Source organism: Ictidomys tridecemlineatus, unplaced genomic scaffold, assembly GCF_052094955.1.
Source record: "Ictidomys tridecemlineatus isolate mIctTri1 unplaced genomic scaffold, mIctTri1.hap1 Scaffold_73, whole genome shotgun sequence".
NCBI classification, from domain to species: domain Eukaryota; kingdom Metazoa; phylum Chordata; class Mammalia; order Rodentia; family Sciuridae; genus Ictidomys; species Ictidomys tridecemlineatus.
In genome coordinates, this window is record NW_027525269.1 from 151,593 (window position 1) to 275,586 (window position 123,994).

General features: G+C 41.6%; 2 protein-coding genes and 1 long non-coding RNA gene across 3 annotated transcripts; 1 reads left to right on the forward strand and 2 right to left on the reverse strand.

Moving 5' to 3' along the window:
• The first annotated feature begins 33,528 nt into the window (after window positions 1-33,528).
• LOC144374521 (cerebellin-4-like) lies at window positions 33,529-38,734 on the forward strand. Its single transcript, XM_078037304.1, has 3 exons — window positions 33,529-33,848; window positions 36,826-36,942; window positions 38,505-38,734. Exons 1-3 carry the CDS (start codon window positions 33,558-33,560, stop codon window positions 38,700-38,702), a joined length of 606 nt encoding a protein of 201 aa, XP_077893430.1. The 5' UTR covers window positions 33,529-33,557; the 3' UTR covers window positions 38,703-38,734.
• A 23,423-nt stretch (window positions 38,735-62,157) lies between these two features.
• LOC144374518 (uncharacterized) lies at window positions 62,158-68,206 on the reverse strand. The gene is made up of 2 exons (XR_013433896.1): window positions 68,043-68,206; window positions 62,158-65,799 (listed from the first exon to the last, which is right to left on the reverse strand). It is a non-coding gene; the product is annotated as an uncharacterized LOC144374518 (long non-coding RNA).
• Window positions 68,207-71,315: 3,109 nt separating this feature from the next.
• Window positions 71,316-111,494, reverse strand: LOC144374520 (mitogen-activated protein kinase kinase kinase 15-like). The gene is made up of 4 exons (XM_078037303.1): window positions 110,842-111,494; window positions 89,714-89,846; window positions 87,059-87,082; window positions 71,316-71,495 (listed from the first exon to the last, which is right to left on the reverse strand). Exons 1-2 carry the CDS (start codon window positions 111,212-111,214, stop codon window positions 89,758-89,760), a joined length of 462 nt encoding a protein of 153 aa, XP_077893429.1. The 5' UTR covers window positions 111,215-111,494; the 3' UTR covers window positions 71,316-71,495; window positions 87,059-87,082; window positions 89,714-89,757.
• Between the last annotated feature and the right edge of the window lie 12,500 nt (window positions 111,495-123,994).

Consider the following 123,994-nt stretch of genomic DNA (forward strand, 5'->3'; position numbering starts at 1 on the left):
ACTAAAAAGGAGAAACAGTGAAAGTTCATGCCTGCAGGGCTTCTAGAAAGTAATGAGAAAAGTCAGAAGAAGGTGGGATATTGAGCAGGGAGCCCTAAAATTTGCATCAAAATTCCTACACAGACTCCTGAACACTGCATGTTCAGGACAACAACAACCCCAGAAAATCCACTGAAGAGCAGCTGTTGGAAAGTTAAAGAACTCCACAGAGATGTTAGCGACTACCTGGTGTTAAGAGTTTGAAGTTAAGTAGAGGGAATTGAGCTTATATAAAATATATATAAAATAGCAGAGGGTCACGCATCAGGAGTGAGGACCATATAATACAAGACAGCACAACCGAAATACAGCAATCTTTAAAAAAAGGTGAAAGTAAAATTTCTCTCCAGTGAAGTGCATCTGATGGTATTTCAACCTCCTTTCAGAAAAAAATGAAACAGAATCTAGAGGGGAAAAAAACACACCCTTCAGAGTCTCATATTAGTCTCAATATCTGTTAAGAGGCCAAGAAATTATTAGATCTTTAAAGAATCAGGAAAATGGAATCCAAAATCAAGGAGGGGAAAGGCCTATAGACAACTTCATAAATGGTTGGAGGTACTATGATGAGCATAGCATAAGCACTTTAGCTACTATGAATATGTAAAAGGAATGATAGAAAAAATTGACAGAATGGATAGGCATAAGCAGGATTTCATCAGAGGAACAAAAACTAAACAAGAACTGAATAAGAAATCTAGAACTGAACAGGAATACATCCAGACTTCTGATTTCATCTCTGACAGATTAAGAACTTAGCAGTCATCAATTCTATCCGTAACACAAGAGAGAATTTCACAAGCTATCATCAGTGGTTATTCTTTTACCTGTTGGAGATCAGAAAGTGACACTTGAAAGCCTGGTGCCTAGGGATACATTGGAAATGGAAGGGAATTTGAAGGTCTTAGGAGTTGCTTCTGAATCTAGGTCCCTCTAACCCTCTTTTGTTACCCCCAAGGCTCTTATTCTTTAGAACATTTTGTCTATCCAAAAAATCATTTGCTCTGCTTCCCTACTTCTCTCCCTCACTTCCTTCTGTCCTATGAAGAGGATAGTCAAGCCTCAACCATCTGACCCTGCTTTACAACACATATTCTGCATGGCCTTCATGCACATGTGCATGATAATCCATTTACATGCCCTTTTTGCTGTTAATCTCTCTATTGTCTGGTTTAATTCAGAAGAACTTTCTCAAAGCCTGCTTTTTTTTTTCATCAGCAAAATGTGGAAAAGAAAGCCATTAGGACTCTCACAGGAATCGAGGCAGTGTGAGGTACAGGATTGATAAAGGGCCTGTGGGGTAGCAGGTGCTTGCAAGTATTGCAGCTGAAAAATAACACAAAATTTAAGAGTCTACAGATTTGGCAATTTATGAGGCCAGGTAGCCAAACCAAGTCCACTGCCAGTCCCCTTGTGTTAGCTTCATCTTCACACTGTGAAAGATGTGTGGTCACACGGGCAGGTCCCCCAGTGCCTTCGTCCTCAGGGAGCCTCCGTCTGGTAGAGGTGATGCATGCAGAAGGAAGATGGGGTGTGAGGGGTGTGAGTTCTATGGAGTGATGGCAAATTCCCCAGGGCTTCTCTCTGTTTCAGAGGATCCCTTTAATTTCTGGACAGCCTTTTTTTTTTTTTTTTTTTTTTTTTTTTTTTTTTTTTTTTGCAGAAGCTGCTGTTGTTACAAGAAAATGGTCCAAATAGAATTTGTATTGATGGTTCAGCGATGTGAAAAATACCCTTTTGAATTTTCTATGGAAAGGTTGGGGGGAGCATCTACAGTCCCCTTCACCCCAGATTCACCACCAAATTAGGTAGAGAAGTCAGAGGCTTTATAATACAACTTGGTGAATAAACAAAAGAACATTTTGAGTGACACTGGGAGGCAACCAGTGAAAAGACATTCTGCAGAGCAGTATTTAGCACTCACAAACTACTCCAGTTATTGAAAGATTTAAAAAAAAATAGCACCATTATGGAGGCTAGGAAGTACATTCAGCTCTCTAAAATACCCTTGCACAGGAACATGCAAAGAGCTGGGAATGGGCTGGAAAACAAGTGTTCTCAGGTTTCAGAACACAGACCATGTGGTCTCAAATGTCCCCAACTGTATTGCCATCATGGCAACAAGCTGGGATTATCCAGGAATCTGACTGATAACAAACATCACAGAATTTATAACATGAAAACAAGCACTGTCAGTGAGCATGATCTTTTGGCAAAACAACTCTGGTCTTGCCCTCCCGTGGTGTAGTGGCAACATTTAGAGAATAGATGAGCTCTTGGCTTGGGCTGAGTTAGACCAAGGGATCTAAGTGCACTTTTGGAGACGACGAGTCTAAGGTTTCCTAGATTATAAAGGTTAAATTTAAAATATCAAGCACCACTAATTTGGAAGTCAAATATTGTCAATGGTGAATTTTTTTGTCTCTGGAAGTAAATTTAATATTTGGAAAACTCTAAAAGTCATTTAGGGTGTTGTCTAATGACCTGAATGCCTGGCTACCGTTTCAACTTCCACACACCCCAGTGGAACTTGCCTTCCCTAATACTGTTTGTCATCTATTTGAGGGGAGTCCTGAGCCATCTGGTGGTGACAGTACAAAGCTGGGAAAGTAGATGCAGGTTTTAGGGGACCTGAGGCATATGCAGTCTAAGAGCCTTCATTTAAATTTATTTATTTATTTATATATGACAGCAGAATGCATTACAATTCTTAGTACACATATGGAACACAATTTTTCATATCTCTGGTTGTATACATAGTATATTCACACCAATTCATGTCTTCATACCTGTACTTTGGGTAATAATAATCATCACATTCCACCTCTCTTCCCCTCCCACTCCCCTGCCCTATCTAGAGTTCATCCATTCTTCCTATGCTCCTGCTCCCTATCCCACTATGAATCAGCCTCCTTATATCAAGGAAAACATTTGGCATTTGTTTTTTGGGGATTGGCTAACTTAGCATCATCTTCTCTAACTCCATCCATTTACCTTTAAATGCCATGATTTTATTCTCTTTTATTGCCGAGTAACATTCTCTTGTGTATATATGCCACATCTTTTTAATCCATTCATCTATTGAAGGGCATCTAGGTTGGTTCCACAGTTTAGCAATTGTGAATTGCGCTGCTATAAATATTGATGTGACTGTGTCCCTGTAGTATGCTGTTTTTAAGTCCTTTGGGTATAGTCCAAGGAGAGGGATACCTGGGTCAAATGGTGGTTCCATTTCCAATTTTCCAAGGGATCTCCATACTGCTTTCCATATTGACTGCACCAATTTGCAGTCCCACCAGCAGTGTATGAGTGTACCTTTTCCCCATATCCTTGTCAACACTTATTGTTTGTATGCATAATAGCTGCCATTCTAACTGGAGTCAGATGAAATCTTAGAGTGGTTTTGATTTGCATTTCTCTAATTGCTAGTGATGATGAATATTTTTTCATGTATTTGTTGATTGATTGTATCCTCTTCTGAGAAGTATCTAAGAGCCTTCATTTAAAATGTTCACAGGGACGTGCAACTTTGTTAATAGTAATGGAGGAGTAACTGTGAGAACTTTTGCTGAGACCCTCCCCATTGAAGCCTGGAGTGGAATTTCTCTACACGGAGATCTCAAAGCTCGGGCTCTGTGGTTTTGTGACCTGTCCATCCTGTCTGGGAGTTACCCTGGGCTCCCCGCTTTCCATTCCTCATCTTCAACACCCAATTTTGTCTTTTCTATTTAAAAATATCTCTCAGATGCATACACCTGTCTTAGCTTCTGCTTATCAAAGCCACAGTCCTTTCTCTCCTGTTTATCTGTGACAGGCCCCTTTCTGATTTCCCACGTCCACCCTCCACCCTCACCCTTCATGCATTTTTCTACAGCAGCCTGATTGGCCGTTTGAACTGTGAACCCAGGTGTGACTCTCCCCATCTTGCAATCCCTCAGCTATTTCCCAGTGGTTTCAAGAGGTGACCACTCATGGTGACCCCATCAGGATCACCTCTGTAGGGTCATCATCTTCTGTTACTGGACCATGTTCATTTTCTTTGTAGCATTTGTAACCAGGTCTAATTCTGTGTGCCTGTGTTTGACTATTTGTGTGCTGTTCGTCTCCCAACTAAGTTGCAACTACTCGACTGTCAGGAGCTGTACCTTCTATTTGAGTATATTCTCAGTTCAATGTGGCTCTTCATACATAATAAATACTCACTGAATACTAGTTGAGTAAAGAAGGGATTTAACAAGCGGAATGTGCACATGGTGGTCCAAACCAGACATGCCTATAAAATGCCTATAAAATAACCAGAGATTTTAAATGCCTATAAAATAACCAGAGATTTTCCTGGGAGGTGATTAAACTGAAGGCGATCCCCAGAGTGAGCCTTAAGAATGAGTTGACAGAAGTGTCACCAGCCAGACTTGGTGTACAGTCCTCACATGTTTCTTCACCAGAGAAGGAGTAACCCTGCACATGTGCTGGTTGGTGTCCTGTTGGCAGCGACACCCTCCGTTGCTTGAAATGTTTTGAAAGGAATATGAAGTAGGACCCCCAAGACAGGGTGTGTGGGATGCAGGGAAGGTTTGTGAGGGGCGGTAGATCTGTTGCCATAGGGTGACTTGTGGGATTGTCAGTGAGGACTACAGGGCCCTGTAGCAGGTCTTCTTTCTGATCCCCCCACCAGTCCTAGGAAGGGGAGCATTTTTATTTTCTGTTTCAGAGATGAGGACACCTAGACATGGAGGACTTGGAGACATTGTTTAATGTCACAGAGCTACGAAGAGGGAGTCAGATTTCGACCTGCAATTCCCTAAAAATACTTTACATCCCATGAAGATGTTTACATCATTCAGCTAAAAATACGCACAAATAATGAATGTGGGTGATCTTGGCTCCATTCAGTTTTTTTTGAAACTTGCAGAAAAGTCCTTCTCCTGAGGCAAGGAAGGTGCCTCTGGCTCATGAGCCTAATTCCTGAAGCCTGCAATTTCCCGGTTATCTTCTTGGCAACTTATTACTTACACAAAAATCTCATGCTTGCCAAAGTGCTGCCGCTCTCTCATTTTCAAAGCTGTTAACAAGAAAAGTCGGTGCTATTTTAGGAATTTTCTTATAATATTGACAAAAATTGCTGCCTTCCTTTTCAACATATAATTTTCATATTATAAACATCCTTTGATTTTTGTCTCTTTCAGACTTTCTTTTGGTCTTGGAACAAGGCTCTGTCGATGCTGATGGTGATATCACGAGGGCGTTATTCCATGGTTTCCAAAAATGAGGGAACAAAGGCTGACCTCAGTCAGACCCACTCAGGTGCCCACGTTGGCCCATCGCCCTCTTCAGGGAAGGTTGGTCTTCTTAATTCAGTGGCCCCCCCAATGACCACACCTCTATTCATGTTGTTGGTCCAGGGAATCCTTGGTTTCAGAAGCAGTTGAGTTTCTTTTAAAATTCTCTTACATGAGTGTTAACACTGCGATCTGGACAGTTTGATGTTTCTTGTGGCTATCTGAATTAAAAAAACCACACAGTGACAAAAAAACAAGAACAAAAAATAAACAAATGATCTCTTTTTATTCTGAAACTCCGATTGCCTCAGTTTCCTTATCAAAAGAGAGAAAAAAATGCCTCTATTTGTTCAACTGCAGCTGACGTCATAATTAAGGAGCCCAGAGGTCTGAACCCTAGGAAAGGACAGTGGGCCAGCCAATGTCCTGGAGGGGTTCTCTGGAGTCCTGGTGCCATGTTTGTTTCATTGAGGGCCACAGGCTGAAGATGAGGCTATGCCCACAGTGGTTTGTGTCACATACTGTGACCTCCATGGTCAAGTTGGCCACCCAGTAAACCTTTGACTGACACCTTCTTAGTCAATTTAAGAACTTCATTAGTCTTCATTTTGCTTCAAATTATATCAACAATAAGCAAAGACATTCTTTTTGCAAAAGATTCACACAACACTGAAGTTCAGATGTTACTGGTGCAAGGGTAGAGTGTGCAGGGGATCCCAGGGCCAGGTTCTTGGTGTCTGAGTGAAGCACTGAGGGGTACATTGGCAGGGAAGGCAGAGGTTTACTGAAAGTGAAAGAAATCACTCTGGAGGAGTATAGTAGGCCAAACTGTGAAGTAGCCCAGGGCCAAGTCCTACCCAGTGGAGCTTACTTTTATTGGGTTGACTAGTTGTCTCCCTCCTCCCCTGGGTGGATCTGGGTTTGATTGGCACCTTGATTGATAACTGAATTTGGCTCTGTGTAAGTTTCTCCCCTCCTCAAAAAAATGCATGGAGGGGGAGCAAGCCCCAAGGCTAATGACATGTTAACTAGCAGAGAGTTAATTTCAGGACAGGCCCTTGGGCCATCGGACATGCCCAAATGTCTAGGATTCCTCTTGTGGCCCTCGGGCTTCCTTCCTTAGCTGCAGGATGCCAGTTTCCACTAAAGGAAGAGGCTTCAGGCAATGTATGTTGGGTGGGGCTGAAGGCCCCTGCCCTTCCCTGTGCCCTGTCTCCTTCCTAACACTGAGAGAAGTACTCTCTTACCCTGTGTGGTAGATGAATGACACCTTCCTCGTTCCTCAAGATGTCCACGTCCTGAGCCCAGACCTGTGTGTGTGTTACGTCACATAGTGCTAGGCACATGTCATTCAGTACCCATTCTAGTGAGAAGCTTATCCTGGCTTTCAGTGGGCCCATGTCAACCTGAGATTCTCTATAAAGAGTAGGCAGGAGGAAAGAGGTCAGAGAAGAAAAGGTGAAGGAAGCAGAGTTTGGAGGCTGTGAGAAAGGGGTCATAGCCACAAAATGTGGGTGGCCTTGGGAAGCTGTGATAGGAAGCCAGCAGGGCCTGGTGCCTTGGAGGGGACAGCTCTGTGGACCCAGTGTGGACTCCGGCCTCCAGAGCTCTAAGATGGTGGACTAGTCTTGTGTTAATTGCTGAGCTGGTGGTGATTCATTACAATAATGACTAGTGACAGCCATCTACTCTTGCTGGTGCACTGCTGTACAATCCTCCTTCCTGTAAATTTGGAATGTATATATTCACTTACAGTCATGTAGCTTGTTTTTACAGGATATAAGTGGGAAATACGGAGTAAGTGTTATTCAACTTGCTTTCCCCTCTTACCCACGTGTCTTACAGAAATTTCCATATGAACGCTTACAGCTCCACCTCCTCATTTTTAGAAATTTCACGCTGTAGGATGCAGGTTCTGTAATACGGTGGACCACAGCTCTGCAAATGGACTTTTAAATTGTTATCATTTTCATTTTATTTTTTGGTTATTACAAATAACACTAATGTGAAAATCTTTAAAAATGCCTCTTTGTGCATATGAGTGTGTAGTTTTGTCTGAAGCTTTTAAGATTTTTTCTTCACTGTTGTTTTTAGTTGTTTCGCTATGATGTGGCTGAGCGGATTGTCTTTGTGTTGATCCTGCTTGGGTTTCTTAGAGCCTCGTGATCTTGGGTTGGTGTCTTTCCACAATCTGGGGGGAGTCATCATTTCCTCCAGCATCGCTGTTGCCTCATCCGTTTTCTTCTCCTTTGTGTCTGTCACTATCTGGTTTTTGAAGGCTCCAGCCTTTCTCGTCCTTTCTGAACTTGTATTTCCATTTGCTTTTCTTTCTGTGCTTCATTTTGGATATTTTCTGCTGACTTTGTAAGGGTCCGGCGGAGAGTCGGAGAAAGAGACCACACAAGAGACTGACTTCATGCAATTGGCAAGGAGGATTTATTGGGGATCCATTCCAGCGTGCTGAGGCTCCGTGCTCACTCAAGAAGGGAAAGCAGCCCAGAGCCCAGAGCAGAGGTCAAGCAGAGCTTAAGTACACTTTTTGGAGAGGGCAGTGGGCTTTGCATACATCAGAACAAATCATCATGAGGCGCAGGAAAATTGAACAACAACTCTGAGACGGGATTAGTACATTCATTGGCAGGAACAATCAGGGCAGGGGTGATTGGTCATTTCCAAGCGGGGTACAAATTTAAACTGATTGGTTTTGGAGTCTAGATGCTTACATGCCATGCTACCTGGAGCCCTTAGCTATTAAACAACCAGGGAATCAATGGAGATATTTACTGGGCAGTTCCAGCATTGTCCTAACAGCTACAGAGATTACAGGTTCCGGGGGTAGCAGAAGAATTTTAACAATACCTAGTCTTTACTTTTTAGCCCAGGCCTTGCCATTTAGAAGCTTTACAATGCCTAGTCTTTTACACTTTAACTCAAGCTTTTGCAGCTTGGAATCAGCTTAGAAATTTTACCTTTACAACTTGTCTTTGGATTTATTACTACAGTCCTCTTTCTTAAAAAAAAAATCCTACGTGAGCACTAGTTGTAAGTTTGAAATCAGGGTGATAATTGTAGTAGTGGACACACTCTGTCCAGTGTGAAGACTTCCATGTGCCCTACAAAGGAATTTTCATTAAACACATAATTTGGATACAAACAAACATCTTGATCAGGTTTATAAAAATACTATCTTTTTAAAAATTTCCAGGTATAGTATAAAGGACATCCAATGAGTTAATTTTAGATACTGTATATTTTTAAAATTTCAAATATTTGAAATTTTTGATAGCTTCTGAATCACTGTTCAACTTCTCCATCTTTTTGCCCACGTCACCCTTCCTTTTCTCTATCATATTAATTATAGTTTTTTAAAGTTATTGTTTGTTAATTCCAATGTCTGGGTCATCTGTGGGCTTGTCTCTGTTCCTCGTTTTTCTCTTGACAATTCACCACATTTTCCTACCTTATCTGGTGTCTTCCAGTTTCTATAGTCTGCTAGTCAGTATGTGAAAGAACTAGGGAGGCTTCAGGTGATCTAGTTCACCAGGTAAGATTTGTTTTTTACACATCTTGGTGGAATAACCATCTCAATCCAATCCAAACCATATGCATAGGGTTGGGCTGGATTTCAGTTTTAGTGAGAATCAGTCTGCTTCTGTTTTATCCTGAGGTGTTTCCTCGTAGTTTTTGTAGGTTTTTAACTTTTAAATGTTTAAAGAATTGGCAGAGCTTTCTCCCAACCTGAAATTTCAATTTATTAGGCCCTATTGCTTCCAAGAAATATAATATGATTTTATAATTTATTTAGCATTCTCCAGTCATTGTAGTAGAATCATTGACCTATCAGGACCTCTATGTGCTACTTGAAAGTTGGAGTTTCCTATGACTTACTATTTTTCAAACATCAATAGAGAAAAAGTAAATTTTGAACTTCTACTCTCAGTGTCTAAGAGAATGTCTTTTGCTTGATAACTTTACTGACTCTGGGTGGCATATATCTTTAAAATGTTTAATAGTCTGACCATTTTTTAAAACTTTCATTTTTTATTTGATTGGCATTTTGTTGACTGTTACTAAAGTAAAATATCTTTTTCTATGTTTACTGAGGGTCTGCAATGCCTATTCCATGAATTATCTTTTCATATCATTTTCCCATTTTATTTGGATTATTTATCTTTTTCCTAATTTGTAAATGATATTGGGGATATTAAAATTTGTTACATTTCATTCCAATATATCATTTGGCTTTTAGCCCCATTTATGGCATGTTTTACCATTAAATTTAAATATTGTTACATAGTCACATTGGTCCTTTTTACATTTTTGGCTCAAGGGTGCAGTATTTGATAAGGAATATCTTTTATATACTGGAATGTTAAAGTCATTATTTTTCAAACATTTGCTTTATGTCTGGTTCTTTGCTTCCTATGTGTTCTCATTCCTTTCAGCATGAGGCAGGTACACTTAATCTCATTTAAAAACAAGGAAAGTGGAATGTCAGATTGGTTAAGTGAGCCTGTGCCTGGAAGTAGAAAGCGGGTTGAATTCTAAGCCTGTCTGATTGGGCTGCACCCGTCTTAGCTGTCACGTGACCTTCCTCCTCCATGCCCTGTAGATTGGATTCTGCATCTGGTGACCTCCCTCTTTCATACTCTATAGAATGGATTCTCTGGGAGCCTGTGAAGCTTTCCCCATGACACCCAGGCTAGATATCACAGATCCCACATAATTCTCAGTTGATTTTGAAATAATGAGATTATTTCTGCATTTTAGATAAAAGTCCTTTATCAGATATGTTTTGCAATCATTTTCTCCCAGACCATTTCTTATGCTTTCGTTCTCTTAAAGGGATCTTTCTTTTTCAGAGCAGAATGTTTTAATTTTAATAATGTCCAACATTAATCATTCTTTTATGGATCATGCTTTCGCTGTTTGTTTCACCTAGAATTTCTCCTATGTTTTCTTCCAGATCTTTTATAAATTTTGTATTTTATGTTAGATCTAGGATCCATCTTAAATTGACCTTTGTGACAGGTGTGAGGTCTGCAGCAGGGTTTTAGTTTTAAAATTGTTTTGTGTATGTACACCCAGTTTTGCTGTTTGTGAAGAAGACTAACCCTGGTCTGATGAACTGCCTTCACCCCTTTGCAAAAGACCATCCGACTATATTTATGTGTCTATCTCTGGGTACTCTAGTCTGTTACATGGGCATATTTGTCTACTCTTTCCCCAGTATCACACTGTCTTGATGACTGTAGCTTTAAAGTAAGTCTTGAAACCAAGGGAGAATGATTCTTCTAACTTGGGTCTTCATCTTTAGTATTGTGTTGGTTGGACTTTTGATCTTTCCTTATAAACTTTAGAATTAGTTTGTCATTAAATTTGTAATATAATATAATATTACAAGTAATATCAATAAGAAATAATCTGGTGTTGAGGTCTCCCAGGCATGGTGGTGTGTACTATGTGTGTTGCTTCATTTACTACAACAGTGTTGAGATATATTATCTGTTATGTTAAATATATATTGTCTGTTTTATGAATTGTGACGATGGGGACTAGATGCTGTTGTTGGAGTTACTCAAATCAATATGCAGCTACAAGATGGTGGAATGGAGAAATGTTGGTCTTTATAGTTATGGTAGACTACAAAAATGATTTTAACAGTCTCTTCTCCATGGTGACAACCCTTGAATTGTAACGTTGAAACCTGTCCCATCGTGGGGAGGAGTCCACTATTCCACTATAAATTAGCTTTCTGGGATTTTGATTGGAATTACATTGAATATACAGTTCAATTGTAGCGAATTGACATTCTAATGATAGTCCATTTTTCAATGCTATCGTCTGAATATTTGTGTTTCTCGTCTTTGGAAAACCCTATGCTGAAAACATGACCCCCCAATATAATGTTATTAGGAGGTGGGTATTTTGGGTGGAGCCCTCATTAATGAGATTAGTGCACTTATAAGAATAGTCCCAGGAGAGCTTTCTTCCTTCTCTATGCTCCCTGACACGTGAGGACACAGCCAGGAAGTGAGCCCTCCGCAGGGACCGCTGTGCTGGCACCTTGATCTTAGACTTCCCAGATTTCAGACTGTGATAAATAATTATTGTTTGAGCCACCATCTCACTGTTACAGCAGCCCAAACTTTGATGCAATCCACGAACGTGGGATATCTCTCCATTTATTTATATTTATTTTATTTACATGTATTCCAAAGTATTTCATTTATTTTTGGCTGCTCTTATAAGTGCTATTATCTTTTTACTCAGAGTCCAATTGTTCATTGATGGTGTCTAAAAAAGCAATTTGACTTTTGAATATGAACTAACTGTATCCTGTAACTTTTCTATTATACTTGCTATTAGTTTCAGGAAGTAATTTTCCTATCAAGTCTTTAAGATTTTTACATAGACAATCATGTTATTCCTTAATAAAGGCATTTTTTATTTCTTCCCTTCCAGTCTACATACTTTTTATTTCCTTTTCTCATTGCACTAACTAGGACTTGTAGTATGATGTTGAGAGAATGTATGTAGACTAATCTCACCCTGTTCTCATTTTTCAGGGATGAGAACATCCACTTTTTCCCAATCAGCTCTGGTGTACATGTTCTCTACCAAGTTGAGAAATTCTCTTTTTACCTTAAATTGCTGAGAATGGTGATCATGAATGGATGTTGGAGTTTTCAAATGCTTTTGTGCATCAATTTATGATTATGTGAGTTTTCTCCTTTAGTGTGTTGAAGTGATGAATTACATTAGTTGACTGATATTCAAATGTTCATCTAGTCTTCCATATCTGGAATGAATTTTATTCTTTTTATACATTGTTGAATTTGCTAATATTAGGTAAAATTTTTGCATCTATGTTCACAAGAGTTATTGGCCTATAGTTTTCCATTTTTATAATTATTTCATTTCAGCACTAGGACAATTCTGTACTCATAAACAAAGAAAGTATTCCTTCTTATTCTATTTTCTTGAGTAGATTTTAGAGTTTTGGTATCATTCTTTCTTAATTATTTGATAGAACTTACTAGTGAAACCATGTGAACCTGGGCTTTCCTTTTTAGAAGCTTATTAACTTTTGAATTAATTCATAGTTATAGACCTGTTTAATTACCTATTTCTTCTTGTGTAAATTTTAGTAGTTTTTATCTTTCAAGGAATTGGTTAATTTCATCTAAGTTATCATTTTGTGAGCAACTAAATTATATTTTTGAGTTGATGTTTAAATGTAGTTTTTTCTCCTGTATTTTCTGTATTTTTTTGCATTTTTTTGTTTTTTAAACTTAATTGTTTCTTCACTTATTTAACTAGCCATCATAGAAAAGAAAAGAATTTTAAAAAGTGACATAATAGTGGAGGAGAAAAAAAATTGCTTTTAGTTAGAACATTTTTAAAGGCAAGTGCCATAGAAAAAGTGTCTTGCTAATCACCTCATTGTTTTACAGCTGTAAATTTAGCTTAGATTAGCCACTGCTCTGAACTCATCCAGAATACCAATGAATAAAATGCATATAAACTGGAAAGCAAAGGCAGTGCATTCATTTCCCAATCCATCCAGTCTTTGGTTTTTGACATCTCTGTGGCCACCCTATGAACTTGTCTTTCCCTTCCTGGGAACTATTTGTGAAGTTTTCACTTGGGCACAAATTAACTTGTGAAATTATGTACTTGTTAAGGAATGACTCAGGCCAGAGAGAACGAGGCTTGGTGGAGGGTAAGGCAAAGACACAACCCTTGCTTCTGAGAACACTGTCATCCCTCTCGTTACACCTGACACCCACAGAGGGCTCTGTGGAAGAGGCTTTAAAAAACCCACAAAGAAGTTTATGAGTAATATAAATAATAAATAATCTGGTGTCGAGGTCTTCCAGGCACGGTGGTGTGTACTATGTGTGTTTCTTCATTTACTACAGCAGTGTTGAGATATATAACCTGTTTATGAATTGTGAAGATGGGGACTGGATGCTGTTGCTGAGTTATTCACCTCTATATGTAGCCACGAGATGGTGGAATGGAGGAATGTTGGTCTTTATAGTTATGGTAGACTGCAAAAATGATTCCAACAGTCTCTTCTCCATGGGGACAACCCTTGAATTTTGACTTTGAAACCTGTTCCATCATGGGGAGGAGTCCACTATTCCACTCTGGCTCCAGGCATGCTTTCGGTGTGCTTTGGTTATCGAAGGCTGTGTGACCATAGGCCAGTTCAAGCTCAGACTGCAAGACATATTACACACTTCCAAATCAGTGTTTTGGAACCCTGCTTCTGTCATGAAAACAAGCCAAGGCTATCTTATCAGAGTATGAATGTCCACATGGAGGCACGTGCCGACATTCTAGTTATCTTAAACCACATTAAGTGAGACATCAGCCAAGCAGGATCATCCTCTAAAGTTCAACTGATCTCAGAAGTATGAGCAGGCACAGTAGACCAGACTATTGATTCAGATGAATAAACAGTAAAAGCTTATTATTGGATTTGGGATGACTTGTTACACAGCAATAGCTAACTGATACAGCAGACTTCTTGAAATAGTGTTATTACTTAAGGGGAAATAAAAGTGAAACAGAGGTGACTCTGATTGTTTTTCTCAAGATAATTTAATAAATCATCATGAGTAGATTACCCTAGAGTGACCATGTCTTTGACTTTGCTTTTTAAAAATATTCAAAAATTTTGCATTATATCGTCTTTAAAAATTAAAGTGTTTCTATTCTATTAGGCCCTCCTTTGAATGATATAAAGCCTTTAGGTTGCTTGACATACTTTTGAAGATTATCTTAATATTTAATCAAACCCTTAGGTTTTATATACTCTTTTTATTTTCTCATGTTACATTTAAACTGAAGTAAAGCTAAAAGGGCCTTTTAAATGAACAACGAATGTACTGTGCTAACCTTTGAACTATCTTCCTACCATTTCTTTGAAATTACATACAACCATTAGATAGAAAATCCTATAGACACACAGAAATGTGTAGATGTGAGAGGCATAAATCCAGTTGGGTTAGTTCACAGAAAAGAAAGTTATTTTAAAGTAGTAGAGGCACTTAGAGAAACCAGTTTTCAGGGAGAACTTCTGTCTGTCTAAGTCTCTTTTTTCTTTCTCTCACTTGAGATACATGGCTCCACCTTCCGCTGTGTGTCTCTTAATTCTCTCTCTGCAGACTTCTTGTCTGTACAGTGGATGCCGCGCTGTGTCACCCCTCTCCATCTTTAAGGATGGAGGCATTCTTTCTCCAGCTCCTGGGAGTGTTGGAGGTCAAAGGATCCCAGTCGAGTAGTTCTCTGGAAATTTCCTTTGACTAAAGAGAGCCTCCTTGCCCAGGCAGTGGCCTGCACCCAAGGACTGGTCAAGAGTAAAGGCTGGACCACATTTTATCAAGGTGGGAAACTAAGTGGACATCACAACTTCAGAGCATCCAGCATTGAGCAGGATCAATAGCAAGAAAAGCTCTGCAGAGGTCCAGACAGCAGGGCAGCTTGTCCTGATGCCAGGGCCACATGACCTGTCAGTTCATGTGGCATTGAAACTATCAGGTGGGGAAAGATGCAGATTTGAGTTTGTGGCACAGTCTAGTAGGAAAATAATAGTGTGGAGTCCTCTACTGCTGGAGCGCAGCCAAGCCATTTGCAGGAGAGAATTACATATTAAAATCAGCTCCTGGAAGTCTACTGGCTCTGGTGGACATGGATCCCTAACCACTGGACATCAGGTGACCAGATGGCTAGGACTACCCAAATGATCTAAGATCTATCATACCTAATAGTAGTGCATACAGTAAGATGTCCGTGGCCAGGAAGGAACAAGGCCAGGGGCACAAGTAAGCTCTGTTGGTGGGTGGTCCAGCCTCCGTGCCATTTTCCAGGGTTCATGCCTTGCTTACCTATTGGTTCACAGGATGCCACATGAAGGCTCTCTTGCAACCTGCTGATGAAGGATGGAGGGGAACAGAATTGTTTCATGGGAGCACTGATTGGGCCTGCGGGAGCAAGCTGCTGCCCCCTCCGGGATGCCCCAGAAAGTAGAAGAGCAGGCTTGCAATGGCAGAACTGTGCACGGCCACCCAGTTGTCCACTTTGTGTAGAGATGTTCCCTTCTGGTAGAGTAAGGACAGTGGGGCTTTGAGGATTGGCTTGGGTGGTTGATTGGGAATCTTAAAGGAGAGAGGTTGAAAGGATGGGATCAAATGGTTTGGGGAAGTAGCTCAGAGGTGACTTCATGGGAGTAGAGGTGAATTGTGAAGATCTTTGTGCTGTATACCAAGGGCCCAAGAGAGCAGCCATGGGAGAAGAAGTACTGAACAGCCAAGGAGAAGGAAGAGGTCCGCTAGTTGAGGTCATCCAGGTCTTCCAGCACCTGGTGCTGGCCTGAAAACTGCATGGGACATGGCTGAGATGGTGGGGTGGGAAGATACGCGAGGCTCTTCAGTCCCCAAAGCTGCCCTCGCTGTGCCCCCTCTGGATGTCTAATCTGACAGTTGCAGGGAGTGGACGGACCCTGAGCAGGCAGTGATCCCCAGGAGTCTAGCCAGCCACTGGATGTAAGTGGATGACCCAGTCTCTTTTCATAGGGAAAGCACAGCGTTTTGTCTTGACCTGTGTCACGGAGCCTTGGCCAGCACCATCATCAGCAGCGCTACAGTGCTGTGTCCCTCAGCAGAGCTGCTGGCCTAGCACCATGTTAGATCACTTCACAGTGGGGAAGGCGTGGCCAGGGTTCCCAGTCCTATCATGTTGTGCAGCCCCCCACCCACAGCCAACCTGTCAGAGCCATGCAGTGGCCTCCATGGCTGACACTCTGAGCCCTTTATTTGTGATGAGTACCTCATTTCATCCTCATGCCACGCCTCAGGGTAGGTACTATTGTTATCCTCATTTTACAGAAGGAGAAACGAAGTGCAAAGAGGTTGAGAACATAAGCAGTTTTCCTCCATTTTCAGTGCATCTGGCCACGGTGCTGAGTTGTCGTGTTGAAACTTGTCAGTATCAACATTTGCCCAAGACAAAGGGGAGGCAAGGTCTCCACGTGGCTTGGGCACTGTGGGAAGGACAGATCTTAAATACAAAGGTGACTGCATTTCTCTAAACTCATAATATTAACAATAAACAATAACCTAGCACTGCATACAGGACTCTTCCAAAGTTTAAGTTGGATTGAAACTATCAGAGCTCAGTGCAAACCTTCAATGTCAAGTTTTTATACAATCTTCTTGACAACTGGGCCAGGAGGTCCCTTCTGCACTTTCTGTGGTTTACTTTGTTCTGATGGGAGAGTTCGTGCTGAGAAACCACAGAAGTTGTTACCAAAAGCAATAAGAAGTAAAAGATAATTATGCATTTCTACTAAATCTCTGTGATCCATATTTTATTAGTTGCTAGATTGCATAAATCAGTACCAGAGTGATTACGAGGAGGTCTCTCATATTTTGAGGCCTCGACTTTTAACTTGTCAGTCAGTCTGGGAAAGCTGTCAATAGTCATCTCAGTATGAATTGTAAATATGGATTGTATAGATTTTAAGTGTCTTAATGAAGTGGCAGAACTGTGCTCTGATAAAATTTCATGCCATATTTGATCTTCTGATCATAAAATACTTTAAATTTCTTTAAATGTGTTAGGGAAAGTTATTGTGGGGGAAAAATGGTCTCAAGAAATGTCTAAAACTTTCCACCTAACTTCACATTTCTGTCATTCTCTATTAAGAGGTGAAATTTACGAAATGCTTAAGTTTGACAGGACCCCATACAGGTTACTGATGAAGAAGCAGAGCCTCAGAGATGTGGTGAGTTTCCCAAGTCTCAGTCACAGAGCCTCATTCGTTCACTGATTCATTTGCTCATTCACAAACATTATTTTACTCTACACATCAGGCACTTGCACTGTGTCTTAGGGATCAATATTCAACAAAACAGACGTGACCCCTGAATTAACAGGAATAGCTGATTAGTGCAGGAAAGTGAAGATGTAAACAAACAATCAAAACATAGGGAATTCATGGGATAAGGTCTGATTTAAAAGTATAGGGCTAACATATATGTGGACATGAAATTCCAGGACAAAGAAAGGCACTTGAGCTGAATTCTAGAGCTCAATGTCCAATGTGGAGCCTCTAGTCACATGTGGCTATTAAAATGTATTAAAGTGAAATAAAACTTGGAATTCAGTTCCTCAGTTACACTGGCTGCATTTCCACCTGCATTCCACCTGTGGCCACCAGCTGTTGTATGAGCTGAGGCTGGTCTAGAATATGCCCATCACCACAGAAGGTTCTAGGGGACAGTGGTACTCCAGAAGAATAGAGCTGAGGCAAGCGATGGTTCTTCTGAGATGAGGGACTGTTTCATGTGAAGTTCTGCAGTGACAAGGAGTGTGGTCCCCTCAGGAACCCCAGGGAAGGACAGAAGGGCTGTGGAGAGGCAGGCAGGGGCCTGACCTGTAGGGCCTGTGGAGGAGGGGTGGGGGGCTTCCCTCAAAGAGCAGAAGGAGCTGCTGTCTGCACTGGGGAGAGGCATGGGAGCTTTGGGTTTTCCTTTGTGGACCATGAAAGGAATGTTTGGCAGAAGGCAAGAATGGAGAGTATGCTGTGGCATCTCAGAGTTGCCAAATAAATAAAAATCAAGCACTGACTAAATGCTTGAATGAATGGGAGCTCTAAAGAGAATTACATGGCAGCTAACCAATCACATCACATTGTGTCAATCAACATTATCACCTTGTTATTATTTGTTCACTGTTTATTATGTGTCTGCCATAATGAAAATGTGGAACACCTTGTCCCTTGTAGAGTTGGGGCTTGGCTACTTTATGAACAAGAACAACCAGTTATTAAAAAGTGAGTTGGGTTATTTTTTCTGATGGCAGAAGTCTCAATTCTCCTTTGGGGTACTCTTTTTTTATATCTTAAAAATAGTGGACTGTATTGTCTTATTGCAAAGATGAAGAATAAGCTCTGAGCTATTTTTTGGAATGAAGGTTTTATGGACCTTTGGACCTCAGTTCCATAGGTATTGCAACTTGTAGGCTTGTGAGGTGTTTGAGCAACATGCATGAGATATAGGGGCATCCTCAGAGGACATTGATTGATAATTTTCTTATTTGACTCCTTTTCTTGTGGTTAAAGATAATTGAAAGATTTCCCATGAAATTGTATGTCCTTGACCAAGACTGGGTGGCAGATGAGGATGAAAGGCCTCCTACATAAAGTTCACATGAGGGAGGAGGAAGTTTGAAATTGTGACCTTGCCCAACCCCTAGCCTGAGCACCATTAGACAGCAGGGGTTTTTGGGGGACAGTGTGTGGATGATTCTAAAACTCTTTTTGATCCCATGTGTTGGAGAAAACAGCTCTATGTGTTCAAACAGAAAGGACAGAACACAGGTGACACCACCGTGAAGATCAACCACAGTGGCCAAAGCAGCAGGAAATAGGCCAGTGTGTCATGAAGAAGCAGAGGCTCTTGGGTGGCAGGTGCCATGGGCTGGGGCTTTGGTTCTTCAGACTGTACAGCTGAGGACACTCCCTGCACAAATATCTTGCTCACTGGATGCACACCTGGAACTGGATGAAGCTTCCTGGGATTCCTGCACACCTCATGGATGGACCTCCAAGGGAGAGAGGGAGAAGACTTGGCTTCTTTTGAATCTAGGCTTGTGGGAATTTGATATTAAATAATACATAGCCTCGGGACTAGAGGTAGTAGAGGCATGTGTAAAGCATGCTGCAATTTATGAAATCATTTGTACATCATTTATACAACCCGCACAACCATGCAATGAAACCAGAGTGAGAGATTAGAATTCCATTCTCGGTGTGTGAACACGGTGCTTCTCCCATGATGGGCAGGAGATACAGATGTGAATAAAATGGCTGCAGGGAATTTGTGGGCTAGCCAGAAAGTTGCAGTGTCAACCTGACCCAGAGTCAAAAAGTGCTGAGTGCACGGTCAGGGTGCACACAGTTCTCTCCCCATCTTTGGAGGAGGAGAGAGAATCAAAGAAATCAGCAAGTGAAGCCCAGCCTAATGAGGCTCCTCTAGGCCAACATTCAGGTCTCAAAAGCACGTTTTGAGAACTCGGTGACTACTGAGCCCAGTTAGCTACTCTATCCCTGGGTTTGGTCCAGAACCCCTTGTTGAAATCTCCTCTCCCAATAGACCAGATCCACTCCCCATGGCCACATGACTCCTGTTCCCGAATCAGCATTGTGCTTCAGGATCCTCCTGCTATGACCTTAACTTCCCTTGTCAAGGTCATGTTGCCCTTCTCACCCTGGCAGGGTTCTTCAAGCTGCCTTGGGTCTCATCTCTCCTGACACAGAGCTGGCATCTGTCACTCTCAGGTCTAAAGCCAATCTCCCAAAAAAACTCCTCCTACCTGCTCATTCCCCTGCCCCTCCTTGCAGGCAGAGGCCTGTAAATGTTTAACTTAGGACTCAAAAGACTTTTACATTATGGCTCAGGACATTTGCTGTAATGCATATTTATACTCATGCAATATGCTGTAGCATACAACAAGCCAAAGAACCAAATGATTCTCCCTTATGGGATTTACAGTCTGAGTGACAAGTTCCTGTAGGTATTAATTAAGTCATCCATTCATTCAACAACAACAACAAAAATTGAATTCCTACTATATACTAGATGCTGTGCAGGGAATGGAAATCATAATTCTGAGCAAGATAGATATGATCACAGATCACATGGAGTTTACAAACTATCAGGAAAGACAAGACACTGATTAGGGTAACTGTGACAACTATCAAGAAGTCAGACCCGATGGTCTGAGAGGTGAGGGCCTCCCAGGGTGGGAGACAGTGATGGACCTTCGGTGGAAGTGGTCACGGGGGAAAGTGAAGGGCCATGTTTAGCGTCCGTGGCTGGAAGGAGCCAGGGGTGCGCTGAGGTGTGGAGGTGGGAGACAGACAGCAGAGGACAGGCAGGACTATGGGTTGGACGGGGCATGGGTAGCTGATGAGACATGTGCATCAGGAGCATGGTGTGGTTAGATTTGAGATATAAACTCAGCTGGTCCTGCAAGGAGAGTGAAGGAGACAGCGGCCACCTTCAGGGGGAGCAGACAGAAAACGCTTTGCTTCTCCCAGGGACAATGTTGGTAGCAAGACCAGAAGCTAGAGTGGCAGTGGAGGCATCAGAATTCTGGAGAGTTCTATGGGGTCACCGAGGAAGATGCCTGCCTCCCGCTCCCAGATAAGGCAAGTAGGTCCATGTTGTTTCTGCAGAACTTTCATCTTAGAATTAGGAACCGACTTGCAGAAATATTATACCAAGGCTTTATTTATTCAGAAAGTTATACTTTCAGAACTTTTCTGACCAAAGAGAAATAAAAGAACGGGGACTTGAAGCACTTAAGAGGAAGGGGATGTTCAAGGTCATGAAGCAAGTATTGAAAACCCAGGAAAGAGAATTGGGAGAGGAGACTAAAGAGCAAGAACGCTTTGTAACACTCTTCTCTTTGGCGTTTCATCTATCAAACATGACCCCCCACCCTGGGACAGCAGAGGAATGACTCCTGTAGACCCTCTTTGTGAAGATGCTTCCAACCATTTCTTTTTGGAAAATGCTGCCTCATGGAAGTGCACAGCCAAGGACGAGCCCGTGTTGGCTCTTCCAGGATGTGCTGCACACGTAAACCTCACACACGTGCAGATCCAATGGTTTGTTAGAATTGAGAATAACCTCTGTGTGTGTTTGTGTTTCCTGTTCGATGTGACAGTGTTTCCATAGCAATGCAAACTTGGGTGTTGGAGAGGATGTTTTGATGGGGCTTTGGTAAGTCACAGACAACCATTAATTGCATATGAGTCTGGCTTCTTTGGCACTGAGTTTCATAAAGGAATCTCTGGAGAGACTGGATTGGTAATTTGGGGGATGAAATCTTTAGGTCTCGTATACATCTGTAATGGGGACACACCCTGCCCCTCTCAATTCTTGTGGCTTATCTTTATCTCTGTGCCTGTCCAGCCTAGAGGACAGAAGCACTGGAGCTGCAGGCAGTAAGGATCTGCTCTGCTCCTTCAGTCGACAACTGAAGACAGGAAGGGCCGTGCTGGGCTTGCTGTTCTTTGCAATGCACCATTTTAGTGTTTTTTTTGTTAAGGGCATTTGTTACCAGCCCACTTGGCCTAAAGTCCCCACTTAGTTGCGGGAAAGGTCACTTTGAACCTTCAGAGTTTTTTTAATGTCACTGTGTGGGGTCAGGTTGACTTCTTTATTACTACTTTCTGGTAAGCTTACTCAAGGCATGCTCTTGATTAGAGCTGAGGATATTAAGAGAGTAGGCAAATGTTCATCTTACTGATCAACCTTACCAAATGCAAAAACTCACTTGCTCCCATATTCTCTCATTGTTTTCTGTTCAAAGCAAAGACCCCCTATTACTCCAGATGTTTTTGTTGCAATGGGAAGAAATACAACTTGAAGCATTCCAAGTGTAAACAGGCTGTTTGGGCTTCATTTGGCAAAGTTCAGAGGCTTCATGTAGGAGTGGGCAAAAACATTTTAGGAAGTTTCATCTAATCTGTTTCTTAGCTATCTTTTTTTATAGCTATATTGCTGATAAGGAAAATCACCACCCACTGGCTTCAACTTATGCTGTCCCTAGTGTCTGACCCTAAAGGTGATGATAGAGTTTGTTCCTTTTTTTACCTCCAAATATAAAAACCTGATCAAACAAGTCAGACTGGTTTTTCTTGGGTGGCCTGCTCATCTCTGGGTCAACCACGATGGCTAAGAGGATGAGGCATTGTTATTGGCTAGGCCAGGCTCCCAAGCCCATTCCTGGAACCAGGAGGAGAGTGTTATGACTAGCATTGTCCCTGTCAATCATTAGACTCAAGTGGACTGAGAAAAGCTTTCCACTGGAAAGACATGTCCTTTCAAGCAAAACAGAATGTTCACTGTGCTGAATAGTCTCAACTAGATCCTAGGAGTTCTCCTACATTTTCAGAATGAGAAGATACCTACACCAGCTGAACAGTAAAATTGCCAAGGAAGCTTAGGGCTGATGTCCTCAGTATGTGATGCAGGGTATCTGGACTTAGAGTATTTGTAATGCCCCCTTGCTCATCCTGAGAAGAAGTCTACTTTGGGAAGCACAAGTGGGCATAGTTCTAGGAGAATGTGAAATAAATAGTAAATTGGGCTAAGTGTCCTTTCATAATTCTATATTTATTTGCACTCCAATTCTTCAGAAATCATAGTCTTTAGTAGATATTGTCTGATTCTCCCTATGTTGATGGAGAGACAGGAGAGAAGGAGAATTGAGGAAGAAACCAGAATGCAGTCTTAATAAGTGTACACAGAAGGGCGAGGGAAGGATGGGTAGTGGGGATGTGCATGATCTTCCACTTTAGGTGCTGAAAATGTCTTGAACCCTTTTTTCCCAGTCTCCTCCACAGCTGTAGCTTAGCAGAAGGTCCTACCTATGAGATGCACCATCCTAAGACTGGGTTTGTGACACTAAACAACAAGGCCTGTGGTTGATTGGAGTAATAAAACCAGGTGATGACGCCATCTTCTGAGATGGATGGTGCCACCTGAGGCTGGAGATCTCGTGTTGCCACAGTCTTGGCTGGGCACAAGAATCACGAGCCACCACAGCTTTGTAGATTCAAACAGCAATTCTTTATTCCCAAACTCACACCAGCCTCCACACACGCTCCGGGGAAATCCCAAATCTACCCGCACAATTCACCTACTCCACGAGGCTTATTTCCAAATCCCATTTGAATCTCACGAGAACTCAATGGGAACAAGCAGCAGGAACACCCTAATCCCAGCAGCAATAATCTTCAACCTCCAAATTCCCTAAAACCCATATTGTCTTAAACCAGGAACACCCTAAACTTGTCTAAAACCGGGGACACCTAAAGCTCAAGGAGCGGGAAACTTCCTCAAACCTGATCAGCTCTAACCCCGGATCCGCCCTGGTCTTTGAGCAAGGTCACCTTACTAAAGCATACATTCAATGTCCCATCGAATGTCCTCTAAGCAACATGGGGTACGCTGGCAAGGAAATTTTGATGCATCATTCCTGCTTGGCAATGGCCCTCAGCATCGTGTGATTCCAAACATTTTGATGAGCTAAATGGGTTTGACCAGAAGGGTATGGGCAGCAATGGTGATTTGCTATTCACATATGTTACTTTTCATTCAGACCTTCTTGGTCCCCTACAATTTTCTAGTAAAACTATTAGGTAACTGAGTCATGGTAAAACGTACAGCTCATATGGGATATAGGAAAGTTACTAAAAATAAGTTCAAGTCTCCAAGGGAGTGTAAAAGGGCAGTCACGTTCTGGGTAGCCCCCACAAATTTTTGAACTAGTTACTAACATCTGATAGTGGGGCTTTCACCAAAATATCTAAATTAATCTTTCTACAGAAAAGTCAACTATCTGATATTATGAGGTTCACATTGTATAAGGTTTAGCAGTAGCTGCCTGCAGGAGGTGAGGTGCAGATTCTCCATCTGTTCAGTTATTTTCTCTTGGTTTTACCCCTTTATGATCCCTTATTGGCCTCACTATGCATTTGGATTCTTATTTCCAAGTACTAAAAGCTGACTCTGACAAAACTCAACAAAAAAGAAAGTCTAATATGGTATATTGTTTGTCATTCAGTAGGCTCTTGGCCAGCTGAAATAGCTCAATGCCAACTTGTGGTTCACAGAATCTCTTCAAGGGTTGAGGAGCTGGGTTTAGGTGATGCAGTGAGGAATGACACTCAGCTCATGCCATCACCGTGGGACCACTCCTACAGGAGGGTTTGGCCACCTTCACTAAAAGGAGTTCTGTGAAGTCCTGGATCCCTCTGAGACTTCTAATCTAATCTCCGAGGTGGGCGTGCCAGATTTGCAGAGCTTGGATCATGTGCTTGCCCCCTAACTCAAGGGAAGCTGGCACATGAGTATCTGGACTGGAAGCTTTGCTGGTAGGAGACAGCTCTGCTTTATAAGGAGGAAGAATCCCCAGTCATAAGAAGGGGTTGTGACATTGGACAACCAAAAGTACAATAAGCACGCCACAGGCCTGAAGGCATTTGAGTCTGCTAACCTCACATGGTCCTAATTAAATATTGGCTGAATGGCACAGAGGACAAGGATCTTTAGGAGAAAATAACAGGAATGAGGGTAGAAAAGAAAAAGCAAATTAGAAGAAAAATGAGAGATAATGAAAGAGCCAAAGAGGCTAAAATAAAAAATGACTCATGCCTTAAAATGATTTCACTGTAAAGCCTCGTCCATCTATTTCCTCAATCATTTTTTCTTTTTTCCCCTCTATTTTTACTTATGAGGACTTTACAAAACTCATGCAAAGCCCTATGAAATTCATTTTTTTGTGGGCAGGAAATATTGGACGTAGACCAGAAGTGGTTCAACTCAATCTACAAAACACCAGCTGCCTAAGTGATGAGTTGGTCCATCCAAGATGAGTTATTTAGCCAACAGACAGATGGCCAAGAAAGCCAAGTTAGTTGGTATATTGTTTGTCATTCAGTAGGCTCCTGGCCAGCTGAAATAGCTCAAAGCCAATTGATGCAGAAGCCGTAGCCCACTATCTTGGATTTGCTTCTAAAACCTACAGCTACCCAATTAGCAATAAAAAAACAAAGCAGGGCAGGTTTTGCTTCACTGAGCCCATAGCCTAGTGAAGAAGAGCTGCTCTCATAACCCCAGTGGTAAATAAGAGAGGGGCTGAGCAGGTAGCTTGGCCAAAACTGAGATACTCATCACACAGCACGAAGAATGTGAGAACCAGGAAAAGCTGTGGAAATGCGGGTCCTGGGAAGAAAAGGGATACTCACTGTAATTTTTTCTCTCCAAAACATGTTAAATTTCCAAGTAAATTGTTCATCATCAATAATTAGTAAGAATTAGAGAAAACATAAGTTAATTTTTGAAACTATCTGGTGTTATAATTTGGAAATATACTCTGAAACTGTAGCCAAAGTTAGAATTTGGGCCACAGCACTTTATTCATTACTTCAACAAACATTTACTCTATGTGCCAAGAACCGTTCTTGGGAATCATTTATGGAGAGCAAAAATCAGCCCATTTCTCCCTCATGGACCTTATGATGCCATTAGATTATAGTTAAGTCAAATAAGAGGACAAACGAATGTGGCATTGCCTCTCTGGCAAGTAGAATGGCGAAAGGCATCTGAAGTTATGCGAAGATCATCTGGCCGTCTCTCTACACATTCAATATTTTACATGTTTTAATATATACGTGTGTATGTGTATTACATATATTTATGCTTCATATTGGTTTATGATCAAAATTTCTTATGATTAAAATTTCTTTGTTCAAAGCTTGTCTCCTTCCTGTGCCAAAAGTTTTAGTTCTAGCATGCCCAGCACTGATGTTAATAATTTCAAGAATACACTCAGGTTCTCAGGTTTGGTGTCATCAATTGACAAACAAATAAATTAAAAATACATAAATAAAAAATGTGCACATTCTAGAAGCCCTTTGCATTTTGTTTGCACTTTTCTTGTGAGATCTAAAGTAAAGGTTTTGGGGCATAAATATGGGTGTCCTGAGGGTCAGGTTCATCCCTGTTGCCCACCAGCTGAGTACTGTATGCCACAGCTTTGCAGACACTTTATGTCCTCTTCTACAAAAGATCTGCCTCTCTTTCAAGTGATGGCAATTAAGTGGGAGAAGTCATAAGCAAGGAGGTTTCCCCAAACAAAACAACAAAAACAAAACAAAACCAGCAGCAGAGTGTCATCATCTTCAAGGTTAGACCTGGAAGTGAGTGCACAAGAGAAAAGTTGCCTAGAATTGAACTCACCCTTGAAAGTCCTTCAGAAATTGTCCCCATAATGGCTGCCACGCTGGCTCTCAGGGAGCCCACTAGAGCCAGTTTTTCTTCAGAGTAAAAACAGATTGCTGGTTCTTCAGCTGAATGCCAAATCAAGTGGTTGGCTTCCTTTTCATGGCCATGTTGTAGAGAAAAGCTTCTCTCTGAACACGAGACTTGCACACAGTGGTGCACCATAATTATTACTGAGAGGCTTTCTGTGGCAGGCTCACAGCATACAGGAGCTCACTGAATGCAACGGTGAGGACAGTTACCTGTTGGATAGAAGCCGTTTCCCTTCCTTTCCCCTAAACACATATTGTTAAAGTCAGGAGAATTAATCTCCTGTGACTCTCCAGCTGCCAGATCAGTGGTGGACTACCAGATTCTATGATGCCTGTGTCTGGTGCTAGGTGCCCCTGTGGATTTAACCACTGCCATATTTTCTCCCATGCCTGCCTGATTTTCTGGATTTTCTGGATCCATCTGTTGCTGTGATGAGTGTTTCTGCTCTTGACTATGTATAATTTCTACCTGGAGAATCCATCTACTTTTCTCAATGCTTCTTTCAGATGAGACCCACTGATTAAGAGTAGGGAAGAAAGAAAAAGACAGTTAAACCTTTTATCCATCCCTGCAGGGAGTTCACAAATCCGCTTGATGCCTTAGCTTCATTCAGCAGCTTCAGCTATGCAGAATTACAGGCATTCATGCGCTGGGCTTAGGTTTTTGTCTGGGTGTCTAAGCTTTGATTCTCTCTCGCACTTGGGCACACTTCATTCTCCCCCATTATTGTGTCTGGGAGATTAAGTTGTGGCCATTGTTTGCCAAAGGTTAATAGGCCTTGATCCTGGGTACTGTGCTCTGATGCTCACTTTTAGTTATTAGTGGATTCCACAAATTAATGATAGTAATTTCTGCATCAAATTGGCACCTTCTGTGTGCAGGGCACTGTGTTTAGTGCTCTGCTTACAGTTCCACATTCAATGCTCTTGGCAAGCCAGATGATTATGTTTTTTTTTTTTTTTGATTGTTGTTTTCTTGACTGAAGGAGTGTTTGTAACTTGCACCATGGTCACAGGCTAGTAGGAAGAAGAGCTGGCCCTAAGTACTCTGTCCTCAACTCTGGGCTAATCAGCCTGATTTCATATGGCAGATGAATTTCACAGAGATAGCCACAAAGTCAAACTTCTGACTCATCCAGTGCTGGTTAATAAAACAGATCTCCAGTTCATGGCCAGAACATCATCTCAGAGCACCCTGAACAGTAATTAGCTTCCCAGATCTCACAAGTAGGAGCTGTTGGTCTGGACCCCACATTCAGTCCCTCCTGTCTCTGCAGTGGAAACTAAGGGTGGCCAGGCTTGTATCACATACAGGTGCTGAGCTAAGGCTTGCCTGGGTGCCAACGGGTTACATAACAGCTGAAATGAATCTGAAATATAACCAGACATTTCAGTACTATTCCCAAGTTTTACCATTTCAATGTCTTTTTTTGTAATTGTATAATATGAAGCTTTATATGTGTGAGCATCTTCCTAAACACTGACTGAATAATCTTATATTGATGAGTTGGATCAATATGACCAAAGAAGGGGAATTTCTGTTCATCCAGCACCACTCCTGAGAAAGAATGCTCTCCAAACTTTATGGAATTTGAATTATGGAGAAAAATGCTAATGTAATAGACTGCTACTGGATGATTTTTCAGGAAACCCTTTCCTTTATTTGTAAAATTATTTTAAATGTGCATCACAATGTGATGAATGGTCGCTGTGGCCATCCAAATAATAAACATCTGAAGTGAAATTAATGTTTCCTTGTATTCCATTCCTCTAAATTTGACAATTTGCTGCCTAGCTTTTCATATTCCTCCTCTTTTATTGGAATATAAACATTTGTACAGGTTTTCAGGGAATTAAGATGTAATCCCATAATACAGATCAGTCTCTATCTTATTCTTCCCCCCTCCTCCACATATTATGAGTGCCATGGATGAAGAACTTGTTCTCTCCCCAACCTGCCCCAGTTTCCTATATCCCTTGCTCTGGGAAATTAAATACATGATGTCCATCTGTTTCTCCAGTCTGTATGGTTGATTCATGTGGAGCATCTGGACCCTGATGGGGCAACAAGCCTTTTCTTTAGAATTCTAGGACATCTTCTGGGTGAATGGGTCTGTGTGTGTGAAATTTTGGAATGTTAGCTGCTGTTTTTCATCATGTGGGCCTCAAAGAAGGGAGAATGCAGAGAGCAAAAGCATAATGCAGATGCATCCTGGAAAGGGCAGGGTGAGGGAGGGAGAGAGAGGAAGAGAGATGAGTAAGACAGTAATCTGGGTGATCCCCAAAGTTTCCTTATAATCCCCAGGTTCAGCTCTGCCCTTCCCTTGGATTCTGTCGAAGGAGACCCTTCCAACAAATTCTCTTTATGTTTCAATTTGCTTCCATTCTTAATAACAAAGGATAGACTATACCTTTCACACTCCCCCAAATTTCTGGCAGAATTTACTTTTCCTGTCATATACATATATCATAGTGGTTTATATTATATTGTTACATTTAATGTATTTTCCTTATGAGAAACAAGAGCAATAGTAAGCTACTTTATTCACTCAACATTTATTATTTATTCTTTCTCTTACTCTCTGCTAAATTCTATGTTGATAATCCACAGTTAATAGTCTCTGGAAAAATACAACAAAAAATAGAACCTGGAAAGCACAACAAAAAATCATCAACTTTTTTTTTTAAGTGATGTATGATGACTAGGGTAAGCACAGTGTATTATGGGAAGGGCAAAAGGCAGTTGCTACTGGATCTATGTGCAACTTTGATCAAGAAATCTTTCTGCTCCTTGAGGTCTCAGCCATGGAGCCTGTTGGTAAATGTAATGAGGGGAAGAAACGATGTAGAGGAACTGTCTCCAACAATTTTTAAATTCTAGAAACAACTAAAAAGATTTTAAATCATCATTTAATTTCCCCCACAGTGCCATCTTTATAAAAGTCCGCAATTTGTCTCTGAAAGGAGCCCTGAAGTTTTCTTCAATAGCTGGTCACTTCCCAGTGCTCCCATGTAGGTTTTCCTCCTTAAGAGACTTTTCCTCCTTAAGCCGCTCATTCTCCCTCAAAGAAGAGCATTTGCTTGGGGAGAGCTGTCCCTGTAGGAAGGAAGGGTGATTTGAAGAGGTGAAGACTCAAAGCCCTTTGCTGGCCCTGGTGTGAGCCTCACTGCTTGCTCTCCAGTCCCCACCATTTCCCGCCACCAACTGTCCATGCCACTAACCTGCACTGTCTCTCCACGGGGTGAGGTGGAGTCTTCTTTCATTCATATCCAAGCCAGGCCTTGAGCTGAATAACCGTGTGTCTGTCTTTGCTTTTTGAGATGTTTTCTTCAGGAGAAAATTGCTCATGGACGCTGACTGCCTTGGCCTTGCTGGAAACTTGGCTTCTCTGAGGATTGCTGGATAGCAGTTCACTGATGCTAGAGGAGCTCACCCCCGCAAGATCAGTTCAGATTCTCATTTACTTTGAGACTGAGCCCAACAGCGGCGAGGTGAAATGCATTCTTGTCTTACCTCTAAGGCCTAGCAAAAAGAAAAAAAAATCCTTGGACATCAAATACAATCTGTGAACCTCAGAAAGGGAGACATTTGGGTCACAGGGTTTCTCTAATAGCACATTTTTAACTGGAAAAATGGGGGGGGGCAGATTTTTGCTATGGTTGGAGAGAATCTTGGACTTGATCCTTTTTTCCTTTCTTCCAAGGAAGCTGGAGCAGGAGCAGTGGGTCAGGAGCAGGTGATGACTTCTTTCCCAAAGCGTTCAGGGTTGGATTTCCTCATTCTTCTTTCAGGACATGCACGGACTTTGGTGGTAGGGTTTCAGGAATGCTGCTCCAGGGAGGATGCTGGATGATAAGGAGCAGGAAGGTTACTAAAAGTAGTTGAAGTGAAAGGGGTTTATTGAAAGGATAGAAAAGGATCTAAGGAGATCTGAGGTTAGAAGAAAGATGGCTGGATTTCTTGTGAGTAGGAGTTCAGGGCTAGAAGCCAAGGATAATTCATGTCCTTGATCCTTTATCTCTCCAAAGTGCTCAGTGTCCAATCTGGGTGTTGGCCTTGTGGTGTGATCAGTCTTCCCTTTTATTTCAGCACACTTCTCTGCTTGGGCTTCCAGGTGACTCCTCAGTGGCAGTCTCCCAGTTTGGGAGACCACAGATATGGCTTCCTTAGCACCCACTGTCTCCTAGAAGCAACTGGGCATCTCATTCAGATGCCAGAGAGAGAACATCTGGCAGCCCCAACTCATCCAAGTCAGGCCACGAAGGTCATGGGAGTCTGGTACAAATGAATCAGCAGCCCTGGAACCCAGAGGCTGTCCCTGTTCAGTCAACTGAAAGGAGAAAGAAACAGGACTCCATTATTCACAGTATCAGAGAGCTTCTCCTAGCGGAAGACCACAGATGATACCATGTTCCTCATCTTGAGATCACCTTGAATAGCAGAACACCCTCCAGTAGAGGAAAGAAGACTTTCTTCCCAAATGGCCAGGAGGGTTTGAATTTAAATCTTACTGAGATTCACTTAAAGTAGCTTATTCAACAAGATGAATGACAAATAAATTACATTTCATTTGAAGGTATTCAGTCATTCCTTTCTCAATTATTGAGGCCTTAATATGATCACGGTTAGCTTTAGGGGCTACAAATGAAAACTTTCAGTAAGGGAAAGAGGAGAAAAGAAGAAATTTATAAAAAAATCTGAGTTCTTGGAGAAAGGAAATGCCTAGAGGAGAAAAGGATGCAGAGAGAATATATTGTGGTTGATGGAAAAGACAGCTTATTGCATATTTAACAATCCTATAGTCAACAGAGCGTTTTCTTAAACTCCTCCCAGCTGGACATCAAACAGCCCAAGGCTTGGCTTAGTAACTAAATATCTGTCTTGAATAGGGAAGGCAGAGTGCTTGCCCCTACAGGAGGAAAAAGAGGAACCAAATTTGATTCAGCACCTGCTCTCAAGACAGCATCAAATGAAAAGACAATTTCAGATGTCATCCAGGAAGCCTGTGGTGAAAGCTGAAAGGGAGTTTCAAAGTGCAGAGAGGAGTCAGGTGGGAAGCTGTGAAAGTCTAGGGTGGGCATCAGTGATGGGCAGATGATGGCCATCTTCAAAAGGCACCAACCAGTTTACCTGTTTGGTTCCAACTTAGATTGGTGACATTTAGCATTGTAACAAATAGCATGGTAACTGCCACTCAAAACTGACACTGTCCCACTGGAACAGAATCTGGAGGCCCTGTGGTGCCAGGCATCAAATCAATAGTTGCAAGATTCTAGGGAGATGGGAACCAGGGGATGACCAGCTTGCAGGAGTATCTTCAATTTTAACAAGTGGAATGGTGGCATAGTGCTTATGACCCAAACCTGGCCTCAGAAAGGACCTTAATAGGGTAGAAGACTGGAGATCCAGATCTGGCTTCTGTTTGGATGGGCCTGAATGCCATGATAAGGAGAATGTTTACTAGGAACTTAGTGGAGAGTGATCCACCCCAGGGACAATGACTCAACACATATCTCTTCAACTGATAAGTGGTCAATACATTTCAAGAAGCTCCACCTGGCTGATGTTGTGGATGAGGATGCTGTTTTGACTTGGTGCCTTCCCTCTGGCATATGGAAGTCAGGGAATTTGGTACCGAGAGCCATGTCCCCAAAGCTCATAGACCTGGAAAGTGGAAGAGACTCTTAGTGCAGTTACACCCTCTCAAAGACAGTGACTTGGTCAAGTTCACATTGTCCATCACAGAGACAAGCTTCTACTTCTTCTTGGTGGCTGCGGAAGAGGAAGATAACGCTTGCCAATCAGAGGCCAAGATGGCAGTGGGGTGGCATAGGGAGAAGGGAGGCACATCAAGACCGGAGAAAGTTGCTGTGTTTATTTTCTTCGATTTTTTAAAAGAGGTACAGTTTCTGAAGACTTATTCTGGCTGAGTTGCCTCCCTTTCACTTTTTCTGGCCTTGCTAGGGCTGAATTAGCGGTGCAAGTGGAAAGGCGCGCGCCCCTGCGGCTTCAGAGGCGCATCTTCCCTGAGCAGAAGGAAGGAATCTGGCACCTCCTCCTAGCCGCCCCCAAGGGCCGCGGTCTGTCCCCAGGCTTCCCTAAGTTCACCAGGCCCGAGGGCTCTACAGGACGGAATTCCGGCTAGGCACGGTGAGGGCACGGGTGGGTCCCTGTGTTCCAGGCAGCGGGCCCGTGAATCCGCGGCGCAGCCCATCTATCTCCGCAACCCTGCTGGCGGCGCCGCGCTCGGTTCGGAGGGTGCTTAGAGACGCAGTGCCACGCTGGGGAGGGCGACCTGGCGCCGAGCTGGGGAAGCGCGGGGCTGTGGGCGCCTCTCTCTGGGCACACACATTCAGCGCCGCGCGATCTTGGGGGGTAGGTGGCCTCAGACCTTGTCAACCAGCAGTGTTGTGAGTCCCGCTTGCTACCGGGTACGTTAAACGTCAGGCAGGAGCTGCTTAGCTGGGGTCGCTGGGGTCACCGGACGCCTTCTGCTCCTTTACCCCGGAGCCGGCGGGTCGAGCTTTAAGCCAACCCCAGCTGGACGCTGTGCTCCTATAAATAGCTCGTGGGTGCCCACTTCGCCCTCTCCCGGATGCGTGAGGAGAGAAAGTTGTGCACAGGGACTGGGGAAGAGAGACCCCGCCAGCCCAGCTGCCCTGCACCTTGGAACTGATCCCAGGAAATTGTGCTTTCAGTGCGGTCTCGCCGCTGCCTACCTATGTCGGAGTGACTCCAGGCTTCGGGGAATTTTTGACCAAAGGAAAGCGAGAATGGCCAGCATCCTGGCTGCGAACACAGGCTCACGTTCTTCTCAGCCCAGGAAACACCTCCAGCCTCTGTAATTCGCCCCTGCGCAAGCTAGACTCACACAGGACCTACACTGCACCGCTTGGCCCCCACCGCTCTTGCGGCTTCTCTGAGTCCTCACGGTCTTTCCTGCTCCGGGGTTCATCTGGGGGTGCTTGGGTTGGAGCTAAAATTTATTTATTTATTTTTCTATTGAGGTGTGATTGTGAGAGCTTGGAGACTTTTAGATGTGGAAGAAGAATAAGGGTGGGTGCAGGGGCCCCAGGCAGGGCTGATTCTTGGGCTGAGGAGGGTAGATAGGGATTCTGCATGAGCTCCTTAAAGGACAAAGGTAACAACAGAGCCAGCGAGAGAGCTCGAGGGGAGACTTTGACTTCAGCCCACAGAATTGGTGGAAGTGTGCGCGCCGCCGCCTTCGTTCCTGCAGCGCTGTCCATCTAGCCACTGGCATCTTTCGGAGCTCCAGGATCCCAGGGTTGGAGGCGACGCCGGCAAGCAGAAGCCCCAGCTGGCTGCCGCTGCCATGGGCTCCGTGCGCCAGGGGCTGTCCGTGGTGCCGGCCGTTCTGCTGGCCCTCACGCTGCCAGGGCTGCCCGTCTGGGCGCAGAACGACACCGAGCCCATCGTCCTGGAGGGCAAGTGTCTGGTAGTGTGCGACTCGAACCCAGCCATGGACTCCAAGGGCTCCTCTTCTTCCCCTCTGGGGATATCTGTCCGGGCGGCCAAATCCAAGGTGGCCTTTTCAGCCATGCGGAGCACCAACCACGAGCCATCAGAGATGAGCAACAAAACGTGCATCATTTACTTCGATCAGGTTAGACCCCAAGGGATTCGGGGCACCCGGAGTCGGGTGGGCGGTTGAGTGGGTAATCTCAAGGAATCTCAGATAGGGGCTGCCTGGTGGGGCTAAGCTCCTTTGATTGGGATGTGCGGATTCATTTAGACACCCGCCTTCCCAAATATGTCGGAGCCTGAAACTTCTGATGTGACACCCCTGGCCCACCCCTGGCCCTCATTCCTTCTTGGTCTCTAACTGAGGCTGCAGCACGGTGGGGGAGAGGCTTGGGAGCGCAGAGGCCGGCCCCTAGAGCACAGGACAAGTTTAACAGCAACAGGTCAGGGGGATCCTGGGGAATCTGGTCCCTGGAAACGGGGATCTCCTGGGCAGAGCTTCGCCCCTTGGCTCTGGCTGACTCCGCTGCTTGTGTGGCACAAGCTGTTCTGTGATGCCCTCGCGGACTTCGGATAAATGTTTGACTTGTTTCTCCAGGTGGAGAAGCTTCTCCCCCAAGAGAGATCCGGGTCTCCACACCCTGAGTAGAGATCTGGCAGGTGGCCGCAGAGGATGGCTGGGGTGGGGATTGGGGGTTCAGATCTCACTTCTCAGTTGAGAGGCTGAGGTCCTCTTTCACGATCTGGGCGCAGCTGTGGCTGCTTAGAGTAGGCTACACGCCCTTCCTGCGGACCAGAGAAAAGTTGCTCAGGAAGGAGGAAAAGGAATGGGGAATCCACAAGGATCCCCCAGGGAAGCGCTGGGGAGATGGTTCCCGCTTCCTGGGCTTCAGTCCTTTCAGCGAACTGCAAATCACTGGGCAAAGACAGACAGTGAGGTGCAAGGCAGGGGATGGAGGCGAGACTCCTGAACGCTGGGTCTTCTGTTTTGTTTTGCCGCTTGGTGCTCTGCGGTTTGGCAGTGATGAGAAACCCCAGGATATCAGCTTAGCTGGAGCAAAGCGTCCTAAGGAAGAAAACTGACTCCAGAGTTTTCATTTTAACCCGAAGGGTACCCAGACTCTCTTAAAATTCCAAAGTCACACTTCAGTCGTATGCAAAGCACTGTGTGCTGGAGCACAGGTTAAACAGTGCTGTAGGATGTGCCAGGAAAGGATGAGGTGACATTTGTGGTCCCTACTCAATTTTCCTAAGTGATGCCTTCTCCATCTGGTCAAAGACAGAGTATGTCTCTCTGGGGAATTACTATGGAATAGCCATAATTTGTAACTAATTAAGTAGCCCTTTGGGCGTTTTGGTGCTGTATTTTCCAGTGTGATGGAAATAAAGTGGAGCACCATTGCTGGTTTGAATTTTGATGCATTAATTAAATGTTGGAATACTGTGAGCATCCTGCTACCCTCTGAATGGAGTGTGCTTTTCAATTACCTTCCTGTCAATTAGAAGAGGAGAAGGGTTTGCTCTTCTGTGCAGGGAGCCACACATCTTGGAGACAACAAGACTCATTTAGTTATAAATTTGATGTGCCTGGATAGTCCAATTACCATGTAGAGTCAACACCCTGCTTTACATGTAGTCAACACTAATCTGCTATTTCCATTATTGCTAATGAATTATACTACTTATATCTGAGCCAGGAAGTTCCTCCTAAGCACCTGAAATTATTTTAAATGTGCTTGAAAAAAAATTCTTTGTGCAGCCTCTGTTGGGGATTATTGCACAGCAGGTGACTTGTTGAAAGATCATCCATCATCAGGTCAGAGAAAAGAAATTTGATGCTTACTGGGAAGAGGGTGGAATCTCAATAAAATCACACACCTACATGTATGTTAAGGCAGGCGTTGAACCTGGTACACCTGCCTGACTGTCATGGCACTGTTGCTCAGAGCCAGTAGTGCATTTTTAGGAAATTATGCAAGAGGCATGAAAATGTATTAATTTTGACAAGAAAGCAGCCTTTAAAAGACATTGTAGCATATTGCCACTGATACTTAGAGAATGTATCTTTATAGGGATTTCTGATTTTTTTTGAATGCCACTTACAGATTATGTCTTGGAGAGATGTGAAGAAGCCCTTGTTATTTTACTGCCCCCCTTCTCGTAGGAAGCGACTGACCTATGTGGCATTGCAAACCTAGCTTATGAGGTCACTTATGGAAATTCAGAGTTAATGCTCTAACCAGAAGAACCATGCTGAACATCCTGGGCTACAAAGCCCACTGCTGCCCTCTTCAAAACAGAGCCTTGTTCCACTTTTCATTTTTCATTTTTTTGGGGGGACATTAAATAAAGAGCAGATGATTGATAGGAGGATAAGGTGTGACACTGAGAGGAACACAGAAAGGCCACCTATCCCACTGTGCCTCATTCACTCTCTATTCTTTGGCACCCGAGAAGGGCTGACTCATTGCCAAAATATTACAATTCAGGTTTAGATGGCACATGAAAAAATAAAATGGCCATGGATCTTAGGAGAGCTCCGGTAGAGGCTCAGGGAAGGGCCAGGCATTCATATTACTTTATGCACCAACCGTTCAGTGTCAAGGATTATGTCACACAGAGGAGGGGTACCCATGGCTCTGTGTGAGATGTCCAGGGATGACTGCGGAGAGACCACAGATGTCGATTGGCTGGCTTGGAAACCTCATTTCTGGATATTGCAAAGACTTGTGGATGGTGGGAATGTATCTCCATAGCAGATGCCCTTTATCTGATTCTCAGAGCAAAATTAATACTTTAAGCCCTCATATGTTTCTCAGATGTTTCCAGAACCATTGAACCCTGCTAGAAATTGAGGCACAAATACAAAACATTTACTTTATTTTTTTTTTCTGTACTGTTTAAAAGAAAGAGGAGCCTTCCAATACACAAGTGTGTGGTCCAAGTCTCTTAAGAGGAAAGATGTTTTATGCTCTGTGGTTACTGAAGTTAGTTTTTGAGGAAAGAGGAGGGAGGGAAGGAAGGAAAGATAAAAGGCAGGAAGGGAGGAAGGAAATATATTTTCCTTATAGAAAAAAGTATTATAATAATTTACTGTTATTTATTATTTTTGTTTATAGATCCTAGTTAATGTGGGTAATTTTTTCACATTGGAGTCTGTCTTTGTAGCGCCAAGGAAAGGAATTTTCAGTTTCAGTTTTCAAGTAATTAAAGTCTACCAGAGCCAAACAATCCAGGTATGTGTTCTGACTCATTCTCTCTGTCTCCCTAAAAAATTGTGTTTATCTCTAGTGGGTTATGTTTTTAAGTATTTATTCAAAGATGTGTTTTCATCATTAAAATAATCAGCCATATTTATAGTTTGTTTTTTAAAACACTTCATTTCCAATTTTCTTCTTTATATACAATGCCTATTGAGGCATGTAACAAAAAGCACGTAGAAAAGCAAAGCTATTACGTAACTGATATCCAAACATTTAAAAAATATGGTTTGGTAAAAATTTAGTGACACAAATCTCTTTAAGATCTTGATTTCGTTTGGTGCATGTAAAAATTATTTGAACTTGTAATGAAAAAACTTATAAAACCAGCAGAGCTTTGCAAGTTCATTTTAAGTAAATAAAACAAATTTGTTCTCGTTTAAAAAATTATGAGATATAGTTAACTATCCACATAAACTTGTGGAAGACAGCAATTAGGTATTCTTTTTAAATGAAATGTTGCATTTACGCTTTAGTTTACCCTCTTACTTTGGTGGTAGTGAATTCTTATCAGTTGCGGGTACATGATTGGAAGTAGGCCTGTGTTGTTCTAGATAATGGGCTTGCCCTCCCACTCAAAAACAGCAATGGAGCTATTTTCCTGTGATATTGAAATATGCTAATGACAAATAACAAGAACACATTTTAATGGAATTCTAGGGTAACATTTTATCTTATGCTTGATAGTTATTTAATCTATTATGACCATGGGAATGGTAGATTACACTCCATCTACTTATCCTGCCTAGAGAATGGCTAACTTGGTCAGTCTTGGATTTAATTCACTTCATATTACTTCTAAACTAAAAAGGAGTGACTCTCTAGTAAGCAAATTTACTTTCATGGGAAAACTTTTTCCAAGCTCCAATATTTAGAAATCTATGTAATGTTTGACACACAATCAAAATCACAGTATGGGGGAAAAAAGTTAATACAAGTCTGAATCCATTCTTTTGCTAATTATCCATCATTAAGCTTTTTTTTAGTGGCAGTGGTGATTATTTTTAGCCCACTTTTCTTATGAGGGAAAAAAGAAGAAGAAAACACTCACAGGCACACTCATGTGCACGCACTCTGTTATTTCAAATGATTTTCAGAGCTGTGTAGGTTGTAGTTGGTGGAAACCTGCAAAGGAATTAGTAGACTCTGGCTGCATCTGGTCTATCAGGTCCAAGAGCACTGGAGGGCTCCAAGCCCCGCCCTCTTCATCCCAGAGGGTCTGTGGAGGATAAGGACAGGAGTAACCTTAGTGGGCATGCTGAGAAGCCCATGTTCACAGGACTTCCACAAGGTTGCTCTCTGGGTGGTATTGTGTGTGTGTGTGTGTGTGTGTGTGTGTGTGTGTGTGTGTGTGTGTGAATGTAAGGAAATTTCTGTGGGAGAAATAAAAAAAATCAATTCAGTAGATACATAATCTGACCCCACAGTCGACTAATTTGAAAGAGGGGGGATATGTTTCCTGGATATTTCACAGTGGGTCATCTCATCCCCTCTTAACTTTAAAGAGAGCTCCGTATTGATTTTGTTTTTCCTTGTAGGTGAACTTGATGTTAAATGGAAAACCAGTAATATCTGCATTTGCTGGGGACAAAGATGTGACTCGCGAAGCTGCCACAAATGGAGTCCTACTCTACCTGGACAAAGAGGACAAGGTTTACCTAAAACTGGAGAAAGGTAACTTGGTTGGAGGCTGGCAGTATTCTACGTTCTCCGGCTTCCTGGTGTTCCCCCTATAGAATCTGACTTCTCCGTTTATCCAGGTGAGGGGCAGCCCACTCCTGAGTTATTGGAAGATCATTTTTCATCCCTGGATTCATGTCCAGGTGAATATAGTTTCTCTTTAAGGATTCTAGACCTGTCCGAACCAACACAAAATTTCAGATTATTTTCATGTGTGTATACGTTTGAATATATTTGGATTGGGACTCAAAGCAGATCATGCTTATCTATGTTCACCTGTAACAGTCAAAAGCTGTCTCAAGGTTTGTTCTGAATTTAAATATTTCCTGGAATTACTGAATTTGTTGCAGATGAGAATTTTTATTTATTTATTTTTAAAGACTGGCAACCGGGTCTAGGAATTAGAACACTCTAAAAGTTCTGGCTTCAGTCAATGGTTCATGTGATGCTGCCAAAGAACTGTACTCTGTGTGGATATATTGATTATGCTTTTTTTTTAAATTTCTTTGGAATTCGTCTGTTCTGTTTTCTTAAAGAAACTGGGAATGGGTTTTAGTGACTGGTTTTGTGTTTTTTCCACAAAGAAGGTAATAGATGGCTTGCCTGGAAACTTACCTTGGCTATGAGATCACCTGTATGGTTTCCTTCAATGAGAAAAGAGAGAAAAGAAAAAAGAAAAGAAAGAGAAAAGAATGCTTCATAATTGTATTTTAGTTATATATGTGAAAGAGTCATATTTTCCAAATTATATTTTCTAATAGGAAAAATAGATCATAAATCTGACAAAGAAAAAGTTGCTTACCCAAATTCTAAGTGCTCGGTCCCCAAACCTTGGTAAAACAGCTCTCCTCTGTGGGAAATCTTATTCTTTATTGCTCAACTTTAATTAACATGATTGATAATAACTACTTTATTAAAAACCTAAGGGATTTTTTTCCTTAAAGGGCTTTTTTTCCTTAGACATGATGGCTTTATTAACTGGAGATGGGATGCCCTTGTTTTTAATCACACCTATTTTTCAAACCTTCTGTCATGTTTGAAGTATCATCTGGTTTTGCCTTAACTCCTTAAATTGTATATATTTATCTGTTTAGCTGATTGTAAATCCAAATATCCCATATCTAAATTTAGTGCAATATTTTATTTTGTCTTTTGGATAGGCCATATGAATTCATAAAATTATTTATGTCTGTTATAGAATAAAGGTTAATATATGTTAGTTGAATTGTTTTGTCCTTTCAGATTTGAAAATATGCACTTCTATATGATTCATTTCCTTCCCTCCCTTTTTCACTCCCTCCCTTTTTTCCTTCTTTCCTTCCTTCTTTCCTCTTGATTCTTTTTTCCTGGAGTTTAAGAAAACAGAATTTTCAGGTAATGTCCTCCAATTTGGTATTGGAAATCTTTACTGGGTTTAATCTGTTCAAAGCCAAGTGTTGCAAGCTTGCCAAGAGAATCAATGAACTCAGTAAACTCTTCTTTCAGAAGGACTTACTGTTAGGAAGTTAGGTGGGAAAGACGCCCTAGAATATTGCAGGGTCACTCACCGTGTGAAGAACAGTGGCGAGGATGAGGACCAGGGTCTTCAAGGTGAAGACTTTGGGGAACAATTCTGCCCTGCTCTCAACCAGAGACTCCTTTGAGGTGGAACTGTGGCCACACAGGTCTCCTGTGGAGACTTGGCTCAGTTTCCAGGTTTGTAGTCAATGAAAGCAAAGGGGGAGGGAGAGTTCTGTAGCCGGTGACAGTGAGGACTGGTCCAAAGAGACACGAGGAGGCACACCTGGTGTGATTGTGACTTATCTCCAAGTCAAAGTAGCCGTTTGTCTCCAGGAAGCTGCTCCCCCCTCCTCAGGAAATTGTCTGGAGAGTGGCGATGGGGCCTCCATCCCGGGTATCCTCAGAGAGCTGACAGTCAACAATTTTGATTTTTAATATGAAAACGCCCAGTGACACGCAGAGAGGCAGGAGAGGGGGCTTTCCCCTAAGTGGGAGTGGCATCCTCTGGCCATGCACCTGCTCTGACGTGGGTCTCTCTACTCAGTTTGTGCCTGTACTTCACAACAGGGCTGGCTGTGCTGGAGGGTGTTTGGTAGTGGCCATTGTATTGACTAAATGATTCAGGAGTATAGGAAGCACCTAGGGGTACCTATGAAGGGACCTAGAGAGACGATGACCAAGGAGAGCAACGTGGCAATGCCTTTCATAGACGAGCCCCCGGGCATCTTTTGGTCTTGTTCTTATTTCTCTTAGTACTTATGAACATAGAAGAACTTTGGCAAAGGGCTCAGCTTTAACTCCTACTTCTATTGTACATATTTTGGAAGACAACATCCATTTGAACCTTCAAGAGAAAGTCCATTTGTAAAGGCACCGGGGCCCCATCTGCACCACGCTGGAGGTGCCTGCAATCGTGGGTTCCGAGTGGAGAGATGAGGTCTGAGCAAGGTGCTGTCTGAAGCCAGCTTCTAGGAAGGGGAGACCCCCCAAACCCACCGGCCAGAAAAGTAAGGCTGATGGGAGATGCTGGCTGGAGGATGTCAAAGGAAGGGTGTGGATTTTGGACCAACACTATCTGAATTCCTGCAGACTTCATTTGCCTGTGACAGGTGTTTCCATGTGTCTGAGCTTTAAGTTATTTTATGTGTAAATAAGAAATGGTTGTGAGGATTAAATGAGACCCGTGAAGTGCCCGGAACACAGTAGGAGTGCCATCAAGGGCCTACCACCATGACTAAAATTGGAAGCCCTAACTTAGGACTGCAGCAAGTCAGCCCTCAGGAAGATCTTCCGAGTGGCATGAGGAAGGGAGGAGGCTGAGATGGAGCAGGATAGGCTGAGGAGCAGGAGTGGAGACGTCTGAGTTATTTCTTGCAGGAAGGCAGACGCTCACTGCGTATTCTATGACCTGAAAACTGTTTTCAGAAATCGCTAGGTTCACAAAAATGCTAATTGAGCAGAGTATTTACATTGGCCCTGTCTGCATTCATCAATGCCAGTGCCTTCCCTTCCTAGACGGCTCCTATCTCTTTTGACTCTTCCTTGATCTATTGATCAACAAATGCTAGAGACTGTCTGTAGCCAGCAGTTTCCTCCAGACCAAAACCCACCAAACAAAGCTGAAGGAAACCAAGAGCTTGTACGTAGGATCTCACTGATCCCGATTGGGTCCCAGGTTTGGCTGGACTTTCATTATCTAGTTATCTTCTATTACATTCCCCCTCCCCCCGCAATTAAGCTTGTTTCCTACTTTTCTTCGGGTTTCTGGCCACCTGGATAACGTTCTGTTTTCTTTTAGGCTCCACTTTTAGCTAGTTACTGCTTTAAATTTTGACATCAACATTTTCGTCTAAGAGTGACAAATTACCCTTACCATGGGTACTGACTGTGAGGTACCTGGTGTACAGAGGTGGTGACACTCCCTTTTCCTGGATGTTTCATGTGGAGTGGTTGAAGGGTAATGGCACTCCCACCTTGCCTCTGATGAGGTGCTGGACATGAGGGATCCACCTTCCCCAGGTAGACCACTTGTCCTGTGAATGGCGGTGGCCACTGGGCACGGTGAGGTCCCCAGACTGGTAGACCTAATGACCGTGAGAGGTGTTGAGGGCTTGTGACACCTGCTAGCATTCAGAACTTGGGAGCTATGGCATTGAACTTGCTCTCCGAATGATCTTCTTTGGAAGAGGGGCGTGGGATTTAAGAAGCTATAACATGGACCTGATTTCAATGTGCATTTCAAACATCTTGCAATCAAATATGGCTTTTTTGCTATCCCCGACCTTTCTGATAGAAACTGGTTCCTTTGTGGATTTGACCCTGAAGTTCTCCGTCAGCTTTGCAGACTACCATGCAAGAGTTACCTGGGAATCTTGACAGACGCAGACCCCAGGGTGGAGGTCTAGGTGGGGCTGGATTCTGTGTTTCCAATGAGCTCCTGGTGATGGCCATGCTACTGCCCTTGACCTCAGAGGATGTGACTCATTAGGGTAAAGAGTGTGTGTGTGTGTCTGTATGTGTGTGTGTGTGTGTGTGTGTGTGTGTGTGTGTGTGTGCAAGAGAGATCATATTCAGAAGGATCCATGACACCAGCTGTTGCTGGGTGGCCAGAGTGTGTGTTTAAAGTTCCTGCAAAGGAAGAAGACTTTCTGCATAGTTTTCAGGCCCAATTATTGATATTTATAAAGAGAAAAATTTATTATTATACGTACCGAGCCTGGGAGGCTTTTACTTCCCATGAAGGTGCCTCAAGAACATACATTTTGACTTTCCAAGAACTGGGGCTTCCTGGAACAGGGAGTGGTGGGGGACTCCTAGAGGTCATTGGTCTGGCCATTCCTGGGGAGTCAGAGACACCCACAAACAGCTGCCCTCTGCTCAGGGTTTAGGGTGAGGGAAGCGGGTTCCCCCTCTGCTCCTGTTCCCTCTCCACCTCTCACTGTTTTTCTGTTTTTGTCCTGTTTAAGGTTTGTTGTCAAAGTGTAATCAATAAGAGGAGAAAATGTAGGAAAATGAATGCAGAGTGGCTAGTGATTTCCATATTACTACTTTTTAATCTTCATGACAAGAGGAAAAAATGACTTAAAATGGCCTGTCCACCCAGTAGAATATTTTCATGCTTCTTTTTCCATAAATTTCCAATCAAAAAGGAGAAGGAAAAGCAAGAAGCAGCCAAGGGTCCACTTTGGGATGGAGGGGTGAGGAAGCAGGTGACAGTGATGAAGGCAGGTGAAAACCTGGAAACAGGTATGGAGGGTGTGGAGGGCTGCTCAGCTGCAGGGCTGTGCTCTCCTGGCTGGGATGGAGCACAGGAGAGCCACTGGCTCCACCGACCCAGCAGTGGTAAGGACACATTTGCTCTGCATGCTCAGGTTAGAAAACACCTCCCAGCCCTGAGTTGTGCAGTGAAACCTCTCCATCTCTCTCCTGTGTCTGCAGAGCATTGTCTCCACCGAACCATTAATTACTCCATTTCTCCAAGAATGATGGCCAATCTGGATGATTCCACTCTCGGGATGGAGTTGTGGGGGTTGGATAATTTTCTGTTTTCCTCTGTGAATTGTGAGAGTCTATTTTCTCCCCAGTTTCTTTTCCTCAGCTATTTAAAAATATATAAACAGTCACGAGTGTTCCTTTTAAAATAACCCAGCTCTTACTTTGAGTGCTAGCATTTTTTACTCCACCGTGAAAAATCACCATGATTTTTCCCCACTGAAATGTACAAAGAAAAAGGAAGCAAATGCTAACATGAGAAGAACCCGATCAGAAAAATAGTGTGCAAGGATAAAAGAACAAATTCAACAACAAGACGAGCAAGAAAATGAATGGTAAACTTCGCTGATACCTGACATGACGATTCCGTGGAAAAGAGTGAGATTGATTCGGGTTGGGTTGAAGTGTTTTTCTTCTTTTCCTCCAAGTGTCAAGGTCAATTCCTGGCAGGCGAATGGGTACTTCTTCACCTGCAGAGACCTGGCTCCTCTTCATGAAGGGGGCTTTCTGAACCCCTCTGCCTTGGGGAGTGCCCTGCAACCTGCCTCTGCATTTCTTGGCTGGGCTCATGGGAAGGGAAAATGCTCTCCAAATAGTCTGATAACTTCTCTCCAGGGAGAGGAAAGCCCCAGGTATCAGTAATTCAGGGAAGCCCCTCCTGCTAGCTCTGCCTTGGAGGGAGCCTCAGAGTAGGCCCCGTGGGAGTGGGGCAGGATTTCCAGATTTAGGGGCCACATCAGACGAGCCTGGAGCCGGTCTTGGGGGAGACAGGACTGTGCCCTTTTTTGCTTCTTGCGAGATGATAAGACAATATTATATAAGTACCCATAAAGGGAAATGTGCAGTCCATAAGAGCCATCAAAAAGTCCTGTTTAGCAAGATTTCCCTTTCTCTGATTGAATTGGTTGTTAAAAGTAAAAGATAAACTATCAAGGTCTCCTTCACTACTAGGTGTGGGTGCAGTACCCCGAGTTGTTATTGAACAAGTCAGAAGATCATCTGCGACCTTTGAGAGTTAGAGGTCAATACTCTTGGGGAGAAAAAAAATGATAGGCCCTCCGTTAGGGTTTGGGTGCATCCATGTTTTACTGAAGAAGCACTCATACAGGCATCCTCACCTACGCTTTGCCCCACCCTCTGCAAGCCTCAAGCTTGCTTTTGCATCATCCTAGTCTGTTTCAAAGCTCTTGGCGTATGCCTCTCCGCTTTGTGGGTGGAAGCTCCTGCAATCTGAAAGTGGAGCTGAGTGTTAGCCTTTATGGCGCTCAGTGATCAAGTGTTTCAAAACAACCACCAGCTGCAATGACCTCCTCACTGCTTATATCACAATGTTCTTTCAGAGTCAAATTTTGTGAAAATGATGAATGATACAGGACTTGTATGTACAGTTGGAGGAGTTGTACACTGCACTCTTCTATGGGTGTGCTATTTCTATTATAGACTTCAGAAAATTTTGTATATTTGTTATCACACTTTTCCGCAGAAAGCATCAAATACCATAGATTTCTTATGACTGCCCTTTATCAGATGGAAGAATTTTTAGCAAAGAGATGCCTTGCCTAACTTGAACAGAAGTGCTTTGGGGTTTGTGGTACCATGGCAGGAAGGGAAAGATCTGCCTCCTGAATCCTGTCCATCGAGACTGATGTTTGAAGAATGTCTTTGGTTGTGGGAAATGGGGCATCAGGCCTCTAATGGGGTCTGTGTTGTTGATTTGGTACCCAAGCACCAAAGCACATGAGGAGCCCTGACTCTGGAGAGATCCAGATCACAGAAAGTCCCTGTGACATGTGGAGCGGGAAAGCAAGGAGAAGAGTTTCTTCCTGGACATCAACTCTTTCAGCACCCAACTTTCCTAAAAGCTTGGCAGGTTAAATATGGATCTATGAATGTAGGTTTCCCAGGAAAACAACTCCTTAAAAATATGTATAACTCTATTTCTTGGTCTGCGACCCCTATTCCCACCCTCCAGTTTGAATTGGCTGGTAGAAAGTTTCTCCTCAGCTGTTCTTGCTCCCAGTTCCTTCCCCCTCAGATTTGGACAAGGGTCCTGGGGTCTTGGGAACTGTGCCTGGGGGTAGTGCAGTGGCTCATGGAAGTGCATCATGGAAGAAGTCTTGCAGCCTGTTTGCTTTGGGCCCCACATTTCCTCGGAGGAGAGGAGTGAATTGTGAAGCACCTGTTGGCCAGGTAAGGTGGGAGGGCAGGGACGAGGGAGAAGGAGCCCTGTCATGTGTCTTCCACCCCACTGGCATGCTGCCCACTCCCCAAGGGGTGTGATGGGTGCCCTCTGTCCTGGCTATAAGTCACAGGCTTGTGCATGCATGCCCTGCATCCCCGCCCACCTCTGCGCCTTGGGGCCCTACTGCTGTCTTTCTCACCAAGTGCACTTGCTCTTCTTGCCACTTGCATCCTGCGCATTGAACAGAAGCAACAAGGGGCTTGGTCACCGTGCAGAGCCCTGCTCTCAGAAGACCCTGCATGTGAGGCAGCTAAAAGGGCTTCCCTTGGATCCCGAGAGTGTGGCTCAGGAAGAAGAGGACTTGTGTCGGGTCAGAGAGAATAGCTTCCTTTTTCATCTCCCTCAATAGGGTCTGGTCTTCTGCTGCTGGGAGGAAGCTGCAGGGTCAGGCAGGGAGATTCTCCAGGACCATCCAGGGTCCTCACCAGGAGCTGTGCAGCCCTGTGGCTCTGAGGGCTCTCTTGAGCTGCCAGGAGTGAAGGTCACCAGGGCACTCCTTCATGATCTTGACCAAGTCCACTACTTGCCTTGTCTCCCAAGGGGGCTTGGAAGCTCTTCCGCTGTCTTTAAACATCTCCCTGCATAAGAAGCCCTGGGATACTTGGTTCAGATGTTATATTATTTGCTGTTCCCAAGATCTGACTCCATAAGACTAGGGTGGGACTCAGGAAACCAGCGTCCTCCCCAGCCCCACAGGGGGTTCTCATATAAGTTGTTTTTATACTGCCATTTGAGAATTATTATTTAAATAAAAATACCTGCTGGGGCTTTGCAAACCATAAAGTGCCACCCTAATGCGAAGAAGATTGTTCTTAATATTATAATTAGGAATGATTGTCTTTTCATTGCCTGTTGTCTTCCTAATGCAGCTTCTAAATTTGAGCCAAATGGATGAGTCTCCAGGTTGGAGGTTGCTCTTTATATTCTCAACTTGAAAAGCCATATCTGCTTGAAGAGTTTTCATGGTGGCTTATATTTTCCTCCTTGTTTTCTGAATTACTACTTTAATTTATACGTGCTTAAAAAATGCCCTGTAGGGGACAAAATCCAATAGGATCATTCTTACTCTTCTTGTTGAACTCATGAGGGTCTCTGGCTTGTGGGGTACATGGTATGCGGGTGGGAGCCCATACATCTGGCCTGTTTTTCACAATTTCTCCAGGTGACACTAATGATGAGCCAGGTAGAGACACTTTTCAGATATTGCCATCATTCAGTCCTAAAGAAGAATTTGACTTGGGACTGGGGTGTAGCTCAGTGTTAGAGCACTTCCCTAGCGTGCAGAGGCCCCAGTGGATTCCATCCCTATCATCGGAGAAAAGAGAATTGGACTTCAACTGTTCATCTTTTCATTTAAGACACATTTACAAATCTGTTACAAGTTCCAGAGAAGAAGCACTGAGGTTTGCCATGGTGTCCTCAGCAAAGGCTGCAAGGGATGACAGAGGTGGCCACGCCAGGAAGCACCTGCTCCACTCTGCACACCTGGGAGCCCAGCCAAAGGCCGTTCTCCCCAGCCCGCCTCTCTGATTATGAGTGATGGGCGCAGGGAGGAGGCTTGTTAACAGCTTGCAGTCCTTGGCCTTGGAGATAGGCTGACTGGAGGCCCTGAGAGAGTACCCACCTCCCGGCCTCCTACATACTGAACTTCTTGCTGAATATGTACCAGCCTTAAATTGCTCTGAGCAAAGCCAAGAAAATCAGTCTGGATGCCAGTGATTAATGCTGGCAATATACTCAGCAGCCAGCTAATTTCGAGGTTAAGTGTCGCCAGTGCTTCCCCTTGGGGGATCTTCAAGAAACTTCTGGGCAACAGGCAAAGTGAGAGAAACTCAGTACCCAGACATGCAGCATCATGCTCTCTCCTGAAGTTTCCCTGTCCCAGCCTCACCATGCAGGTGAGGCTGGGAGCTTGCTGTGTAGGGCTGCAGTCTCATGGTGCCAGGAGAATTCACAAAAGCCTCAAAAACAATCAACCTTTTTTGCCATCTTTTCTCATCGCAGTAGGAAAACACGTTTCTGACAGTGGCTTTTGGACAACTCAGAGAAGCAACAGCAATGACTCCAGACTTAATCGTCCCACCTGGAGATGACTGCCATTCACTTTTGGACTTGCATATATGTGTGTGTGCACACATGTGTACACGTGTGTTTGAGCACACACACGTGTGTGTGTGTGTTCCTTGTTAAACAACAAAATTGGAGTCATACTATTCAGCTTTATAACTTTATTATTCTGTTAATATATCATTACTATATTCTCATTGTTTAGTATAACTTTTAATCTTTTGAAGCAATAAAAGCTCATCAAAATTGTCTTTACAGTACAGAACTGTACTGTGTTCTGTTTTACCTAAACCCTTAGAAGGATGTCCCCTCCTCCCCAAATAGTTCAACATGAATTTCTTACATACATGGTAATTGTCTTACAAGCTATTCTGTAACCATAAAACCAGGAAATTAACATTGCTGCATTGTTACCATTTAGTCCTTGTGCTCAGCTCCATTCCAGTTCCACCTGTTGTCCCAAAAATGTTTTTGACATCAAAAGGTTCTCCATGGAAGGCACCTGTTGAATCTCTCATCATGTCTCTTGTCTCTTCCGACTCCTTTAGCCCAGGACACTTCCTCCATCTTTGTCTGACCCTTGTGACCTTGACTGTTTCAAGAACTGCAGGCCAAGAACCACGTCTCTCATCTTGTCGAATATCTTCTCATCATGGATTCAGATCCTGTGTCCCTGCCAGGGACATAGCAGACTGCTACAGTCTTATGTGCTAGCAGGGGACACACGACTTCATTTAGTCCTGTTACTGGTAATGCTCCCTCTGATCACTAGTCTGAAGTGGTGCCTCTCAGGCCTGTCCACTAGTTTTACTCTTGTCCCAAATGGAATTAGGAGGCATTTGGGGGGAGGATCTTTGTGATTACATAACTGTCCCATTTTCCACCAAACTCTTGTCTGCCTGTCCATTTATACCTGTATGTGCTTCTCATTTCTGAGTTTATTTTTGGATTAGAATTGATTACTGTCATTATTTATGTAAATGCTCAAATTGTTTCCCCTTTGATCAGAGAAACCCCTTTGGTTTGGTTTCACTTATGAAAACATGCTTTCATCATTCTTGGAGCACCTTTTTGCACTAAAGGATGTTCTAAAATCAGATCATACTTTTTCTTCCCAATAGAGGATAAACAATTTCTCCCAGGTTCTGGTTCATTTTAGTGGATATTGGTACTTAGAAGCCAAGACCCAGGAGCTAGGTATGTTTGCTGCTGCTGGTACTGGTACTCCTAAGCACCTCAGAGGGTACCTAGGGAATATAAGTGTGTATAACACACACATATCCATCCACCATCCATCCACCCATCCATGCACCATTCACCCATTCACCCATCTACCCACCTACCCATCTACCTACCTACCCATCTATCCATGCACCCATCCACCCACCCATCTATTCATCCATCCACCCACCCACACATCCACTCATCCACCCATTCATCCATTCATCCATCCATCCACCTATCCATCCACCCTTCCACCCCTCCATCTATCCACCCATCCATCTGCCCATCCATCCATCCATCTACCCACCCACCTTTCCATCCATCCATCCACTCATCCACCATCCACCCATCAATCCACCATTCATCCACCATCCATCCACCCATCCCCACCTGTCCATCCATCCCCCATCCATCCCCCCACCAATCTACCTACCTACCCACCCATCCACCCATCTATTCATTCATCTACCACCCATCCATACACCCACGCACCCATCCATCCACACATCCACTCATCCATCCATCCATCCATCCATCCATCCATCCATCCATTCACTTATTCACCCACCCATCCATCCATCCACCCATTCACCCATCTAGCCACCCATCCATTCACCATCCACCATCCAACTAGGAATCTGTCCCAATAATCTCCAATTCCAGTTCAACAATATAGGTCTCATTTTCATTTTCTCTTTCCATATTTGTACATTGCTTCTTAAAAATAGAAAAACTACACTCCCATGTTTTTTCATTCAGCTAATGATAAATCCTATATCTAACCAATCTCTTGCTTCAACTGCCACCTGTCCCTTGAGAGGATGGCTCCTTTGCTTCAATGAGTGTCCAGCTTCTCATGCTGGGCCACCCTTACATTCTGTCCAGTGCAATAGTTTTCACCCCACCTGACATCGGGCTGCCTTCTCCATATGACTCTCTCCTCACCACTGGGCTACAGCCTGTCAAGGTTGGTTTCCTGTCCATGTGGCTGCCTTCCTCAACCTACATGGGCACCCACGATGCAGTGACCTACTTTTGAATATTGGGTTTCTATTGACTCATTTTTCTTTCATCTATACTTCTTTTTTAAAAAAAACATAACCTCTATCATTGAGTGGTTTTCTCTCTTGTCACTGCAAGTCTTCCCACAGGAGGGTGGTGGTCAGGATCCTCTAGAGAAACAGAACCTGGAGGAGATGTGCATATCAAGGGGCTGATCTGCTCGTGCCCATTAGAGACCTGGGCAGCTGGTGGTGTATCCGGAAGGCCTGAGAGCCCCCACACCAGGGCAGAAGATCCATGCTGTAGCTCAGCAGTCAGATAGAGAACAAATTCCACTTTCCTCCACCTCTGAGGCCTCTAGGGCTTGGCTGCTGCCACCTGTACTGGCGAAGCCATCTGCTCACTCAGCCCACCCATCCAAATGCTCATCTCTTCCACAAACACCCTGGTAGGCATATGCAGAACTGAGGCTTAGCCAGCTATCTTGGCATCTGTGGCCCACTCAAGTTCACACATGAAGTCAACCCTCACAGGGGCCAAGAATCCACTGAGTAAGACGAGGTGTGCTAAAGCCACTGCCTACACTGACCATGTCTCTTCTTACTGTTGGGGGTCTTGAGAAAGAGGCTGACCCTTCCCGTTGTTGGAGACCTCTTCCTCATGGAGATCATTCATGCTGCCCACTGCTATTTCTGCTGTCCCTCTCAGGCACACAAGCCAAAACAGTGACAGCGGAAGTGACGGGTGCCACTTCTAGGAAAGGCAGGTGCATTCACCTGTTCCTATCTTTTCCCTCTAGTGACTGTGGAAGAGAAACTGAACTATCCTCAGCAGTGGGGGGACCTGACTGATCCTAAGCGTATCCCCCTGCTGACTTCTGTTCAGCGTGTAGCACGTGCAGGAATTAAACCCCTGATGTGTTCAGCCCTGAGCCTTGTACTCAGCAGCTGCAGCTGGTGCACATTCTAGCCCACCCTGGTGATGCATGACTCAAACAGAGCAAATATGACATTTTACTTCAGAGTAACACATGACTTCCACCTGTGAGGAATAGTTTGCAGATGAGAAGGGAAGAATTTAAACTATAGTGTTTGTAGGAGAAGGAAGCCAAGGAGCACTTTTGAACCCATTCCTCATTTTCTTTAGGAACAGAAATCGTTTCAACCAGGCATTGCTATCAACTCCACCAGATCGACAGGAGAGCTCTCTCCCATCCAGGTAGGAGATGGGCTGGATGACATGCCAACCCTCTCATTTCTTTTTCTAATTTCTGTGATTATCAGAATGATGAAGTATGGCCAGTTCATTAAAATCCCTCTTTGAAGGTTGACCTGCAGCTCTTCACATGTCTCTGTCTTTTTGCTGTGTCCAAGTGACAAATGCCTAAATCATCATTCACATGATTTGGCTCAGAGGCCAAATAGTCACATCTCTTGCTGCTGCCTTATTTGACGATCCTCTCAGGATTTCAGTCTCATCTTCTCTGGCTTCTTTCATTTATTCACTCATTCCTGAGCCAGACATTTGGTGAATCAGCAGGGGAAGAGATGGACGTGGCAAAGCCCATCCGATGCTGGATCTCCTCTCCTGGAGGACAGGGGAGTGGGGCTGAATGAGAGACAGCTCTGGGGCAGCTCCGATGGCCAGCTGGGAGGTGCTGGTTATCTTTCTTCACATTTCATGCTGCTTCTCCAAATGAGATATTCCTGTACTCAAGCCAGGAGGGTAAATCCACAAATTTCCTTCTCTGTGTGAAGCCTTCTTATCTCATCCCACATATAAAGTCAACTTAGTCAGCCAGGAGGACTGAGTCTACACCCTTCCCCTGAGCTCCAGCCTAGGCTGCACTTACAGACAGCTGCCTTTCAATAGGACGATGCTTACCAACTTCAATGAATTCCTGTTAACCTTTGGATTCTGTCATACCGGTCCTAGAGTGAGACTGAGACTCAACACACTCCCGAAGAAACCCACCAGCTGATACTGATGTTGCTGATTCTCAAACCCCACTTTAAGGAGCAAAACTTAAAAGCGATGTTTCCTGATGTGATGGAGATTAGTCACCACCTAAATTAGAGACAGAACCACACTTGGGGGAACGGAGATGGAAACCAATGTTCTATGCATTCCACACACGGTCCTCAGGGATCGCATTTTAAACAGGGCCTCCATAGCAGCGAGGCCGCAGCTTGGGTTCTCAGGAAGTGCTGAGGCAGAGTTTGGGATGTGGAATATTTATGAGAGATCAAGTATGGAAAGGAAAGCAGAGGAGGCAGGACTGGGCAGAAGGAAAAGCCAACCTGAGATGAGGCAGCTCTGGTGCTTGTACCCAGGGGGAGCTGGAGAACAAGCACGCCCGTCAGAGCATCTGCACGGGGCCCCGTGGCCAGGCTTCTAGAACTCCCCCGTCTTGCTCATCTGCCTATTGCAGTGTCCCAGGCAGGGTAAAGGAGTCTGCAGCCGGGAGGCCTGCCCTTTCCCAGGACAGTGGCGTGGGGGGTCTAGGTGCTACACTTCTGTATTCAGGACTGCATTCATGGGGAACTCCCCGGCCAAGTTGCAAAGTGAAATATCTAGTGATGTGTTATGAAGATGCCTGGGGACAGATCAATAGAGTGACTGATAAATTGGCGAAGTCGATCTTTCCACAAAACATGGCTGCTCAAAGCCCTGATTATGTGGACTGCTTGGGCATGAAGAATTTATTGACTACTAGGAAGTGAAATGATCCCTTACTTGGAGTAGGGGACAGTCCCTGGGGGGGGGTCACTCTGGCAGAAGTGACCCCACAATGTGCACAATACCACAGGCAGGAAGCAGCTTAAATACAACCTTAAATGATATCTGTGCACCTGAAGCCTTCATGGAAAGATAATTCAGAGACCGTCAATCTTAGTGGTCCGGGGTTTCTTAGGATTTTGGTAAGATAGTGTAGGCGTGAGGAGCTGTTAGCACTCCCTCATTTTGTGGAATGCGACTTCTGCGGGTCTGTTGTTCAGCTCAGTCAGTGAGATGAGAAGGGAAAGTCTCCCTTGGACTTTAAATGTGATGGAACCATCAGGGGAGTGGAGTCCAGCACCTTGAGTCACACTGCTGGTGAGTGATGGTCCCTGGAGGAAGATCTCCATCTCCAGGCAACTAGTTTCCCATCCCCATGGGACAAATCGCCACCATTAGTGGCTTAAATCCACGCCCACTCTTTGATCTGCTGGTTCTCTGAGTCAGTAATGGAGTGTAAGGTAGCATGTGCTCCAGCTCAAGGGCTCTCAGAGGCCGCAGTCAAACTGCTGGCGAAGGCCGTGGTCTCTTTTGAGGCCTCACAGGGGAGGTGCCATCTTCTGAGCACTGCAAAGGGATTCATGGGATTCATTTTCTCAACAAATACAAACTAGAATCCTTAGCTCTTTGCTGGCGGTTGAGTGAAAGTTGGCCTAAGGTTTTGGTCACTTAGAAGCTGCTTCATCAAGATGTGCTGACCAGAATGTTGACAGAGGTCCAGCCAGGTGGAGCCACGCCCTTGCCACCTGATCTGAGAAGTGTTGTCCTATGGCTTCTGTCTGTTCTATTCATTAGTCACATCAGCCATCACTGGAAAGATGAAATTACAGAAGAGAATGCTAGAAAGGTTGATCCTCACAGAGTGATAAAATAATAAGTGCAAGCTTTTTTTTTTTTTTGGGGGGGGAGTACCAGGGACTGAACCCAGAGGCATTTAACCACTGAGCCAAGTCCCCAGCCCTTTTTATTTTTTATTTTGAGACAGAGTCTTGCTAAAGGGCTTCACCAAATTGCTGAGGCTGGCTTTGAATTTGTGAGCCTCCTGTCTCAGCCTCCCCAGCTGCTGGGATGACAGGCATGCACCACCACCCCGGCTAATGGCAAACATTTTTGAAGCCTTCTGCAGTTAAAGCAAACCATCAAAAGAACACTCTAAAGGATCCGAGGACAATGGTATCTGGCATAAAACAATTGGCCCTCAGGGTTAACCAGTTCTAAGGCTCCAGTCAACAAGGGTATTCAAGGAAACCCTTGGGCTATAGGGGTGCTAATTGCTAAGATTGAAACTGAAAGGTTACCAACCAATAAAATTTGATGTACCAGAACCTCAGTCAGGGACAGAACTTGGAAATTTTGAAGACAGATGCTGACAGCATCAGAAATAGAGAGACTTCTCTTAGTAAGTGGTCCACAAACTGCCCGAGACAGAAATGCAGATTCTTCTCTGAGGAAAGCTGTACAGTGGGATTCAGGTGCAGATCTGAACTGCTCAGGGAGTGGAGAGGCAGAGCCATATCAGACAGATACCTGAAGAGGGGTTGTGCTTTGATAAAGGGAGAGGATCCTCTTCACATATATGTCCCCCTGGCAAAATCACCAGGGGACTTCCACACGGATCCCTAGCATCTGTGGAAAGGGAATCTTGCAGGAGAGGCCAGAAGGACAGAGGGAGAAGAGGGGTGATGTCAGGCACCCATAGGAGGGACAGTGGGAAACGGCCCATCGTCCACTTATTCACCTTTTTGTCCATTCAACAGGTGGACTAGCAGTTACCTGCCACTGAGTGCTGAGGGTAAGGAGAGACACAAGACCAGTGCAGTGGCACCCAGAGTTAACCAAGGTGTGAAGAGACCAGAGGAGATGGCCCCAGCACCTCAGATCGCTGGGGAGGGAGACTGGGAGGAGAGTACCACAGCAAGACAGACTTAGCAAGGTGTGTGTGTGTGTGTGTGTGTGTGTGTGTGTGTGCTCACCGCCCACTTGTGCACTGGTGAGGCTGAGTGTGCCCGGATCTTGCCCACTCTATCCCATCGGCAGGTGCCGGTTCGCTTGAGCAGGGGATTGGGCTCGGGGGAGTGGACTTCTGCTGCTGCCCCCAGGGTCTGCACAGCCTGGTGTTGACTTCCCGCCCCTCCTCTCTGGAAGGCCGAAGTCATACATTTTTAATTGGAGTTTTTCAGCCAAATAGCAAACTGGTGCGCTGCCCAACTCGTGGGTGAAGATGTCGAGAGAGAGAGAAAGCCTCACCTTCTGTCCTGCTGGCAGCAAATGAAAACAAACCGCTTTTCTTCCTCTTCCAGGTGCTTTCTCTCCTACGCTGGAGGAGAGAAATTTAAAAGTATTGTTTGCTCCTTAACTCGTTTGAAGCCAAGTGACCTTCATCTGCGGCTGTCTTTGTCTTCCTCTGGTGAACCTCATCCAGATGTTGCAGAGCGCTGTTCCCCCAGAACCCTCACCTGGCTTCTGCTTCTGGCAAGTTCAGCTGGGAGAGCCTGGAGTGTGCATGCACACACGAGTACACACACACATACACACTCACTCACACACACACACACACACACACATGCAGTCACACAGTCACACAGTCACACACACTGTGGGGGGGCATTAGGGCTCCCCAAAGCAATGTGTCAGCACCATTTAAAACCACAGTTGATGACATTCATTTCTAATTCTTGAAAGTTTTCTTTAAAAGAAGATTAAGGCTGCAACCTACATGGCACCCCCACAGGGACAATCTTTCCTTGGCTCTGTTTGGTAATTCAATTGTGATGGGTAAAGTTGTGCAGTTGTAGCAAAAGAGCATGGAGAAGAAAAAAAAACAGAGAGGAGAGAGAAAAAGCCTTCAATGCTGTCATCCATCTTGTGAAAAATAAAAAGTGCTTACCCATGCCCAGATAGTAAATCCTACCTGCTTTATTAAATAAATGTAGTATTTCACCCAAGAAAGGAGGCCTTTGGAAGATCTGGAAAATCTTGCAGGCTTTGAAATGGAATAAAGATTGATTTGTGGGGAGGTTCTCTCTTGTACTTGTTTTTCTTCCTTCTGACATAGAGAATGGTAACCAAGACACAGAATTCATTTTAAAAGAGAGAGAGAGAGAGAGAGAGAGAGAGAGAGAGAGAGAGAGAGATGGGTATTGGAAATTTGGGTGTTTTATTTATGTTACTTAAAAAATAGAGGACTCAAGAGATGATTGGGTAGCCCCAAGTTTTTATGGCAGAGCTGTTTGAAGGAGCGAGGGTCCTAGCCTGGTTCCTGTCTCATAGTAGGTATTTGAAAAAGGTAGCTGTTGAGTGATAAAGGATCTGTAATCCACCATTCTGACTTTCCTCACTTGGAAATGAATCTACCTTGAAATGAAGATAATTTAAAATTGTCCTCATTATTCAGGGTCATTTCAGTTTCAAGTGATAGAAATCTGTGTCACACTGTTTTAGTTACAAAGACACTGCCAAGTTCACAGGGCTCCGGGGCTCAGGTGTGGCTGGATCCAGTCAGTGCTCCAGTGGTGGCAACAGGATTCTCGTTCCACCTCCTAGCTCTAATAGCATGGTCATAGCCTTGTTCTGCTCAGTCAGGCTTCCTCTTGTCATGGCCCCAAACAATCCCAGGTTCCATCCTCTGGGTTTGCGCTTTCTCTGGTTTATCTCCAACAAGAGAGAACAATCTTAAGGCGGGCCTGTGAGGTCTGTGGACTCACTGTGGTTGGGTGGACTTAGAGTGGACAGCCTGCATGTCATCATGGCCGGTGGGTGGGATTATGCTGACAGCTCCAGATCCCTCCTCCAGCTCCAGATAGTGTGCCCCACCCCAACTTCCTTGGTTGAGGGGGAGGGAGGGGTGGCTCCCCAAGGAAAACGGGGTGTGAGGACCTGAAAAGGGTGATGGTAACATTGAGATCACTCCAGGGGCTGAAAGAAGCCCTGGGGACGTCATTTCATCTGTCTTCTTCCCACTCTATCTATGCTCCTCCATCTGATCTTCCATTCAGAGCCGGACATTTCCCCTCCCTCAGTTATTTGATAAGCTGATACACTCTCACTATAACCAGTCTATGGTCACACCTCTGGGACAACCCAGCACCAGGTATGGGGGTGGGGGTGGGGGGAATGGCCCAGCTCTTGCTCCCCACACCCTAAAGAAGCCACGCCCCTCTGACCCCCTGTGAGCAGCCTTCAGGGCTTGCTGTGTGTGTCTCTGGCCTGTGCAGAACACTGTATCACTGTCATTATCACAGGGCCCCAGGTGCGCTCTGTTATGAAGCTCATTCGTGGATGAAGGGGTGGAAGGTCACAGAACCCAAGGAACTCGGCCAACTTGACCCAGCTAGTAGGCAGTGGGGCTGAGTTCCAGTTAGATCTGACCACCACCCTACACTATTTTACAGGTAATTCTCATTCTCTTTCTGCATCAGTGATTTTGGTTGAGTGAGCAAACGTTATTAATTCAACACACAGGCAACAGCGCTGCACTGTGTGTCAGCATGTGTTGTGGGCAGGGAAACAGTGAGGAAGACAGGCTCGGCCTTCACCACTCTCACTGGTTCTGGTGAGTACTGACCTGGTCCCTGAAGGGTCCTGGTGATGGGGCAGGGGGGAGCAAGGGCAAGGAGAAGAGGAGACAGAAGGCCAGCCCTGCCCTGGAGCAAGACAGCAGCCCCAGGAAGAGAAGGACAGTCCTGCAGGGTAAGTCCACACCACGAGAGGCCCTTCCTCAGAGGTCATGGGGACTCTCTCCATCTTCAGGGAGCTGCCCTCCCCAGCACTGCCTCGGAGCAGGCGCTCGGCAGCGTCTCTGACTGGGCTCCCCCTGGGCCTGCAGGGCCGCAGTGGACCAGAGAACCCCAGAACGACTTCTGGCAATGAGGGGGGCCAGGGGTTGTATCCTGGAAGCATGAAGAGGCAAAGGTTACCCCAGAGCCCCGAGAAGATCGTGCATTTCTTCACGACATAGTGTCAGTGTGCCCTGGAGGAAGGGTGGCATTTTGTTTCCCCGAGGCCACCACAACAGAATGCCAGATGCTTGCTTCTCATAGGTCTGGAGACAGGGGTCCAAGATCCAGATGCCAGCATGGTTGGTTTCTCCTGAGGCTCTCCCTGGCCTGCAGATGACTACCTTCCTGCCCTATCTCACAGGGCCTTCTCCCTGAGCCCGCACACACCTGCCGGCGTCTCTTTCTCTTCTTCTGGGGACACTGGTCCTATTGGATCCGGGCTCCACCCTTCGACCACATTCTGACTTCATCACCTTTTCGAAGGCCCTAGTCCCACATGAGTCCGATGAAGGACTTCGACATTGGAATTCTGTGGGGACACAATTTAGTCTGCAACAGAAGGCGTGAGGGCAGAGACCCCTTGATCCTAGGGGCATGTGTAGATGTGGGGGTCACATGTGTGCCCCCCGTGGTATAGCGCTGAGCAATGTGCCCTTTCTAAAGTGTGTCCCACAGACCCCAGTCCCACCAGAGCAGAGAAGACAAGCATTGGTGAGGACACAACACACCCGGCAGGAAAAGGCAAGATCAAAGACAAACAGGGCTCTCTCAGCCTCCTTCATGGTCCCACTCCCGCTAGAGGCGTGGCTACAGAGAAATATTCCTCACTGTAACAAAACAGCAGGATGATGAGCGGAAGTGCCCTGTTGGGTTGAGTTAGTGATGGAGGGTCATTAACAGGGTACGGTGGACTGGAGAAAACTGGACCTTGGAGCCCCATCTCTAGGGTTGGAGACTGGGGGGCTGGGCAGAAATAAGAAGGTCCCAGAAGAGGCAGGAGACTGGGGGAGTGTCCCTGTTGCCCTCCAGTGATGGGGATCTAGGGAACAGTCCTTGTTGGATTTTGCCACTTGAATCTGTAGGGATCTTTCTTTTAAATAAAGCCACTAATCACAGGCGATTTCCAAGTGTGTCTTCTATTAGGGTGTTTTCCGTAGCAGTGTTTGACACAGATTTTAGAGCAATGGAGTAACATTAGCAAATCTAAGAGAAGTTCCTTTGGGAGTGGGTTTGAAAAGTCATTAATGGAACAGAGAGGAGGTAAAAGACATTTCGGAGCATTTTCCCATTTCCAATCCCTGCTTTTGCCAGCAGAAATTTTGACCTTTCTGTTCTATTTATTTAAAAAATTAAAGTTTTGACTGGATCCAGGCCTTCACAGTGGGGAGCTGGGTATTGCTGACCCTGTCAAAGCGTCATGCACTCTTTGGCCCCTTGCTCTCTGGAAGTCCCAGTGATGGAAAGTGAGAACCCGATTCTCTTTGGCAGAGGTCCCACGGCTGTGCTCGCCAGCCCAAATACCCCAGGCCTAAACAGTGGCTCTCCCCACTTTGAAATGACGTGCAGACATCCACCTGCACGGAGCCTGGGACTTCTCTTTTGCTTCGGTGCCTTCTGGCCCATTCGCCATGCAGCAGCGGCAGGAAACATCATGATAACCCACCTTGCTCACATCGTCTCTCCCCCTGCAGCTCTGTCGTGGCTCCCCATGGCTCCTCAGAGCAAGAACCAATTCCTTAAAAGACACCTCTCCTGCCTCTTTATACACATCTTTAAGCTGTAGCCACATGTGCCTCTCTTAGTTCCTGTGATGGGACGTATTTCCCCCAACTCAGGATCTTTGCACATAGAATTCTCCTGACTTAGAGTGGCCAGCCATCCAGTTTGCCTGGAGTTGTGGGGGGGGTCCCCTGAGGCTGTGGGGATTTCAGTGCTAAAACCAGGAATATCTTGGTCACAGCAGGACCCGAGGCCTCTGGCAGCTGAAGGAAGAGCTTTCCCAGCCCTCTTCTTTCCAATAACTAGTGCTCTGCCTTACCCTTCTGCTCAAATGTCACTTCCACCATCAAGATTTCCTTTCTGCTAGCACCGGATTAGACTGTGTGCTTTGCAAGAAAACTATTGCTTTCCTTCAGAACAACCATTTGACATTTTAATTTCATGGGCCCATAAATGCATTTAAAATTCACAGTTGTCCCCCCCTCCACCCCCGCTCCAAGGGCGAGCCCTGGTGGAGTTGGGTCTTTATCAAGCATAACAGTAAGGAAAGATGATGGCACAGGGCCTGGTACAGGCCTGATGCCACATAAGCACCTGTGCAGGGTGGGAACACCTTGTGAGTGGTGCGGATGTGTCTCACACACATCTCCTCATTTCAATTCTGTTTCATCGAGTTGCAGAGGGTACTGCACTGTCCCCATTGTGTAGATGCAGAAAGTGAGACTGATTGAGGCTATGGATGCATTCGTGGCTACCCAGCTGCAAAGTGGCAGACTGTGTGCTTCTGATTCCAGAGTTCGAAGGACAGTGAGCTACAGTCTCATGGCTACAGTCACCATCAAAACCCTGAGAGCTCAGAGGTAGAAAGACTTTATCCACATATCTATGATGATGATGTTGCCTATATGCCTGGAGCATATGTGCGCATGTGCGTGGGCACACTGTGTGCACAGTGTACCCCAGCCAGGACTGCTTCCTGGCTTCCTGCAGGCCCTCCCTGGCCTGCCTGTAATACTGCCCAGGGGCATTTTGGAACTTACTCCCTGACTGTGACTAAGGCTGCATGGGCCAGAGCAGGACTAGCCAGAGTGCCCCTTGAGCTCCAGGGGTAACTTGGGCACCTTGGAAACTGGGCTTCCTGTTAGGTGACAGACTGCCCATCGGTCTAATGCCCAGGGCGGTGGAAACAGGGACACCTGCCCTCAGAGGCAGAGTCAGGACCTGGAGTCCTGAGGGGAGGGAGTCCATGCACCTGCTGCTTCCTTCACACAGGTGTAGACTGAGGTCCTACTATGTGCATGCCTAGGGATACAGACGTGATCAAGCAGATGAAAATCCCTGGCCTCAGGAGCTGCTGCTCAGGTGGGGTGATGTGAACAATGAACACAGGAAACATTGGTCTGAGGGGACAAAGCAGCAGGGAAAGGGGAGGGGCAGGTTGTGCTGCTCCAGTGCCTGTGTGTGTGGGAGAGATTTTGATGAGTACGGTCAAGGACAGCCTCTCTAAGGGCAGAGAAAGCCGTGTGGACAGTTGGTGGAAGGGCTCCTGGGACCGGGAAGGGGTGTGAAGGGTCTGGTGCTTGGAAGGATTGAGCAGTGTAGCCAGAGTTGAGAAAGCAGGGGAGAAAAGCAGGGGATGGTCTTCAAGCTGCTGCAGGGGTGCAGAGGGGGTGCACTGTGCAACTTTTCAGGCCATGGTAGGGACTTTGGCTCCTCCTCTGATGAAAGTGGAAGCTACTGGAGGATTTTGGGCAGAGAAATGGTCAAGACTGAAGAATTTAGAAGGAGAAGGTCGATTTACTTTTGCTCTTCTGTGCTGATGTGCCTGCTTGACTGATTCCTTCCTTCTTTGAAAACGTGTGTGCATGCCCTCTGGGCACGGGCTTCATGTTGGTGCTGGGGGCACTGAAGCCTGGGAATATCCTGACCTCCCTGAGTCCATGATCCAGTGGAGGGGACAGATCTGAAATAATTGTCCCAAGAGAAGCAGGCAAAGGGACAAAATGTGACCAGTGTGATGAGGATGGTGACATGGGTGCTTGCCTTTCCTGGTGGGGATATAAAATGGGACAGCCACTGTGTGGTGGGCTCCCCAGGAAATCTAGCACAGGATTACCACGTGACCCAGAAGCCTACTTTTAAACAGAGTTAGGACTACATAATTCTAAGTCAACATTTTTTTTTAACCCATGACTATTTTCCCCCTATGGTTATCTTTGCTACTGAGAAAGCAACAACAAATTTATCTCCTTTTGTAATGTTTTTAAGTGCCTGGAAACAATGCACTATGTAACAGGGGGTAGATCTCATTTTTCTACTTTGGATAAACATAGAATAAAGAATTTTATACAAATCTAGAAATGAAGATGGTGATATTGAACAGTGAAAATAAACAATGAGACAAAAGGAGACTGATGGCTATTGAAGAGGTGATGAACCTACACTGCCTCTTAGGGAAACTGTCCCTTCACCCAAGCAATGTTTTGGCAAGCTCAGAGGAGGAGAAACAGATGCCAGCCATAGGTTCTGGAGCAAGCACAGAGACCCTCTGATGTGGGGTGGATTCAGTCACTTTCATCTATTCTCCCCCACATTTATTTCTAGGGCCCAAAGAGCATTTTCCTCTACCACTCAGTTTAACTTACTTATTCCAATAAATGTAATATACATTCAGTTTCCCCTCCAGGTGCTAAGCAATTCAGAGGTAACTTTTGCTGGAATTGGTGGTCTTGATCAAAAGATGCAGGACGGAAAATATGAGTACATGCCTTCTATTTTGCAACAGGCAAACTTTATTTTGTTTTAAATCTAAGCCTGATTCTGATATTCTCTTTTGGACCATTGTGCCTACTGACGGGATCTCTGGTCAGAATATTCTGCATGCATTAGTGTAAGTAATAAAGTCCTACCTGTAAAAGCAACAGCAAACAACAATTGCTCACAAAGGATTCCATGCCATTGAGAGGCAGTAGTTTAACTGTTCAGTGGAAACCTGAAGTAGCTTTGAATGAGCTTCTGAATGCAGTGAAGTGGAAGATACCAGGAAAAGCTGGCTGGCTCAAACCAGCTTTCCCACTGACAGGGAGACCTTACCTTGTCATCTGAGTGTCAAACGTCATTCATTCCTCCCAACCTCTAGTAACTAATTCATGACAATGATTTGCTCCACTTCCTAAGAGTTAAAGGTCAACAGTAATGCAGGAAGACTCATTTTTTCTTAACCCATGACTATTTTCCCCCTATGGGAAACGCCATAAAATTCCCCCAAACTGTACACAATGCTAAACCCTACTGAAACTATCCTGACAGATATCCAAGTTGAATCTAAAGAAAAAAAGTGAAAAAATCAGAACTGGATTGCCTATATCAATAAAGCAAATGTTGCAATTCTATATAAAATTCTTAGTCTGGTGCAGGGGGTTCTCAGCATCAAGTATCCTGCCTGGCTTACAATACAGAGCTTCTGTCTAACAGAAGGCAAAGAAGGCTAGAAGGTCAAGAGAAAGATAGCTTTTTGGCATGCAGTCCTGGCCATTCAGCTTCTAAATTGGATGCACATTCATCTCAGGATCACCTCATCCTGTTACACCCACTTCTCTTAGATACCCATTTTTCCATTTCAAGCCCTGTTGTTATGGTTTGCATGTGAAATTTTCCCCAAAGGCCATGTGCTAAAAACTTGGTTGTCAACCTGTGGTGCTATTAGGAGGTGATATGACCTATAGAAAGCAGGGCCTAGTTGGAGGAAGCAGGTTACTGGGAGGATGTCCTTGAAGGAGATATTTTGTCTCTTAGCTCTCTGCTTCCTGGATACCATGAAGTGAGCAGTTTTGCTCCACCATGTGCTCCTCACCGTGATATTCTGACTCACCACAAGCCCACCTGTGATGAAGACAAGTGGACTGAAACAGCCAAAAGAAATTCTCCCTCTTTTAAGTTGTTTTTCTCAGGTGTTTTGTCACAGTGACAGAAAGCTGACTAACATATCTGTTTTACTCTTTTATTCCCTTGAGAGGATGGTAATCAATTGTTTCATTCTCTGACAACAGTTAACCTCTACTCTGTCTGGGGAAAATACATGGCAATGAATAACTTACATGGCTCTCAGTTTTTATTTAATAAGACAATTTTTATAGCACTTACAGTGTGCTAAGCTTTCTTCCAAGAACCTCATAAGTGATAACAGTTCAAGGACAAGCAAAACTCACCTATGAAGATAGAAGGTACAACAGTGGTTGACCTATAAAAGTGTGAGGGCTGCTGGCAAAGAACACTAGGAACTTCTTTCTGGAGTGATAGAAATATTTTCTATTTTGATTGGGGTGTTGTTTACATGTGTGTATTCATTTGTCAGACTCATCAAATTATACACTTCAGATCTATGCATTTCACTGATTATAAATTTTGCCTTGATTTAAGAGAGAGAAGTGTGACCTCACATGTTATTACAAGGTTCAAAAAGCCATAAGCTCTTATTTTGCTAATGTCCTGCAGAAACAGCCAATGGCAGGTCAACAACCTATAGCCCAATCTAACTGCTGAGGCAAAGCAGAGCCTCTGAAACTGGGAAATCCAATACAGCAGTCCTCTAACTTAGTTCATCCTCAACCCTCATCTCGTTCACTCCCTATTGAAGATATCAGTTATGGAAGGTTGATAAGGAGGTGCCAGAACTCTCTGGCTCTCAAGATAAGTTTGAAAACCTCCCAGAGTACTCTGCTGTATGTTTTGACATAATTAATTCCCAGCTCAGGCCCAGTAAGGAGTGTATCAGGGAATGGTTCTCATGATATTCACCTAATGCTGCTTCTCTTCCTATAGACTATCAACAGAGAAAGGGAGAAGGCAGAACTAAGACATTTAAGTGCATCTAGAGCCTTGTGAGGTTGAATGTGGCAAACTTCTAGTTATCCTGCAAATCCATAGTAGCCAAGTTTGGCTGGGTATATGACTACCTTGCTACAAACTACACTTACCAGCTTCCCCTGTAATTAAATGGAGTCATATGACTGAGTGCTCACCAATGGAATGTGATAGAAGTGGCATGTGTAAATTCTACTTGCTTTAAAGGAAATGACTTGCCCTGGGTTTCCTCTCCTACCTATGGAATGGAGTTGGGGTGGAACACTGAGTGGCGGTAACTTAGCTTCAACTACGCAGAAAAGACCAACATTCCAGGGGATGAAAAGAGCTACAGTAGTTGGATGCTAAGTGCTTCAACAACTCCTGAAGCAAGGCTGGGTGCTAGGCTGGTTCACTCTAGCCTGCCATGTGAAAGGGAAATTTCAATCTAATTTAAATTACTGCATTTGTGGCTTTTTTGTTATATAATCTTAGCTAATACCTTACCAGTGAAGTTTCTGAGGCTTATGATCTCCAAGCATGAATTTCCAAGTTTCACACTCTGCTTAGCCCAGAAGTTTGAATTCCCAAGTTCTTTCTCCTTACATACAACATCAATCCAGTCACTTAATCTAGTCATCCACAGTCTACAAGATAATATCAACTCCTTATTCACGCATGCAAAGTCCTCTCAAGACATGGTCCCGTCCTCCATCCATGGTCTCAGCTTCATCACCTGCATTTGCCACACTGCATCTTGTGTTCTAGTTTCAATGGATGTTCCTTGAAAGCACTTTGTGTATGAAGAACTCTATGCTCATATTCTGGTCTGGCCAAATGGAATAATGTTTTCACCATCCCCATGAATAAGCTTCTCTAAAACCCCCAAGTAGAATGGTTCCCTCCCTCTACTATACTTCCTTATCACTTTGGGCAAACTTTCATTAAACAATGTACCACCTTGAGCTATTAGGATTTTTTTACATGTCTGATCTCACAGCTAGAATACATGTTCCAAAGACTAAGTCCCTGAAGGAAGATTGTGCCTTGTCTATCTCCGTGACCTTGGCATTTAGCACATGACCTGGCTTATACTTGAATGTTAAACAAAAGAAGGAAGCAGAATTCAATAGGTAGCATGTTTCAAAACCCTACACAGCCAGGCATGGTAGCATACTCCTATAATCCCAGTGGCTCAAGAGGCTGAGGCAGGAGAATTGCAAGTTCAAAGTCAGCCTCAGCAACTTAGCATAGGCCCTAAGCAATTCAGTGAGACCCTGTCTGTAAATAAAATACAAAAAAGGGCTGGGATGTGGCTCAGTAGTTAAGTGCCCTGGGTTCAATCACTGGTATGTGGGGGGGGGGGCGACACGAGACCCTACACATACATTATCATTCTTACCGATTCATTGCAAATGCATAGTGGAATTTAATGTTATGCTGATCAGCCAAATCACATGTAGGCTGCATCTCCAGAGTTTCTACCAGCTTGACCATCGCATCATAGTCCTGTTGGCGAGAGATCTCAAGGTGAAAAAGAGAAGAAATACAGGTCTTTGTAGATTTTTCTGAATAGTTAGAAACATAAGCCAGTCTCCAGATTTTAAGACAAACCTTTCCTTGCATAGAGTGTTTAGTGAAGTTACTTGTAACCTTCACTAGAACAACAACAACAAAAAAAAAAAAAACAGAAAATAAGATAAATGAGAGAGAGGGCAGAAAAGAAATTCCTGTTACCAAGGAAGACAAAGGGATTGAAGAAAAACTGTTAAATCCAAAGGCAGAAAAAAAAGTGAGCCTAGCAACCAGGAAATGGCTACTATGTTTTCAGTGGAAAAGGATTAAAACCACCCAGAAAAGCTATTTTAAAATGAGCTAGACATACACATAAGAAAATCTACAGTTAACTTCCCATGTAAAGGGAAAAAATATCTTAGCCCTTCTTGGTTTATCATAATCAGTAAAATTAATCTAAACCAGAATATTCTTAATTGTGGGATGCTGACTTGTGCACTATAGGAAAGGCAGTAGCATTTCTGGCCTCTACTCATTAGAAGCTAGCAAAACATACATACACACACACACACACACACACACACACACACACACACAGAGTTTTGACAACTAAAATGTGTTTAGATGCTATCAGATGCTTCCTGGTTGAGAACCACTGGTCTAAATGCTACATAATCATCTAGGGAAAAATTGCTACCATGTGTGTCTCAGTTGGGTCCCCTCTTAGTAGCGCTACCAGTTAACATTTTAGCCAGGCTTACAATCATTGGTATTAGCCAACTTGCTGCCAGCTATGGTTGAAGAGGAGGGTTTCCTACTAAAATCCCAAACCTGTCTTATGGCTCTGCATTTGATACTACTGGCCTAGGAAAGAGAAGACAGTAGTGGATTCCACAGATCTCTTGGCTCACATTTGAGCCCAAGAGGCCCATCAATGAAAGGTTAAGAAATGAAAGGATACAAAAAAAAAAGAAAGAAAGCGATAATACATGAAGGCAAGGGCAGAAGGAAACCAGAAGTCAGGAACTCAAGGGAAGAAAACCTTCAAGAAAGGTTAATCCTTGGTCATGGTGCATGCTTTAATCATTATCACAATCCCTAATGGCACCTGCTACTAAAATCAGTTAGTTTCATTTGTTCATCACTAGGGGTATGAGTTCCTTAGCAGTTGACTCTTCTTGGTCCAAGGCATAAATGGATATCTCCATTATTTAGATTTAAAGAAACATGGCCAACAACTTCCAATGTAGCTTTATAGGAGTCTATAAGTATTGTACATTACCCCGTGTGCCACAGGAAAGGGAGGCAGACTCCCTTAGGAATGTCTCAAAGGCATTAAATTCAGAAGAGGAAATGCTGATTTTCCTCCATGGTACCACATCCCACAAGCCCCATCTTGAGGACTCTCCAATAGCTTCTGAGGCCTGTTTTAGACTAAATATTTTAAAAATGAGGAAAATGAGGCACAGAGAAATTAAATAACTTGCCCAAAGTCACACAGCAGTTAGTGAAGTCAGGATTTAGACTGAGGCTGACTGACTCCATTGTCCTTCTTATCTTCTCTGCTCTGCTATGTCCTTTAGGCCTTTGTTACTTTTCTTATTTACCACCACTCATCCAAAGGCAGAAAAAATTAAGCCTAGCAACCAGGAAATGGCTACTGTGTTTTCAGAGAATCTATATTTCAGAGAATATAGATATTAAGTCTAAAACAGACCTTAGAAGCTACTGAAGAGTTCTAGAGACAGGACTTGTGGGATGTGGTACCATGGGCTAGGGATGTGGCTCAGTGGTTGAGTGCCCCTGAGTTTAATCCCCAGTATCCCCCCTCCAAAAAATGGGGATCAACAAAATAAACCTATATCATAGGTTTGTTAAGAATAGTGAATTAATTTAGGATTAGCAAAAGGCTTGGAACTATGCATAGCATAAAGTGTTAAATTATTAATTACTTATACTAAGCAGTGCCATATATGTGGTCTCTTGTTGGAGCATTCACACCAGCCCTAATATGAAAAACTCTTCTCTAAAACTCTCACCCTGATGGATAAGCTGGATGACCTCTGACCTGGTCACAGATCCATTTATATAAAATAGCTACTTCACCATACACCTAGTAAAATAACACACCTAGTGAGAATACACCATACACCTAGTGAGAATACACTCACCTGAGGAGTTCCTCATGCCAAGAGAAATTTTGCTATATGCTAGCCTCAGTTAGGCACATTTCATACCTGGATATCACGGTAGGACAGGAGTAAATTAATGATGATGTCTGATGTCAGAACTTCAATATTATCCATGCGGAGTTTGATCCGAGCCAGCTCCTTTGCCAGTTCATCACCCTGGTATTTCTCTCTGGCTTTCCGGATGTCATTCAACAAGGTTTCTTTGTAATAAACACTAGACAGGGGAACAGGAAAACCTCCAGTCATATAGATATGACTATGTGCATCCAGGACCCTCCTCCTTGGCACTCAAACAAATATGGTTCTTATTTATGTGACTGAGGCTAACACATGGAGACCTTGGCCCAGACCCGAGCCTCCTCATGCAGCAAACTAAAGACACTTCAACTTGTTATTCATATTTTGCTAAAATGAGCCAATAATGTTAACAAATAAAAACCAGCTCATTACAACCTTAAAAATATTTTCAAAGCTGAAATATTCAAACAATATACAGAACTTTCTATACAGCTCAATCTATTTCCTCTGGTATTTTGAACCACATAGAAGGCAAGATGGTACCTTACTTGAATATTTATTTTTCCCTACCAGAAACAGATAATCACAAAGCCAAACAAAACTCCCAGAGCTATGAAATACACAGAAATTCATTTTAAAAATATTCTCATTTATTAAGTGTCCCTAGTAGTCATGAAGGTTTCACCAATTGAAGGAGAGCTGGAAACTGGTGTCATGTCCCCAAGCAATCCAAAGGGGGTACACAGAAGCCATGCTAGGAAGCTTACAGAAAACGTTGCCTTTCACCCCCCCACACACACACTTCCCTTGTCTTATTTGACTGCCATAATGTAAAATATAAAAACCTAATGTAAAATATAAAAATCTCCTTTATGAGGGTGTCTAGATAATAATGTGGATATGTAAGAACATTTAAAACAGTTTAAATCCACACTTAATGTGCCCATAGCCTCTTAAAAGTCAATGCTAGTATCTGATACTTGGAATAAAACCTTGAAAAACAACCTAATTTGGTGTACAGAGGCCAACTTACAATGACCACAGATTGATTTAAATATTTTGCCTATTTTCCAATTAATTTTTAAACAGAGAATGAGCACTGCCAAGCAGTAATGCCGCCAAGCCATTAAGAAGCTGAAATGATTTAATTGTAGAGAGAAAAATCAAGCTGTTTCTTTAAAAAGACAGTAGGATAAATCATCTTTCCTAGAGAAACAACACAAGAGAGAATAAGAACAAATCATACTTATTTTGAATAATTATAAAACTATGCCATAAAAATGTGCATACATTACACAGCCTGGTCCAATGCTTATAATAAGACCTCAATTAACATTTAAAGAATGAAGTGATATCCCACAGAAAGGGTTTTGATGTAAAAATATTAGTGCAATGCTTTCATTTTTATTTCCTTATTTGTCAACTGCCATTACCCCAATGATGAGCAAATCAGCAAACTCTGCCAGTGTTTAAAATTCTGTCATTAATTGAATGAGTCATTAAACTGGGTGACAGCCATTGCCCATTTGGTAGACTATAAAGGCATGAAAGCTATTAAAGTGTTATTAGTTTGGCCTGATGGTAAAAAGTTATACTTCAGTCTTGTTTTCAAGGGTAATTCTGAAAAATAGTTTTAATAAATGAAGAAATCTAATAAGAACAGTAACTTTTTAGGTAAATAAAACACTGACTTGATTATGGTTTGGGGACTCCAGATATGTAATAATCATGCAGCCATTTCTGCCTCTGGCAACCAGGGAAGATGTTGCTAATCAATATGAACTTGGAAATGGCTTCAAAGCCCTTTATAGCACAGGACTCAAGATACTTTATAAATCTATCAGAATTGGCTCATGAGCTTAAAACTTACCTGCCATCCTGATTACAGATGTTTGCAATCACAAGTACCATTTACTGTCTCATTATTGTCAAGACCCCAGCCAACTGTGGGGTGGAATCCACTAATACACATTTCAAGCCCTTGGAAATTAAAACAAATCAAAAAAGTTCTTTTCCTCCCAATACATACATACACCGAATGAGAAACAAACTTGAACCCATTTCTTGCAAAGATATGACTTATCTGGAAGATTCAAGTTAGCCGACCTCCTTGTCAGACCTGAAAATATGATATTGGAAGAACTTTTTCCCTAAACATCACTAAAATGTTTGTTTTGCAATTAGACAAAAGTTAGCAAAGTAAAACTGAATGAGGTTTGCTAGGACTGTGTCACAAAAAGTTTGCCATTTGCTTTTTGTGTTGGCATATGGTCACATATGTCTAGGTTTCCAGTCGTCTTCCCCACTAAGGTCTCTAAAAGAAAGTCTGTATCCAGAAAAGAGGCAATGGCATAGAAAAGGAGAACAAAGTATGAACTTCATGCCAATATTTCAGTAGTAACCCTCCATGGTTCAAGGTGCCATGATTTGGGCCAAAACATGACATGAGGTCCTTGACATTTCATTATAAGCCAGTTCTGCCAGTCCTTTGGATTTTCATTTGTTTTGGAAGTACAAATCCTCCTCCTTGTGACACAACTTACAGGAATAAATCCTTTAAATTGGCTTCAAGCAAAATAACTGGATTGCTTGTTTAAGAATAATTTTTCTGCCTTTAATTTTTAGAGTAAGAACACTGAAGGTACAGTTTCTTGAGCACTGAGACTCAAAGAAGGGAAGTGACCTTTCCCAGGCTACACAGCTAGGAATCATCTTACCAGGACTTACATTCAAACCTTTCTACCTGAGTGAGTAGTGCATACTACCTCTGATATAAATCTCAAAGAGAACATGTCACAGTACATCTCCTGAAGTCAGGAAAATATGTAGGTTCTCAAGAATATGAGAACTCAAGGTCAGAATGACCTTGCTGGGGCATTTTAAGACCCCCCATAACTAAGGGAATGTAAAATCGTGCTCAGAAGTGATCATGAAACAGAATCTCCAAGTTGAAATAGATAGTTAAAAAAAAAATCACTGATTTAACTTCCCTGTTTCCTAGAGGAGAAAACAGCCACAGAGAAGAGAAGGTATATGTCAAGGTCACACAGGGAGTCAGGAGCAGACACAGGCCCAATTCTGACCTCCTTATTCCAGTTCTATTCTCTTTTGGCTTTACCTCAGTGACTCAGATTAGTGAGGCTGGATTCCAGGATGATTTTTAAATGATTGACCAATGCTCCTTATTCTCTGGGCATACTGGTAATTTCAAGGTGTACCACCTCTCTGAAAGGAAAGGGAAATTTTTACAAGGCTCCCAGGGCTGTTGGTGGATAGTAAGAATTACCATGAGATCACATGGATGTCCTTGAGGAGGCTAATGAACCTGTCCACCAGGGGCATGCACAGCGGGCCCAGAATGGTATCCCAGTTGGGCTGCATGTACTCCGAGGCTCGCCTCTGGGCGTCACTCTCACAGCAAAAATAATCAGCACATGGTGTCACAAAGTAGAGGATGAAATAATAATTTCCACTAGATGCCTGGAAAAAAAAAAGAAACAAAAATGATCCAGAAAGTACTTGTTGCAGAAGCACAGCTGCGACTTTGAGTAGGTAGGACCTGGTGGAATATGAAGAAAAAGATATTTCAATATGAACAACAAATTATGCAATATCACTACAAGTCTATTAGGCATAAAAAAGGAAACCTCTCAATTTCAAAAGCTCTTATCATTTAAATAATATGACAGAAATTTGGTTTCAAATGCTGAGCTGACCTGTAAATGTCTATGAATTTCACTGGCAGAAATGTTAGAGTCGGAAGTCTAAAAAAAAAAAAAATACACTAAAAAAAATAAAAAAATAAAAGAGAATAAAAGCATGACATTTGCAGATAAATGGATGGAGTAGGAGAAGATAATGCTAAGTGAAGTTAGCCAATCCCAAAAAACTAATGCTGAATGTCTTCTCTGATATAAGGTGACTGACTCATAGTGGGGTTAGGAAAGGGGAGCATGGGAGGAATAGATGAACTCTAGATAGGGCAGAGGTTTGGGAGGAGAAGAGGGGGGTAGGAGATTAGCAAGGATGGTGGAATGTGATGGACATCATTATACAAAGTACATGTATGAAGACATGAATTGGTGTGAACATACTTTATATACAGAGGTATGAAAAGTTGTGCTCTATATATGTAATAAGAATTGTAATGCATTCCACTGTCATCTATTTAAAAAATAAAATCAATTTTTTAAAAGTGTAAAAAAAAAATAAAATAAAAATTAAAAAAAAAAAAAATCAATCGATTCATTTTATGGCCCTCAAACCAGAAGGACTTGAACCCAGTGAGAACCAAGGATTACAATATGGCATATCATTTTTCTTTCAACATATATGAAAATGTATTATTTGATAATTTGATACAGGTGAAATATAAACTTTGTTTAATAAAAATTTAGGTGAAGCATATATTTTTTTAAAATTGTTGCTTTATATGTGATGCTGAGAATCAAACCCAATGCCTCACATATGCCAGCCAAGTGCTCTACCACTGAGACCACAACCCCAGCCCTGGGGAAGCATATATTAATAACTATGATTAGTCTTAGAGATCTTTTGAAAAGATCCACTAAAATTTTTTTTATAAAAAATTCAAATTACCTTTAATAGTAGGTAAAACAGTAGACTTTTTCTATGGAATAATTATAGTTTGACTAAAAATTATAATTCTTTATAAAGCATAAACATCTTTAAATAGCATTATATCTATGCTCAATTTTTTAGCACATTTGAAGGTTGAAATATAATTCTCTAACAACACTCTTATATCATCATCAATCTTTTGCCTACACTATCATAAAATGCAACTAAGTTAAAATTTCAGACTTTTAAATCCCTGTATTTCTACATGAAGAATTTATATGATGCCAGAAATAGTTCAGTTTAAAAAATGTAAGAAGTCAGATGAATTAACGGAGGTATCTAGGTAGTTTGACATAATATAGACAGATATATTTTTTCCTTTTCCAAGAATGGGACATAGAATAAGAACTAAATTTTCTTCTAAATTAAAAACCAATTCATTAGCTACACAGAAAACTGTCTGAATATCATGATCTCAGATCAAACAGCCCACGTTAGAAAACTTACAATATGGAGGAATTAGTTTCAATGACATGAAATATATATTTAAGAAATTTTACTTTTGAATAAGATCTGCTTAGAGGAAGACATTTCTATCCTAATTTAAGACATAAATAATTGTATTGAAACCTCTCTCTTTTGGATGTTAGTGGGCTTCTACAGCCCTGTTATGACACATTTTGAATCCTAAAATATTTTGTTAAAAGAAATTACTGGTATTATTCCACTAAAACACATTTTTAGACCAGGTCAGCTAACTTCCTGTAAGGGCCAGATGATAATATTTTGGCCTTTCATATCTCAGTGTCTTTTGCAACTCTTTCACTCTGCTGTTGTAGCACAAAAGCAGACTCAGACCATACACAAATACACAAGCGAGGCCATGTGTCCACAAAACTTTATATATGGACACAAATTCAAACTTCACGTCTTTACATGTCCTGAAATAATCTACATGTCCTGAAATAATCATCTTTTTTCATATTTCCCAACCATTTAAAAGGGTAAAAAAAATAAAAATGAAAAAGTAAAAATCTATTCTTAGCTCCCAACCCATACAAGAACAGGTGATGGGTCAACATTTTAGACTTCACTTTCTTGTATTGCATTATCCCTGAAAAGAGGGTTTTCTGCGAATATTGAACCTGCTGCAAAGCAGCAGCTGGGTGACCATCCCTGTGGGTACCAGCTATTGGCATTAACCTCCTCAAAATACAAATGCCAGTGTTATAAATAGAAGGCTCAAGAATTAAGGTGTGTGGGGGTGATTGCTGAGGAAGGTGGCTCAGATCTACTTCTTCATCAGCAGAAACTGCCTGTACCAAAAGAACAAAGACTCTTCCCCTCCCTGCAACACTTTTGAATTCTCAAAGAGACTCAAACTAGCCAGCAAACTAGTAGGTTTTGGTAGGTTAGAGAAGTTTCTCCCTCATCCATGCCAGGAAAACCATGTTGCTAAATTAAATGCCATTTATAAATTCAGAAGTGAAAATATTTTTCTTCTATCTGAAATTGGTTAAGTCCATGGTAAAAGCCCTCCTATTTCAGATTGAGAGGGAGGAAAGAAAGGGCTGTGTGGATCAGTGAGGTACAGAAGGTAAAATACCTTTGAAGAAACAATCCTAATTAAGCTGGGCTGGAGGTGTGAAAAGCTTCTTGAATTCTATCCCCCCAAAAAAAACCCATAACTAGTAAAAATTCTTTTTAATAAAGACATTTAAAAATGTAAAGTCTCAGCTGGGTGCAGTGACACACAGCTCAGGAGGCTGAGGCAGGAGGATGGCAAGTTCAAAGACAGTCTCAGCAAAAACGGAGGCCCTAAGCAACTCAGTGAGACCCTGTTTCTAAATAAAATACAAAATAGGGCTGGGGATGTGGCTCAGTGATTGAGCTTAATCCCTGGTACCCCTTCCAAAAGATTAAGGCTGAAAAAGTGAAGATCAAAAAAAGACATTTCCAGATAAACAAAATCTGAGATAAATTTATGCTAGTAGACCTATCTTACAAAAATACTAAAGGAAGTTCTTTAGAATGGAAGAAATTGAGAGTAGTCAAAAAATTCTAATAAAAGTAGTTACGTAGGCAATTATAAAATGCAGTATGATCATAAATTTCTTTTCCTTTCTTCTCTTAACCAACTTAAAAATTAAATGTAGAAAAGGATGTATATAATCCATATTTTGGAGTTTAAAACATATAGAGAGATGTAAGCTATTTGACAATAACAATAAAAAGCATAGCACACAAGTGGGAATAAAATTGCTTTGGAATAAGGAAATGACACCAAATGGTAATTCAAATCCACAAGAACAAATGAAAAAAACAAAAAATGGTAAATAAAAAATAGATACCACACATATACTCTTACTCTCCTTCTCTCTCCCTCTCCTAATTCTCTTTCCTTTTCTTAGTTTCATTAAAATACATAATTGTGGGGCTGGAGTTGTAGCTCAATGGTAGAGCGCTCGCATAGCACATGTGAGGCCCTAGGTTCGATTCTCAGCACCACATAAAATAAATAAATAAAATAAAGATTTTTTGTGGTGGTGGGGGGCCTGGGGTTGTGGCTCAGTGGTAGAGCTCGCCTAGCATGTGCAGGGCCCTGGGTTCGATCCTCAGCACCACATAAAAATAAATGAATGGAATGGAGGTGTTGTGTCCAACTACAAATAAAAATATATATGTATTTTTTTTAAAGATATATTTTTTTAAAAGACATAATTGTGGGCTGGGGATATAGCTCAGTTGACAAGAGTGTTTGCCTCATAAGCACAAGGCTCTGAGTTCAATCCCCAGCACCACACACACACAAAAGAATTATAACAAAGTATTCATAAACATTACAATAAATAATCATAAGCTTCTGTATGGTAGATAGGTAAATTGAAGGTGAACGATCAAATCTATTTGTAAAGAATTATTATATCTTCAACTGTTTCCAAAACAAATGTTTCTACTGAAATTTTGTTTACATTATTTCTTTAGCAAACCTAGTCTTCCCAAACAGCACAAGAATAAACTTTGCCCCAGTCCTGCTCAAACCCTAAATAATGAGGTGTGAAAAATAGGATTTTGACAGCTATAAGATATGTGCTGTGACAAGTTGTTGTTCAAGGAGGCAGAGCAGCAGCAGCAGAGACCCTGCAGTTAGGATAGGAGGTGATCTTTGGAGCAAATTTTTAGCCATAGTTAGAGAAAAATGAGAAGAAAGAGAGGAAATGCATGAACTCTGAAACCAGCTGAGAGTTTAATAAACAGGACTGAGGAGACAGCAGGAATCTAGAGACTTGGGAAGGTAAAAATACTTCCTTTGAAAAAATCTTTCAGAAACTGTATTAAAGTTTAAGAAATCTGACAGAAAGAAATTGGAACTAATGACTACATTTTAAAAAGCAATTCATAAACTTCCAAATGAAAGCACAGGCTTTTGAGTGCAAGTACTTTTATTCTTAAAAAGAGGAAGAATGGGCCCAAACATCTCCAAATGATGGACCACATTCAAACTTTTGTTGGTGGGGAGACCAGAAACTTAAAAGAAAAACAATGATTAACATAATACATGTTCAATAGTGAACGAGGATCAGCTATTTTTAATTGTTACATTTTTAAATGAAAACATCTCAAGAATCCAGCTCATTAAAACAAATTTAACAAAGGCAGCTTAGTTTCCTACATAAAGAAGCATTAGAATCAGTGTTCTAGCCACATTAATATGTAAACTCTTATTCTAAACACTCTCCAAATATTTCTAAAAGGATGATTCTCATATAGTAAGTGAGGTCAGAGAGCAGAGTAAAAACCACTGATCTCTGACACTGTGGGGGTAGAAAGTGGAAGATACTGTAAAGTTTTGAGTTCCTAATCTAGCAATTGCAATTTTCCAGAACTAATACCATCTATAAATATCACTACCATAACCAAACCATCCTATATCATCACTAAAAAAAAAAAGCTTAATTACATAGTCTTAAACGTTATGATATTAACTATATACACTTAACCATTCTCCTATTGCTTTACTTTCAGTTTGATTTGAAATTTTCCTTCTAAGTACCACTAAGATGAACATCTTTGCATATAGCATCTTTGTACCATGGTGTTTTCCTAAAGATAGCTTCCCAGGAGTGAAATTACTAAAACAAGTATAAAGTTCTTGATGTGTGTGGCTTAGGTGTCATAAAAGATGAAGCAATTTATTTACACTCCCACCAGCAGAGTATGAAGACATGCCAATTTCATCACCCTCTAAACAGAACTGAGCAGTGTTTTGTTTTTTCACATATGTTAGATTAGGTGAACAAGAAAGACCCTATTAGCATTGAAATAAGAAGTCAGTCTCATCCCAACTCAAAGGATTCAGGGGGCCAAGGATTAAATCCTAGTACCAGTCCAACCTAGATGTACTTATCTATCTAAATGTAGTTTTGATAACTACATTTCAAGATAGTCTTCCTGTAATCCTTTGTATTTAAGCATATTCAAACATATTCTCAAAAGTAATGCATAGGCTCCTCCAGAATGAAAAAGGGATCCCACGTCCCCAAAAGGCTAAGCACTGCCTCTCAGGACTCTTTGCAGAGGCATCATATGGAACATCCCAGCTGTAGCCAAAAAATGTCAATGTTCCTTCATTGGATACACAAATAAAGCTTTCTAGTAATTCAGCATATTTCTCATCCACAAATAGCTGCCTGGATTATCCAGGACAGCTCAGGAGACCAGAGTATGTTGGAACCTCCTCTTGTCCATCAGGTTCTATCATGGCCACTAACCAAGGAAGCCAAGATGGAAACACAAACCAAGGGACCTAGTTAGAGCAGCACTTATTTTTATTTATGGCTAGTTGCTGGTGGTTAATAGCAGCACAGGGTTTATAAAATTAATTCTTTGGAGAAAATATGATATGTTAGAGTTTATTCCTGATGAACTTCATAATGAGACTTTCAGGTTGACCTTTCAGAGAACATTTTTTTATACTGATACAAACATTTAATCAGTCAACACATGGCCTCATCAGAAGAGAGGGGAAAGCATTAATGGCAGATGGACAGTGGTTTAATATCAGCCAAGATGAACTAAGTTCTGAGCACTTGCAGAAGAATGCACATCTTGTCTGCTAGCAGGATGTGGTTCTTTGGATCTTGTAATGCAAATAAGTCACAAATCTTTAATGAAGACCAAAACTGAAAAAGCCCAGAAGATTCTGTCTAAGAAAATTTAGCAAGCTAAGGAACAAATATGGGGCAATACTTTTCACACAAAAAAAATTAAGTTTCATAAACATATCTTTGTCTAGCCAGTTAGGAGAGAAGTTTAAAAATCAGCACATATGGCCAGGCATAGTGGGGCATGCTTGTAATCTCAGCAGCTTGGGAGGCTGAGGCCGGAGGATTGAGAGTTCAAAGCCAGCCTCAGCAACAACGAGGTGCTAAGCAACTCAATGAAACCCTGTCTCTAAATAAAACACAAAATAGGGCTGGGTTGTGGCTTACTGGTTGAGTGCCCCTGAGTTCGATCCCCAGTACCCCCAGTACCCCCTCCAAAAAAAATCAGCACATATGCATGTCCAGAAAAATGTAGGTTGGTTTTTGTTTTTCATGATCAATGCAAAGAACATTCCACATTGTTACCTTTCCATATTTATCTGGTCATAGGAGGAATACATATACAGAAGCTGTATAATGATTTCAATAGCAAAATCAGGCTACTGTACCACTTAAAAGTAAATGAAAATATCCCTGCTGGAAACCATGGAGTGCTAACTGACCTATTGCAATAGTTGATCCACTTTGTTCAAACAACTGAATGATTCTCATAACATGACAATTTTTTCAAAGCTGGCACAAATCTCAGAAAGCACCCTATTGTCTCATTTTTTTTAGTTTTTAGTTGTTGGATGTTTATTTAACTAATTTATTTATATGAGGTACTGAGAATCAAACCCAGTGCCTCACACATGCTAGGCAAACACTCTACCACTGAGCCACAACTCCAGCCCCACTGTCTCATTTTATAGAGGAGGAATCTGAGACCCAAGAATGTTAAGCAACTGGCACACAGATGACTTACAGAGCTCGACAAATCTCAGGCCTTTCCTCTCCCTTCCTAGGACTTTTGTCACTTCAACTTAGTTCTGAAATGCCCTTAAATAAATTAAGCTACACAAAATTTGCAACACAAACATATGAGGGAATAGTGAATTTTAAGATATGTGAATTATATCTTAATTTAAAGAAAACAAATGGGTGTCCTGAATTCCAAGGACTTGTTCAGTTGGTAGGCAGAATTTAATATCAATAATGTGGTTCTGACATTGGTCCTGTGACATCTGATGTTACCCCTGTGATATTCAAGATGTACAGTGCAAAGTTTTATATTTCACACCTCTAGAGCACTTCAATTTAAGAGAACAAACAGAAGCGAAAACATAGCCACACAGGAAAAAACAAAAAGACTGTAATAGGGAATTTAAGATGAGGTAGAAATGATAGAAAATAGCCACACAAGCTAAATAAATACTCAAAGAGCAGAGATTTTTACATGATTCATATTCTGTGGATAAAATAAAATTCTTCCTTTCCATCTCTGTGGGATGAAGCCTTCCCGTTTGAAATGGAGTCTTTAATAATAAAAGTGGTAGAAAACTTAATTTTCAACTCAGAAAACCCAAAAGACATGGAAAGAAGAAATTTAATTGACTTTTTACCAAACTGTCCCTAAACACTCTATATGTTTAATAATTTTGGAGCCCAGTTCATAGAAAACTTTAGACTTGTGGAAAGCAAGAAAGAAAGAACAGGAGAAATTCTGTTACCCTCTAACCATGTTCACAAGCCAGGAGGAAGACTTCAGTATTGAACACAATGCCCTCAGTATTGCCAATGTGTGTTTCTCAAAGAATTTCCAATTTATTGGGATTATAAAGATAACCATTTTAATGGGAACAAGTTTCTCTTAAATCTCACCGATTTTCCAGAAAAAGAAAATCACCTAGTCCAGAGGTCAGGAACCAGATTAGTTTTTTAATAACATGGTTTTTAATAAAGTACTTTTTAATAATGTGATCCAAGCTTGGAAACATTGCTTTAAAAAAAAAAAACTGTGAACTCTGGCTTCAGGACATGACAAATGAAAATGTGATCTAGTATACTTCTAACAATTCCAACTGTAAGTATTGGGTGGAACACCTCATTTTCTCTCAGCAAGTCTCCTGGGGACAGGGAATGCGCGTGTCCCCATGTTTCCTCTCTGGCAAGATTAGGCAGTTTTCAGGTAATTACCAACCAATTCAACAGGAAAATATTATTCCTGTGCCTATCAGCCTTGAAGATCTATTTTTTTTAGTCCTGGAGTATATATGATTTATATATTCTCCATATGAAATTATTATGTGTGATAGATACTCAGGTGTGCTACCAAGACCTCCTTTCAGGGAAGGATATATTGCCCTAGCTACTGGAAGTTCTTTAACCTGCAGTCCCTACTCTCAGCCCCTTCTGGAATTGCCTTAGTTGCAGAAAGCACCTTATCCAAGGTTACACTCTTTTTGATGATGGATGGATGCAGGGGTATAAAACCCTGGCCATCTCATCCTCACACAGGACAGCTCAGAAAGGCCAGTCAAGCTTGACTTCCTTTAGGGGTTTGCCAAGGCTGTCATTGGTCTTGCATCACAGCTCCATTTCTCCCTCTGCCCAGTGCTGTTTCATTCCCTCCCCTTGCCCAGTGTCAATCCCAAAGGCACTCCTTAATGAACCTCCTGGACCTTAAATTCAATCTCAGACTCTGCTTCAGGGGAAATCAATCTGTGAAATATGCTACAAATTCAAAACTGGTTATTCTTGCAAAGGAAAGTGAAAACAAAGGAAGTTACAGAATACCTATGGACTATGTACACTAGAGGCAAACCATCAGGAAGTTCCAAGGTTTAACCAATAAAGTAGCCTCATGGTTGGCTGCATTTTCATTCTTTTGCTTTCATGAAGGTGCAACCTTGATCTGTCATTATATAAACAAGTTTTCTGAATTGTTGAAATGCTAAGATTGACTACCTTTGTTATGTCTGAAGCAACATCATAAAAATAGAAATGGATAAAAATACAGGAAAAGCAAAAAGTCATTTTTGTAAAGCTCTGGCTGAAAACTGAATTACATTTCAACTTAATCAAATATTGAATTATGAATTAAAATGTGATGAGTATTCACAAGATTTTTGTAACACTTTTTAATCCTGAAAAGAAAATTTAAAAAACAGTTCCATTTACGAGAACATCAAAAAGGAAAAAATATCCAGGAATAAGTTTAAGTCAAGGAGGTGAAGACTTGTTTGCTGAAAATTATAAAAATTGTTGACAGAAATTACGGAAGATCTAAATAAATGGAAAGACAGTCCATATTCATAAGCTGTAAGACTTAATATTGTTATCAATAAGCAATCTCCAGATACAATGTGATCCCTGTCAATGGTGAAGGTTTTTATTATTGCTGTTGCAGAAATGGAAAAGCCAATTCTTAAATTCATATGGAATTGCAGGGAGCCAAAATGTCCCAAGAAAGGATGAAAAAGAAAAAGTTGGAGGACTCAGACCTCCCAATTTAAAAAATTACTTCAAAGCAACAGTAATCAAAACCGTGTGCCTTGTGTATAAGGTTAGACATACATATCAATGGAACAGGACTAAAAATCCAGAAATAAACCTTACATATAGGTTTAGTTGATTTCAGCAAGGGTGCCAAGACAATTCAATAGGGAAAAAGATAGCCCTCTCAAAAAAAATGGTGCTGGGACAACTGAATATCCACACGAAAAAGAATGAACTTGGATACCTATCTCATACCAGATATAAAAATGAATTCAAAATGGATCTGAGACCTAAATGGAGGTTTAACAGTTTTTTAAAAAATATAGGAGTAATATTTCTTGACCTTGAGTTGGGCTAAAAGTTCTTAGATACAAAAAGGGCCTGATTCATAAAAGTAATAACTGATAACTGAATTGAGTAACTGAAGCCTCTGATAAAAAATCTTGCTTCCAGAACTCTTTTTCAACTCTACAGTGAGTACACAACCAATTAAAATGGGGAAAATATATGAGTAGACATTTCACCAAAGATGATCATGAATGACTAATAAGAATATTAAAAGATGCTCAACATCACTAGTCACTAGGGAAATGCAAATTAAAACTACACTAAGATATCACTTCATACTCACTAGAATGGCTGATGGACACAACCAAGTATTGATGAGGATGTAAAGAAACTGGACCTCTCAGTGCTGGTGGAAATTTAGAATGGAACAGTTCCTTTGGAATCATTTTGGCAGTTTCTTAAGAAGTAAACATGTATAGACCATATGATCCAACAATTCCATTCTTAAGTATCTACCCAAGAGGAATGAATATGTGTACATCTTTATGTACACATATGTTCAGAGCAGCATTATTCATAGTATCCCCAAAGTGGAAACAACCCAAAAGCCCATCAATGGGGAGAGGACCAGTAAAATGTGGACTATCCATACAGTAGAATGTCATTTAGCAATAAAAAGGATAAAACTACTGATATACACTACATCATAGAAAAACCTCAAAAACATGCTAATTGAAAGAAACCAGGTGCAAAAGACCTCATATGGTATGGTTCCATTCACCTGAAAAGCCCAAAAAGGTAAATCTATAAGACATAAAACAGATTAGAAGTTGTTTGGGTTTGGAGGTAGGAACAGGAATGGTCTGTAAAAAGGTATTTGAGGAGGTAATAGAAACGCTCCAAAACCAGATTATTAAAAGTCATTGGGGCTGGGGATGTGGCTCAAGCGGTAGCGCGCTCGCCTGGCATGTGTACGGCCCGGGTTCGATCCTCAGCACCACATACAAACAAAGATGTTGTGTCCGCCGAAAACTAAAAAATAAATATTAAAATTCTCTCTCTCAAAAAAAAGAGGCATGAAAAACTTTAATAAATTAATCAATCAATAAATAAATGTCATTGAATTAGGGCTGGGGCTTTAGTTCAGTGGCAGAGCACTTGCCTAGCACTTGTAAGGCCCTGGGTTTAATTCTTAGCACTATATAAAAATAAACACATAAAATAAAGACATGTTGTCCATCTACAACTAAAAAAAAAATTTATGTAAAAATTTAAAAAGTTCAGCTGGGGATGTGGCTCAAGTGGTAGCGCGCTCGCCTGGCATGCATGCTGCCTGGGGTTCGATCCTCAGCACCACATACAAACAAAGATGTTGTGTCCGCCAAAAACTAAAATATATATATTAAAAAATTCTCACTCTCTCTCTCACTCTCTCTCTCACTCTTTCTTTAAAAATATTTTTTTAAAGTCATTGAATTATGTGTGTTTAAAACAGGTGAATTTGTAGGTATGCAAGTTATACCTAAGTAAAGCAGTTTTTTGGTACCAGGGATTGAACTCAAGGGCACTCAGCCACTGAGCCACATCCCCAGCCTTATTTTGTAAAGTTGTTGTTGTATTTTTTTTTTTAATGTGGTGCTGGGGAACGAACCCAGTGCCTCATGCATGTTAGGCAAGTGCTCTACCACTGAGTCACATCCCAGTCCTTGTGTTTTATTAAGAGACAGGGTCTCACTAAGTTGCTTAGTGGCCTGCTTTTGCTGAGACTGGCTTTGAACTGCCTCAGCCACATGAGCTGCTGGGATTACAGGCGTGCGCCACCATGCCTGGCTGTAAAGCAGTTTTTTAAAAAAATATTTATTTAGTTGAAGATGAGCACAAAGTATCTTTATTTATTTTTATGTGGTTCTGAGGATTGAACCCAGTGCCTCACACATGGGAGGCAAGCACTTTACCACTGAGCTACAGCCTCAGCCCCAAGCAATTTTTTTAAAAAAACAAAACCTGGTACATAAGAACATGAGCATCATTTGAAAAAGAGGTGAGCACAAAAGGTGATGTCATGTTTCCAAAGAGCAAAGGCACACAGAATGGCTATGGGCAGCCCAGCCTGAAGCCCTGAGATCAGCTTCCCAGCCTTTCCATCTCTGCTAAGCAACTACTTCTAGAAATGGAAATGAATGTGCCCAACCTTCTGCCAAATAAAGGTGTATTCAATGTGGCATCAGGCACATAACTCCCTAAAGACAGATCTCAAAGCACCTTGGTTTTCATATATTCACAATCACACAAATATCTGGCTACATGTTCAGGCAGTAGCATGTAAGCTGTACCCCTGACTGAAAGAACTTTAAAGTTCACTCTGGCTACATTATATCTATGTGTGTTTTACCAAAATCTTTCCAAAATGATCACCAATGATTTTATCAGATTGTCTCCAGAAACGTCTGGAGTCATAAAACCCAGGCTCCCCGATTCCAGTGTTATCCCAATCCACATGCAAGAGACAACTAAGCAAACTCTCCTTAAAAGTCACCCAATTTACTTTGACATTCTGTTTTAATGTTTAATCGCCATTAACTGCAAGCTGTTCATTCTGCTGATCCAAACCATTTTTCTATTTGCCCTATTTCCACTCCATCTGGAGCGGAAAAAATAACTGTCTCCTTACTTTCAGAAAGAGGATAACATTTAAGGATAACCATTAATGGTATCTTCCAAGGTTTACATCCCTTCAGCATTTACTCTTCGGTACTATTTTCTAGCCTTCAAGTTATCTCAGGTCCCTTTCAAAATTCTTCTGAAGAGTGGTTACCAGCACTCAGGAAGGGTGTGAAAAAGGAGGAATGGAGCTTTAGAGGAAGAGTAGAAAGTATAGAGATGCAGCAGGATAGAAAGAATAACTTCCAATGTTCTATAGCATAGTAGGTAACTATAGTTGACAATTATTAATTGAATATTTCAAAATTGAATATTTCAAAATAGGTAGTACAGAGGATTTTGAATGCTCCCAACACAAAGAAATTATGCTTGAGGTTATGAATATGCCAATTACCCTGATCTGTTCATACATATTGTATACATGTATTGAAATGTCACACTGTACCCATAAAAGCATACAATTACTATGTGCCAATTAAAAATATTTTTAAAATTTTTTTAGCTGTAGACATCTATTTATTTTATGTGGTGGTGCTGATCAAATCCAGTGCACCTCACGTGTGCTAGGCAAATACTCTACACCACTGAGCTACAACCCCATCCCCCCAATTAAAAATATTTTTAAAAAATAAAAATAAAATAAAATTCTTTTGAATGCTGTAATTTTTCACACCTTCCAAGCATGATAACCAATATTGGGCACTGAATTCTAATGTAATTTAGAGACGTTAGTTGTCAAATCCTGTAGAATAAATTAATTCCTAACAAACAATCAAAACACCTAGGAAGAATGGTGCCAAAGTGTGCTTAAAATTACTATCAATATTAAAGGAATTCCTGGGTATTTCAGAAGGGAGTATTTGCCAGAAGGAGAATACATAGTGGAATTATAACTGAATTCACTACATAGTATTGTAACACTAGAATTATAACACTACTTAACATTTATTATAACACTAAGTCTTTTAGAAGACAAAAATATTTCAAAGTGCAGGCCAGCCATGGTGGCGGACACCTATAATCCCAGTGACTCAGGAGGCTGATGCAGGAGGATTGTGAGTTCAAAGCCAGCATCAGCAATTTAGCAAGGCCCTAAGCAACTCAGCAAGACCCTCTCTAAACAAAATACAAAAAAGGGCTGGGGATGTGGCTCAGTGTTTAAGCACTTCTGGGTTCAATACTCAGTACAAAAGAAAATCCAGATAGATAGAAGTATATATACACCCAACAGTAAGAAATGAAAAAAGATAGCTTCTTGCCTTCATGTAGCTCATTTTGTTTTAAGGAATAGTGTTTCATAGGCATTTCTTGCATTAAATCCAAGTTACAACTTTTTGCTTGTGCAATAAATATGGAACCACAGATGTTGAATACTGGAAGGCATCCACAAACAAAAGGACAGAGGTCAACATTTCTCATTTTACTGATATGACCCAGACAAGGGTAGAACAACTGCCCAATGTGACTTAAGTTGGATGCGACTCCAACTACACCTCCTGGGCCTCAAGCCCAATCTCCTTTGATTGTTCCCCCATTTCTCAATGAAGGAGGTAAAATGAAAAATCAAGATCTGGAAAGAATAGGACAGACTCCCATAAATGGAAAAACATCAGTACGTCAATGGGACAAAACAAAATGACACATTGTCCTGTTCTTTTCCAAGAGGAACTTGAAACCAGAACCTCTTGCCTTATTTTACAAACCAGCTTATAAATCCACATTCCAATGCTAATTGAACTAACTCACTTGCTTTGTTTCTAGAATTTCATCCTCTGGTGGGGAAGGAGGGTCCAAGTTTCCCCCTTAGGTGGGTATTTTTGTTAGGTGGAGTACTGGGGAGCCCCCCCTCCCCTGCTAGGGGCCTTTTGTGAGGGGTAAAGTCATGCAAAGCTCCTACTCCCCTGCAGAGGGCAACCTGGGGAGAGCTTCGCCTCCTGTGTCCTTTTCTTGGGTCACTCTAGGAACTCCAACTAGAATAGGAAAAGTACTGAGAGACCCTTCCCTTGTAGAAGTGCTAGTAAGAGGGATGTTGAGATCCAAAGGAAAGGGACCAAGGCCCTGTCTAGAGTCTAGGTCATGGATTCTCAAATTACACCACCACAGATCTAGGGGAATAGGAAGCTTGGGGTACATACAATGGTATAGGATAACCCTGGCACAATTTCTGAGGACATAATCTTATTCAAATATTTTTTTTAGGATGGTAGTTTCTAGTTTCATTATACTATCTAAACCAACATGGCAATAAGACTAGGTAATCACAAGAACTTATAAGCTGAATCAGGAAACTTCAGTACATAATAAAGGAATAGGAAGGAGCAGAATGAAGTAGAATTTCATCCCACTTCTTTTCAGCTTGTAGCAGGGAAATTCAGGCTTGATCCCCTTGTTAACTGGGGTATAAGTTCATGTTCTTTCATCATCAGGGCGACTTTGGTAAGGAAGTATGGGAGGTATTGACTCCAGTAAAAAGACTCTTGGTGGTCCATGGGAGTGCAGGTCCAGCTCAGGATATACCTAGGTGGTTCCAAGCTCAAAGCCCTATGAAGTAATAAAGAATATACACTTGTCTGACCTTGCCTCCTGTCCCACACTTTCAAAGGGCCAAGTGGGGCCTAAGCTAACTGGTGGATTGAGGGATAGAGGGTTTCCAACTGTCCTCCTTAGAAACAACAAACATGTGATTAGAAATCACCTTGCTACCTGTGATATTTTCAGGCAAATATTTTATAAATTTATACTTATGGGCTGAGGTTGTAGCTCAGTGGCAGAGCACTCACCTGGCATGTGTGAGGCAATGGGTTTGATCCTCAGCACCACATAAAAATGAACAAATAAAATAAAGGTATTGTGTATATCTACAACTAAAAAATTATATTTTTTAAAAAATTTACACTTTTGAGGCTAAAAATTTGAAAATGTAATACTTACTGTGTTTTTTTGAGTTACCATATCCTGAAAAGAAAAACAAAAGATGAACATAGTTTTTCTAAACAGTTAATTTTCATAAGCATTAGTCAATATTCCCCACATCATATAGTGCCCACCTTAAAACAAGAATTAATCATTTGAACCCCCACCATCTGAAAGCTTCAAATAGAAATGAACCTCTGATAATCAAAAAATTCACATTCTATGGAAAACTAACCATAATTGTTTAGCTTTGGAAGTACTGGAGGGCATTTCTGCTTATGATGGTTTTCCCATATCAGTGACAATACTTTTGTCCAAAAGATTTATTTTACTTTTTTGTAGTTGTAGGTGAACAACATTGTCTTTATTTTATTTGTTTATTTTTGTGTAGTGCTAAGGATCCAACCCAGTGCCTCACATGTGCTAGGCAAATGCTCTGCCACTGAGCTAAAGCTCTAACCCCCCAAAAGATATTTTGAGACTCATATTTGGGGCACCGAGTGCTCTGCATCCCACCTTCCCAGAGAAGAATGACAGTGACAGTAAGAAAGCACTTGGGAAACACTGTGCCATCCTGGGGTTTGAATAGATCAATGCAAAGGCTGCAGAAACACCATGGTCACCCTTCCTACAGAAAGAGTACTACTGGAAGTATTCCTGACACCCTATTAGAACTGTCTAGGCAGGTTCAAATTCATGTCCATTTTAGCCACTTAACAACAGGATGGTTATGCAGACCTTGAGTATATATCATTTATTTATATGCTAGAAACCAACATTTCTGCAAGAGAAAACATAATTAAATATCTGCCCTGTAAAACAAGTTTTATATAATCAGAGAATCTTTCTTTTCATCGATGGGGGTCAAACCCAGGGCCTCACACATGCTAGGCAAGCACTGTGCCACTGAGCCACATCCCTAGCCCAAGATTTCTATTTTTGATAAGAAGTTCAGATTGCTTCCTCTGGAATGACTAACTACCCATTTCCATTGTAGGAAATATTTGTCTGATTCGTTAAAAATCAAAAATTTTCAATCTCTAGCCCTGTAAAATAATTTTAAAATTATCTAGATCAAAGAACTTTCCAGAGGGCTTTTCTAAAGCACAGCTGAGGAAAAATGTATTGAATTAGGAAAAAATGTTAAAATTTCATGTTTCCCATCAAAGTATAGATTAATAATCTATATACTTTCATATTTTCTAAATTCTAAGTATTCTAAATACTTCTAAGCACAGTGAAAAATCAGTAAAAGCAGCAGTTAATATCTAAATCTCTAAAGTTATTTAGGTTGGCTTATAGACTTTAAATATGTTTCTAAACTGTAGAAACTATTCTACAACATAAAGCACACTGATAAGTTTCTTTTTTTTCACTGTCATACAAATGACTTCTTCAAATACACTATGTGCTATAACTACAGAGCACCTATCTACATAAAATGCATGTGAGGTTTAACACATAATACAGATTATACAACAGAAGCAGGTGGTGTTTCTATCAGGAAATAATCTCAAACCAATATAGAACCCAGAAAAATTTGGTTAATATTAAATAACAAGAAACACATACACATACATACACACACACACACACACACACACACACACACACACAGCCCAAGTATGGCATAAAATTGTCTTGTTACAGTACTGAGGGAGTTGGACACTTAAAAAGGATGTCTGTAAAGACCAATCTCTAAACCCACTAGTTCTCATACCTGATTGCACATTTGGGAGGTTTAAAAAAGTCCCATGCCAGTGCAGCACACCCCAGAGATTGTGACGTGATTGTTTGGGGTGTGGCCTGGCTCCTGGGATATTTACAAGCTCTCTGGGTAATTCTAAAGTGCAATCAAGGTTGAGAAACAGTGCTGTAAAACTATTAATTTTTAAATGATTTAACATAAAGCAGGATTTTCTAAGATATTCAACAATATTAGCAGAATTTTAGAATAACGCACATCAGACATTTATATTTTGAAAATATAAGCATTTAAAAATGTTCTATATGGGCTGGGACTGTAGCTCAGTGGTAAAGCACCCGCCTTGCATGTGTGAGGCACTGGGTTCGATCCTCAGCACCACGTAAATAATAAATAAAGATATTTTTTAAATGTTCTATATTATCAAAAAAGTTTGTTTCAATCTTGCCAAAATACATTTCAGAAATTCTCAATATTACTGAAATGTATAGGAATACACTTGTTTTCAGTTTTGCTATGTTTTCAGATTAGAGTATAATAACAAATTAAATGTCGATTATATCTATGGTAAAATTTTCTGCTTATTTTGGTAACTGTTAAATATATCCCTGTCATTATCCAAGTCAAGAACTAATTTTTATAACATGTAAGTTTGGATCAAATTGTCCACAAAGTGATTCAGAGTAGTATGTTTGTGTCAATGGAAGTGAATATTTTTTGCTTTTTCTCTAATGAGTCTGGAAGTGCTCAGGTTGCCTGCAAAAGCATAATGTAGCAACGATGCTCACAGAGCCGCCAGAAATTTATAAGTGTGAGGTAGAACCAGTGGTAGGAAAAAAGGTATTGCAAAAGCAATTTTTATTACTTTTCTCACATATAATTCCTGTGCTATGTTACATTTCAGCTTGACATAAAATTCTGCTTTTCCAAAATGATGAACTCAGAGGAAGGTGAACGATGTTCTTTACCTTCAGTGACAGTGCTGTGTCGGCATCGGTATCATGGTACAGGATCACATTATTGGCCATGTCAAAGCTTTCACGGACTCCAAGATGAGGGAAGGCTGTCTGGAGAAGTCACTCATGTCTACAAAAGCAACATCTGAAATGAACAAGAGAGGGATGGGAGTGAGAGGACAGATGATCTGTCTACTTAATCTACTTGTTACTGATAACTAACAGGGAGCCATGGCAATTTGTATTTCTACCATTAACCTTTTAGGTAGAGTTGGGGAATGATTTGATTTCACTTAACCCATAAACTGTGGAAGAAAAGAAGTAAGAATTTTTAAAAAAAACAACAAAAACCCTCTTCCTTTTTTAAAGTGATAGGAATATAGTCTCAAAATCAGCTAATGAATTTATCTTTAATGTCATTCTTATGAAATATATATCAAATATAGTTTGCCTATTTATGAAGCATATTGTATAATGAAATGAAAACCCAGGTAAGCCCAAGTCATTACATATACACTTCCCTGATCACATCTCCTTCCTCTTGCCCAGAGGAGATCTCTATCCTCATTTCTGGATTTATCATTTCCCTGCACATGTGTTTGTGTCCCCCTCTAAATTTGTGTGTGGTAATCTAATCCCCAATGTGATAATATTTGGAGATGGTGCCTTTGGGAAGAACTCTCATGAATAGGTTTAATGTTCTTATAAGAGGCCCCAGAGAGTTGACTTGTCCCTTCTGCCATGTGAGAACACAGTGAGAAGATCCAGGCTATGAACCAGCAAGTGGGCTCTCATCAGACAGTGGATTTGATGGTACCTTGATCTTAGACTTCCCAGCCTCCAGAATTATGAGAAGTAAAATTCTGTTGTTTATAGGCCATTCAGGCTATGGTATTCAGTTATAGAAGTCTGAACAGGCTAAGACAGTATGTAAAGACATGTATAGGCATATTCTATTTATGAACTCCTAAATAATATGTTGTTCATCTTTATATGTCTTTGAATTTTATATAAATAGTACCTTTTGTATTTTCTTTCACTTGCTATTTATTTATTTATTTTTTATTTGTAGTTGGACACAATACTTTTTTTTTTTAATTTATTTTTATGTGGTGCTGAGGATCAAACCCAGGGCCTTGCACATGTGAGGTGAGTGCTTTACCTCTGAGCCACAACCTCAACCTCTTGACTTGCTATTTTTTTAAAGCAATCTTTTTAAAGGTTTAATGTGTTTCAGGATAGGTGTATTTTCTGTGTGTGTGGGGTGCTGAGGATTGAACCCAGGGCCTCATGTGTGGTAGGTGAGTACTGTATCCACTGAGCTACACTCCCAGCCCTGACTTGCTACTTTTTGATGTGATTCAACCAACTTGTTCATCTAACTCCAGTTCCTTCAGTTTCACTTCTATACAGCTTTCCATTGAATCACAATTAGATCACAATTTTTTATCCATCCTATCTGGAGATTTTATTCATTTTTATTTTTCTATGTCCAGATGCTACAATAAACATTTCTGTGCCATAGCTCCTCATTCACATATCCATCATCAACTTGACAATATAAAATGTCTCCTAAAGTTGTGTCCTGTCATGAAAACTTATTGAAAAAGGAGCAAATTATTGTATCAATCACAAACATTTAAATTTGCTTAGTAGTATTAGACACCATTTCAAAATTTGTAATTTTTTGAGATGATGCAAGAGCTCCAAATTTCATGGGAGGTTCCCCACTATGTGCACTAGAGATACAGAAATATAATGTCCAAACTTCTGCTCACATTACTGTGACTTACAGCAAGTCAATGAAAATTCTGATGAAATGGAATAGAGGTGAGTTGTGGGTGTCAAGTGTATGAGTGTGAGGAAACAAGAAGGTAGGGAGAGGGCTGGGGTTGTGGCTCAGTGGTGGAGCGCTCGCCTAGCACATGCAAGGCCCAGGGTTTGATCCTCAGCACCACATAGAAATGAATAAATAAGGGCTGGGGATGTGGCTCAAGCGGTAGCACGCTTGCCTGGCATGCGTGCAGCCCAGGTTCAATCCTCAGCACCACATACAAACAAAGATGTTGTGTCCGCCGAAAACTAAAAAAAAATAAATATTAAAAAAATTCTCTCTCTCTCTTTCTCTCTTTAAAAGAAAAGAAATGAATAAATAAAATAAAGGTATTGTGTCCAACTACAACTGAAAAAAAATATTAAAAAAAAGAAGATAGGTAGAAACCACATCAGCACCAGGCTCCACAGATTCTGCAGAGACACTGGGAGACTTGAGGCCAAGTGTCACCAATTGACACTTTTATTCTTTATTATATATGGATTGCCTACTATATACCAGGCATTGTGCTGGGTATCAAGGATAGAAGTGTGAATGGGGCATAATCCTTTTCTTAAAAAAAAAAAGTACAGTACTATGCAGGGAACTAGAAGGAAGTGCACACAGAGCTACTGTGAAGGGGGCTAAAGTGAAGGAAACTGGGAGAGAGGAACTCCCAGGAGGGTGCCTAACCACTCAAGCACGGAGAGCAGTCAGAGAAAGTCTGGAGGAAGTGATGCTGTCTGTGGCCAGAGGATCTATAAGAGTTAGGAAGGTAAATGAGGGCAGAATGGAGGAATGGAAAGGGAAGGAAAGAATGCTGTAGGAAGACCAGCAAGTGCAAAAGGTCAGAGACAAGTTAGGTTGTGAATGTTAATTTCCTGGCAAGAACACCTTAGGAGATGAATCTGGACTAGCAAGTACCAACTGGCAAAGGGGCCTTCCAAGCATGTTAAGAGGGCAGGACTCTACCTTGAGGCAGTGGAAAACAATGGTAGGTTGTTTTTTTTTTTTTTAATGGAGAACTACAAATATATATAAAAGTTGACAGAAGAGTAGGAAACCCACATAAGAGTCCCTCACCCTCAACAATTATCATCTCATGATAAGCTCTGTTATAACTCCAGTGCTATCCATATCACCCCCTTCCATATTATTTTGAAGCAAATACCAGTTACCATATCCTTTTATTCCCAAATATTTTAGGATGCATTGCTACAATATGAGAACTCAGAGAATAAAATAGTCATAGTATCCATGCCTCACCCAAAACTATTTTTTAAATAATCAAGAGAAGTTTTAAACAGGAGACAATCACATTCAAATTCACCCTTTAGAGGTTGTTGCTAATGATAGGACAAATGCATATGCTGAGGAAACACTTGACAAGACAGCTCGGCTAATTTATCTCAAATGGATAATTCTGCTCCCCACAGAGGTTTGCTCAGAGTCAAAAATAACACTGCAGCTGAGTAAATTAGACATTCTGCCTATATGATTGTTCCCTGGACTCCATTACCTACTCAAAATTAAAAATGAAGAATTTCATACTGATGCTATTTTAAAAGTGGCAACATAAGATACCAATTCCAAGGCCACAATGATTGCTATCTTTAGTTAATAAAGGAGAGGAAACAAAAGAAAGTGGTAGGGAAGGGCAGAGTGCAGGGTCGCAGGACAGCAGCCTCCAACTCCCATAGACTTATAGGCAGTCTGGAGCTTGGTGGAGTAGCTTTTTGCCAAGTAAATTAAGTTTTTATCTGGCAACACAAAAAACCTTCCTCTTTATGCCTTCTCAACATTCTATACTGGGACCTGTAGTACCTCCAGACCTGTACTTCTAGGACCTTACTACCTCCAGAAGTTCTTCTATGTCTCCACTCCAGAGGTAGTGACTTACCAGTGCCAATTAAAATAGGTCAATGCTGCTACTTAAAATAAAAAGTCAGAACAATTCATGTTCAGTAGGAAAACTGTCTCAAATTTAACACAATTTTTTTGCTTGACATTTGTCACACAGGCTACTAGCATGAATTGATTTTAAGCAATTTATTTATTTACTTACTTACTTACTTATTTTTATTTAATTTTTTTAGTTGTAGTTGGACACAATGTATTTATTTTTATGTGGTGTTGGGGATCGAACCCAGGGCCTCACCTGTGCTAGGCAAGCGCTCTACCGCTGAGCCATAAACCAAGCCCTATTTTAAGCAATTTATATCCAGACAATATTCAACTGGCTTGCTTTTAGAATTTCTTTTTTTTTTTAAAGAGAGAGTGAGAGAGGAGAGAGAGAGAGAGAGATAGAGAGAGAATTTTTTAATATTTATTTTTTAGTTCTCGGCGGACACAACATCTTTGTTGGTATGTGGTGCTGAGGATCGAACCTGGGCTGCATGCATGCCAGGCAAGCGCGCTATCGCTTGAGCCACATCCCCAGCCCCTGCTTTTAGAATTTCTAAGACACTAATTTAACAGTGGTCTGAATTTTTTTAATCATATATAAAGCCTCCAGGTTTGTTTTCCTAAAGAGACTACCAGTTCATTCAAAGCTTTAATGATCACAATGTTCACATGGTCTGTCATTTACTAAATCCTTCCAAACACCTCAGGTGAATTTCAAAAGCACCTCACTGAGAGGCAGGCAGGGCAAATACTGGCTTCATTTTGCAGGTGGGCAAATTAAATGCAAACTGGTTAACAGACTTGCTCAAGTTCACTCAGCTAGGACAGGACTCAAATTCACTTTCCTGACCCCAAGTCCTATTCTCCCCAGTGCATGGATAAGACTTACTGCTATCCTGACTCACTTTCTAAAATCAAGCCACTGAGGAGGAAGACAATGGATATATCAGGCTAAATACTAGGCAAAAGATCATAGATTAAAAGGAAGAGATAAAATTCAGATATTCATTCCCAAATATACCCTATGTTCCTAGTAGTCATTACTTTCCAGTTAGTTCCCAGTGATATAGGCCAGCCTTGGCAAAGAAGCCTGCATAGTATAACCCAGCTTCCTTGATCATGAGGCAGGCATGAACACATCCCTATCTACCAAGGTTTAACACACTTTAAAAAGTGATATACCATGGGGGACTACAAAAAGCCAAGTCCAGTAAAAAGTACACTTTAGCTGGAAAGCATTTAAATTTTACATTGAAGCACCCCTCAATTTATCAATTATAATCATGTCAAAACATGCTAATATAAAATAAGATCAAATATATATGGGCTTTTAGTTCATTCAAATTTGGGGGGCTTGGGGTTAGCTCAACTCACTTGCCTAGCATGCATGAGTCTCTGGATTCAAACCCCAGCACCATGCAAAAACAAAAAAACAAAAAAATCAACAAAAAATATTTTGAACACCATCTCGAACATAATTTTTGTTACATATTTTATAAGACTAATTTTTAGTGTGGTTTATAAGTATTGGATTTCTGTAGTAAAGCATTAGTCAACAAAATGATACAATAGTCACTAGTGAATGATTTACCAGAGAAGTTCTGTAATCATACTGGTTCATGCCAATCTTTAAATATACTCCAGCTTACCCATAAGATGATCTTCCTCCCAGCAGACTAAAATAAATAAAGAATATAAATAAGACTGGTTTTTTCTAAATGTAAATAGCTGGGGTTTAGAATAAGTTTCCTACCAAAGACACTTCTAAAAAATCTGATTGGATTTAATTGCAACATTGGACATCTGAAAACTCCCTTTTAAAAAAGCTCAAATTTACTGGACAGAAGATATATTGACTAACTCCTACCATAATTTAGATCTGACTTTATCATGACTTGGGAGGAGGACCACAAGTTTGAGGCCTGTCTCAGCAACTCAGCAAGGCCCTCAACAACTCAACAAGACCCCATGTCAAAATAAAATAGATTCAGGCATGGTGGCAAATGCCTATAATCCCAGTGGCTTGGGTGGCTGAAGCAGGATGATCACAAATTCAACGCCAGCCTCAGCAAAAAGTGAGGTGCTAAGCTACTCAGTGAGACCCCGTCTCTAAATAAAATACAAAATAGGACTGAGGATGTGGCTCAGTGGTCAAGTGGCCCTGAGTTTAATCCCCAGAAACAAACCAAAATTATAATAACAATGAAATAAAATAAAATAGAAAAAGAGTTGGGGATATGGCTCAGTGGGTTAAGCACCCCTGGGTTCAATCCCCAGTACCAAAAAAGATCTGACATTATCCATTACTGTTCATTGCTAACACTCTTTCAAGTTAGGCCAATTGAAAGAATGCTCTATCATGGTTTAGAATTTCTAAGACACTAATTTAACAGTGGTCTGGAATTTTTTTATCATTTAAATCTCATCTTCTAATCTTGTGAAAATGTGTCAACCTACCAATTCAGTGTTAAGAGGTCAGCAAATCCTTACCTAGTGCCACAATAGATGGGTAATAGTTGCTTTGACTATTGATGTTTAACTAGGAGGAGGGAGGGGAAGAGTGGGGACACCAGAAAACTATATCTGGTCCATCTTTTGCTTCCAAGTATCTATTTTTTCTTATAAGAATGACCAATATAAATCATTTTTGTAGCTATATAGGTGTGATCAACATGTATCCACCACTAGGTTTTCCAAAAGAGACATGGCATATATAAGCAAACTATATTTACTCATTGAGGTAAATGGACTTAGTGGGCTCTTAATTTCAAACCACTCCCAGTGAAATAATTGTAAAACACAGTATTGTATGATTTCAGGTGCTTTATCTTTCACACAAACACGTTTGTCTTTCACCCAACAATGCAGAAAAAAATGAGCTGCATTATACTGCAGGCTAGGTTGCGTTCATTGCTTTAAATGACAGCAATATTATCCATGTTTTCACACCTCCCAGATCCAACTTTGGTTCCCCAGCAGCCTTTGAACACACCACCTCAAATTTTCATCTTCATCACCCAAAGACTTGTTCTCAGGTTTCTTCAACCATTTTATAACAGGATCACTTTGCCATGCATTTCTTAGGCAAATTTTTAATGAATTATGGTTATACAAAATATTGGTTATGCATAATTCATAAAAATGATAAATAATAAAAACTCCATTGTGTTTATATACCACAATTTCTTTATCCATTTGCTTGTTGATGGGCACCTGGCTGGTTACATAGCTTGGTTATTGTGAACTGCACTGCTATAAACATTGATGTGGCAGTATGCCAATATTAGATCTTTTGAATATATACTGAAATGTGGGATAGCGGGGTCATATGGTAGTTCCATTCTTAGATTTTTAAGGAATCTCCTTACTGCTTTCCAGAGTGGTTGTACTGATTTGCAGTCTCATCAACAACATATTAAATGTACCTTTTTCTCCACATTCTCACCAACACTATCTTGATCACTGCCATTCTGATTGGAGTGAGATGAAATCTCAGTATAGTTTTGATTTGCATTTCCCTGATTGCTAGAGATGTTGAACATTTTTAATATATTTATTGGCCATGTATATTTATTTCTTCTTTTGAGGAGAGAAAGTCTCTCTGTAGTTATATTGCCCATTTATTAATCAAATTATTTGGGGGGGGTGTTAAGTTTTTTGAGTTCTTTAAATATTCTAGTTATTAATCCCCTATCTGAGGAGTAGATGGCAAAGATCTGTAGATCCCATTCAGTAGGATCTCTCCTAATGCTTTTAATTGTTTTATTTTCTGTGCAAAAGCAAAAAATGTCTTTGGCAAATTTTTGAGACAAGTTTCTTATAAACCTTTTCTGACCAGCAGATAACAAGCTCTTCTTTCCACCTCTTCTTTATCTCACCTTTGAGCTACATGCAATTTTAGAGCCCAGCAGAGTTTGATGTAGTGCTACCACACACTGCAAACCATGAAAAATGTACCACTGAGTTTTTCTTTCATAGTGACAAAATTATAGAAAAGAGTCCTTGAAAAAAAAAAAAAGAAAAGGGACTTTGCTTTAAGTTGTTCTCTGACTCATTAAAACGAGCATCAGTCAACACCAGAAGACTCATGGCTTGCTTTTACATTTACTTCTCCAACAATACCCTTTTATTCTTAATAAAACCAACTGCTCCTTAAAGATCATCATAAACCAATCAAGACATTTGCATGAATGCTGATTTCACCTATTCTGTGTCCTGTGTTTCCTCATTGATGTCTGTCCCCACCAAATGTGGGGGGAACTGAGTTCAGGTAGTGGTGGTGACTCATGATATGGGATATGGGGCCATCAGTTGTTGTCCTTACCCCTTCAAGTTTTCTTAATTTTTTTTCACATACCAATTTCCTTTTTCTTAGGTGGTCATTTGACAGTGAATGTGCAAAATTTATGATTTTCATCAAGCATGCCTCAATAACCAGAGACTTTGCAGTAATTATTTACTTCTGAGAAAGCAGAAGCACTTTTGGATACAGGAGTCTCATTCTTAAGACACAAAACACATTTTAACAAACTCATCCAACAAGTTTTGAAGCTTTAGCCTTGTGAAATCGAATGCCAATCTAAGAATCATTCTAAACATCAAAATTTGTCTTTGCTGCAAGCTCATAACAAAATATTTGATGGGATACATTGGAGGCCAATTAAGCATCTGCTATGGTTTAGATACAGTTGGCATGTGGCCCCCAAAAGGTTCATATGCTGGAGGACTGCTCTCCAGTGCAGTGGTGATGAGGTAGTGAAACCTTTAAGGGGGGCACCTTAGTATAAGGTGGTTAGGTCATTGTAGCTGCTGCCCTTGAAAGGGATTAATACAGTTCTGTGAGACTCCAGGTAGTTCCTGCATGAATGGGTTATTGTTTGGGGATAATAATAAGTTAGATAGTGGTAATGATTACAGAACTCTGAATATATTAAAACCCATGGAACTATATACTTTAGATGACTGGACTACATCTCAATAAAGCTGTCAAAACCAATAAGAACCAAGTACTAGAATATTCATAGAAGCACCATTTATAAGTCTCAAACTGGGACCAACTCTAATGTTCATTTACAAAAGAAACAAATTGTGGCATCCTCTTACACAATGCTATACAGAATGACACTGAACAAATTATTGTTATATTGATATTATAGAGATATCCCACAAACATAAGTGAATGAAAGGATCCAAACACTAAAATGGTACAAACTCTATTATTTCATTAATAGAAAGTATAGAAACAGGCAAAACTAACCCATGCTGCTGTAAAATCAGTATAGTGGTTGCTCTTAGCCAGGGGTAAGGCTAGAAAAGGGCAACAATCACATGCTGGGATGCTGTTGGCATCCACTTTCTTGATCTGGGTGCTAGGTATGCAATGTGTTCAATAAGTGAAAACTCAGAAGTACATTCAAGACTATATACATATATATGTGTGTGTGTGTATGTATATATAATATATATATACATACACACACACATATATATATACCTCGATAGAAAGATAAATTAAGAGGCGTATTCAAAGTAGGGTTTTATGCTTTTTCCTCACCTCCATTCTTTAGCACAGGACAAAGAATGGAGTTTGGATGTAATCTCCAACCTCTAAACTTTTCTTACAAACTGCAGGAATATAATATGACACAACTTCCTGATGACGGGCCATCTGTCCAAGGGATTCAAACCCTGAATCTTTTTTTTTTTTTTTTGAGACAGGGTTTCACTATGTTTTTGAGGCTGCTTTGAACTTGAATCCTCCTGCTTTAGCCTCCGGAGCTGAGATTACAGGTATGTGCAACCATGCCCGCTGAGCCTTTAATCTTTATTGCCCAAAGCATCTTTCATTCTATAAACTGAAGCTCTGGTACACTTATTGATGGGGGCAGAAGGTAAGGGTGTAAGGATAACAAGCATTTATGAAGCACTTACCAAGTTCAAGACACCAAGCTTAATTCACTACATAGGAGATTTTAAAAATGAGACTCAGATTAAGTTATCCAGGTCATCCAGTCAATAAATGATAAAGGATAGGGTAGAAATTTAAACTCTGGTGCCTAATACCAATGTCCTTTGACGTGTACCACTTGTATTATCAGAGCCAGTGGGACACAATGATAGTACATGTGTTGTTTTGTTTTGGAAGTTTTTTCTCCAAAAGGCAGATGGGCCATTGACCTAAAGGGCAACCTGAGCCTCCAGAACTTTTTGGGATGATGAGATGAAAAGGAGGTAGCTGTGGTCCTACAATCTGGAATCCAAGTGCCTTGAAAGCTCATCCTGGCCAAGCCTTGTCTCCCAATATGTTTGAAGCAAGGTTTCAGGCTTGGTTTATCAAAGTCTCCAGTGTCAAACTTCATTTGAGAGGAATCACAGATGTAAATGTAAAAGATAAAACTATAAAGCTTTCAGAAGTACACAGAAGACTATTTGCACAGCCATCACCTGGGAGGTTTCATAAGACAGATAGAGTATGCAATCATGAAAGATTAATATGCTAAATTAGACTACATCAAAAATAAAAACTTCTGCTCATCAAAAGTCACCACTGAGTATATAAATAAGCAAGCCACAGTCTGGGAGCAAATGCTCACAAAATATACTTTTGACAAAGCATTTAAATCTAGAAATATAAAGAATTCATAATTCAATAATAAGATGAAAACCCAATTAGATGGGTAGGTGACTCAAGCGGACACCTCACAAAGGAAGACATCTGCATGTCAAAAAAGTGCATGGAAAGGTGCTCAACATCATTAATCATCAGGGAAAGGCAATTAAAACCATAATGAGAAATCTCTACCTCCTTTACTGGAAAGGCCAAAATTGAACAGATCAATAATACAAAATGTTGGTGAGGATGTAAAGCCACTGGAACTGTCACACATGGGTGCTAGGAATATAAAATGGTACAACCACTTTAGACAAAGGGACAGAGTTTCCTATATATACCTATACTTTGATCTAGCCATTCTACTCCTAGGTATTTACTCAAGAGAAATAAAAAATATTAGTCCACAAAAAGACCTACACATAAATGTTCCTAGCGGTTTTATTTGTATTAGCTCCAAACTAGAAGCAACCCCAATGTCCATCAAATAGGAGAATGCTGAAACCAATTGTGGTATATTATTACAATGGAATAGTACTTCACATTTTAAAAAACTCAAACTATGATACCTGCGGTAATATGGATGAATCTCAAAAACATCATACTGAGCAAATAAAGCCAGGCACACTTTGTGAATACACACTGTGTGAATCTAGTTATATAAACTCTAGAAAAGGCTGATCTAATCTATAGTGATAGATGAATCATTTCTTGAGGTCAACAACAATGGGGGTAAAGGAAGGAATGCATCAGAGGGGACATGAGGGAACTTTCTGGGAAGATAGAAATGTTCTGTATTGTTATGGGGTTTGGGTTACAAATGGTTAATCATTTTTCAAAGTCAGATGAGATGTGTATTTCAATGTATATACATTTTGCATTAAAACACTTAAGTATAATAGTCAAGTAGGGGTGGTGAATAGGTAGAGGAAGAGAAAAGAATAACAGAATGTTAATAATTGCTGAAGCTGGGTAATATACATGCTTGAAATTTTCCATAATAAATAAAACATTTAAGAGGGAAAAACTTATCTACATCAAATGCTCCTACTTCTCACCACCTTCTCTTTCCCTCCCCTTCAATTCTGCCTGGCCCCTGGGCTGCCCTCCTGCAGACCCTGATTTCCAAATGAGCACTGCTTCCTGCCAAGGCCCACCACTCCATTCTGCTGTGCAACCACCCCCCAACTCACAACCATCAACAACCAAACCCCAACAACAATCAGGCATTCCTGCCAAGTTCTGCCACACCCAATAGCTCAAAATCTGCACAAAGTATTGAGAAACATGAATTTTTCCAGGCTACTCTGTAGAAGTTCAGTCCTATGCCAGCTATTATTTGACTAAGAGTTGAATACCACCCATCTCCAAACCTGATATGTAGAAGGCTTTTAAATAATAATTTAAAAAGCTTATGGCTTATATTCCAAAACTATGCCAGCTGACCACTGAAAAGAAAACATTTTTTGCCCTAGTAACAAATAATAGCTAATAAAGTAGCGGGCCAGCCCACAAATGTCAGTTCTAAAATGTGCTCAAGGTGATCGGCAATGAATCAACTAAATGCTGCAAGTAAAATGCTTCTTTCATCAAAGTTGGCCCACGTGACTAAAAGTTGAGGAAAGTTCCCAGCTTAATGTGGGAGTAGCAGTGGCATGGAAAGGAAGCACCCCCCCACCCCTCCCGACCCCTGTGGTCCAGCCAGTACTCAGGTCTGGCAGAACATAGCTCTGAGGTCTGGATAGGGGATCTTGCAGCCTGGCCCTGGGAGTGAAATTATTGCTGTGTACCAGGTCACTTTTTGAAGCAGGGAGGAAGAGAGCAAGAAAGCTTCTGAGTTATAATTCCCATTATATTTGTTTAAAGTAAAACCATAATCATATCATAGAAAATAACACAGTATAAAAAATGTGGACAAAAAGATAAAGAACCAGCATGTGCAGCATACACATGAAGCCAGTGTTTCATTCCGGTGTGTCCAGTAAGTTCTGTTAGTCTCTTCTATCAGACATGTACTACTGAGGAAGGTTCAGAATCAGAAACGGCATTACGACATACTTTATTTCTTAATAAAGGCATAAGTGCAGAATGCCTATGTCCTGGCCACCATTTTCAACAAGGTTACCAACAGAAACTCTATTCTGAATTTCTTTTAAGGGCATCCAATAAGTTTGGCTTCATCTCAAAAGGAGAAATCAAGTGTCATCTGAATCCACTAAAAGCCGAAGGATAAGCAAAGTATGGTGACATGCCTATAATCCTAGCCACCCTGGAGGTTAAGAGTGGAGGATCCCAAGTTCAACACCAGCCTCAGCAACTTAGTAAGGCCCTAAGCAACTAAGCAAGACCCTGTTTCAAAAATAAAATATAAAAAGGGCTGGGAATGTGGTTCAGTGGTTAAGCACCTCAGGGTTCAATCCCTGGTACAAAAAAAAAAAGGGGGGGCTGGGGATGTGGCTCAAGCCGTAGCGCGCTCACCTAGCATGCGTGCGGCCCGGGTTCGATCCTCAGCAGCACCACATACCAACAAAAAGAGATGTTGTGTCCGCCGAGAACTAAGAAAATAAATAAATATTAAAATTCTCTCCTCTCTCTCTCTCTCTCACTCTCTCTTAAAAAAAAAAGGATAGAAAGTCCCAGGATCAAGAAAACTGCATCTGTTCCATTGAAGAGTTTGCTCTCTGGCAGAAGATCAATCATTAAATCAGTAATCATTTAATTGCAATTGTCTTATCTGCTAGGAAAGAACCCCTCAGCATGCAAAAGCTAGCAGGGAGGAGTAGAGGAGTCTGAGAAGGTTTCCTGAAGAACTCAACTGTGAATGCTGAATAGCTACTGGCCAGAGGAAGACTGCAGGGTAAAGGAGGGGGGCTTAGCTACAGTGGCTTCTAGGCAGACAACATGGATTTGAATATACCAAGACTGGCCCAGGGCTGGGTGCTGTGGCACATGCCTGTAATCCCAGCCACTTAGGAAACTGAGGCAGGAGGATTGCAAGTTCAAAACCAGCCTAAGGAACTTAGCGAGACCCTATCTCAAATTTTTTTAAAAGGGCTAGGATCCAGGTGTGGTGGTGCACACCTGTAATCCCAGCTGCTCAGAGGCTGAGGCAGGAAGATCGTGAGTTCAAAGCCAGCTTCAACAATTTAGCAAGGCCCTAAGCAACTCAGTGAGACCCTGTCTCCAAGTATAAAAAGGGCTGGGGATGTTGCTCAGTGGTTAAGTCCCCCTGAGTTCAATCCCTGGTATCCCACCTCCCATCCCCAAAAAGACTAGCCCAGCTTTGAGAGACCAGTTAAAAAGCTGTTGGTAGTAACCTAGATGACAGATGATGGTAGTAGGGCACAAAGGGAAATGGGCAGATTTGAGAATCAGTTTGGAAATAATAAACCAGATTTAGCAATGAGCAATGATAGAGTCAAGACTAACTCCTGGGTTTTCTTTTTCTTTCTTTTTTTTTTCTTTTTGGTCCTAAGCATTGAACCCAGGGACACTCAACCACTGAGCCACATCCCCAGACCTTTTTGTTCTTCTTATTTTGAGACAGGGTCTCACTAAGTTGCTTAGGACCTTACTAAATTGCTGAAGTTGGCTTTGAGCTTATCATCCTCCTGCCTCAGCTTCCTGAGCTGGTGTGCATCACCGTGCCTGGCAACATGTCTATTTTTATAGAAAGCCAATATCACTATTGGATTAAAAACCAACAGTCACTACAGAATCATTTAATATAAAAAAAGAAATTTTTACCCAGCCTCCAAAACTGATGAAACTGTGAAAGTAAATAAAATGCCTCCCCTCACATGGCTGTTATTAACCTAATGCCTCAAGCATATCATTTGTATTTTCTTAGCCCATATGGAGGCACTACTACAACAGTAAGGATCCGTGACAGGAGATGATCCATGGCTCTCTCTTGACAAAGTATGTCTTGGCAGACAATTTTCTAGCAGTTAGGCTGGATTTTCACAACCTTATCACTATAACAAATAATCTATGTTTTAGTACACTGACAGACAAAAAGTTTCTCTCTTGTTTATGTAAAATCCAAAATGGATGTTCCTGTTGCAACTGCTGTCCTTCAAAAGGTGACCCAAGGATTTAAGCACCTTCCATCTTGTGCCACCACTGTCTTCTACATGAAGCCTCCAAGGTCACCATGCAGACCATGAAAAAGGATGGGAGAATTTGGGGAGGCCTACTACATGCAGCAACACTTTGGCCAAAAAGTGACAAACACCACTTCTACTTACATTCCATTGGTCAGAAGTAGTGGTACATCTCCCTAGGTAAGGAATGTAATGGTCACTTTAGCAGCACAAATAAGTGGCAGCCACCCAGCTCTCTCCACAATTTCTTTTTTTAATTTATTCTTTTTAGATAGATATACATGACCATAGAATGTGTCCACCACAATTTTTATCCCCTGATTCTATACAAGCCAGCCAGAATCAAAAAAAGGGGGGGGGTATCAGCATAGAGGAAAGTCAAATGATTAATGTGCAGATTAAAGTCCTAGTCTTGGTTTTTATCTATGTTTAAAAAATGCAAGCATTACATTATAAACAGTAATACTTCACAACTTTTTAAAAAATCACTGTAAAGTCAGGCACTGTGGTACACACCTGTAATCCTAGTGGCCTGGGAGGCTGAGGCAGGAGGATCACAAGTTCAAAGCCAGCCTCAGCAACTTAGCAAGGTCCTAAGCAAGTTAGTGAGACCCTGTCTCAAAATGAAGAATAAAAAGGGCTGAGGATGTGGTTCAGTGGTTAAGTGCCCCTGGGTTCAATCTCCTGTACCAACAAATAACAACAAAAATCACTGTAAGCATAATTGAAGAAAAAAATCAGAAGCAAGTCCCTGGGGTCAAGAAAGTGGCATTTATAATGAGGTTCTGCTGGGCACAGTGGTACATGCCTATAATCCCAATGACTCGGAGGATGAAGCAGGAGGACTGCAAGTTTGAGGCCAACCTCAGAAATTCAGCAAGGCCCTAAGCAACTTAGTGAGACTGTGTCTCAAAAATTTTTTTTAAATAATAAAATAAAACAAAGGACTGGGGATGTAGCTCAGCAGTAAAGCACCCCTGGGTTACATCTCCAGTACTAAAAATAATAATAATAATTTTTAAATAAATGAGGTTCCAAGAGGAAAGGAGTGAGGCAAAGTCAGACCCAATAGGTATGGAAGATTACTTGTGCCTCAGGCAGTTATGGACAAGGCTGTTCTTGTCATTTGAGCAGTTAATAGCTAACTTAAGGAGGCTTCCAATTAGTGTGGAGGCCCTCACTTAGATTGGACATTAACCACCAAACTAACTGGAGAGTAAAGCTACATCAATAACTTGGTGGACTCCCAGGAGATAATAAATTGAATTCTACCAGTTCAGAGCTCATTTCAACATGTGCTACTATAATAAATATATTCAATTATAGCATCCAGGGGAACTAGTCTCCATGGTCAAAATGGCTGGAAAGTATGAAACCAAATCACATAGGGTTCCTCACTGCAGGATGTCTCAGTCTTATGTTCACAAGCATTGAAGGCTGCTCTGGAAAATACAGACCAAACACACTGCACGAGCTGAGGTCATAACTAGGGATTCTAGTAAAATGACAAGATAGGCAAACCAAAGGCATATCCTGAAGCAGTTTGTCTTAGGAAAAGAGGGACATCCTTTGTTCTGTAATACTGGAAATAACCAGGCAATTGACACTTGAATCGACAGGTTTTACAGTTTTCAGGACTCCTTTTTGCAATGGATGATAGATGCTAGATTAATCCAATCAAATATGATCTTTCTAGGAGCTAAGGACACAAAGAGATGGCCACCAGCTCTGCTAAAAGTAAATGGGATGCTCCTCAAAAAAATTAAACAGAATTATCATATGCCCTAGCAACTCCACTTGTGAGTATATAACCAAAAGAAACCAAACTAGGGATTCAAACAGATAAATGTACAACCCATATTCAAAGCAGCATTATCCACAATAATCAAAGGTAGAAGCAACCCAAATGCTCATTGATGGATAAACAATGTGTATATATACAGTGACATTATTATTTAGCCTTAAAAAGGAACTAAATTCTTTTTTAAAATATTTTGTTTTAGTTGTAGTTGGACACAATACCTTTATTTTATTTTTATGTGGTGCTGAGGATCTAACCCAGGGCCCCACGCATGCTAGGCGAGCGCTCTACCACTGAGCTACAACCCCAGCTCAAAAAAAGAACTAAATTCTAAGAACAATTCTACAAACTGGGGCTGGAGATGTGGCTCAAGCAGTAGCATGCTCGCCTGGCATGCGTGCGGCCTGGGTTCGATCCTCAGCACCACATACAAAGATGTTGTGTCCGCTGAAAACTAAAAAATAAATATTAAAAAAAAATTTCTCTCTCTCTCTATCTCCCCCTCTCTTTAAAAAAAATTTCTATAAACTGAAATATGGGGGAACCCTGAAGACATTATGTTAAGTGAGATAAGTCAGTCACAAAATAACAAATATTCTATGATTCCACTTATATGCAGTATCCAAAGCAGGCAAAAATTCATAAAAACAAAGTAAAATAGTGGTTACTAGGGGTTGGGGGAAACTGAATAATAGGGAGTTATTATTTAATGGGTACAGAGTTTCAATCTGAGATGATAAAACCCAAATTGTTCAATATGCATAAGAGGATTTTCTCATACTCTCCATGATATGATAATGGCATATACATATGTTTACACATTTGTCCAAACATACAGAACATACAACACCAAGAGTATAACCTAAAGACTTGGAGTGATAATGACCTGTCAGTGTACGTGTACTACTGTGTTGGAGGATGCTGAGAGTGGAGGAGCTCATTGTGGGTAGCAGAGCAATGCAGGAGGCCATGGGAAATTTCTGTACTTTCCTCTCAATTTTACTGTGAGCCTCAGAGTGTTCCTTCTTTGTTTTGTTTTGTTTCTTTTTTCTTTTCTTTTTTCTTTCTTTCTTTTTTTTTTTTTTTTTGGTACCAGGGATTGAACCCAGGGATGTTTAACCACTGAGCCACATCCCAGCCCTTTTATTTATTCATCTAATTTATTTATTTATTTATTTATTTATTTATTTATCTAAATATTATCAAATATTTGAGACAGGGTCTTGCTAAGTTGCTTAGGGCCTCACTGAATTGCTAAGGCTGGTTTTGAACTCACAATCCTCCTGCCTCAGCATTCTGAGCTGCTGGGATTACAGGCGTGCACCACCAAGCCTGGCTGAAAAATAAAGTCTTAAAATAGTAAGATTGCATAACATTTTAAGTGTGCCACTGAAACACACACTTTAAAAACAGTTAAATTGGTAAATTTTGTTATATATTTATACACACACACACACACACACACACACACACACACACATACTGCCACGATTTTTAAAAGGTGCTGGGTAGTTTTCTTCCCCAACAGTGTCCACTTGTTCTTGCTTAGGTGCCTGTGACGTTCTTCAGCTCATTCAATCAATCCCAGACTGAACCACATATGACAGAACAAAGAGATGGAAAGATACAATCAAACTCAGCCTTGACTTGCTATGAGAACAGGAGATAAGAAGTGCTTAAGTGTCACTTCTATGACCCTTCAAAACACACCTGGGATGGCTCAATAGTTGCCCTCCCCTCCTTTTTCTAGAAAAACATTTTCTAAGGGTACCTTGGCAACGAGGAATACATTACCTCTTTGCTGTTCCACACAGTAACCACCTATGCCTATGAAACACTTAAAATGGGACTAGTCTAATAAAGAACTATTCTATTTTATTGCATTTCAACTAATTTAAATGTAAAGAGCCACATATGGCTAGAGGTTACCAAACTGGAACCTCTAGGTAGAAGCAACCCAAATGCTAAAACCCCAGTTTAAGGATTTTATACAACAGCCAAAGTGGCAGATTTATATCTTTTTGGTGGAAATATCAAAAAGCTGTGAGGATGGAGCTAGGGTTGTGGCTCAGTGGTGGAGTGCTTGCCTAGCACGTGCAAGGTCCTGGGTTCGACTGTTCCATCCCCAACCCCATGTAGAAACACACACAATTAAACTACTATGACAGGACTGCATGCCCGGAATTTGAGGGCAAGCCCCCACTTATCTTCTCATATGCTTTTAGGTTTAAGGTAGACACTGTCACTCCATTTTATGTGCTGCATCACATAAAAATAAATAAATAAAATAAAGGTATTGTGCCCAACTACAACTAAAAAACAAATATTTAAAAAAAAAAAGCTGTGAGGATAGAGATCAAGAAGCCAGGAATGGGGCTGGGGTTGTGGCTTAGTGGTAGAGCGCTTGCCTAGCACATGCGAGACACTGGGCTCAATCCTCAGCACCACATAAAAATAAATAGGGGCTGGGGATGTGGCTCAAGCAGTAGAGTGCTCACCTGGCATGCGCAGGGTGCTGGGTTCAATCCTCAGCACCACATAAAAATAAAATAAAGATGTTGTGTCCACCGAAAACTAAAAAATAAATATTAAAAAAAATTCTCTCTCTCCTCTCTTAAAAAAAAATTCTCTCTCTTAAAAAATAAATAAATAAAATAAAGGTTAAAAAAAGGAGAATGCTTTAAAAAAAAAAGCCAGGAGTGGGTATGGGTGTGGGGAGATCATCTATTTAATTCATAAACGCACTCATCACAGTTACTACGTATCCTTTTTCAAAACTATGAAAATAATTTGGGGTTGGGGCTGTAGCTCAGTGGCAAAGCACTTGCCTAGCATGTGTGAGGCACTGGGTTTGATCCTTAGCACCACATAAAAATAAATAAATAAAGGCATTCTGTCCATCTACAACTACAAAAAAATATTTTTAAAAATAATTTTGATTATAACAAGGTATTGAGAAGTAATTTATTCAAGACCAGGACAAGGTTAACCAAAAAGAGATACATGATGTAATCAAAAATTCAAGGCACTCTAGACCACAAGCAAGCAAAGCTGATGTGCTTGTTCAGTAGCTCTGGAATTGAAAGCCTGAGATTTGATATCTGAGCCTTCACACCGAACCTGTTAGAAGGGACACTATTAGCAGGTGAAGACCTGGTACACATGCATGTGTCCACACACACAGAGTCCCACAAAAGTAAATTTTTCAGAGTTGACACCAGCAGGCAGGAGGACAGAGTTGTGCCTAATGGCAAAAGGGACATTCAGAGAAGGGTCTGTTCAAGCTTTAACCTTGGAGCAGAATGAACAGAAGTGGAGAAAACCAAGTGGTTCTAGTGAATGGCCTCCTGAACAACTTCTCAAAAAGATGAGGTGCTGAAAGGTATACTCAGTACAGTCAAAAATGTCACGAGTGTTTTCTCAATGGGTCCAGCTGCCACTTGTTTAAACAAGCCTGACACCCCAACCCCTTACAGTTGGGGAGGATTTGCTCTGCAGAAGAACCACATCCATGCTGCCACCAGTAAAAAGAGAATTATCTGGGCTGAGGGTGTAGCTCAGTGGTGGAGTGCTTGCCTACCATGCATGAAGCCCTGGGTTCCATCCCCAACACCACACAGAAACACATACAATTAAATACTATGACAGGACTGCAAGCCCAGAATTTAAGGGCAATCCCCCACTGATCTTCTCATATGATTTTAGGTTTAAGGTAGACACTGTTACTCTGTTTTGATCAGGGGAAGACAAGGATTCCCAGGTAATTACTATCTCACATCTAATGCTTATAAATGTCACTCAAATGCCAAAAGCTTGTCACCAAAGTTGCACCATAAAAAAAACAATTCAGGGTCCGGGGCTGTAGCTCAGTGGTAGAATGCTTGCCTAGCACATGTGAGGCACTGGGTTCCATCCTCAGCACCGCATAAAAATAAACAAAATAGGGGTAGGGATGTGGCTCAAGCTGCTCGCATGGCATGTGCGGGGCGCTGGTTTCGATTCTCAGCACCACATAAAAATAAAATAAAGACACTGTGTCCACGGAAAACTAAAAAATAAATTAAAAAAATAAAAAAATAAACAAAATAAAAATATTGTGTTCATTTACAACTTAAAAAAATTAAAAGAAAAAAACAATTCATTGCACACCTGGAGAAATTTCTTCCAACTTGATGTACTGATTTGAAGGCTGAATTGACAAGGCACACTTACCTAGAGACCTAGTATGCCACTCCAGCAATGGAGACCTTGAAGCCCTGAATGCTTGTGCACTGTGGTAGAATACACCCCACCATCAGTGTGTGTTGGCGCCAGGAATTAAAATGTGCAAAAGAATACTGGAGTATTTCTAAGAGGCAAAACCACACCACTTGTAAGACACCGATTCCAGCTCTTGGCTGCGAGGTGAAATCACTGGGAAGCAAGCATTAAGCACCCCTGAGGCTTCCGTGCCCTGTTGTCACTGGCCTGGGGTGGGCATGGAGAGTTTTAACAGCTCCCCAGGTGGTTCTAATGTGAATCCTGCAACTGGGACCCATGCCAGTATGGGGCATGCCAGGAGTGAGAAAAGTTGGAGAACTGGGGTTGTGGCTGCTGTGTGTGTGTGTGTGTGTGTGTGTGTGTGTGTGTGTGTGTGTGTGTATGTTCAGCATCATCTGGGTTACTGGCTGCTTCTTGGGTTATGGGATATTTTAAAAGACTGAAGGAAAAAGGGTCTAAATGCCAGTGGCCTCTATTTTCTTATGTTTAAAAGGGCACGACACTATCTTAGTGGTCCAAAATTCAGGGAGTATGGGGAGCGGGGAGGAGAACTAAGCGTAGCGACCCAGGGAGGGAGTGCCATGGCTTCTGGGAGGATAAGGAAAGCTGGAGTGGGTTGGGGACAAAGGGGGCACCCGCCCTCACCTGCATCGTAGAAGGCATCGAGCACCGCCGTCTCCCCGAAGTCTAGCTCCCCGAAGTCTAGCTCCCCGAAGGGCACGGAGGTGAGGTGGGCGCCCTCAGCCTCGCAGGCCCGAAGCAGGCACTGCAGCGCCCCGGCCTCAGGGCCGCCGACGGCGCCGCCTTGGGAGCTCTCGCTGCGCATGTATATTGCCCGCAGAGCCCGAGGTGGCCCGCCCCCGCTCCCGCCGCAGCTGCCAGCTGCAGCGTCCTCCGCGGCTCGGTCAGGCTCAGCCAGACCCGTCGCGTCCTCCCCTCCAGGCGGCAACTGGCACTGGGGGGATTCGGCCGCCGCCCCGAGTGCCCCAGCCAGGGGCGTCCCGTTGCCGCTCTCCATGTGACTGCCGGCGTGCCCTTCCCGGATACCTCCTCAGAGCCAGTGGCTGGCGGCTGGGAGTCCGCTGGGGGCCACAAGTTGCAGCGTCCGTGCAGTCCCGGCACCTGCTCCTGGGACGCGGACCCAGAGAGCAACAGGTGGCCTAGCGGCGGCCAGGTGACGCCAAAGGCCCCTCAGAGGCGGACTGAAGCTCCAGCCCAGCTGCCCCGAGCGCCCTTTGAAGGCCCGCGAGAAAGAGGCGGGGGCTGGGGACGTCAGGGCAAGCGGAGGGGGCGGCTGGGACGGGCGACGGGGCAGGAACAAGGAGGGCGCCCCCTGCCGCCTCCCCTGGGCAGCTCCTGGAGTTGCGGAGCCAGGAATTTCAAGCCTTTTTTTTTTTTTTCTTTTCTTTTTTTCCATCCCTCTAGTCTGACCACTATTAGGAGCCCCGATTACTTTTTTCTTAAACAAGTTGAAGCTTTCAAGTAGGGTAAAGACTCTTTCAAAGCACAGATTTGACGTTAATATTCAATTCCAAACTAAATACAGATGTAGTTTGAACTCAGCATTGGTGAGAGCAGATGCTTCGTTTTATCCTCAGTTGCCAAACGCATGGCCTTCCTGAGCCCGGTCCTAGAGTCTAGTTTGTCCTGACTTTCACTGTGACCTTGACAAAGCACTAGGAGGCACCAGCAACAAACCTTGTTTGTTGAAAATAGATTCTATGGAATGCTGTAAACCCCAAAGGGTCTTCACTACATCCAACCCACCATTTTAGTCGCAATGGTTAAATTGTATTTAAATCATAGAATGCACTAGACATTGTCACAGGGTTTTTTGAGTGTTTTCTTCTCTAGTAACAGATTTATTGACATACAATTCACATACCATACAATTCATTCATGAAGAGTGTGTGATTTAATGTTTTTTTAGTATATTCATAGAACTGTTCAGCCATCACCACAATATTAGAACATTTTAATCCCCATCAAAAAAAAAAAGTACTCATTAGAAATTAGTCTCTACCTCCCAACCCAAACAAACGCAGCCCTAGGCAACCACAATTTACTTTGTCTCTATAGATTCGCCTCTTCTGGACATTTCATGTAAATAAACTTGTACAGGGTGTGGATATAGGTTTTTCTCAGGTATATACCTAAGAGTGGGATTTCTGGGTCACATGATAAATCTATGTTTAACCTTTGGAGAAACTGTCACTGTTTTTCAAAGTGACTGTACCATTTGATGTTCCCACCAGCAGTATAGGAGGATTCTTTCTGCATCCTCACTGCTACTTATTGTCTATCCTTTTTATTACAACCATCCTAGTGGGTGTGAAGAGGTATAGCATTGTGCTTTGAATCTGCATTTCCCTGATGGCTAACCATGGGGAGCCTATTGTCATATGTTTATTTGCCATTTGTATAACTTCTTGGGAGCAATCCTTTGGCCAAAAGATTTATTTTTAATATTTATTTTTTAGTTGTAGTTGGACATAATACCTTCATTTTATTTATCTATTTTTATGTGGTGCTGAGGATCGAACCCAAGGCTGCATACGTGCGAGGTGACCACTCTACCGCTGAGCCACAACCCCAACACCTTTGGCCACTTTTTAACTATGTATTTGTTTTATGATTACGGAGTGGTCAGAGTTCCCTACATATTTTGGACATGAGTCCCTTATCTGATATGTGATTGGCAAAGTTTCTCCCATTCTGTAGATTGTCTTTGCACTTTGTTGCTGATGTTCTTTGCATCACATCACATGCAATTTTGACACAGGCAGGATGGGATTTAACTTGCAACACTTCAGATTATCTTCACATTTCAGTAATAATATAGCCCACTAGCCACCCCTAAAAGAAAGCAGAAAGTTCCTGTACAAATCCTTGAAGAAATCCTGCCTTACAACCAGCCCTAGTAGAAATCAGGAACTTCAGCAGCATCATTATGGGAAATAGGCTTGAAGGAAATCTGTGAGAACACATCCACCAAAGTTGGGAAAACTCACAACACCTCTAAGACTTTTTTCATGTGATGTTATAAAAGGACACATGCGTTCTTTGTAACCTTGTAATGCATAATAGTAGTAATTTTCCTAATGTGCCTGTTCATCTGAAATTACTCCAGTGACTGGCACAGCCTTTCAAAGGGCAAAGTTGCCCATTTGAAAATCACTTGCCAGTGTCTTGCTGTTATCCTCAAGGCAATCTTCCTGAATTCCTCTCAGCTCTCTCTGGGGTCCTGCTGATTGAGTGAGACATGCAGGAGTTATGAATTCTGGCTTGAATAATATTTTCCTCTAAATACAAACCCTGCTGGGTAAAGAACCCAGCATTTACCCAGCTAACAAGCGCCTTCCCCTAAGTGGGCACACACAGTCCACCTTCTCATTGTCTGCAGTAATTTGCACACCTGAAGCAGGTCCTAGGACCTTCCCGAATGTCCTTCCAATTCCCCTAGTTCCTCTGAGGAGAAAATTGCAAAATGCTGAATTATCCTTTTCTGTTTAGTCCAACAATTATTCCTTTCTTACTCTTACCTTGCCCCTTCTAAGGACATGTCCTGGAAACCTCTTTACCCTAATGCTGAGAGGTGTTATAGAATGTTCTTCCAGATATGTGGATAAAATCTTCTCTTTGTACCTTCTTATCATGGATTCTTATTTAATCCTCTTCTGCATAGCAGCTGTATACATACTATCCTTAGGAGTTCTCTTCTCCAGGTAATACCCCACCTCCCAGACCCTTCAATCCTCACTCTGGGATAACTTTCAGGCCACTCTCCACTCTGATAATTCTCTTAAAGAAGATTCACTGTTTGTCACTATTGCTGTTTTTTAAATTAAACTTTTTTTTCAGATGATTGTAGATTCATATGTGGTTGAAATAAATCATATAGAGAGATCTAGAGTACCCTTGGCCCAGTTTCAAAACCCCAATGGTAACATCTTATTAAAATACAATGCATTAGTCTGGGTGCCGTGGCACATGCCTATAATCTCTATGGCTTGGGAGGCTGAAGCAGGAGGATGGCCAATTCAAAGCCAGCCTCAGCAAAAGCGAGGTGCTAAGCAACTCAGTGAGACCCTGTCTGTAAATAAAATACAAAATAGGCCTGTAGATGTGGCTTAGTGGTCCAGTGCCCCTCAGTTCAATCCCATACCTTCCCCACCCCCAAATACAGTACATTATCACAACCAGGATATTGACATTGATATGACCAAGAGATAAAAACAGCTCTATCACTACAGGATCCCTCCTGTTGACTTTTGAGACCCAGGACCAATTTTCTCCTTACCTCCTATCCCTAACTGCTGGAAACCACTAATTTGCTCTCTGTTTCTATAATGTTGTCATTTTAAAAATGTTATGTAAATAGAATCACACAGTATGCAACATTTTGGGGATTCTGTTTCAACTCAGCATGATTCTCTTGGGTTTTACCCAAATTGTTGCATGTGTCAGCAGTTCATTCCACTGAATGGATAAACCACCGTTTCTTTATCCATATCTGGGCTGTTTCCAGTTTGGTGTTATTATGAAATAAGTTGCTATCAACATTCATGAACACCTTCTTGTGTAATAACGAGTTTTCATTTCTCTGAGATAAATATCCAGAAGTGCAAATTCTGGATGATAAGATATTTGTTCCATTTTTATGAAATTGCCAAGTTATTTTTTAGACAGCCTATTCTATTTTACATTCCCACCCATATATGCATGATCTAGTTTTTCTGCATCTTCAGTAGCATCTGGTGTTGTCACCTTTTTAAAAAAAAAGCCATTCTGATAAGTGTGTAGTGATAAGTCACTTTTTTTTAAATAGATTTTTTTTTTGGTTGTAGATGGACACAGACACAATACCTTTATTTTGTTTATTTTTATATTGTGCTGAGGATTGAACACAGTGCCTTACCCATGCTAGGCAAGCGCTCTACCACTGAACTACAACCCCAGCCCTCATCATGTTTTTTTAAATGCCTCTCTTATATCTGTTTTAATAAGTTAACATGGGGATAATCCATATGGAAACTATTCTATGGAAATACCATTGATTTGTACACAAAAGAATTGATATAGCTCTATTAGGAGAGCTGTGAAATAGTGGGAGGGCATTTCTTGGAAATGCAAATAGAGCTGGATGCAATGGTGTACACCTGTAATCCCAGCAGCTCAGGAGGTTGAGGCAGGAGGATCCTGATTTTAAAGTCAGCCTCAGCAACTTAGCAAGGCCCCAAGCAACTCAGCAAGATCCTGTCTCTAAAATATTAAAAAGGGATGGGGATGTAGCTCAGTGGTTAAGCACTCCTATGTTCAATCCTTGGTACCAGAGAGAGAGAGAGAGAGAGAGAGAGAGAGAGAGAGAGAAGAGAAGAGAAGGAATGCAAATGGATATTTAATCACTATAGGCAAAAAAGTCTCTAAGGTGATGAAGTTGTGAAGCCAACTTTTGGAGTTGTCATAAGAATATAATCAGCCTGCCATACACATGCCTGTAATCCCAGCAGCTGGGGAGGCTGAGGCAGGAGGATCCCAAATGCAAAACCAGCCTCAGCAACTTAGTGAGGCCCTAAGCAATTTTCTCAGCAAGACCCTGTCTCAAAATAAAAAATAAAAATACACTAGGAAGGGCTGGGGATGTGGCTCAAGTGATAGTGTGCTCGCCTGGCATGCGTGCGGCCCAGGTTCGATCCTCAGCACCACATACCAACAAAGATGTTGTGTCCGCCGATAAGTAAATAATAATTATTAAAATTCTCTCTCTCTCTCCTCTCTCTCTCTCTCTCTCTCTCTCTAAAAAAAAAAAAAGCCATTGCCTGGGCTGGGAAAATCTCTATCATGTCGGTTTAGGCCCCAAGTTTCTTAATGAAACTCCTGTAGCATAAGAATTAAAACCAAGAATCAATAAATGGGATGGATTCAAACTAAAAAGCTTCTTCTTAGCAAAAGAAAAACTTAGTAAGATGAATAGAGAGCCTACAGAATGAGAGCAAATCTTTACCACACACACATCAGATAAAGACTAATCTCTAGGATATCTATAAAGTACTCAAAAACCTTAACACCAAAAAAAAAGACCCAATCAATAAATGAGTCAAGGAACTGAACAGACACTTCTCAGAAGAGGATATATAATCAATCAACAAATATATGAAAAAGTATTCAACATCTCTAATAATTAGAGAAGTGCAAATCAAAACTAAGATTTCATCTCACTCCAGTTAGAATGGCACTAATTAAGAATACAAACAATAATTTATTAAGTGTTGGTGAGGATGTGGGGGGAAAGGCACACTCATACATTCCTGGTGGGACTTCACATTGGTGCACCCAATCTGGAAAGCAGTATGGAGATTCCTTGAAAAACTTGGAATGGAACCACCATTTGACCCAGCTATCCCACTCCTGGGTTTATACCCAAAGGACCTAAAAACAGTATACTATTGGGATACAGCCACATCAATGTTTATAGCAGCACAATTCACAATAGCTAAACTGTGGAGCCAACCTAGATGCCCTTCAGTGGATGAATGGATTAAAAAATGTGTCATATATACATAATGGGATATTACTGAGCATAAAAAGAGAATAAAATCATGGCATTTGCAGGTAAATGGATGAAGTTGGGGAATATAATGCTAAGTGAAGCAAGCCAATTCCAAAAAAACAAAAGCCGAATATTTTCTTTGATATGAGGATGCAGACACATAATGGCGATTGTGGGAGGGGAACATGGGAGGAATGGAGGAACTTTAGATAGGGCAAATGGAGGAGGGGGAAGGGAGGGGACAAGGGGGTAGGAATGATGGTAGAATGAGTTAGACATCATTACCCTAAACACATGTATAAGGGCTGGGGATGTGGCTCAAGCGGTAGCTCGCTCGCCTGGCATGCTTGTGGCCCAGGTTCGATCCTCAGCACCACATACAAACAAAGATGTTGTGTCTGCCGAAAACTAAAAAATAAATATTAAAAAAATTCTCTCTCTCTTTCTTTAAAAAAAAAAACACATGTATAAGACATGAATGGTGTGAAAATATTCTGTGTACAATCAGTGTCTTGAAAAATTGTGCTCTATATGTATAATATGAAATGAATTGCATTCTGCTATCATGTATAACAAATCAATACAAATAAAAAAATAGGCTGGGGATGTGGTACAGTGGTAAAGCACACCTGGGTTCAATCCCTGGTACCAAAACAAAGGTGTGTGCGTGCACACACACACACACATAAAACCTGTGTTTTATAGCAAAAGTGGAACCACTGCTATCAATCTACTTGGTATGTCTTTCCAGAGTATGTGATATTCAAATATGTACAGATTGTGGGAAAGCTTGGATTTTTTTTTTAATCTCTTCTAGATACTACTAGCCCTTTTGAGGGAGATGTAGAGGGTGGAGACATCCAGGGCAAGATGGCAAGTGAGGAGGTTGGGTGCAGAGCCACACCAAAGTAGCATGGAAAAGGTCTTCTAATGAGGTCAACTTCCTGGTTGATCAAAGTGCTCATGGACACAAGAAAGGGACCCTATTAGACAGACACTTGCAAACTCATGCCCCTAAGTGTGTGTGGGAATCCAATAGAAAAACTAAAATAGATCTGTGGACACAGGGGGCACCAGTAAATAATAGTGAGGAGAGTATGGACAGGGGAGGAGATAAGGAAAGGAGGAAATTCCAGAGATCATAAAAAAGAACAAGCCAAAACTCCTCCACCAGACTCCCAGCTCTGGGGCTCCTTCTTTTGGGAGAAGTCTGTTACTGTTGTTGCTTTTGCAATAAACCTGCTTGCTTGCTATCTCTGTGTCTTGTTCTTAATTCTTTGCTGAGAAGAGACAACAAACCCAACACCCCTAAATGGTAACACTTTGATGAACATGTGGTTTTCATATATTTTCCTTAAGACTGTAGCTTGTCTTTTCATCCTCTGATGTGAAAAAGGTGTTTTTCACAGAGCAAGTTTTTAATCTTGATGTGGTCCCATTATCAGTTTTTCTATTCATGGATTGTCCTTTGAGTTCCAAACTAAAGAACTCATTGCCTTGCCCTAGGGCATGAATATTTTCAATTTGGAGAGAATTAACATCTTAATTAGGTTGAATCTCCCAAACTATAAACATAGTATGCATCTTAATGTATTTAGTCTTAGTTGATTTCTACCATAACAATTTTCTAATTTTCAGCATACAGATCTGGTAGGTGTTTTGTTATATTTATATCCAAGTATTTCTTTTTTTCCTTCTTTTTTTTTTTATGGTACCAGGGATTGAACACCGGGGTGCTTAACCACGGAGATACATCCCCAGCCCTTTATTTTTTTTATATTTTATTTTGAGACAGGGTCTCACTAAGACTTTAGGGCCTCTCTAAGGTGCTGAAGTTGGCTTTGAACCTGTGATCCTCTTGCCTCAGCTTTCCCATACCTGGGATTACAGGTATGCACCACCGTGCCCAGTTTATATCCAAGTATTTAATTTTCTTTAGAGTGATTTTTAAATGGTATAGTGTTTAATTTCAGGCTCCACTTGTTCATTGTTAATATGTAGAACTGCAACTTTTTGTGTATTGAATTTATATTACACAATCTTGCTTAGCTTACTTTTAGCTCAGGAGGATTATTTTTATTGGAATTTTGTATGTAGACAATCATGCAATCTGCAAATAGGGACAGTTTTATTTTCCTCTTTTCAATTTATATGCCTTTTATTTCTTTTTCTTGCCTTTTTACTGTAGCTAGAATTTGCAGTACTATGTTGAAAAAGAGTAGTGAGAGTAGAAGATCCTTGTCTTGTTCCCAGTCTTAGGAGGGAAAAAATTCAGGTCCTTCATCCTGAATATGTTAGCCATAAGTTTTTGTCTATGTTATTTGTCAAGGCTAGGAAGTTTCCCTCTACTCCTAGTTTTCTGGGAGTTCTTATTGTGCCTGAAAATCAGATGTAAGAATCGTACTCACCTGTCCAAGCTGAAAGAATGGACTAAGAGACACAAAGATAGCAAAAAGCAAGGCTTTACTTTAATGATAGTCTTGCAAGATCAGGTGCTTGGTGGTCAGGGTCAAACAGATTGAGTCAAACCAGTGTTTTATTCAACTAGAGTACAAGATCCCTCCCTTGGTTCCTCATTGAGTACATGGGGTGCACAATGTTCCTGAACTTCATCTAGGTTTTATTATTAAAGTAATTGGATTACTGGATTATTTGAAGTAGTTATTAGTTGGATTATTTAAAGTAATATACCTTTGGTCTCTTGTGGCAGGAAGTGCCCTTGGATTGAATGCCTTTTGGCAGGTACACAGTTTATCTCTGTTGGTCAGGTGGGGTGGGGGTTTCTTCTCACTTCCTGTTTGTCAAAGAGCTTTGATTTTTACACTCTGGTGTTAGCTGTTTGCAGCTTTTCATCCTGCTCTCCCCTCCAGTTGCCTTTCTTACATCCCAAGTCACTTTACATTTAAAGCTAAATACTATATTCTTAAAAGGGACCACTGGGATTTCATTTCTCACAGGATTTTTTTTTTCAAATATTTTATGTATTAATTGATAGGATCATATGACTTTTCCTCTTTAGCCTATTGACTTGGTAGATTATTTTGATTTTCAAATATTGAACCAATTTTGCATACTTGGAATAAATCCCACTTGGTTGTATTGTATAATTCTTTATATATATTGCTGAGTTTGATTTGCTAATATTTCATTAAGGCTTTTTGCATCTAAGTTCATGAGAAATATTGATCTAAAGTTTTCATTTTTTTTTGTATTGTCTTTGCCTTGTTTGGGTATCAAGTAGTATTAACTTCATAAAATGGCTTGGGAAATAGTTTGTCCTCTTCAACTTTCTAGACGGGATTGTGTAAAATGGTGTTACTTCTTCAAATATTTGGTGGAATTCTTCAGTGTGACCATTTGGACCTGGAGATTTCTTTTTCAAGGTCTTTTAATTACAAACTCATTTTTTTTTTTCTAAAAAACATTGAAAACTACACAGATTATCAGTTCAATTTTAGTAGTTTGGAGTTTTAAAGAAATTGAACCATTTCTTAGAAGATATTCAATTTATTATCATAAAGTTCATATTTATTCTTTTTAAAATTTTTATCGATTCTTTTTAGTTATATATTACATCAGAATAGATTTTGACATAACCATAAAAGCATGGAATATAATTTGCTCTAATTCAGTCTCAGTACTTCCTTCCTCTCTTCCTCGCCCTACTCCTCTCACTCTGCTAATCTTTTGTAATTTGTTAATAGTTTTGTAAAACTATTATCTTTTTAATGGCTGTAGGATCTATAGTGATATACCATTTTATTCTTGATTTGGTGATTTGTGCCTGCTTTCTTTTTGTCTTTATCAGTTTTGCTATTTATTCAATATAAATATTCAGGTCTACTGATGAGCCCACCAAAGATATTTTTCATGTCTGTTACTGCTTTTGATTTCTAGCCATTTGATTCTTTCCATTTCCAGCTCTACTAAATTGCCTATGTGATCTTGCATGATGTCTCCTCCCCCAGATCCTTTAACATAGTAATCACAATTATTTTAAATTCCCTCTGATACTTCTAATAGTTACGCCATTTCTAAGTTTTATTCTGATAATTGCTTTGTCTCTTCAAACTGCTTTTTTCTTATGTTTTCTTACATTTTGGCATGCCTCCCAAATGGGACATTTTATATAGTGCAGCAGATATTGAGATAAATAAGCCCTTAGTGTGGGACTTGATGTTCATCTAGCCAACAGTTGGGCTGTGCTTATGCTTGTTTTCCTGTGGACATCCTCATAAATTTCCAATGATTTTCCTTTTTTGTGCCCCCTCTCAGTTTTGGGGCTTCCCTTTGTGCTGCTCCCCATGGAGTACCTTGTAGTTCTCCCTCCTGTTGTTCCTAGAGGGTTGTTAGCATGCTGGTGGGACATGGGTGGTAGGGACAGGTTCTCTGGTATTCTAAGCTTCAGTTTTTAGAGTACACAGTGGGTTTGTATCTCAGGGGTATAACCATCACAAATGTTTCTGTCTGTCTTCCATGGATAGATGCCCCAATCCCCTTCCTCTAGTGCAGTGAATATCTACCAGTGTTTTCAGTCTGTAGGCTTAAGCTCTTCTTTTAAAAAAATATTTTTTAGTTGTTGATGTACCTTTATTATTTATTTATGTATACATGGTGCTGAGGATGGAACCCAGTGCCTCACACATGCTAGTCAAGCGCTCTGCCACTGAGCCCCAGCCCAAGCCCCTAGGCTTAAAGCTATTCTCCCTGAACTTTCAATTTCTCTCTCTCTCTCTCTCTCTCTCTCTTTCTCTCTGTGCAAGAGGGCCGCAGGGGAAGGTAAGGAGGGTGAATTCCCTGGGCCTAACTACAATGGTATTTCACTAGTGCCTCAGACTCTGTCTTTCCCTTGCAGAATAAGCCTTTTGCTTGTTAAGGGGGAAGGGTCTGAGATTTCTCAGTGACTCCTGAGCCAGTGCCATGGGATTTCTCAGGATTTCCCCCAAATTCTTCCTATGAGAACCAGCTGGGGCTCCAGGAGGAAAAAAGTCTGCAAAGGAACAGAACTTCCTCCCTCCCAATTGCTGTCCCTAGGAGCATCATACTCTCAGATCAGCCCATGTTTTGCCTCTAGCAATTTGTCCCATTTTCTAGCTTAGTCTTCCTACCCATTTCTATGACATCTGGTGGCTTGGGCCTCTGTAAGCAAATGCTCAGGTCCTATGTCTCCCAGGAAGTGACTTTCTCTCTCCAGATTTTGGAATGACCACTTGCTCTGCAAACTCAGATCTCTACCTCAGATATAGCATTAATCTCCAGGATATCTAAAGAACTCAAAAAACCAAAAACCAAAAACACCTCAATCAATAAATGGGCAAAGGGACTGAACAGACACTTCACAGAAGAAGAGATATGATTGAGCAACAAATATATGGAAAAACATTCAACATCTCTAGCAATTAGAGAAATGCAAATCAAAACTACACTGAGATTTCATCTCATTCCAGTCAGAATGGCAATTATCAATTATCAAAAATACAAGTAACAATAAATGTTGGTGAGGAGGTGGGGAAAAGGTACACTGATACATTTCTGGTGAGAATGCAAATTGGTACAACCACTCTGCAAAGCAGTATGGAGATTCCTCAGAAAACTTGAAATGGAAACACATTTGACACAGTTATCCTACTCCTTAGCATATACCCAAAGGTCTTAAAATCAGCATACTACAGCGACACAGCCACATCAATTTTTAGAGCAACTTAATTCACAATAGGTAAATTATGGACCCAACCTAAATGCCCTTCAACAGATGAAGGGAAAAAAAAGTGGTATATATACACAATGGAATATTACTCAGCCATAAAGAAGAATGAAATTGTGGCATTTGCTGGTAAATGCATGGAACTGGAGACAATCATGCCAAGTGAAATAAGTCAGTCCCCAAAAAGCAAAGGCCAAATGTTCTGATATGAGGATACTAACATACAATAAGCGAGGAGGGGAAGAATAGAGGTTCATTTGATTAGACAAAGGGGGATGAAGGGAAGAGAGGGGGGATGGGAATAGGAAAGACAGTAAAATAAATCAGATACAACTTTCCTATGTTCATATATGAATACATGATATACTCCATGTATGTATGTCAAAATACATTTTACTGTCATGTATAACTAAAGAGAACAAATAAAAAATTTTAAAAACCCCTCAGTTCTCTGTTCATTTCCAATCTGTCTAGACTTTTTCTTGTTTTAGGCAAGAAAAAAGTGGGAAGTGTTTTAGGGAAGGTATTTCTTGCAGCTCTTCACATCTTGGAGCTGAAACCTATTCAACCACATTGAACCTACAAAAATAATGTCAGTTTCCAAAATTTCAACCTAATAGATGCTGGCCTAGTCCTGGATAGCGTACCTTGCCAAACATGGGAAAAGTAGCTGTGCATTACTCTACACAAAACTCACTGGGAATTGATACCTGCATGGTAATGATCTTCAAATTTGAGTGGGCATCAGAATCACCAAGAGGACTTGTTAAAATACAGGTGGCTGGATTCCTTTTCAGAGTTTCTAATTTAGTAATTCTAGGGGAAGGCCCAAGAAATTTCACTTCTACCAAGTTCTCCATGGTGATACTGAAATCAGAGTTTTAAGATGAGGCCAGATTCTCTGCTTCTGTTGGTGGATAGAATTTGTTCTAACTTCAGATCTCTGCAGCTGAAATAGCCTGCTCTAGTGTTAGGAGCTACACACAGCAGGAGATACCTACCAGGGTCAGCAGCCTGAGGGTTGCAGCCTGTAAAGTTGGATTTTTCCTGATACACAGCTCTTAGTGTCACAGCAAACACAGTGACTCTGTGTCAATTTCCTTCTGTGTTCCTGTCTTGCAATCTTGAAGAATGAAATCCATGGGCAATCACAGAACAGAAAAGCAAATAGAGGGATTTATTTAATGAGAAAAGATAGAACCCTGGCAATGTGGGAGGGGACCTGGAAGCAGGATACTGTTTTGGTGTGCTTAGGGGTTTATATAGGTTTTGGATATGAACATCAATCTAAATCTATGTAAAACAGGCATTGAAAAAAATACCAAAATCATTGGTAAAAATCTACCTAAAATAGCTGGGCATGGTGGTGCATGCCTGTAATCCCAGTGGGTCCGGAGGCTGAGGCAGAAGGATCGTGAGTTCTAAGCCAGCCTCAGCAATTTAGCAAGCCCCTAAGCAACTTAGCAAGACCCTGTCTCAAAATAAAAAATAGAGCCAGAGCCAGGTGCAGTAGTGCACACCTGTAATCCGAATGGCTTGGGAGG

Coding starts and splice junctions, on each gene's coding strand:
- LOC144374520 (XM_078037303.1), bottom strand. CDS start 111,214: ATGGAGAGCGGCAACGGGACGCCCCTGGCTGGGGCACTCGGGGCGGCG. Junction 89,847..110,841: donor CGATGCCTTCTACGATGCAG/GTGAGGGCGGGT, acceptor TGTTCATTTCAG/ATGTTGCTTTTGTAGACATG.
- LOC144374521 (XM_078037304.1), top strand. CDS start 33,558: ATGGGCTCCGTGCGCCAGGGGCTGTCCGTGGTGCCGGCCGTTCTGCTG. Junction 33,849..36,825: donor GCATCATTTACTTCGATCAG/GTTAGACCCCAA, acceptor TTTTGTTTATAG/ATCCTAGTTAATGTGGGTAA. Junction 36,943..38,504: donor ACCAGAGCCAAACAATCCAG/GTATGTGTTCTG, acceptor TTTTCCTTGTAG/GTGAACTTGATGTTAAATGG.